A 144,179-nucleotide genomic window follows, 5' to 3' on the forward strand; every position below is an offset into this window, starting at 1 on the left:
AAAGATCTCAAATTAACAAACTAACTTTACATCTCAAAACACTGAAAAAAGAAGAACAAACTAAAATCAAAGCTAACAAAAGGAAAGGAAATAACAAGGATTGCAGGAGATATAAATCAAATAGAGTAGGAAAAAAAAAAGTAGAAAAAAATCAACTAAGAACTAAGAGTTGGTTTGTTAAAAAAAAAAAAAAAAACCACAAAATTGAAAACCCCTTAGCTAGCATACCTAATAAAAAAAAGAGAGAAGGGATACCTGGGTTGCTCAGTGGTTAAGCATCTGCCTTTGGCTCAAGGTATGATCCTGGAGTTCCGGGGTCGAGTCCCACATTAGACTCCTTGCATGGAGCCTGCTTCTCCCTCTGCCTATGTCTCTGCCTCTCTCTGGCTGTGTCTCTCCTGAATAAATAAATAAAATCTTTTTTAAAAAAGACAGAAGACTCAAATAACTAAAATCAGAAATGAAAAAAAAAAAAGGACATTACAAGAAATGTCAAAGAAATAAAAAATAAATATACAAGAATTCTATTAATAATTATATACCAACAAATTGGACAATTAGAAGGAATAGATTCCTAAAAACACAACAACATACCAAGATTGACTCATAAATAGAAAGCCCACACACATCAATAACAAATGACAAGATTGAATCAGTAATCAACAACTTTCCAACAAAGGAAGTCCAGGACCAGATTGATTTCACTGGAAAAGTCTATCAAACGTTTAAGATGAGTTCGTACCAATCCCGCTTAAATTATTAAAAAACAGACAGGCAGACAGACAAAAAACGAACAAACAAATAAACACACACCTGGAAAGAAGGGAACACTTCCAAGCTCATTCTATGAGGCCAGCCAAAGTTAGATAAAGACACCACAAGGAAACTATAGAGCAATATCCATGATGAATATAATGCAAAGTCAACAAAATATCTAGCTGATTTCAACAGAACATTAAAAAGATAACATACTACGGTGAAATAGGATTCATTCCTGGAATCCAAGAATGATTCAAACATCAATTGATGTAAATACCACGTTAATGTAAAGAAATATAATATGTGATCACCTAAATTTTAAAATCCACTAAAAATATATTTATAGGCATTTAACTAAATTTACACACTTTCATGATAAAAACTCAACAGACTAGGAATAAGAGGAAACTACCTGAAAATAATGAAGGTCACACATGAAAAGCCCATACCTAATGTCATATAAAACAGTGAAGGACCAAATGCTTTTCCTTAAAGTTCTGGTAAAAGGAAAGTTTTCTTATTCTTGCCACTTCTTTTTGACATAACACTGGAAATCTTAGCCCAAGCAATTAGGCAAGAGAAAGTAATATAAAGCATCCAAATTGAAAAAGAAGACATAAAATAATTTCTGTTTGCAGATGACATGATATTATATATAGAAAATCCTAAAGATTCTTTAAAAAAATCTCTTAGAACTAATTAACAAATTCAAGAAAATAGTAAGATACAAAATAAGCATTCAAAAATCAGTTGTGTTTCTATACACTAACAATGAACAATAAAAAAGAAATTAAGAAAACGATATCATTTACAATACCACCAAAATTAATGAAATACCAGGAATAAGCATAACCAAAGAGGTGAAGACTTATACACTGAAAAGTGTAAAACATTGCCCAAAGACATTAAAGAAGACACATACAAAAAATAGAAAAGCATCCCATGTTCATGGATTGGAAAACCATACTGTTAAGATGTCCATACTACACAAAGTATTCTAAAGAATCAGTGAAATCTGTTAAAATCTCAAAGGCACTTTTTGCAGATATAAAATTTCATCCTAAAAGTCATAAGGAATCTCAAAGAATCTCAAAGAGCCAAACCAACTTTGTAAAGATTTATTTCTTTCTTTTTAGAAAGAGAGAGAGTGTGTGTACATGAGTAGGGAGAAGGGCAGTGGGAGAGAAAGAGAGAGAATCTCAAGCAGACTCCATGCTGAGTGCAGTCTGATGTAAGGCTTCATCTCATGACCCTGAGATCATGACCTGAGCTGACATCAAGAGTTGGATATTTAGCCGACTGAGCCACCCAGTGCCCTTATCCAAAACAATTTTGAAAAGAAGAACAAAATTGGAGGGTTCACACTTCCTAAATTCAAAATACATTGCAGACATACAGTAATCAAAACAGAGTGGTACTTCCATTAGGACACACAAATACACCAGTGAACTGGATAGAGAGCCCAGAAATCAACTCTCATGTATATGGTTAAATGATCTTTAACAAGGGTGCCAAGACTGCTCAACGGGGAAAGGACAAGTCTCTTCAACAAACAATTATGAGAAAACTGAATACCCACATGACAAGAATGGCATGTGGATCCTTATTTTATGTCATATAAAAAAAATTAACCTCAAATGGATTGATGATGTAAACATAAGACACAAAACTATAAAACTCCTTGAAGGAAATACAGTAGAAAGCTTCATGACACTGAACTTAGGTGATTTCTTAGATGTGACACAAAAGCAGAAGGGACAACTGCAAAAATAGACAAGTAGGACCACATCAAACTTAAATACTTGTACACATCAAAGGGCATAATGAATAGAGTGAAAAGCAACCTATGAAACCTGAGGAAATATTTACAAATCACATATCTCTGTTAAGGGATTAGTATCTGAAATATATAAGGAACTCCAACAACTCTGATTAAAAATGGATAAAGGACTTGAATTGACATGTCTCCAAAGATGATATGGAAGTGGCCAACAAGCAAATAAAAACATTTTCAACGTCACTAATTTTCAGAGAAATGTAAATCAAAACCACAATGAGATATCACCTCACACCTATTCATAGGCTACTATAAAACAACAAATAGAAAATAACAAGTGTTGGTGAGGATGTGGAGAACGTGGAATCTTGGTGCCCACTTAGTGGGATTGTAAAATGGTATAACCAATAGAGAAAATAGTTATGGAAGTTCCTCAGAAGATTAAAACTACCATATGATCCAACAGCCCCATTTTGAGGTATGTAGCCAAAGAATTAAAAGTAGAATCTCAAGAAGATATTCATACATTCATGTTCATAGCAGCACAATTCACATTAGCCAGAGGTGGAAAAAACCTAAATGTCTATTGATGGATGAATGGATAAACAAAGTGTAGTATATACATATAATGGAATATTCTTCACCCTGAAAAAATGAGATAAATTCTGTCATATGCTACAACATGGATGAACCTCCTTGAGGACATTATTACAAATGAAATAAGCCAATCATAACACGACAAATACTCTAAGATTCCACTTAAATGAGGTATCTAAATATTTCAGAATACACAGAAATGGAAGTATATTGGAGTTGCCAGGGACTGGAGGAGGATAAAAAGGGGCCATGTTATTTAATGGGTAAAAAATTTCAGATTTTTTACTGGATGAAAAAGTTCTGAAGATCTGTTCCACAACAATGTGAACATGCTTAATGCTACTGAACTGTACAGTCATAAATGATTAAGATGGTTTAAAAAATGGGTACAAAAGAGTGTTGCTATATTACTACAGAGATGACTTTAAAGAGGGAACTTCAATTAAAAGTTACACTGTATGGCACTGCAGACTAATTGTCCAAGAACATCACACTGGCCCACAAACCTGCCTCAGTGAAATCATGGAGGGGTGACTGGACTTTCTGGATTGATAGGACTAGACAATCTGGTCCTCTCCAGAGAGGTTTGAGCATGAACAACCTCCCCCAGACCAGGGCATGCCATACACTGTCATATTTCCCTAGAGCATAGACTAGACTAGAAGTGGAAGCTTCTCCGTGGATTCTCATTCTTAGCTCTATTCTTATCTCACGCTTTGCTATGTCTGGGCAACTACCCACGATGGGTCATGGTCCATCTCTAAATCTCAGCATCACACCTGTATCCTACAGCTGTGGGAGTCACCATAGCATAGCTTCCATTTAGGAAAAAAAAAAAAAAAAAAGGACAAGATTCCATATGGCTATAGGTTACACATAGCAAAAGGCAGCAAATTTCTCTAGGTAAGGCATGTTTTTAGAAATCAATGGAAATTACTCAAATGCTTCAGGTTTTCCATTGAGAGAATACTCTGAATTACTATTTACAAGACACAAAACAGAATTGGTCTAACAATGGTACCTGGACAAAATATGCCAGTAATTGAAGTACATGATAATAGTTACAATGTGTAATGTATACATTGTAGGGAAAGTTACTAAGTTATCTGCCAGTATTTATTAAATATTGTATTTAAATTTAATGGATGGTTAATTTAAGTGACATCTTTATGATCATAAATTTACTATAAGCTCATTGTTGAAAACTCAAGAAAAGTAGCAAGTTTTAGAGAAGAAAATATAAATGATTTCCCTTCCTGGGAAATAGAAGCTAGATTACAGTGTTGAGTGCAATTAGGGATTTTCCTCAAAGGAACAAGATACCTTATTGTCAAATAGGCAGGAAAGGTTATAGTCCTTAAAACTGAAAGAAGGAAAGCCCTGATCTTTTTCCTGGAGTTAAAATTTGTTGGATGAAGATTCTAACTTAGACAGATGCTAGTAGATTTCCTTTTGGGGATTGAAACTACTCTCTGTCCCAGGAGGCCCACTTTAATCTATGCAGGGCTTCTTCTTGGATTTGCTCTTTTCAGGTCCCCAAAGTAGCTCCCTACACTAATAGTTGTTTATATATGGACAGAGAGGCAGAGAGAGACACAAAGACACAGACAGACACATACAGGGAGAGAAAGAGAGAGAGAGATTTTATAGAATTGGCTCACATGATTATGGAGGCTGGCAAGTCCAAAATCTGCAGGATGGACCATGAGGCTGGAGACCCAAGAAAGAGCTGATACTGCAGTTCAAATCTGAAGACAATCTCCTGTAGAATTCCCTCTTGCTTACAGGAGATAGGTCTGTTCTAGCCAACCCTTTCAATGGTTTGGTGAAACTGACCCATAGTATGGAGGATAATCCCTTTTACTCAAAATCCACCAATTTAAATATTAATCTCATCTGAAAAATAAAAACAACAACCCTCAAAAGTATTAACCCTCCAGAATAATACGCAACCAAGTATGCTGAGCCACATTGCCACATACTATTAACCATCACAAAGCTTGAGGAGAAGTCATGCAGAGAAAGCAGCTGTAGGATGGAGACGCATGAGGTCTTCTGGGGCCTCCAGCTGGTCAGAGGTCTGGAGGAACACCGGCTGCAGAAAATGACAAGTGACCGTTGGGGTGAATCTGTGTATCCAAAAACCAATCCTTAGGAACTCACTGGACTTCTCGGGTGAGGGGTGCTTATTAGGAAAACAAACTTCTGAACTGAGGGATGGGAATGTAACTAGATTGTGTTTATCCAGGTGACCAGGCTGCATATAATTATTGATTTCATTTACTGATTTACTTGAACAATCTCAAGCTTACATAAAAAACTGCAAGAAGAATGAACAGAGCTTACTTTTCCCCAGAGCTATTTAGATTAGATTGCAGCATGCTGCTCCAAAATGCCTCCAAACTAATGTTTCCTATAAACAATGACATTTTCCTGCATAAATATGCTTTAGCCATCAAAATCAAGAAATTGACTTGGATACTTACTATCTAGTCCTCAGATCCCATTCAAGCTTTGCCATTTTCTGCCATAATGTTCTTTACAACAAAAGTATTCGCATCCAGAATCTTGTGTTGTATTTGTCAGCTTCCTTCCATTTGTAATGCTTCCTCAACTTCTCCTTGATTTTCTTGATCTTGACACTGAAAGAATACAGGCTAGGCAATTTATTAAGCGTCCCTCAATTTGGGTTTTTCTGACGTTTCATTATGATGAGATCCAGGTTATAGTTTGCAGGTAGGTCAGAGAAAAGATTCTGTGCTCTCCTCATTGTTTCCTATCAGGTGGCTCACGCTGATTTGTCTCAGAATAGCAGACCACTTGGTTAAGGGGATTTCTCCCCAGATTTTCCACTGTAAAATTACTATTTCCTTCCTCTGGATTAGATAATTATTACCTTTGCTTTGAGCAGTGGTTTTCTTCCACTATATATTGGATTGTCAACATTTTTCAAATTAAATTAATATTCTTAAATTGTTTAATACTGTACAATAGTCTATTGTATTAATATACCATTATATGTGTGTATATGTATTCCCATCTATATTGCTTTTAACAAGATTCTATCAACTATTAATGATAAGGTGTTCAACATATTTTTAATATTGATTTTTACCTGTAATTCTCATTTTAAAGCAAGCATGTTTCTAATTACAATTTTTTCTGTGTCAAGTGACACATAAAGGCATTAAACTGTAATTAATAGATTATAAAACTAGGCTTCCAAGGACTGTTAAAAGAAACTTTGGGGACACCTGGGTGGCTCAGTGGTTAAGCATCTGCCTTCGTCTGAGGGCGTGATCCTGGAGTTCTGGGATCGGATCGAGTCCCACATTGGGCTCCTGCATGGAGCCTGCTTCTCCTTCTGCCTGTGTCTGTGCCTCTCTCTCTGTATCTCTCATGAATAAATAAATATAATCTTAAAACAACAACAAAAAGAAACTTTGTAAGTTATTAGCTATAGGAAACATTATAGATGATCCAAATGCTTGAATGATCAATTTTGTCATTAAAATATATCCTCCAAAATATTAGGAAGATTCATTTAAAAAACATTAGGAGATAAATTCGTAACTCAAAGAAAAAATAAATCTGTACCAACTTATCATTATGAGCAAGGTATACCACAAACCCTTTAATTACATCTTGTGATTATGCAAATGTTGCAATAAGTAGTAGATGAAGGTTATACAATGGGGAAATCTCTTGTGTAGGTTTATCATCCCCAGAATCAGAAAGCAATTCTACACACCCATCTCTAGATGTTACTGCACTAGCTTACAACACAGCTGGGAGCTTTTCATCTCTTCTCTGAGACTACTACTAAGTTACTAGCTATTGCTGCAGGCCACATACTAAATGAAATGGTTCTATGTCAGGGGTTAAATATCAAAATTTTTAAAAACAAAGAGAGTTGCAGAATTTTCTTTATATAGACCACTGTGCACTTAGAAGTTTTTTGTTTGAAAGAACAAAGGGATGCATGAAAATTGGATATTTCATAAAAGGATATAAAGACTATAAAGATTTATGTATGAAAACTAACATCCAGTTTATGTAAATAGGGAAATAATATAAAAGAGACAAAAGAAAAGATCATTATTTTGAACCTTTGGAATGTTAATTAGAATCTGGAATATTAAGTGTTCCTTTTCTGCATAATATTTTCATTTTTTTTCCTTGCATTTTTTTCATAAATGTAAGATACACATTTGAGACCAGGGCACTTATACATGTGAAATAGCACTATATGCAATGAATTTTAGTAGGTAGAAAAAGAGATGGCAATGAAAGAATATATTTAAAGGGATATCCTTAGTTTGTATTTTCCAGAAATCAAAGCATGTTAAAGATCTCAAATGTTTACAAGGAAATATTTTAGGTCTATATGTAAAGTACTAGAAAATGTTCATCAAATATTTCAGATACTGTACTTATCCATTACACATAAGCATTTCTTCATCTACTCCTCCTGTGCCTGCCTACTGAAGAGCAATCTCTCCTTGGAAACCTGGCAGCTAACGATACCAGGAAGGTTTTTTCAAAGTATCTGACCATTCAAATGTCCCACACCAGATATTTTCTTCCTAATAAATGAAATAACATTTTATCTGCAGTATTAGTCCTTTAAACTTTCTGATTAGAAAAAGATCTTACTCTGAAATAAAAAAAAAAAAAAGACTGCTTCAATTGCTGATAGTTGTCCTAAGGAGGGCATCACTGTTTAAACTCAATTTAGATTTGGATATATGCTGCATCAAGCCATAATCCCCCACTCACTTGATAAATACTCATTTTACGTGATTTTATTATCTCGCAGGACACTTGTTAAATTTACAGTTTTTTCTCTCTGTGTAAGTGTAAGTTGCATTTTAAAAGGCCATCATTAATTTCAGCTGATCCATAAATATTTTGGGTTAATTCAAAGTTAAATGAGCCACTGGAGTATAAATAACATTTTTATTTTATTCTTCTCCCTGTACTCATTTAAAATGGTTTTGAATAAAAAAATCTTCCTTTCCCATATGCCTATTTGACAAATTGGTCAAAAAGCAAAATTAACAGGAGATATGTACATACAATTACTATTCAATTTCATTTGCTTGAGGTAAAAATATTTGAAAATTCAGTAATGGATTTTTAAATTATTATTGCTCTTAAATTTCCTTAAGAAAATGAAATAATAATAGTGTTAGATAAATTCCTGCTCCAATATTAATGATATAGGTGGATCTTATTGCACATTTTACTCGTGGAATGGTAATAGTTCTCGGGAGACCACTCTAACACAACCAAAGCACATGTATGCAAGGCTGGGCTTTTACAAGTTGCCTGGGGCAAATGTCATCATTAATTCATTTAAAATCCACCTAGTGCAGAGCACCGTGGTGTGCATTCTTTAAGCAGGTCAAACTCAAATGAGTTTGTGTAATGTTCCTTAAAACAGCATCCATTTTAAGTATTTATAAATATTTATAAATATTTGTTGCTTACTTTTTTGGGGCATTGGAATATGATTCTAAAATAGTGCCAATACTCATTCACCTGTTACTAAAAAAAATTTTGTTATTGCTTTTTGTATGTCTTCCACCCAGATTATAAACTCCTCAAGAGATAAGACATTATGTATTCTACTTCATTATTCTTTTTTTTCAGCCTCCCAAGTCTATAATAAAACATTTGAAATTCATTAGGATTTTAACAAATGAGTGAATGAAGTGAACTTCAAGAAAACTTAATAATACATAAATATATACTAATGTGGTATGGGGCATCCTTATACTAAAATATTATTTGTTGCTCATTTTAAAATTTAACTAGGTGTGCTATACTTCTATTTAAATTTGGTAACCCTAGATATAATTAGCCCTAGCCTACGTGCTACTATAGTCCTAACATCTTAAGAGCAGCACACTAAAGGATCAATCTGTGTCCAAGCAAGTTAACTGTGTCTCAGAAAAGAGTTCAAGATGCCTATAGCAGTACAAAATACCCAATAACCAACAAGGGGAAATATACAAAGTCTGACATCTAATTGAAAACTGCTGTGAATGCAAAGTAGTGGGAAATATGACTTAATAAGTTGAAACCTGTACATAAGGGCAAAGATGTAAGAACAGATGAAGACATCAAAGTTATTTAAAATATATCATCCATGAAAGAACTATAGGAAAATTTTAGTATGTTAAGTAGAGTGTCAAAGGTTTTTTTAAAAAAAGACTCAAATCAACCTAATAGAGATGAACATTACAATAACTGAGATGAAAGACACACTAGGTCGGATTAACAGAAGACTAGAAATTGCAGTAGGAAAGACTAGTGAACTTGGAGACATACAGTAGAAACCACCAAAAATGAAACATGGAGATAAAAACAAACAAATGAACAGAGCATCATTGAAACGTGCAGCTTTAAGCAGCTTAAGTATGTATAAGTGGAGTCCTTTAAGGAAGCAATGGGGAAAAAATGACTATTAAGAAAGAAGAATTGAATCTAGACAGATTTTTATAGATCATACAGAAGATGTTCTAATACATATACTAACTGGTTTAGGAGACAGCATGTTCTATCTCTTGGACTTGTTAGAAGAAAGTGCTTAAAAACAGACTTGTGTTCCATGGATGGTTAGACTTAGTGATTTTGACTACTGCAACATGATTTCTCACTTTCTCCACAGTTTATATAGACATTTTATCCATGGCTTTGGCTGCCATTCCTATGTTCCCAAATGACTTTCTCCAAGCCTGTGAGTGTATCTCACTATCTGGGTCTCCAAGTGGATATTCCAGCAGCACTTTCAGACTCAGCATGCTGCCAACTAAATTTGTCATTCCATCCAATAAAGCTCTATACCTATTACATTTCATATCTCAGTGAATAGCATTGTTCTGTGGCCAAATTTGAAAGTTATTGTAAGACAATCCTTCTCCCAGCTTCCTATCACCATCCACTAGTCACAGAGACTTGCAAGTCATATCTTCGAAGGAACTCTAAAGTCTATCCTTTCTCTTTACCAGTTGCCACTATGTTAACTTGTGTGACATTCTCCCTTTCTTCCACTATTGCCACAGTATCACACATCTTAAGCGTGTTCAGCATAGTCATGCCTCTCCTTAGCTGGGCCTTTGAGTGAGCTTTTCTCCTTGCTTGGAATGCCTATTTTCTACCTTGCTAATCCTCTTTTCTATTTTTTTCTATTCTCACCCCAAATATTCCTTCCTGGGACACCTTTTACTCACAGCTGAACAAAATCCCTACTCTACAGAGTTATAGCCTGCAATTTATATCACAGCTCTTTTCTCAGTATGATTTTTTTCTAGTTCTATTTACATATAGGTAACAAATAAAATTGCTTATATGTAAGATGTTCTAACAGGACTGCATTGAATCTGTAGATCACTTTACATAGTATGGACATCTTAGTAACATTAATTCTTCCAATCTATGAACACATGATATTTTTCTGATTATTTGCATATTCTTCACTTTCTTCCTCAATGTTTAATAGTTTTCAGCATACAGATCTTTCACCTCCTTGGTTAAATTTATTCCTAAGTATTTTGTTCTTTTTGACACTGTTGTAAATGGGATTATTTTCTTAACTTCTTTTTGTTGTTGTTGTTGTTGTTTTTGGATACTTCATTTCTAGGCTATAAAAATGCAACTGATTGTTGCATGTTGCCTTTATATCCTGCAACTTCATTGAAGTTGTTTATTAATTCTAACAGAGGAGTGCTGAAAAAGTCTATTACACAATTTGCTGACATCACTCTTTTGTGCCTCTTCCATTTAATTTTGATTTTTGTATCGGTATCCTACTTTAGATAGTAACTTTCTCCAGAGAAGGGACAGGTTTCTCCTCCTTATCCTTAGCACTGAACACAAGTCCAGAAGTGAAGTCCCCAAGTCCATAGTCATTGTGAAGATTACAGGACCCAAAGATTACATATTTCTCTTCTTGTAAATTTTGCTTTTGAGTCCTCTGTCTAATTTATTGAGCTATGTATTGGTGCCATTGGGTAATTATTTTCAGGGACATTTAGTGATTTCATACTGAGGTGGATAATGCCTATAGTTCATATATAATTAGGCAGTTGACATTTTACATGATTTCTGAAAATCAAATTTTCAGAAAGATCGAATTCTATTTAAATGGGAAAGCTGATTTATCAGCTTTCAATTTATCAGAATTTATCTCTCAATTTATCAGAATAATATTAGATATAGAATATTCTGAATCATTTAGTCATGTGTTTTCTGTTATCTCATGAAAAAGTAGATGAGTTCACATTTTAGTTTTTTAATTGAGGAATTTTCTATGATTATAAATAGGGTTCTAACACTGCAGCAAATGGATGTGCAAATATCCTCAATTAAAATTGAGCATCATTAGTGATGTTAGTGATGCACTGTTAAATTCATCTGACAATGCTTACATGGGGTTTTAAAATAAACTTTAAATTGGCATTAACAAATAAACTGTCCCCCATATAGATTTCAAGGTACAAAGATATGAAGTAACACATGATTCTCTTTAATCAGTAGAATCTACAATAACAAATTAGAACAAAGTTTTTTCAATATTCTGTATGTTTGCTTGCTCATTTTTTAGTCCATCATTTATATTCAAAATGCAATGCCCTAAGTCCAATTCAGGGGAACTTCTCTGATAATAAATGGCCATCATTGCCTTTTTCTACCCCAGATCTAGTGATATAATATACTAAAGTGGGAAGTGGAGAAAACTCAGAGCTATTTCTATTCCATTGGAAATATTTTGCTTCTTGCACTATATTTTTCAGAACCGACTGTAATAACTTGAACTTATTTGGAGAAAATGCTGTCTTGGAAGTAGTGAATTAAGCTCCCCTCAAGCTCTTCCCAGATGTTGATTCTCATTCTCCTTTAAATATAACTCTTGGTTGTCTTCAAGTTAATATTTAAATCTTACCTCTCAATGTTTAATTAATGCTCCATCTTTAATATTTTAAAGTGACATTGAGATAAAGTTAAAAGCTCCAGGGGTCTTTTGTAATCAAGTGTCTTTACTTCCAGGAAAACATTTTTTTTTTTAATCTAATGAAATGCAAGTCTCTGTAGCAACAAAATATTGTGAGAATTCTATTAATTTCCCAAGGAAAATTTTTCCTGTTCTATGTAGAGTTTTTATTAATAACTGTGGAATTTTTATAAAGCACTCTTCAGTATCTACCTATTGATGTCATCAGATGGTTTTTATTCTTGAGTGTGTTGCTGTGGTAAAATGTGCTAAACAACTTCTGACATTGTATCAATCTTGCACAACCCATATGGATGCTGCATAATATATTTTTGTATTTCTTAGATCTTTTTGCTAATTTTTATTTGTTATATCTGTATTTCTACTCTTAAGTCGTGTTAGTTTTTGGTATTACTTTTGTCAGGTTTGGGATATGTTATATTCAGAAAATAAATTAGTTTTTAATTTTTTCTATAGCCTGGAATATTATAAATATTGGAATTACCTGTTCTTTAATTCATTTGTGAATCCACTTGTTCCTCATGCCCTTTTTAGTGACAGAGCTCTAAAATAAACTTTCCTAATTTTGTCAATGATAAGTGACTTATAACCTTCTCCTATTTTTTTATTTGATTTTGTTAACTTGTATTTTGCTAAGAAATCATATTTTTCTCCTAAATTTTCAGATTGGCCACTATCTAGTTCACTAAAGTATTTGCCTATAACCAGTCTACTTTCTTCTATATTTATTCTTCTGATTCCTATTTAATTTCTGATTGTCATTAATGTTCCTATCTTTGTACCTTGGTAACGTTTGCATGGAGTTGATCAACTTTAGTAATCTTTTCAAAGTATCACATATCAGATTTAGTTTTTCAAAAAGCTTTTGTTTTTTGTTTTTGTCTGTTTGTTTTTAAGATTTTATCCATTTATTCATGAGAGACACAGAGAAAGAGAGAGAGAGAGAGGCAGAGACATAGGCAGAAGGAGAAGCAGGCTCCATGCAGGGAGCCCGGCGTGGGACTTGATCTTGGGTCTCCAGGATCACACCCCGGGCGCGAAGGCTGCGCTAAACCACTGAGCCACTCAGGGATCCCTCAAATAGCTTTTGTTTTATATTTCAGTTTACATAAGCGACCTCTTTGTTAATTTCCTAGTCCCAGTTTCCCTTGTTCTTCTAATTTCTTAAGATTAAAATTTAAATTCCTTACTTATACCTTCATTCTCTACTGATTAAGATAATTTAGGCTATATAACTTCTTTTAAATAGTGTTTCCCTGGTATCATAGGTTATGCTATTTAGCATTTTTCCTTTTCTTTTTTCTTAACCTTTGTAAGTAGTCAGCCATGAGCATTAACTGGTATGTTTTGAATTTATATTAAGTATTCAGAGTAGATACTAGCCTTATTGTTCATTATTAGCCTTTAAAATATACTGTTTCACTCCATTCATATAATTTTTCTTCATATCATTTATAAATGTTTACTATTTTTCAACTGAAGTAAGTATAGACTTCAGTAAATATTACTACTGCATCATGCCCTTTTGTTCACCTCCTTTATCCTTCCTAACTTGCAGTCACAAACCCACATTTGCTTGCTCTTGAATCTACTGCATTTGTATGTCATAGTAAAATTTGCTCTCACATACAATACTTTATCCTGGGTTCTCTTCCAACTTAGACTCTTTCTTACTCACATTATTCAAATAATAACACTCTTGGGTGGATGCTATTATTACTCCAATTCCAGGTGAATAAATTGAGGCACTGAACTGTTAAATGAATTGTTCAAATTGCACCATTCGTCAGTGTTGGAGCTGAGACACAAATCTGTGTAGACTGGCTCTAAGAAAGAAGCCTCTATGAAATTCAAATATTTTAAGAATTGTCAGAAAGAACATACTAATGGAAATGGAGGGCAGAAATGTCCTCTTTTTGGCTTCTGTTTTGAAATTTTAAATTTTGTATATAGAGTAGTGACATTGGTGACTTTCTTTCCTAGCATCTCAGCTAGGGTGTGTTGTGAATGGCCCATTTTACTTTCTTTACACTTGATTTGTTAAATAGATACTAATTAATCTGCAGCTTATGTGGTCATAACCAACCAAAGGGCTGCTATCACACTGCTTAGCACTGACAGCATCTTCCACCTAAGACAAGTAGAACAGAAATTAATCCAGTCTTTAGTCAGTTGTCCCTGATTGCTACCCCTCCTTTCTTGGTATTTCACCATTTCAGCTGTAATCACAGGGCTCCCTTGTGAGTGAGATCCATATCTGAACTCTGTGACATCTACCTTTCATAACTTTAAGTACCTTATAGACATTCACTTTCTAAGGGTGATTATAAATCATTTAGCTTTATAAATAACATGATACTTAAATGTAGAATCCAGTCTTAAATACAGTTTTAATTTTTTTTCCCCCATTGCTTCTCAAGTAGCTAAAGCAAGCTACTCTTGATCCTGGAGATTTCTCTTCAAGTGTAGAATTTACCTTGGGCAAGAGTTCCATTCTACAAAAAGTGATGGTTTTATCCACTTAGTAGGTCAAGGAGTCAGAGTTTAAGCTTAAAAGGACAAAAATATATTCTCCTATTGTATAGTTAAATGACTACTAAAAGTTATTTTAGAAGACATTAGAGTTCCTTTTTTTTGCACAAAATTCTGATATACATTTTCCCATGCAGTTATGGTTCAACCTTCTCTGACCTGCTCTGTGAACCAAAAGGGTGGGTTTTATGGACCACATTAATGCAGCCTCCTTGCTCGAGGGTTCCTGAAGGGTTTGGCCACAGGGACACACTGGCAGAGGTTGGAATGTGTTGGGAAAGAGGGATCAGGGTATTTATTCCTAAGAGTTGCCCTAATGCCAAACCAAATTCCATGGCTCCTGTCAGATGGCCCAGTTGGGACTTCCTGAAGTCAAGTAAGTATCCCTCTATTTGCCCGTTCAGTCTTAGGTGACAGCTTCTCATGATGATAGCTTTGGGATGCTTCATATTATTGGCTTCTCTTAATCCCTTTTATTTATTTATTTATTTTTTCTTAATCCCTTTTATACTCTTATGATAGAGTCACTGTATTAAATTGTTGTTAATCACTAATTTTGTGCTGATATATACTTTCTGCTGGAACCCTCAGTGATAAAATAATGTGTACTAAGAATGACCTTAACTGGGTAGTGTGGGAATCACAAATTGGAATTTTGCAATTGAGTTGCACAAACAATTGATGAGCATTAGCATGTGTATAACTTACTTGCCAGGAAAAAAGATGACAATATGTCATGTGATAGTGTCAGTAATTACTCAAATCTCTCAAATTGTTGATGATATGGGGTGGAGCATGGGTGGTAGAGGCAACAAATGGAAAGAATGTGGCTGTGGAGCTTATGTTTCATGGTAATGATCTCACAGGGCAGTGTGGAGTGGTGCACCTCATAACTTTAGAAAGAATCCAAAGAGAAAAGAAAAAAATTGACATTTTAAAATTTCTCTATACACAGAAGGAAACAGGAAGCAAAAGAGGAAAACCAGTTTTCTATGGCAGCATGTTGTTTATATGCAGCTGCATGGAAGTTATGTTTGTACTCCAGGCTCAGGGCCTGAGCAAAACTGTTATAGAGCTTCAGTACCAATTCACCTACAAGGTCACCAGGCCTTTAAGGTAAGGTGTTCGGAGACCTTAGTGGGTGAAAAGTGGGAACCTAAATCATGATAGAAAGAGACAAGGACAATTGAAAACTCTGAACTTCCAAAGTTCTTAAATCCTCCTTGCTATGGAGAAAGCCATGTACCACTGTCCTTCAACGATTACATTTGGACAGTAATTTCATGAAAGGACAGCACTTCTTTCTAGGCTAAATCTTCCCGCCTCCACATTGCATTACCTCCATGGACACCATAACTGTCCTGACCTATAGGATCTGGTAAGGAAGGAGATAGCTTATACACTGACAGGTGCAGGGTCTTGCCCATTTGGAGTCTTGGATGTATTAATTAGAATAGCTTCTAAAGGTATTGTATTGGGGCTCCTGGGTTGCTCAGTGGTTAAGAGTCTGCCTTCAGCTCAGGTCATGATCCCAAGGTCCTGGGATAGAGCCCCATGTGGGGCTCCCTGCTCAGCAGGGAGTGTGCTTCTCCCTCTGTCCCTCCCCCTTGCTCATGCTCTCTCTCTCCAATAAAGAAAATCTTAAAGAAATAAAGGTATTATATTAAGTAAAATTAAACCTCATATTAAAACAGCTGAGTTTATTGACATGGGTGTACTCCCCTAATATGCAAGATTTAATATTTTATTTCTGAGCACTGAGCAGTATCTCCAACAGTTTATATGGATCATTGATTGAAGTTATGTGTCAGAAAGATTGTAATTTCCTTTCTCCTTTATATAAATGTTGTTTCAGATTCCTTGTATCTCACAGAGACACCTACAACAGTTAGAGATATTGATATATACTGTATACTAAAAGTTGAAGTAAAATGCAAGGTATAGTAGTAATTCTTTATAGTATCTAATGATCAGTTACATTTGTTTGAAGTATTTATACTCATGTATCTTATTTAGATTACACTATTAATTTCTTGAGAACAAATCAAAGACTATTGCTTACACTTTTTTTAAAAATCTCTGCAATCTAACATCTTTCATAAAGTGGGCAATAAATATTGGTTAGTTGATTGATTGGTTATTTTGAAGCTAATTCCCAAATTCCTTGATTGCATATATGCCTGAATTACGTTAATTTTTCTATCACAGTTGACAAAAATTTATTGAGAATAATCTCTAACCCCAATACATTTATAGCCTGTAAGAGAAAAAATATATATAAATCAGTATTATGAGATAGCATTGCTAAAAGCCAACTAACAAGGCAGACCCTGTAGGTATACAGGGGTTTGACAAGGGAGATATCACTAAAAACGATGATCATAACCTTCAGTGTAAGGTAGGAATTGGCTTGGCTTGAAAGGTAGATGTAGATAAGGAGAAAGGTTATTTAAAGAAGAACGATTTTGAAGGCCTGGAAAAAATATGTAACATTGTTTCAATGTTTGCTAAAAGATCTGTTCGGAAGTATGCAGATTTCTTATAGGTGAATAATTGTAGTTTCGCAAATTATTTGTGACTTGATCCAAAGCGAGTTCGGAGCATCAACTTTGCCAGTTTTAACTGTATTTTATAGGTAAAAATAGAGCATGAAATTCTAGAGCTGGAGGTTAGCATACACAAAGAGGAGTTTTGGGAAGACACCAGTAGCAGTAGAGTTGAGGAACTGAGGGGTGATCAGTTGGGAGCAGAAGAGAAGAGCTAAGTGCAGAGACGTGGACAAGAGACCAGGGAGGCTGGGAGAGGCTGCTCAGTGGAATTTCCCTCCCTGAGCTCCCTGAGAAAGGACACCGGCGTGATGGTGACAAACAATAACTGTTGTCTGTCCTCAGGATACTAAGCTTTTGCATGCCTCTGTATTTCCAAAGTTTTAGAGACTGAGATAAACTAAATTTAGGTTGCCCACGTTTATGAAACGTTAAGAATTGTGAGAACTCCATCTGACCATCAAGAGTTCTCCAATTCTATACAGGGAGGCTTGAATGGCACCAATTGCAGGCAGGGGAGATTCTCTACCATCATCCATGCAGGTGACTGGTAGTCCATGAAGAAGAGGTGGTCAGAGTAGAGTAATTAGTTAAAGGAAGGATTAAGAGGTTGGAAGGATACATGGGTGATTTTAATAGATGTGGATCTTGCATGGCAAGTAGGAAAGTGTGGGAAGTTGCAAAGAAGTTAAAAAGGAGAGATCAGAACAGAACTGGAATGGAGGTAGGAGGAAGGAGGGGGTGGGTATTGACAGGTTTCTCTCACAGCTTTATGTTCTGAGCTAATTACATCTCAACTTTCGGCATTAAATTTAGTGCAATAAATGTTAATTGGTAGGCAAACCCCTCAGCCCATTTTTTTAAAGTGTTGGTTTTTAGCTATGCTAAATGTCTAATATATGAAGTGCTTATCACCTTAAAATAGCCAGCTTACGTGTGCAGCAAAAGCTTAAGAATGTTTTTAAAATCTTGGCCCCCAGAAATAACCCTTAGAAGTTACAGATATTAAACAGTGGACTTGCTTTTAGAAAAATTTAAATGCTTTAGATTTTTGCTTTTTTCTACTCTTATCTTACACACTACCAAATGTAATATACTGAACTGAAATGTCATTTAAAAATTTTCCATTACCTGGAAGAAAAAAAAAGCCTTGAATTTCATAATTTAATGGACCAAACTCATACCGTACATTACTTAGAAGCAAATGAAATTCAATATAATATGTCAGGTTTCAAGATTAAATTAAAGATACGTGGAATTCAGTTTATTCCTTGTGGGGAAATATACAATGCATATCAAAAAGCCAAAATGAAAAGAGTTAACCTAAGATAAGAGATTTTAATGCATAGCATAGCAAGGGACACTCTATTTGTATTTTCTTTGTATTTCTCCTTATAGACATAAATAGCAGCTTATACTAATATGTGTTTTCAAATGATCATCCCTTCTCTAATTTCTTTATAATTTTTAAATAAAAAAATAAATGCTGTTTTAAAGCTTTAGTCAGTACAGAATATTGATAATAACACAGGTTTTAGGGTACTTATCCCTTATTTAACTACATATATATCATATTATTATGTATTGTTATTACATTGCATATTATATAATATTTATGAATATATGTTATATAATATATGATGTAGTAGCATATAATATACAAATATATATTGTGTAAAACTTATAATGATAGTCATATAATAAAATATATAACGTAATAATCACATATTATATACATATATACACATATGTATATAAATATAGATACAAAATCTTGAGAAATTTAACTTCATTGCTCTGAACTTTAGCAGTCTCATCTCTGAATAGGGTCCTTGTACCAACATAATAGGATTGTTGTGAAAGCAAACAGTATATTAAAACAACCAGGGATCCCTGGGTGGCGCAGCGGTTTGGCGCCTGCCTTTGGCCCAGGGCGCGATCCTGGAGACCCGGGATCGAGTCCCACGTCCGGCTCCCGGTGCATGGAGCCTGCTTCTCCCTCTGCCTGTGTCTCTGCCTCTCTCTGTCTCTGTGACTATCATAAATAAATAAATAAATAAAATTTAAAAAAAAAAAGAACTGCTTTAAAACAACCAAAGCAAAGCATGAACTAACATCATGAGCATTGATTAATGTACTTTGGAGATTCCTTTTTTTTTTTTTTTTTAAGTATTTATTTGTTTTAGAGAGAGAAAGAGAGAGTGCATTCTAGCAGAGGGACGGGCAGATGAAGAGAGGGAGAGCAAATCTCAAGCAGAGTCCTCGCTGAGCATGGAGCCCAGTGTAGGGCTTGATCTCACAACTCAGAGATCACCACCTGAGCCAAAATCAAGAGTCTGATGCTTAGCCAACCGAATCACCCAGGTGCCCCTTGAAGATTCCTATATTTATTTCCTGTTCATTTAATCACACAATGTTGTAAATAATTTCTAACCAGAGTCCGCACAGTAATAGATTAAAGGGCCCTTGCCACTCTACTGATGACTGTAGCTGTGAAAAAGTGCTACAATGAAAACATCACAAACTGGTTGGCATATGTTTGTTCATCTTAAATCTATGGACCCAGAGGTGAAATTCATCCAGAGCCTTGGATATCATATTCTATTCTTTTTATTTTTAGAACTGTAAAATGTGGTCTAGGAAGAAAGTGACTTTTCTAGTTTCATACAGTTTCATATACATTACTTGGCAGTTGTTTTTAATACCCATATAGATTTTCAGATGTGTGTGTGTGGTATGCAATGTAAACATTTTAAAGAATAGTACTTTTGAAAAATTAGGCTCCACCATTCACTCTTAACCTCTGAGAGAGAAGATTACTTCATCAATTCATACATATTTAGTAATTTTATTAATAGGACCTCATTTGGTTAGAGTCATAGAATTTTTGTAATTTCAATTCAATATAATAAATATATAGTGAATGTGTAGTATGTAAAGAATCTGGGGTACACAAAAACAATTTTTATATTCCTTCACCTTCATGAATTTCATTTTCATATCTGTGAGAAGAGAGCTACAACAGTAGACCCAATGCTCTTCAGACTATAATAATTACACAGCTTAGCAAAAAATGAATTCTATACAGGGATAAAAAAGCAAGTGATGATACCTCATTTTGGATCAATGTGTTAGTCAAGTTGTTTGCCATAACATAACACTATAGGCTGGGGGGCTTATACAACAGAAATTTCTTTTCTCACAGTTCTTGAGACTGAAAAGTCCAAGATTCATTTTCCAGCCAAACTGGCTTTCTGATGCAATCGCTCCCTGGTTTGTAAATGGCCTCTTTGAACTCATAAGGCCTTTCCTCTGAATGCTTGCAAAAATCTCTCTCTCTCTCTTTCTGCATCTCTAAGACTAGCAATCCTATTGGATTAGAGTTTTGCCACCTGACCTCATTTAACCTTAATTATGTCCTAAAGACCCTATCTCCAAAGACGGTCACATTGGCGATCAGGGCTTCTACATGTGACTATGTGGAGAGCACATTTCAGTCCATAGCAATCAGGAAAGTTTTGATGAAGAAGGCAGTTCTTGGTATGGTATGAGAGTGTATATAAGAATGCAAAATACAGATGTGGAAATTTTACTCTGAAGGGAAGAAAGACCATGAAAGTACAGAATCTTGAAAATTCAGGCATGTTTGCAGAATAGTAAATATTACAGTTTTGCAGCAGCACAGAATACTTCAGGAGCAGTCAGAGAGTAAACGGGAGGCAATTTTACTTTATATGTTGGAGGACCTGGAAGGCTAGTCTGAAAATTTTTACATAATTTAAACATCACCATGAAGTCATCAATATATTTGAGAAAGGGAGTGTTATTATTTGCTCATCATATTGAAAAGATTACCTAGATGAAGTGTTCAGAACAGATTCAAATGAGATGAGTCTAGAGTATGGGAGACAGATTTGGAGAAGTATTGCAAGAGACTTTATTAGGATTAAATAAAATCGTGGCTGGAGTAATAGTTTTATTTCCTTTTCACTGCCAAAATCCCTGCCCCATGGCCATGCCTTTCCTCACTATTTAAAAACAGTTTAACTTGCATCTACACATTCCCATAGAAATGTCTTCCTTAAATTTCGTTGTTGGCTTCCACATCTCCCAATCCAAGGGTCCTTTCTCAGTTTTCCTTATCCTTGGCTTCTCTTCAGGCTCCATGAATTATTTTTCCTAAACTCACTCTAGGAATTTCTAGGAACTTCTTTCTCCTTCCTTTATCTATATTCCTTTGTCACCTTCACTTGCTTCTCTTCCTTCCATACCCACAAAATGCATGTCTATCTAGGGTTTTCATTTGTATTTCATTCTATGTTATCTTCCATCCATTGTAAAATCACTTGCGCTCCATATGATCGGGTTTATCCATATTCACTTACCATGTATATCCCACGCCAACCTATAGCCCCACATTCTCCAGAATTCCAGATCCCTCTGGCATCTTTCCAATCAGTACACCACCACTTACAATTCATTTTTTCTCTAATATCAATCTCTGGGTGCCTAATTTAAAAAAATGACCCTTTTTAAAAAGCTTAAATAAAAAAATAAATAAATAAAAAAAAAATAAAAAAAATAAAAAAAAAATAAAAAAAAATAAAAAAAAAATAAAAAAAATAAAAATAAAAAAATGACCCTTTTTAATATTTAGGCTCAAAACCTCAAGGTGATTCCACTCTTAGAATTCCTCAACTGTTTTCAATATATCTGACAATATAGCTCTTACTTGCACTGCTTTGTTTTTCAGTGTTTTCATTGCTATTACTTTTGCTACTACATTTATTTTTAAATCCTTTTTATGCTTCTTTTTATGCTTCATACTTCTCCAGTTAAATGAAGCATTCAGCCGCTGTCTTCCTCTCAAGACTGATGTATTTGTCCTCTATTTTCCTTATTAGAAACCACCCTGCCTGCACTCTGATAGGATAATTTTGCTGCAATATGTGTAATATATACATACATACATATATATATATATATATAATTTTTATGTTTCTGCAAACTACTTGTCAAAGCTAATTTCTTTGCCTATACAAAATATTAAGGAACTCAAAAAGAGCCATAACACGAAAACAATGCTTAAAAATATCTAATAGGTATTAATTGCTTTTCCATGTACCAGGTTGTTCTTTTAAATACTATTAATATATTAACTCATTTAATCCTCACAACTTAAATGAACTAGCTATTGTTATCCCACTCCCTAGAATTTGATAACATGCTTTTTTTTTTCTTTAACTTGTTCTATATAATTTGTCAAATCTTTATCTCAGTAAATTTGGCACACTGTCTACCTTATACTGTTTACAATGTAACTAATGTAAAGCTCAATTGGCAGATGTGGAGGAAATTTATTGTGAGGCGGGTAGCAAATGCTATAGTTGGGTGACTGGGTTTTGAGCAAAAGGGCACATAGATAACTTGTTAAAAGATGAACTGAAGCATATTAAAAATTTTAAAAGCTCATTTGTGCCAAAATAAGTTTGAATCAGGCAGTGCTAAACTGGAAGTGGTTAGGACCAACAGGAGCTATGGGAGAGGCTTTTATAAAGAAAAGATGGAAACAAAGTCAGCAAAAAAATTTTTTTTTCAACAGTTTTACTTAACAGACCCTGAGGTTCGTTCTTTCTTTCTTTCTTTCTTTCTTTCTTTCTTTCTTTCTTTCTTTTTTTTTAAGATTTTATTTATTTATTCATGAGAGACACAGAGAGGAGAGGGAGGCAGAGACACAGGCAGAGGGAGAAGCAGGCTCCATGCAGGGAGCCTGATGTGGGACTTGATTCCGGGTCCCCAGGATCATGCCCGGGGCCAAAGGCGGCATTAAACCGCTGAGCCATCTGGGCTGCCCCCAGCAAATTTTTGATATAATTGGAGCCAATGATCATTTACCATTCTGAAAATCCTAAGGCCCTTAAGAATTATACTAGATCTACTCTGCTTGTCTTCTAAAAATGGAACAACAGTCTGGATGGCAGCACATCTACTTACGACATTGTTTAGTGAATATTTTAAGCCCATGTTGAGACCTACTGCTCAGAAAAAAAGATTCCTTTCAAAATATTATTGCTCATTGACAATTCACCTGATCACCCAAGAATTCTGATGGAGATATTAGACTAACAGTTTTCATGCCTGCTCACACAATACCTGTTCTGCAGCCCATGGATCAAGGAATCATTTTGACTTTCAAATCTTAGTTAAGAAATACATTCCATAAAGCTATATCTATCTGTCATAGATAGTGATTCCTCCGATGGATCTGGGAAAATTGGAAAACTTCTGGAAAAGATTCACTGTTTTAGATGCCATGAAGCACATTCATGATTCATGGGAAGTGGCCCAAATTACCATGAATTTTGAAGATGTTGATTCCCACTCTCATGGATGACCCTGAGTGGTTCAAGATTTCAGTGGAGGAAGTAACTGCAGATGTGGTGGGAATAGCAAGAGAACTAGAATTAGAAGTAAAGCCTGAAGATGGAACTGAATTGCTATGAGCTCATGATAAAACTTGAATGGCTGAGGAGTTGCTTCTTATGCATGAGCAAAGAAAGTGATTTCTTGAGATGGACTCTATTCCTGGTGAAAATCCTGTAAAGATTGTTGAGATGACAACAAAGGGTTGAACATATTACATAAATCTAATTAATAAAGCAGCAGCAAGGTTTAAGATAATTGACTGTAATTCGGAAAGAAGTTCTACCGTGGGTGAAACGCTATCAAACAGCACTGCATGCATACTGCAGAGAAACTGTCCATGAAATAAGAGTTGATCAAGGCAGCAAATTTCATTTTCTTATTTTAAGAAATTGCCACAGCCACTCCTACCTTCAGCAACCACCACCCTGATCAGTCAAGACTGAGGCAAGACCTCCCACCAGCAAAAAGATTAGGATTCACTGAAATCTCAGATGATGGCTCATATTTTTTAGAAATAAATTTTTTTAAAAAAATATTTTTATATTAAGGTATGTACATTGATTTTTTTTTTAATATCATGCTATTGCCCATTTACCAGACTAGAGTGGAGTGTAAATGTAAATTTTACATGCACTAAGAAACCAAAAAAAAAAAAAAAAAATCCATTTGACTAGCTTTACTGTGGTATTTGCTTTGGGGTAGTCTGGAACTGGACGTGCAGGATCTCCGAGGTACACTGCCTACATTTAGAAAAATCCTTTCAAACATCCTGTCAGATTTCATCCAGAAGAAACAGTCAGCATTCCTAGCAAGTGACCCCATGGACACAAGAGGGATCCCCCAGAGATGGTGCAAAGATACCACCCTCTCAAAACCCAGAGCCACTCCTGAAGGCAAAGAAAAGACAGAAAACGGGGGTCCCTGGGTGGCTCAGCGGGTTAGCGCCACCTTCAGCATGGGGTGTGATCCTGGAGACCCGGGATCGAGTCCCGCGTCGGGCTCCCTGCATGGAGCCTGCTTCTCCCTCTGCCTGTGTCTCTGCCTCTCTCTCTGTGTGTCTCTTTCATGAATAAATAAATAAAATCTTAAAAAAAGAAAAGAAAGACTCTGGTCCCCTGGTGACCCGACATGGTCATTGGGACCCTAGCGGCAAATGGGTTGAAACCCACGTTTCCGCCACATTTTGGGCACCCCCCAAACTGACGAAGGCCACGGCAAGTTCTCAGAGCACAAAAGGAGACAAGGAGGAAGGCAATAGCTGTTTCTAGGAGAGAAAGAACTGGGAACCGGTGGGGACCCAAAGCAAATTTGCCAGGCACAATTCAAAGATTGAATTCTTACCATTTTTCCCCGGCCAACGTGGACAGAAGGGCCGTGCGACCTGTTCCCACCTGCACCCCCCAGGCCCCGCGGGCGGAGACCCAGGAGAGCTCACGCTCCCCCTTCGCAGGTCCCCGCAGGCGCCAGACGTGGGGGTGGGGGGGTGGGGGGGGGACGGCTAACCTGCCCTCGGTTAGGGTCAGGGTCAGGGTCAGGGTTAGGGTGGGGGGGGGGCATGTGTGACTGGGGGCCTGAGGCTTAAGCTCCCTGGTCTTCACCATCAATGGATTTTATTTTATTTTATTTTATTTTATTTTATTTTATTTTATTTTATTTTATTTTATTTATTTTATTTTATTTTATATTTTATTATTTTATTTTTTATTTTATTTTATATTGTATTTTACTATGTATTATTTTATTTTTATTTTATTATTTTTTCTATTTTATTTTTTCTATTTTGTTTTATTTTATTTATTTTCATCAATGGATTTCTGAAGCAAAATATGACTCATAAGGGTGTGAGAACAGTGTTGGGTGGCCGCCCAGGTTCCTGAGGTTGGTGCTCCATAGCTGAGAGCCGCAGATCCTTTCAGTGACTGTCCTGTTCGGGTGCTGGGGACTACAGGGGACACCTGTGAGGTGACAATGAGCCTTTGCAGAGGGCTGGCTCCGGCGGTGTACTGTAGTCTCACCTCCCCCCCCCATCCCTTTTTGTTGTCTCAAAATCTTGGCTAAAGCTTATAATCTTCGAACTTGATGGAAACAAATTGTAGTGATTCCACTACAATTAAGTGTATAAATTCCACAGAAATCTGTTCTTATAACCAATTTACATTTGCAGGCAGTTTTAATTTCAAGGTTTTTATTCTTCTGCTTTGCATTAAAAAAAAGAGAAAAAAAAACTCGCGTGATTTTATTGATACTAGAAATTAAGAAGTGCTAACATACTATGTCTCCCTGGGAGTTATCTTGTTACTGATGTCTGGATGCCCTGCTTATCTGCTGCGTGCTTTGATGATCTGATATCATTTTATTTTGATGTTTTCAATCTCCTATTTGGGGCAGGTTTGGTAGTCAAAATATAATTAAGCAGATGCTTTTAATATGCAAATATCCATGTGATTACTACATCAAGCGATTATATTTATTCTGGAAAGAAGTGAAAATTTAAAAGGTTGGAGATAATGGCAAAATTTCAAAATCTCTCTCTGAGTAAATGAGTTTTTAATATAATGATACCAATTGATAAGGATTCTTGTCTCTTAAGATCATTCCAGCACACAATCCCTTGTTGAAAAAGCCTTGTGTTGTAAGGAATAAAAAAATGCAAGAGGTATTTACTATGCGGTTGTGTATCTGAACACATAGGTATTATAGTGCTGGTCCACACAGAAGAAAATACTACTCTGTGATATTTTGTGTACCAAAATTATAAAAAGAGCTTAGATTTGATAAAAGACTATAGAAGAAACATTTAAAGTGAAACATTTTTTAGGGGCTAGATCAATCTTGACATATGATTCATTTTTTTCTTTAGTTATTTTTGTTACTGTTTTCCACTAGCAAAATGAAATCTTCATATTGTCATTTCAAGTTACAGTGTAATATGATCTCTTTTTCTCCTTTCATTATCTCTATTTCCCCCCCCCCACCATAAACAATTATTATACATCATTTGGCCAGTGTCCTTATATTTGCAGGTGTCCTTGAAAAATGTGGTAACATTCCGTGTGCATGTTTTTAGAATTTGTTTTATTTGTAAAATTTACAAAGGTACAGAAATGTTGAGAGAAGAGTAAAATGAAGAGCTTAGACTTAAAATTGTTACCATGTTGCCACTTTTCTATCATTCCTTCAGTCTCTCTCTTCTTACCTTGGGAGTTGCAAGACAGCTCTTTTCTAAATCTATACCTAGTATTCATGTGTAAAGAAGAGCTTTCTCTTTCTCTATCCCTTCCTCTTGATCTATTGTTGTTGTTGTTGTTTTTGATTCAATCCATCAAGATTCCTTGCATTTCTCTACACCAATAGGTCATTTTTCTTCTTGATGTCCAAATTGAGCTAATTTTGGAATGTGGAATCCCTTTAGGTGGTTTCTATGTGTTTTTGATATGCCCCCATTATCTATTTAAACATCTTTTTCTGGCTTTTTGGTTCAACAAGTTGCAGTACTTATTCACCTATTTTATTTTGTACTTTCTCTGCCCCAGACCTGGAATTATTCCTAGGAGCCCTGATTTCTTCTGGTAAGGAGTGGACATAGGCTCCAAGATGTGGGTTTATTCATGGCAACTGGGATCTACTTCACTCCTGGGGTTGTTCTGTGAACAGAACTAAAATACACACATATTGTAAAAATATGAATTCATACTAACACCTGTAATTAAAATTCAATACTAAGTTTTTTCTCACCATCTTCCCTTGTACATTTATATCCCCCTCCTTTTCCAATGAAAGCCCTCACATCCAAACATATTATTCGTTTGTTCAATAACAAATATAATTTCAGAATTACAACCATAATATTACCAACAACAAACCTCTTGATTTCAATATTTCTTTGCAATTTGAGTTGTCCCATCCAAGTAGAAGCAGTATATACCTATTTGTTCATATTCTTTGAGTCTTTCAGGTGTGTATAAAATTTTCCTCATGTAGATGTTGATGTGTATGTGTTTGTGATTAAAATATATTATTGTGATATAGATCTCATTTTGTTTCTTACTTTTTTCAATTCAGGATTATATTAAAATCTTTTCTTAGAATCTTAAAGTTCATTTTATTTATTTATTAGAGAGAGAACAAGTGAGAAAGCATGAGTGGGACAAGTAGAGGGAGAAGCAGATTCCTTGTAGGGAGTCCCATGCATCACATCACATAGTCCGTGATATTCGGACTATGCATCCACTTCCTTTCTCCAGAGTTGGGCGAGTAGGTTGCCTCAAACCTTCCGATATTGCATACAGAGCTGCTTACAGGCCCTTAGAGTCTCCTTATGAGCCTCTCTGGAAACTTCTCTGGAATATAAACTCAGGAACAAGTTTAATAAATTATAGATTCAAATGTACTTACTTTGATTATCAGATTATTACCTAGAATTGATGTTCCTACTATACCCCCACCATAAGTGCTTGAGAATACATTTATCCTACATTATCACCATTAATTGATATGGTCCAGTTTTTTTATTTCTCTTTTTTCTCAACATGAGGAATATATGCCTCATTATATTAGTGGCCTATTTCTAGATATTAATGTTTGAATATCTCTTTATGTGTTAGCAATTTGCATTTTCTATTCTGTGGACTGCATGTTTTTACTCATTACTCATATTTCCTTTTTTTTCTGTAAAATATTATATTTAGCTCCTTAATCCCATCACCTATTTAACCTGTTTCCCCCACCCACCTCCTCTCTGGTAACCATCAGTTCTTTATAATTAAGAATCTGTTTCTTGATTTGCCTCTCTCTCAGTTTCCCCCTTTTGCTTGTTTGTTTTCTTAAATTCCACATATGAGTGAAATCTTACGATGTTTGTTTTTCTCTGACTGACTTATTTTGCTTAGCATAATACTCTCTATCCACATCATTGCAAATGGCAAGATTTCATTCTTTCTTATGGCTGAATAATATTATACATATATCAGTCAATTGATACTTGGGCTGCTTTCATATCTTGGCTATTGTGAATAATGCTGCTATAAACATAGGGGTACATGTATCCCTTTGAATTAATGTTTTTGCATTTTTAGATAAATACCCAGTAGTGCAATTGGTGGCTCATAGAGTAGTTCTAGGTTTTAGGCTTTTGAGGAAACTCCATACTGTTTTCCAGAGTGGCTGCACCAGTTTGCATTCCCATCAATAGTGCAGGAGGGTTCCTTTTTCTTCACATCCTTGCCAACAGCTGTTGTGTTTTGAGTTTTTAATTTTAGCCATTCCAACAGCTGTGAGGTAAAATCTCATTGTGGTTTTTATTTGCATTTCTCTGATGGTAAGTGATGATGAATCACTTACCACACTTTTCATGTGTCTGTTGGCCATCTGTATGTCTTTAGAGAATGTCTATTCATGTCTTCTGCCCATTTTTTAATTGGGTTATTTGTTTTCGGATTATTTGTTTTGTTTTGGGGTATTGAGTTTTAAAAGTTCTTTTTGTATTTTGGATACTAACCCTTTATCAGATACGTCTTTTGTAAATACCTTCTCCCATTCTGTAGGTTGCCTTTTTGTTTTGTTGATTGTTTCCTTCACCGTGCAGAAGCTTTTTATTTTGATATAGTTCCAAGAGTTTATGTTTGCTTTTATTTCCCTTGTCTCAAGAGAGACACCTAGAAAAAAGTTGCTACAGCCATCATTCCTCATATTTCAGTTGGGTTTCCCATTTTGCTCTGATGGGAAACAATCTGTTTATGCTCAGTTTCCATGGTCTAAAAATATTGGTAGTGATTCTAATATCAACAAAAAGATATTTATTTTTTCATTAGAGTAATTTCACTACTGGGATAACAAGGAAGTTTGTAACTCTCAAAAGAGATAGAGAAAGTTATTTTGAAATGATAAAAATGTCAGTTCATGAGGAAGATATAAATTTAGATAAATTATAAACATATACACACCCAACATTAGAGGACCTAAAAATGTAAAGGAAACACTGATAAATCTCAAGACAAAAAGAGACAGAAATACAATAGTAGCAGGAGACTTCAGTACTCAACTCTCACCAGTGGAGAGGTCATCCTCTCCACTTTTTCTTTTATCCAGACCGAAAATCAATGAAAAAACAGTAGACCTGAGCAACACTAGACCCAATGGACCTAACATACATATATACACCAGAAAGCATCAGAATGCTTTTTTCTCAAGCATACGTGGAACATTCTCTATGATCATATGTTATCAAAAACAAGTCTTAACTAAGTCAAGGAGATTAATTTTGTTTAAAAAAATTCTGTAAATAAGTACTTGTTTTTTTGTTGTTGTTGTTGTTTTATCAGAGATGAGCACAATTGCTATTTCCGATTTCATTTTTTTAAATGTTGAATTAATATTAATAAATTCTTATATTTAGGTATACTTTTTACTACTTTCAATTCATCAGATATTTGTGTAGTTAATGAATTATCTCACTAAGCAGTGCTGTCTCAAAAGAAAACAGATTTCCTGAAGCTTGACTTATTATGTAGCTACTCTAAAATATTTTCATTTAATTAAAAAGTATGATGACATACTAAGTTTCTAAAACTGTTAAAATATTGGTACTAGAGTAATAATACAACAAATATTATATTAGTTTTAAAATTTATTTTTACATCTATTTTAAATGTAATGCTATGCCAATAAAATATTTGAAAAAATTATCTTTAATTTATATATTTGATACATCTAAAATATATATTTAGTAGAATTCCTTTGTGAATTCTATTTTCTTAATGTCTTTCTCTTTTGTGTGTGTGTCTTTTATTTTTATTTTTTTTTATTTTTTATTTTTATTTTTTTGTGTGTGTGTGTGTCTTTTAAAAGGAGAGTGGTTTTGTTCTGTTTTGCTGTTGAAATAATAAATGACAAGTGACAGAAAATTGCTGGCCAGTTTATATCAATGCATTTTTAAAGACCCTTACCTATTTTTTTAAAAGATATTTTATTTATTTATGAGAGAGAGAGGGAGGAGAAGAGGGAGAGGTACAAGCTGACTCCACACTAAGTATAGAACCCGATAGAGGACTCAATCTCATGACCCTGAAAGCATGACCTGAGCCAAAATCGAGAGTCAAACACTCAACGATCTGAGCCACTCAGGTGTCCTAAGCCTTAATTCTAACCAAATAATGACAATAACTAAGATATCTTATGTAAACCTAGATACAAGTTATAGGTGCTTTTTCTTCTCAAACTTTCATCAGGAAAGAGAAAAGTACTTCATACAAGATTCCTCAAAAAGTTATGAATATTAAAGACTAAACCACCAACAACTTTATTGTTGATAAAAAAAAAGTAAGTTTGGAAAAGACAATTAGCCTAAATCAATCTCAGTAGTAATTTTTGGTTGCTCATAAAGGTTACCTGAAGTAATTGGTAAAAATACATGACAAAGAAATTTAAGGTAGATTTAGTCATTATTATAGGAAACACAGTCTCGTGACACTCGTAAGCTTGGATATGATTGTGAACATGTCTTTAGAGACTGAGTAAGTGGAGATTTTGGTTTGGATAGGGGAGATTTTAGCCTTGGGTAAAACTTTTAGTGACAACATCTATGCCTCTATTCAAAAAGTTACCTCCACGACTTACATGGAAATGATAGAATTATGGTCTGGAGAACTGGGTTAGATAACTCAAATATTTATCTTTAAGAATGAAAAATTGTTTATGTAAAAGATGCATATGATGAATTTAAACAAATTATTGTATAGATAAAAAGTAATATTTTATATTAATGCTTTATTTTACATTGTAGGTATTACTAAAATAATATAATAAACATTATAAGGTAGAATTATATTTCATCCACATCCCTAAAATTTAATCATATTGGTAAAAGAGCAGACCATGTAGTATTCAGGTCCCTATTATATGCAGCCATAAAACAGAGATGCAAATAATATGCTAATTAAAACTGAAAACTTAAAAATGCTAAAGGTATTTATGAGTTATAAGTTTGTTGAGGAGTTTCAATTTGTTAGGTGTATAATAATATAACTATTTTATTGTTTTAAGTAATTCCTTTCATCTGTGTTCCAGGGAGTCATCTTTTTCCCATCACTTAATATCATTTTTAGCGCCGGTTTGAAAATATCCCAGTCACCTTGGTTATTAAAATTTAGACCTGTCTATTTTAAAATTTCAGTCCCATATTCTTTTCAAAGTTTCTTCACCTTCCTCTCCTAGGAAAAAGTTTGAACCCTTTTGTTCAAGGTTGAAGTGTGTATTTGAGAGGGGAAGGAAGACAGAGAAGAGAAGGCATGTGTTTTTCTAAGTGAATGGAGTTTAAAAGTTTCCTCCATTATCATATCCCACATGGAATGTTGTTTATGGCAGAGAGAATAAAAGATGGAATATTCAAATTCAAGGACACTGCCGGTCAAGTAAACAGAGAAATACCTGATCTGGGTGAGTAAATGAAATAACAGTCAACATTTTGCAGCTCATATTAGGAACAAGAAACACTTTAGTGTAGATTATGCTATGGCAAAATATGAAAACCTGAAGAAGTGGAATATTAAAACCTAGAAATAATTGCTGACATGTCCTTCTAGGTATTTTTTTTTTTTTTTAAGGATTTACTTAATTATTTGAGAGAGGGAGGCAGGGAGTGCGAGTGCATGCACTCACATGGGTGCGGGGTACGGGGTACGGGGGTAGGGAGACAAGCAGACTGCCCACTGAGTGTGGTGCCTGAAGGAGGACTCCACCCCAGGACCCCTAGGTCATGACCTTAGCTGAAATCAGGAGATGGATGCCTAACTGAATGAGCCACCAAGGCAACGCCCCCACACATACACGCACACAACACCTCTAACTATGTAACACACAATCCTCCATGCATTGTACTTATTTTTAATCCTCTTTGAAAAGTCTTTAGGCTAGATAATCTATCTCATTTCAGATTAGGGAACTGGCATACAACTTGTTAAAAGTTAGATGGTGGAGGCACTGGGATTCAAATGCTGACACTGAAACTCCTGACTGAATGCTCTTAATCACTATGCAATACTGTCCTTTAGTATCCCAGAAAGTCTGTTACATGAGAATGTGCCATGTGGAATGACATGTGGGAAATGTTACAGTCTGCCAGAGATGGGATAAGGCAATGAGATTTCCTAACAGAGCTACTTTCTTTGGGTCACATTGCTTGCTTCTTTCCTCCAGCCCTGCACCCAGATATCACAATTCAAAGGCATGGGGGAGTGAATGCTCCATGGGCTGAAAACTTTTAGAATATGGGTGCAGGGGCCCATAGATAAATATTTCCTCCTTTCTTCTTTCCCCAAATAGAAAGTCCTGGCACACTTTTTATATTGCTTTGCAGACGGTCCCAGTGAAGGGAGTAAACAGTCACCCAGGTGGCTGATTTAATAATGCAGCCTTGTGTTGGCTCTTTTTGCTTTCTAGCTTTGCTCCCTTTGACCTTCCATCCAGCTCCCTGGGATTAAACACCCCCAGTAAATTGGTCTTGTGTTAGCCTTTGTCTCAGGCTCCAAGGGAAACTAAGGGCAGAGCATCAGTAATGTGTCTACTTCAGCAGGTTAGCTGTGTTAAGTGGAAGTGAGGGTTGTGTGTTACTGAGAGGTTTTTTTTAGAGTAAAGAGGCTAGATTATTGATTCTTAGCCCTCGCTGCATAATAGAATTATTTGGAGAGATTTTTTTAAAAGACTTCATTTTTGTAGAGCAGTTTTAAGTTCATAGCAAAATTGATAGGAAGGTACAGAGACTTCCCATGTCCCTGCCCCCACACAGGCACAGCCTCCCCATTACCAACATCCGCCATCAGAAAAGTACATTAATTACATTCGATGACCTACATCGACACATCATAATCCATAGTTTACAGTAGAATTCACTCTTGGTTTTGTATATTCTATGCATTTGGATAAATTTGTACCCATCATTATAGTGTCATACAGAGTATTTTCACTGCCCTAAACATCCTCTGCTTTCTTTCTACTCATCTTTGTCTTTCCCTTCCATCTTCTGACAGCCTCTGGCAAACACTGATCTTTTTACTGTCTCTGGAGAGAATTTTGAAAACAATTATATCTATGTCCCCCCCTTCAGAAATTCTGATTTAATAATTCTGGAGTTGGTCTGAGCATCAATACAGTGTGAAATTTTCGGGATGATGGTAATATATAGCCAGGATTGAAAAATCTGGATTGATCATACTTAAATTATTAAAAGAAGGATTTAAAAGAGAAGGAGAGATCAAAGAGGGATATTTCATGGTTCGTGGCTTTTCAGAAAAGGGAAGAGAATGGGATTCAGGGTACATGTGGAGAGATTAATTTGTGCAAGACATAGGAACACCTACTTTGTAAGGACCCAGGGATTTGTTTTCCCAGCACTCTTCTGCACAGGCATTGCCTGGGGATCTTGTTAAAATGCAGGTTCTGATTCTTTAGATCTCGGGTCTGAAATTCTAATGTCTAACAAACTCCAGGTGATGCAGTGCTGCTGGTCTGTTAGACACATTTTTATTAGCAAGGACTTGAGGTTTGTGGTTTTGGGTTTTTTTGTTTGTTTTTTTCCAGGTAAATGTGATCAGAAGGCAATGGGGAGAGGGAGTTTAGGGTGTAATTAAAAGAATTCTTATACGATGGTTAACTGATGTTCTTTGGACTCTAAGCTCAATAAAAAGTGAAGTGAAAAGGAGATTAATGAATTGGACACGGAGGGGTCAATGACTGAAGGTTTGAATGCCAATGAAACAGAATTGTATTGACATTACTGAAGAAGTCAGGTTGGAAATATAGGAGGGTGTGATGGTCTCCTAGTGGAATATGTGCCTTAATGGTATGGGGCAGGAATGAATTTCAGGTAATGAAAAGTCAAGGGCTCAAACTGAGAGGCTGGGACAGAGTAAAGGAGATCACTGGAGATAAAATCAAGGAATTACAAGGCCAGGAGGTTAGGTTATTCTTAAAGAGGTTCAGGTTTGGTAAAGAGGGGAAGCATGAGTCACACAACAGTCTTCAGTGGATGAAAGGGACTCATTGATAGACTATGACAACAGAGGGTAGAATAGTTTAAGTTAATTGGTATGAAACTCAAAGGTGTAGGTTTATTTTATTTTATTTTATTTTTTAGGAATAGCAGTCTCTGTTCCAACATGGCATTAGGAAACATGGAGGACATAACTCCATTCTTTTGAATGGAGCAAGTGAAGTAGTTGAGGATGGAGAAAAACTCAACAATTTCAGAAAACAAGTTCTAGCATCACAGTTTGAAGTGAGAGCAGTGGGAGGATTAAGGTCAAGGAGAGAAATTATAGATAAATTTTGGAGAGACAGTCAGTAAAGAAGAAGAGCCCAGAAAGGCTGTTTGGGCAGTGACCAAGAAAAATATCATTTGTGTTGAGGGTGGTTATCTTATGTATTTTTGAAGAAAGGCATATTCTTGGGTAAAACAGTAATCCTATATGTTTTGGAAAGGACTCCCTGACTTCTTTCCCCCAAAGAGCCAGACATTTTCATCCCTCTAGTCTCCTTCTGTTGACAACTGCAGTCAGTGCAGCGCTAGTGGTGGCATGGAGAGAAAATGGATGCTAACCAAGAAGGCATCATTTCTAGCTCTCAGGAGCTAGAAGTCTCCAAATGAAGATCAGAGTCTTATTTTTCCCCAAGAACTCATGACATAGACAGTCAGAAATGGTGTAACATGGTGGCTAAGAATATAGTTCTTGGAACCAGGCTCCATGGGTCCAAATTCTAATCCCAACCCATACTAGCTTCACGATGTGGGGCAAGTTACTGAACCTGTCGCTGGGTCATTATCTATAAAATGGGCATAGCTACAGTGTCTAACTCACAGGTCTGTGGTGAGGATTTAGTAAGTTAACATGTGTAGAGCATTACGAACAGTGACTAACACAAAGTGCTATATAAACATTTGATGCTTTATTTATTTAAATAATTACTGGGCTTATAATGTGTTATTTTGATTTAAAGAGTATTTTTTTTTGAGAAGATCATAATTATGCTAACAGCAAATCCCTAAGAGAGGAGTCCTTACCATTCATTATTTAACAGTTACAACTAAAACAACTGCAAGATGCATAGACACATATACAGTTTTTTCTTTAATCTTTTAGGCAAAGGAAAATTGCATCAGGTGTGCCAGTGGAAATATTGCAGAGCAGAGGTTGAGAGTAGGTCAGATGATGCTGTGGAGAGAAGGAACTGCAACCTAAGTGGAGAGGGGGCTGGTATTTAAAACACCACATTGTAAGAAGACAACCTTCTCATGCAGTGAGAAGTCTGGCTGCAGAAACGCCACAGTTCTCACCGCGTGTGAGAATCCCAGCCACTCCCAGCTCCCTTATAGAGTTTCATGGGAGGCAAGGCTCTCAGATGGAAATATATTGAAAGCAGTTTTATTTACAGTATCCCTTCACTTGTTACTGAGGAAGGCAGGCAGCTGCCTGTGAGTGCACCAGCAAATTGTGCTCTGGTGTTCACTTCCTCAGTGCAAGGTTGATACCTCCTAGCCGTGTGCTGCTTGGAATAAAAGCACCAACCATGGACCAGATGGTGAGGCATATAACCCACGTGCATATACCTGGGAAAAGTCAACCTCTCAATTCAAGCCACTTGATTATTATTTGGGAGAATCAGGAAGCTCAGACTACTGAAGTTCAATGGATATTTTTCATTAATATCCTTTGACTAATTATCCTTTTTTTTTTTCCTTTCGCATTGGGAGAAATTACATTTTCCCAACCCAGCACCTAAATACAACTTTGTCTTTACACATTTTCTTGTCTATTTCCAAGGCTTTCTTCGTTCATTCAAGCAATGTTGATTGGCTTTATTGTTTGCTAGGCAGGATGGTTAATTTTATGTGTCAACTTGACTGGGCTACAGGGTGCCCAGACATTTGGTCAAATATTATTCTGGGGGTAAGTGTGAAGGTGTTTCTAGATCACATAAACATTGAATGAAACCAAGCAAAGCAGATTGTCTTACCCAATGGGGATGTATGCACTGGGTAAGTGGAAATTTCCATCAGTAAGAGGAAATTCCTCCTGACTTTCAGACATGAACTGAAACATCACTTCTTGGGTCTCAAGCATTACGGATTTCAGATGGCACTCGTACCATTAGCTCTCTTGGTTCTCAGACGTTTGGGCTAGGACTAGAACTATACTATCAGCTCAGCACTTCTATCTAGCTTGCCAACTACAGATCTTGGGAATTCTTAGCTTCCGTAATTGTGCGTGCCAATTCTTTTAATAAATCTCTTTCTGTATAATGCATACATTCTACTGGTACTGATTTTCTCAAGAACCCTGGCCAACACAACAGGCTTTTAGTTAAATGTTAGGGATAGAATAGTTGACAAGTTGGTCAAATCTCAAGCACTTCCAAGGTAGTGAGCATTAACAAATAATTACATACATTTAAAGTATTTTAAATTTGTTCCAGTGTAAAGGAAATTAACATGTTTATTTTAATGTTTTCTCTTTCTTTTGAGAAGGAGATAATGGCATCTTTCTGACTGATAGGGATATTTCCATACATGTGAGTTACGAAGTACTCTTGTACTATGTGCTTTTCCTGTTGGATATTTGATTCTGCTAATTTAGTCTGAATTTCCCCAGGTTTAAATTTGAAGTACTACTCTAATCCTTGCATTGACAGAGCAACTCTCTATCCTAATGAAAATTCAGATTGGATGCTATTTTAAAAATGGAAATATTTTTTAATTTACATCTTGAAAGAAATGACCCTAGAATAAGTAAAACCATTAAAAAAGATGAAAAAATCATCAAGTTTCTATGTAGCAAAAAAAAATAAGTCTGTCATTCAAATCCCACTGCCATTAGCCAACTGTGTAAGCTTTGATAAGTCACTTTTTAAAAAAAAAAACTTAATAATGAGATTTTATTTCTCTCTGAAGTTTTCTTTTTCTGACTCAAAGTCAGGCTTAATCAATTCCTCCTTTGTGTATTTCTGCACTGCTTACTGACTTGTAGTTAGACATCTCTCTGCCATGGGATTGTGCTTATATGTACTGTGGTCGCCAGGAGGGATGATGTTCCTCTAGGCAGCCAGCACTCACTCTCATTTTCCTTTCTCTCTCCAACAACCAGCAGAGCGGGGCACACACGTGATGAGCCAGAAATGCTGGTTGGGCTAAACTGAACCTAAGTTTCCCTTAAGTCTCCATGCTCAAGTGATATAATGACTGACAAGACATTTCAACTTTAGCAAACACATTCCCCCTTCTCCAGAGGCCAAACTCCTTTAGATTTGCTTATGAAGGTTGTATATTCTTCCTGAATCTTTTTTTGTTTTGATTATCTTTTTCCGCACAGGTTGAACAGTCAGCATATAATTAACTAGATGCTTTTCATATGTAAATATCACAGTGATTACAATACCAAACTCACTGGGTATCAAAAAGGATGAATCTCTTCTATGCGAAAATTCAAAGATTAGATAAAATGACTATGACTTTCAGATTTCTTTTATTCTTTCCTGTGGACAATTCTCTCTGTTTTCTTTTCCTTTTGAATAGATCTTCTACTTGGTAAGAAAACTCTTTCCAGGCGCCTGGCCCTTAACATATTCCCTTCTATGCTATCTGAGGGGCCATCTGCCAAGCTTGATGAAAATGCTAATGGAGCTTCCTCTGGGCCTGCCAAGTGATTCTGTGTTCCTCTGGGATCTCATATTCAAAACAAATATCCTGATGCAAAATAACAGCAGGAGAAGGTTCAAGAATAAAGAAGGGCAACAAATTTTATCAGTAGCTACTGATTCTATAACCCGAAACCGGCTTTTTAGCATAACTGGTACCGATTTCCCTAAGTAAAATGAATCATGGAGATAGCACTGACTCTCTGCCCAGAGCCAAACACTCTGCATATGCTACAGATATTAATTCACTTAATCTTCAAACCAAACTTATCTCTAAAAATACCGTCATTATCTACATTTTACAGATTAGGAAATGAAGGCAGAGTAGGGTTTAGCTACTTGGCCAGGGTGATGTTGCTAACAAGGAGCCTAAGGTTCAAATCCTGTCTGAGTGGTGATAACCAGCTTTTATAACCATTGGAAATATGTAAGAAGTCTTCACATCACTCATGTTGCAAGCCCATCGTTCATCAGAGGCTGCTTTATTCCTGACTGAGGAAGTTTCTGTCTAGCACATGTCTTGTGACAGAAGGAAAAGACTTCACAGCTCTGAGCTGGCTTTTAAAGCTTCTGCTTGGAAGTGACACCCTCTTTATTGTCCACATAGATTTCCCAAAGCAAGTCACATGACCACTCCTGAAGTCCAGGTGAGGCACACTTCACAAGGCAGCGCCTGATGTGGGGGAGAGACTCTGTAAATCATACAACAATTTTGAATTCCATACCAAGCTTTACACCAATGAGATAGAGAAGTATACTCCTCTTCCAGGAAGAGACCTACATAGTTTGAGCAGGAATATCTACTGCTCTGTGACACTCATACCTATAGAATAATATCCCATCAGTGTCTTTTTATATGTTTAGTGGCCGTTGGGTCTTCTTTTCTGTGAATGTCCTAGGCATATAATTTGCTTATTTTTATATTGGTTTACTTTCTTGTCTTATTGAAGATCTAAATATTTTTTCCGATTTTATGCATAGTGAAAATAGCTAATTTTAAAAATGAATATAGTCAGCAGTGTATTTAAATTATATGGCTGTAGTAAGGAATACATAACAATAAATATAAGAATTTGATCATATGCAGCATATGGTAAATTCTCAAATGTGAGTTATTATTTTTTAATATTGTCTAGAGTGCAGGTCAGCAAATCATAAATTGTGGGCCACTTCTGGCTCTTAATTTCTATAAATAAAGTTCTGTTGGAACACAGCCATACACATTTGTTTAGGTATTTTCTATGGCTGTTTCATGCTACAAAAGCAAATTGAATGATTGTGACAGAGACTGTATTTCTCACAAAGCCTAATGTCTCTTTACTATCTGCCCTTTCACAGAAGAAGTTTGCCAACTGCTAATCTAGACTGAAAAACTAAATGGAGATATAATGGGAAGCATGACCCAGCCACCTTTAAATCCTAAAGACTGGTTTTAATCTCTAACCTAGATGCCAGGATGCAATATAATGATTGACTTACTCTCTTGGCAACAGGGGATGGGAGTGGTTTTAAAGGCTTCCACCTGGTCTTTCTCACTATGAGAAATCTTTCCTCACCAAGCCAAGACTCCTGTAAAACTACTGCCAACTACTATGTCTAATCTACTACTAAGGTCCATGGTCCAAGGGACCCAATGTGAGTTGGACCTGGGCCAGGAGTTTATTTTTACTGCCTCACATATACCCTCTTCTGTCTCATAGAGGGACATGATGATACTTTGTATTCCCAGGTATCAATGACCACTCAAACCCTATGCCCAACCTCAAAATGTATAGTGGTTCCCTTTTGAGAATACATAATATCTGAGTAAATGGTCATAGGTTTTTTGAGGATGAACTGGGAAATCCTTACATTATACACTCACCATGGTGTTTCAGGGTACATCCTGCTTGAAACCCAGCCTCTTCTTCAGAAAGTGGGTCCATACTTGAGAACTGGCGCATGTCCAGAAACTGGGAAAGGGGTTGTAGCTTTTCAGGACAGTGGTTGCTTTCAGCCTCCTAAACATTTATTCTTTATTTCTTAATCATATAGCTTGGACATTATCTTTTCTGGTAGCATATATCTGCAAAGGCCATCTTCTGTTAACTGTTTCATTAACACCTGAAGCTCAGGTAACTTTGGCTGCTCTTTATGATAGTCTGCATTGATGGAGGTTGAACACTTCCACTGTTTTCTGTTATTTGGGGATCCTATTATCCCCATTGCTACCAGGGAGCCCAGTTCTATAAATGCCTCTCCTATTGTCATCCCTGGTCTACAGAAGAGAGCCACCACTTCTTAGGGATACTGGTAAGATAAATATTCATTATTGTTCTTATAAACTGAGCTGAACACTGCCGATTGCTCTGATAAGGAAAGCAACAGGAAGATCCTCCCAACAAGCAGGCTCAGTCAGTAGGTGTTTTGGTCTCATATAGCAGCACCAGATCAGCAATCCCTCTTCAGCAGATCCTTAGGTTCCTCCCTGCACTTTGCCACTGCAGTTCTACCATTTTAACTATACTTAATAGGAGATATCACATTTTCTAAGCTTCCAAGTCATTTAACCACAACATTAAAAAAGTCTCCTGAGACCTCTACTAGGGGATTAAATTCCATCTCCTGTAAATACTTCTGTATTGAAACATTCTCTTATTCAGCTCTATATTCTCAGATTCACTCCAGGCTCACACTGTTCACCTTAGCCATGTCCTGCAGCTCCTCTGGCATATATCCCTGTCTCTTCCTTAGCAGACCCAGCAGTTCCCTTGTCAGGGATTGATCTGATATTTAGAGGAGGGTAGGGGTTGAACTGAGGATGGAGTTGGAAAAATACAATTAAAAACAAAAATTTCCTCCCAACCTAGGAAACCCTCTCCACAAAGGTAGAAGAGAAAGAAATGCTTACTATCAAATAAGTATTGTAATAGAATGTGATGTGCATCACAGGAAATCCATTAAGAGATTGCCAAGATAGAAAGAAATCTCCCTCTTTTATAGAGCCAAGGAGATGCAGCCCATTACACACATGTTCTCAAGATAAACAATAAACTATTTCAAGTCAGAGGACTTCGACCATTTGTCACGCATTTTTCTCAAATTCACCTGGTAATTGGAGCGATCATCTGTGTTTGCTCTTTGGCTTTATCAAAATGACAGATGAGTCTCTCCCATCATTAGGACTAGAGGTAGTTTTGGAATTTGAAGCGAGGGGCCTCTGAAGTTAGGCTCCTACCCTCCCACAGAAACTGGGAGATAAGAGGGCTATCTTCTTTGAAGATTACATTTCAAAGAGATGGTCCCCAGGTTCTTAAGAAAAACATTACTGGGTTATAAAGCTGACAAGAGGCTTATTTAGCTTTTAAAAAGATTTACATACATTTCAAAGTGATAGGGAAAGAATTTACAAGCTTTCTAAAGTCAATGCTCTAAGAAAAGGGATTCTTCCCTTATTTTAACAGGCAGAATTAAGCCCCTCATTTTTCATTTGTATTTTCCCTCTTAGGGTCATGTATTTACCTGCAAGGCAGAGTCCACACTGTCTTTAAGCATTGGCCAAATAGGCATGCCTAGAGAGTTCATGAATATCTGGGAACTCATGTTTTCCAAAGTGTATCACCATGGGTGCCCCAGCTCTTTTTTTTTTTTTTTTTAAGATTTTATTTATTCATGAGACACAGAGAGAGAGAGAGAGAGAGAGAGAGAGAGAGAGAGGCAGAGACACAGGCAGAGGGAGAAGCAGGCTCCATGCAGGGAGCCCGATGTGGGACTCAATCCTGGGTCTCCAGGATCACGTCCTGGGCTGAAGGTGGTGTTAAACTGCTAAGCCACCTGGGCTGCCCGGGTGCCCCAGCTCTTAACTTGTGCTGTCACTCCTCAGGAGTTCTGATCTTGGTATAGGAGACCTTTTGGAGCTGAGAATCAGACCTTCTAGAACTGAGAATCTAATTATTTTCTTCAGTTCCACTATCCTTATGATTAAGTCCTGGGCTTTAGGCTTTTCTTTTCTTTTTTTTCTTTTTTATTTTTTTAAGATTTTATTTATTTACTCATGAGAGACACAGACACACAGAGGGAGAAGCAGGCTCCCTGTAGGGAGCCTGACGTGGAACTTGATCCCAAGTCTCCAGGATCAAGTCTCCCTGGGCTGAAGGCGGCACTAAACTGCTGAGCCACCAGGGCTGCCCGTCTTTTCTTTTCTTAAATGCTGCCATCTAGGCACTCCCAACTTTCACCTTCAGCCTTAATTGCTAACCCCAGGCTTCCATTGTCCTTTCCCCAAATGCCTGTTACACTCAGTTATAGCCAACAAAGACTATCTTCCCTTTAATTGCCATTCTTCACCCCTCAAAATTCTCACGTGCCTGATACTTTTCTCCATCCTGAGCATCCTCTTCCACAGGTTTCCTATGGGTGAAAGTAATAACAGTTTTATATCTATTGTATGCAAAGATCTATCTATACTCCACCTACTACCAGTCATGTGGTTGTTGCTGCCAGTCACTGGAGGCCAATTCTGTTCTGAAATTTCATTCTAGACTTTGTTGCTCAAACTAACATCAAGATGCATAGTTGAAACTCCTTGGAAGCAGACTCTGAGATGATTTGATGCAGAAATTTTATTGGTGAGTGGTTTCATGGATAGCACCTCTTGGAGAATGAAGGAATCAGGACTGGACAGAGACAGAAGTTGGGCTACTGGGGATTGACACTAAGGGTGATTGCCCATGGAGCTCTGGAGGTGGTTTGCTTCTGCATAATAGCCTAAATAAGGTGAGGGGGGATGGGCTTTATAATATAATACGGCTCATCATTTGGTCTTTGAATCAATTTCTTTTCTTTGAAATTTTTGAATAAGTAGATATTGGTGATCATTATCTTAAAATATTGCATTTCATCTAATATTTATATAGCTCTCATCATGTACTAGGAACTGTGCCATTATTTAAAGATCACAAAAAACCTATAGGTTAGGCATTATTGTTATCATTATTATCCTGTTTTATGAACTTACTGAATAAGTATTGAATAAGTATGAGCCAGGCACCATTCTAGGCACTTTGGATGTATCAGTAAAAATGGAGAAATAGTAAAATGTTAAGGCTTTCATTTCATGTTAAGGAAGTAAATAAAAAATAATAATTATTATTATTATTATATTAATATATTATATGTATATTTATACTGATGAAAGATATGGACAAATAGATAAATATAAAAAGTCTAACAGAGTAAATGGACAAATAGATAAATAGATAAAGTCTAACAGAGTAAAAGGGATTTGGAATGATGGAGAATGAGAGTGTTGCACATGTTCATTTGTATTATAAATAAGACATCTAAGCAAAAACCTAAAGAAGGTTGGAGGACAAAAAATATAAATATTCCCAAAGAAGTGATATCTAAGCTGGATCTTGTAGAGTGGGTGGAGAATACTGGACAGCAAGTAACAATTCATAGAAGTCCATTCAAAGGACAAGAGCTTCTAGATAGTGGAAGGTGTGTAAGCACCGTGTAGGTGTGAGTGGAGAAAGACCAGAGAGAACAGAGAGTGAGGAGAGAAGAGTGGTGAGATCATGAAGGACTTTATAAGGTAACTTAAGGTACAGGAGATAACTGAAGGCAAATGGGGGAATCATTGATCCATTTTAAGTGAGGAAGAAAAGACACGCTCACTTTAAAGTTTCAGAAAGATATCTGTCTGTAGAAAATGGGTTTTAGAGAAGGAATTAGGTTAAGAAAGTGTGCAAGAATGGAGGAATGAGAAACCTACCAGGAGAATATTTCATTATTTAAATAAAATTGATAGATGATCTAAAATATGGTAGTAGTAGTAATAGTAATGGTATTGAATATGAGAAAGTAGTTCACAATAATTATTGGACAAAAAAGGCTTGATTAACACCATCATATGTGGCAGGTCAGCTATGGGCCATCATTGGATTTGTCACCAAGAAGGTCATTGGTGATTTCTGAAAAATTAGAGGCCATTTTTGAATGTTTTGAGGAGTGAGAAGTGGGAATAGCTGTATAAACAACTTTCCCAAGATCTGTTGAAAAGGTACCAGGTGAAGGGACTCAAAGCTGGAGAGCACAGCAGGATTCAGGAGGCATTTTTGTTTCTAATGTGGAAATGACTAGAAATTGTTCAAATGTAGATGAAAAGAAAATAGTTCCAGAGAAAGGTGAGGAATCAGGAAAAAGATGGAGGGAGGGTTTGGAATCCCCAACATTAGCAAAAGAAAGGTGTCCCTTTCATGTTAATAGGGTATTAATAGGCACAGTTTAGTTTCCTGGTATGATAGTGAGAGACTGAGAGAAATCTCAAGTGATGACTCCTATCTAAAGAATGAGGTAAAGTTTTAATCTAAGAACAAAAGAAGAATGTTGGGATGAGACATATGATGTGATGGTTTTCATGGCGGTAAGTTATCATTTGCACATCTTTCATATGGGTTTTCAAGTCATTATCTACTTGCAAAGTAGAAAAAAAAATATATATTTTTATTATAAACAAAACTGATAGTACAGCATTCCAGGATGCCATCATGAATTTTTATCCCAAATTCATGACACAAATTTTCAAAACTTTGGAAAAGTAGTACGACATAAACATCCATGTACTTTCAACTTAAATGCAACAATAATTGATATTTTGCTATATTTGCTTTATATCTTTCTTCTCTTTCCATGTATACAAATTCATGTAGTATACATATATACGTATATATAGTTTTACATATAGATTTTTTGTAGTACCATTTAAAGGTGGCATCATGAAGTTAGACAATAATATGGTTTATATTTTGATAAATATTTTTGTGGTAAGAGTTTTTAGAGCAGACACAAATTTCATTGAATGTTTATTTCACAAAATAAAAACTCTATAATGACTAATTGCTCTGATTGTATGAATCTGTTTATTCTGAAATTGCTACATTCTTTTAAAACATTGCTTAACTTTCTGAAAATTCCTATTTTCATGCAATCGGTCTTACATCTATAATTTGATTTGTTAAATCAAGAACAAAGTATTTGATAGTATACAATTTTTAGACAAGAATGTTTAAAACCATAATGTGTTTGATCTCTGTGTTCAAACTATCTGAAAAATATGAATACAAACACACAAGGGTAGGTAAGAACCTTATTTTGCTAACATTATTTTAAACTCTGAAAAGCAATAACTGTTTTTTAAATATCCCACCATACCTAGCATAGTGCTATGTACCTAAGAGTTGCTAACTACTTATGTATAAATCTATACATTCATCTACATGTACATATATATAAGGTGGTTTGATGAACAAAATGCTATAAAACAATTGCTGTGTTCCCCCTTGGTTTTTATTGGCACCACATCAATAATGCCAAATCCTTTCATGAGACTTAGGTACTATTTTTAGGTCAATTCATCACAAGAGGGTCATCTTGTAATTACATTTATACCTTAGATAAATATAATTCTCTTCTAAGGAAATGCTTCACACTTTTTGAAATATTACCTCATTTATCTTTTCAACATCCCTGGAAGGCCAACGTTAATCTTATTATTCCTTTCTTATATGTGTAGAAATTGGCTTGTTATGTATAAGGAAGATTTGCTCAGAGACACAGATCATCAACAGGCAAAGTAGATTATAATTCAAATTAGCAAGTTATTTTCAGGACGAAGGGATTTACCAAGTGTTGAAATCAAGTTTATCTTCACTGTTACTTCTACCATTGCCAGGTGTTTAGCTATGTGTCCACAGCTTTCCTAAAAAGGATTCAGCCTCTGACCCTATCCACACTCTCTCCTTAGCTTAAAATTGCTCTCTATCTGTCCCCTGAAATAAAAATCAATGATTGAGCAAAGGTTTGTCTCTCTGGGCAAACTAGCTGTGCAATAAATACAGCAAACAAAACAAAACAAAACAGACAGCTATCTTTCTATGGGGCTGTTCAAGTATTCTTTGTCGGTGCTGGAAGAAATCCAGCAAGCATAGGACAGTATGTGACCAACATCTGGGACCTAGAGGGGAAAAGTTGTCAAAGTAATTATAAATATACTGGAGATTTAAGCCAGCAGGTCTTCCAGTGAACCTGTTCCCTTGCTACCAACCCATCTTCTCAAATCCTGGGTTCTGCTCCATAGAGTAGCTGCCCTAAAATGTAATAGCTAACACTCATCACTGCTTGGTCTTTTGTGTTTTGTCTTTGAATTTTCAACATGATATTCTTATATTTACTATAAGGATACATACATATTGGTAAATGCTGAAGTTCTGAGGTCAGAGGTCATTTCTTGAGGAATGAAAAGTAAAAACAACCAGATAGACTACTTTCTCAAGAAAGTCTTTTCTTTCCCTTGAAAAACAGAAGAATAAATGGCTGAAGGGACCAGTAGGGTTCAGGATGCCTTCTTGATTTTAATATGGAAGTGACTAGAGATGATTAAAATATAGATGAAAAAAAAAGCCGTTCTTTCTGACAACTGAGAAATGGTGAAGATGTACCCTTGATGTCTAATTCACATCATTCACATGCAAACGTAAAATTTTAAGAATCCAAATAATTAAAGCAAATTACTGATTGACTCATTGATGTGTTTATTGGCAATACTCATAGTTTCTAAATGCTTTACACAATTGGTTCTGACCCAGAATTTTGTAACAGAATAACACTGGGGATTGTTCCAATTGTAGACAAGCCTGCAAAGGTATATATATTTGGAAAAGATTTCCCATTTTGTGTTGATGTGTGTTCCCCTTAATTAAGAACTACTTCTAAGACCATATTCTACACAGATTTGAAGGCTTTGACACTCACAAGTCAAAATAGAACATGACAATTTTGATATAAAAAGGGGGAAAAAAACATAAAAATAAAAGCCTAAGATGAAGGAAATGGAAAATTCAGAAAAAAAAAATCAGTTGGCCATTTGATATATTTGCAAACATTAGATTGTAGCTGTTTTTCTCTGTAAAAGCAAACTCCATGTCTATGATTTATTTTCTGTTGTCATATTGGACTTGAATGTCGCTGTCGGCTGCTCCTCTCTTGAGAGCTTTGATTTTCAAAGAAGAAAGCATGTGGGAGTATAAACAGATCTTATTTATAAGAAACTTATGCTGATGCAACTCATTTGCTTTGTCAAGAAGCTAATTAGAATCTTCCTCACTAATAACAAATATACATATTTCTTGGCTTATTCTTCTTGGCTGGGTTGAAAAGGTTAACAGACTACTTATAATTCTCCTACTCAGATCCCAGGAGGTGAGTACCTCTTACCCTGTGTGGGTTGTACATATGGGCATATACATATATTTGTGTATACCCTGTATTTGCATATCTAAAAAATGTTCAATGTTAATTTTGCAAGAAATAAATATGAATGATAATGTCATGAGTGAAAATGATTGTGCGTTTTGAAAAAGGAAATTTAAGAAAATAAGACTTTTCTATAAGTCACTAGAGAAAAAAATATTTTTAAGGGAAAAATGTGCTAAAAAATTCAAGCTTCTAATATAACAGAACAAGTAACATTGTCCTTTTGAACTTTTAAGTTTTAAGAGAGAAAAATAATATTTCTAAAATGATCAATGTGAATGTATTTTTACTTTTACTAGGAATAGATTCTAAACTATGAGTCTTCAAATCTAGGAAGACGATATGATTAAAGTTTATTGTTTCAGTTAACTATACCAGACAATATGAGTTTAATTACAATACCCCATCTTTCTAGTGTTGATTATCTTTGACTATCTCAAAATATTCTCTAAAATAGTTTTTGTGTGTGTTTATTTTGTGAGTTTGTAGAGATGGTTTTACAGAATCAAACAAAAAAAATTGTTGAAATTCTAAAAATGTTGTGGCTCATAACTCTTATTGCTTATTACATTTGATCACATTTTATCCTCTCATGTAAATTCCTAGAAGGAAAAAATTATACATTGTACCTGGCTTCTCTTCTTCATACTCTTCTGAAAATATATACAGAGTTCACTTCTTCTGTCTCAGTTACCACATCCAGTTGTCTTTTACAGATCTTTGATCATTTTTTTTCCTCTCACAGACATTGGACACTGATTACTGCTTCCTCTTTTTTAGACTCTCTTTTAACTTCCTTAATGCTGTATTATCTTTTAATCTCTTTGAAATCTTCTCTTATTAACTAGCTACTTTTTCTGTTTCTAGTCCCTAAATTTGGGTGTTCTACAGGGTCTGGTTCTCAAACTCCTCACACATCTCCTTTGCTTATTTATTTATTTATTTATTTATTTATTTATTTATTTATTTACTTATTATTGTGAAAACAAGATAAAGCATGCCCCTAGCTCAAGGAACTCATGGTACAATGGAGAAATAGTTCACATTCAAATTCAAATTCAAGCATCCTAGTATCAGCTCCAGATTCTCCCAAAATAGATAGTTTTTTAGTTAACGGCATTTAATTACTGGGTCATGAAATGGTTATGTTTATGCTGTTGGCTTTTTATTTACCCAGATGGATGCTTCATCTTGTTTATCTTTCCAAGCACTGAGTCTCAGGAGTTTATTTGTTCTGCCTAGGTGATCATAGCAAGCAAGGAGTTAGGAAGATGGAGGGTATTTGAATTAGGCCTGGACACCACGGTGAGATGTGTGGTGATGTTCTTGACAAAGACATAGGCACTCAACAGGGAAGGGACAAGGTTTGGGAATCAAGATCAACTATCCACCACTTGGTCATGGAGTGGATTCAACCTGTTCACTTATCCTCTTTGTTCTTATTTTCTTTAACCAGAAGTAATTCTTAATACAAATGGTTGAGAGTTAAAGGAAATAATATACACATTTTTCTAGTTTGAGAGGTCATATTTTTGTTCAAATCTGGAAAATTATTAACCATGACTGAGTCTATATTATTTTCTCAACTCTTTTTTTTTTAAATTCCTCTTAAATATTGAGACTTTTTGGTTAATTTTGTATTTCTTTAATATTTGAAATTTTTCATATTTTAAAAATTATATCTATGTAGCATTCTGGCAATTTCTTTTGATCTTTTTAAACTCTAATTTTCTCTTTAACTATGTTTGTCCTGTATATAATACATTTGTTGTCTGTTTTGATGACTATGTTATTGCTTTTAGGATTTCTACTTGGTCCTTCTTCACATTCCCTCTTATTTCATTACTTCCCACTTTTGTTTTATGGTTGGATTATTCCTTTTATACCTTAAGATATCTTAGACATAATTTAAAATCCTCTTCAACATAGTGTAGCTGTGACAGTCATGTTAGCTCTCAATGTCAGCAGCTGCTTTTTTTCTCATTTAAAAATTACAACAGAATTCAAATTGAGACTATTATTATAGTGATACTATTTATATAAGCAGATTTATGGCTTTAGTGGTAACAAAGTGATTCTTTGTGATCTCATGTATTTTGAGGTGAGTAAATAATAACAATAAAATACTCATGGCTCCTTGTTTAGCTATACTGATTACAGAGTGCACCTTACCATCACAAAGTAAATAATTGTTGAGTCCTTTCTTGGAGTAAGGATTCCTTAGGCTTTTAGAAGTATTTACTACTTGGGGATTTAAGCACCTTTGAGATTAGTTAGTACCCATTATTTTAATTTTACAACCAAGTTAAGTGACTCCCACCACAAACTAATAGGAAGGTAAATCTTGTCTTTTTATGTGATCTTGTCCTAAAATAGTCTTGTTAACAAGTAACATATCACCAACTCCTGAGGTGCTTTTTTTTTTGGGAGGGGGGTGGTTATAAGTTTATACCTTCTTCCAGAAACTAGAAAAGTGTTGACATCAATTCAATTACCTGGCAGAAATCATTACTCACCTTTGAAGAGTAGTGCTATACTAAAGAGTGCTCAAACATAATTTATTATTCTCACATATTATCTTGTAACAGAAAAAGAAAGGAAACCTACCATTCTCTTCATTTTCATAGATAGTAAATCATAAATGTATTTTTAAAATAATACATTTTCCTTTGTACAACACAACCAATAATTATCTGCAATTAACATTTATTGTATGTCCATGGGTAAATGGTTTATAAAACATAAAATATAGAAAATAGTAAAATGATATTGAACATAACTTCTTCCTTTGGATATTTAGAAGGTATTTGGTGATTAATGTAGGGCTTCGCTCTCAACATCAAGGACAATAATTTTTATTGAATCTTTATTGCAGAAGCAAGTTAGTAGATTTTTGACTGTTAGACTGACAGGTAACTAACTTGTCTTTTCAGTTGATTGTTGTTTTGTTGTTGTTGTTGCTTTACAGTTTTTCTTCATCTTTGCAGAAATCTCACAAATGGGGTAAAGAAGTTTCCAGGGAAAAACGCGCCTTCCAAGGGGTCAGTGTTTCCATGGGAATGGAAGTGGCCCATACTACGACAGTGGTGCTGATCAGTGAGAGTGCAAGCCACTCTGATAGGTCTGTGCTCTTACTCCAGGGATGTGTTGGTGAAATGTCCCAGAAGGAGGATCCATTGAGTTAAATGACACACTCATAAAAATCCTATATGAAAGCATCTTCTGGCTGGTAAGTGTTTAAGCACCACTAGAAGACTAAAAAAAACCAGATTCTGATTTATAGGTGGATGACTTCTCTGGTGTAAATACTCTCACAATGGCCCATTTCAAGTCCCAACAGTTTTAAGAACCAGTTAAACAATTAGCTCTTAGGAGCCAGTGCAAGCCAACTCCAGCACTCTATTGAAATTCTTCCCTATGTAAGTGTAATATAACAGGAAAAAATAAAGCAATTTGATGTACTATGATCCCCTCAATTAACTGGGACCTCTTTGAAAACAAGGACTAAGTTTTGCACCCAGAAAACTGTATCTCTACAAAAGAACAAAGATGAAAAAAAGCAAACAAACAAAAAAAAACCAACCATGAGATGAATCTCCTTTGATTGAAAGTGACTTATGTGCTCTGTTTTATTGCTTTTACTGGGATTTATAGAAAGAGCATGAGTGTTTGTTGTGTATTACAGTCTTTTTTTTTTTTTAATATCCCAAGAAAAATTCTTCCTGCTTCAAAAGGGCTAAATCAACAGAAGTCAAGAATAAATATCATTGCTTTCTACCTCCTTTAATCTTTAAACTTTAATCACTTATAGACAAAAAGATGTTTCTGCCAATAATTAATTGATCTAAGATGTGAACATATTAAACAAACAACAGAATTATATGACATTATTTGAAGTACGACAGTTAAACCCATTTCTTTAATTTCAGAGGATACAGAAAACCAACTTCCTCAACTGTTTAATTTCTTCCAGATGTAGTAACAGAGTAGTTGCAATGGTTCTACCATTTTTATTTAACAATATTTTTATTGTTAGGAAAAATATTTCAGTAGCATTTGTTAAAATGTCACTCATAATTGCATAATGGCAATTATGTATTTCTTATCTTTCCACTGCATGTGTTTATATTGCTGTACATGTCATTAACATTAGATCATTAAACTTTTTATCATATTGTTAGTCTTTGTAGTATTATCAATGGTTCATAGCTTTATAGTACCTGGAGTTGATATATGTCATAATTTGATTACTAATGATAGTTTTAATATAGATATACCATAATGAATATTGTCCCAGATGTTGTATATTTTTAAATAATTTCTTTGAGTTTCCCAAATAAAATTAGCTAGACTATAGTTTGTCATCATATGATGAAGTTATTCAGTGGCATCTGTTTATCAGATACTTTGGTTAATAAAACAGATAATTTTACCAAGTGAAAGGTAAATTTTCAGAATAATCTTTATGTAGTAATAAAATCCATATTTTTTCAAAAAGCATTATCTTTTACATAAGCTTCCCCCAAATCATGATTCTTTTGTCTTTCATAAAAACTTACCTAACAGATCAAATATTAAAATAAAATTTAGTGAGTTTTTTTTGTGTTTTTTTTTTTAGATTTTATTTATTCATTAGATACACAGAAAGAGAGAGGCAGAGACACAGGCAGAGGGAGAAGCAGGCTCCCTTCAAGGAGCCTGATGCTGGACTGGATCCCAGGACTCCAGGATCACACCCAGAGCAGAGGCAAATACACTTAACCACTGAGCCACCCAGGGGTCCCTAAAATAAAATTTTGAATTAAAATAATACCCAGATAAGATATTTTAGAAATGTGACTATTTATTAGCATTTTACCTTTATTTATTTATTTTTAAAGATTTTATTTATTTATTCATGACAGACACATAGAAAGGCAGAGACATAGAGGGAGAAGCAGGCTTCTTGTGGGGAGTCTGATGCAGGACTCGAATACCAGGACCTGGGATCACGACCTGAGCTGAAGGCAGATCCTCAACCACTGAGCCACCCAGGTGCCCCAGCACTTTGCTTTAATAGTCACAATAATCTTATGAGGTAAGTACTAGTATTACCCCCAATTTATAGATGAAAAATCTGAGGCACCAAGCAGTTAATTAATATACCCAATATTAAAGCTAGCAGATGGCACTTTTTGTTGTATTTTCATAAGGCATATCTGTGTTAATCAGTCTCCTGAGGCATCTTGAAAGATAACAGGTGTAAAGTAATTTTAGGTGCTTTAATAATAATGAAGCAATATAAAATATCATCAAAGGTAATACGAATACATAGAAATCTGACAAGAGAAAAATTCCTTCCTATAACTTTGGAAGGGGGAAAAATAACAAACCAAATTTAAAAATAAATCAAAAGTATGGGAAAAAATAAAGATTAAACAACCAAGTAAAGTCATCATTTACAATATCTTGAAATATATTATTACAAAATTACTTCATTTTATGGTTTTAAAAATGTATATTTATTAAAATCTAACTTCCTTCTACATTATTCTACTGCGTCCCCTGGGTACCAAGGATGGAAGAGTAATATACAGAACATTAGAATGCAGTTGACTACTTTGATACCTTGTGTGGTGTTTACAGTTGAGCTATTTGTTTGTATATGTTAAAACCTTATTTGTTTCTCCTACTCCATAGGCTCCTCTTACTGGGTAAAGAAAATGGTGTATTTAGCTTAATATCTATTAAAAGTCTTGGCTGACACATAGAAGCTACTCAGTAAATACTTTGCTAATGAATGTTCATATTAATAAAAACTTCCTGAAAAAATTATAATGTTAGAAAAAAATAGAAGAGATATGCAAAGACATTTTCCAAAATGTGAACATGTTTTCCCAGATCACTAATTTTGATGCTATACAATTTCCCAAGAGATGGTTGTTATTTAGACACAAATTCCTTTAGAATAATTTATTCATCTCTTTCTATCATTTATCTAATATTTAATATATATTAAGTTTTTATTTAAATTCTAGTAGGTCACATATATCCTTTAGAATCCTTTAAAGTTCCTTTAGAATGAATGTAACCTTTTCTTGGATAGAGAAAAACTCTAAGTCTTTGGAAAACTATGTTATTCACCCCAAACAATTTTACACTTAGTTGAGCTAATTTTAATGTATACAGTTTGATTATATCTTAGTGCATAACTTGTTAATGTTTATATCCCTGAGAGTGCTATTCTGTGCTTATGCATGGTGGTTATTATAAGTAAATTACCTCAAATTCTATTTGAAATTTGGCTACTTTGTTTTAAAGATTTATTTATTTATTTATTTGAGAGAGAGTGAAAGAGAGAGAGAGAAGAGCTTGAGCACAGGCAAGTGTGGGAAGGGGCAGAGGGAGAGAATCTCAAGCAGATTCCCTACTTAGTGCAGAGCCCTATGCAGGGCTTGATCTCAATGACCCATGACATCACCACCTGAGCTGAAACCAAGAAAGATATTCTTCACTGATTGAGCTACCCAGGAGCCCCAAATCTGGGGTAATTTCTAACAAATAGATAACTGTGATAAAAATGCCGTGACAGTCTTTTTTATTACAATCCATTTTTGCCATCAGTTTAATGGTAATTAGTATTACTATGCTTTTTAAAAGACTAAAATTCCAAGGTTCTCCTTTTTAATAAATTTTTTAATTTAAATTCAATTTGTTAAATATATAGTGTATTATTAGTTTGAGAGGTAGAATTTAGTGATTCATCATTTGCACATAACACCCAGTGCTCATTACATCAAGTACCCTGCTTAATGCCTATCACCCAATTACCCCATTCCGCCCCCCCCCACTCCTTTTCAGCAACTCTGGAGTTTTTTTCCTAGAGCTCAGAGTCTCTTGTGGTTTACTTCCCTCTCTATTTTCATCTTATTTTATTTTTCCTTCTCTTCCCTATGCTCATCTGATTTGCTTCTTAAATTCTATATATGAGTGAAATCAAATGGTATTTGTTTTTCTCTGACTGACTTATTTCACTTAGCATGGTACTCTTTAGTTCCAACCAAGTCAGTCCAAATGGCAAGGTTTCATCCTTTTTGATGGCTGAGTGATATTCCATTATATATAAAAATATATATATATATATACACACACACATATATGTACTATATATACATACATATATATATTAACTATATACATAGGCATATATATGTGTATGCATATCTATATCTATATCTACCCTCTTTAACAATTCATCTGTCAATAGACATCTGGACTCTTTTAGGATTTTGACTATTGTGGACATTGCTGCTATAAACATTGGGTACATGTGCCCCTTTGAACCACTATGTTTTTGTATCCTTTGGATAAGTATCTTGTAGTGCAATTTCTGAGTCAGAATTTTTCCCCAGCTTTATTGCAATGTAATTGACAAATAAGCATTTTTATATTTAACGTATACAAACTGATATTTTGATACATCTATACATTGTGAAATATATTACCACAATCAACTAATTAACATACTATATCACCACTTTATGTAGTTATCTTTCTGTGTGTGTGAGGGGTGAAAACACTAAAGATGTACTCTCTTTTTTTTCTTTTGCATTGTGGTTTTAATCATATGTGGGAAGTAGGTAGAGTACAGACCTAACTTCCTGTGTCCCAACAAAACAATGTGACTCTTAAGCTTTGTCATAGGGCAAACTTTATGTCTGATAGCACGTTCAGGTGCCAAAATCATTTTCTGCATAATCTCTGATTGTGTCGTGCATTATCTCTGTGGGCTTAATTCTGAATTTTTCTTTGTACAGTATGGGGATAAAGATGAATGGTTTAAACAAGAAAAGCTGCAACCTGTGTTATTCTTTCAAGTTCAAGGTTTCAAAAATCCTTGAGAAAAGTAAAACTTCCCAAGTGGTTTTAGCTGAGAAACTTTTATTCTCATTCAAACCTGCTGTCACACATTACTTCTCATTCTTTCTTTCTTTACCAGTCTAATACAAAGCCATTTCTCTTAAATGAAATACTGTGATTTTCAATGAAAGAAATATTTTAAACTTTCTTTCCCTTGTGCTCCCAAATGGAAACTGAACCCACCATCAGAGTTAATCTCTTTCTCCCATTAATAATCTATGTATCTTTTTTCTTCCTTCTACAGAATCAACTGTCTGCTTGGTTGAGCTTAAAGGGAGAATTTCAAATAGCTAGTTTCAAAAAAAAATAATGTATTTTGTACCAAATAAGCTGAATTGGGGCAAGATGTTCAGTTGCAATGCAGTTCAATAAGTCTCTTGTCAAAAAGTTATATTTCATTGTAATAACCCCAGGTAATGCAAAGACTCACTTATTATTTGTCTTTGGTTCAGAGTGAATTCCTTTAAAACAAAAAGCTCTACTTTTCCTCACACAATGCTAGTAACCTGTTTACTATACCTAAGGCAAATTATATGGTTCATTTTTATTATTAATCATTTTATCAAGAACTATGCCTTAATTTCCTCATCTATAAAAGATGTGGGTTGCTCGCATTGAATGATCTTTAAGTTTTCTTACAGATACAATAGAAAATTATTCCTCCTATGTACTGTGTGGGTGGCTAAAAACCACTATTGGGATAATACAGAATTTTTCTTGGGAAATTAAAAAAACAAGACCTAAGACGTTAAATATCTGAGTGCTTGGAAATAAAAATCATTGGGAAAAAAAGGTTGAGAAAATAGAGTGTGTACGTGGGAGGGGAAGAAGACAAAGGAGAGATGCCAGATTGCCTTTATTAGATGGTGTTTCTCGTCCTTCCTACCCTGTTTGAGAGCTACCCATTGCTAGATCCCTGCTAAGCTAACAAAAACACAGCCATCTTCATCGGTGACTGTGCTGTGTTAAGCTGTGAATAGTTGAAATGTTGATGACCCTCTATATCAGAGGACAATCAACCTCTTTTTCAGCTTTGTCGTCCACAACTTCATAGACTCAGTACTCTGGCAGGATCAGGCAATGTCCTGTTCTAATTATATACCCCACACATCTCAGCTTATCTCATACTGTCCCCTTTGTCTGAAATCCACACTCGCCCTGTCCCTACCTTTCAGATTTCTAGCCATCACTCAGGGCCTGGCTTTCATGAAGCCCAGCTTGATATGATTTCTCTCTCAAGACCACTGCATACAGCTTTATTTCACAGTTATTTGTGCCCTGCTTTTATTCCCCTTTTTAAAATTCAAGTTTTTATTTCACAAGGGCTATAACAGTGAATCTTGCTCGTTTTTGTTTTCTCACTCCTTTCTTGCCTTGGCTCTTAATACAAAGCACCTAACAGGTAGATTTAGGATCTGTACAGAGAGTGCGTGTCCCTCAAATTAATTTCCTCTTTAATGAGTTTCGTCTGCATTTTACTGGTATGAGAGAAAGCACCGCAGGGCAGAGAGCATCCAACGGGCAGTGATGGAGTGAATAGTTTATATTTTAACATTTTCTATAACTATCTCTATTTTCTCTAAGTAGAATGTACATTTTCCAGTAAACAGTATATCTTACAGATCTTTTTATGTAGACAATGAGTTTTACTTCTTTCTTTCTAAATTTTATAGTATGGCTCACAGCATTATTATTTAAAGATTCTATTTATAGATGTGGCTTTGAAAATTCTTGATTTTACACACCTTGTAAAGTGAATGGTTTTGTAGGCAAGATTTTCAAAAGTGGCTGTAGTGAATCAAAAGTAATGCTTGATTTTTATGACAGATTTTGTCAAATTGTCCATCCAGAACTCTTAAAAATGGGAGTTGAAAATTCCCATTTCCCCACACTGCTACCAACACCAATTATGTTCAGCCTTTATAGTTTTTGCTATGTGATGGACAAGATGTTGTATCTCATTGTGACCTCAGTGTACAGTTGGCTGATTACTCATGATAATTTTTACTTTATTTTTTCTGATTTGTTCCTGTTCTGAATCTTCTATTATAATGTTTATCATTTTTTTGCTGATTTTTAAGATTATTCATCCATAAGTATCATTTTTTGCTGTATGTTTTGCACACTTTTATCCACATTTTTCTTTTTTAACCTTGTAATGTCTTTTGTAGCATGAGAGCTTCATAATATTATGTATTCAAATTTGTCAATATTTTACTTATGGCTTTTGCCATTAATCTTTTATAAGATAGGAGAATAGACCAGTATTATTCTATGTTTTCATATAGTTATTTTATTTTATATATTTTTAAAGATTTTGTTTCTTTATTCATGAGAGACACAGAGAAAGAGACACAGGCAGAGGGAGAAGCAGGCTTCCCGTGGGGAAACCCAATGTGGGACTTAATCCCAGTACCCCAGGATCATGCCCTGAGATGAAGGTAGATACTCAACCACTGAGCCATCCTGACATCCTAGTTATTATATTTTATATACATTTTTAGATTTACTTATTTGAGAGAGAGAAAGAGACAGGGTGCCAGCAGGGACAGGCCTGAGGGAGAGGAAGAGAGAAAATCCTCAAGCAGACTCCCTGCTGAGCTCAAAGCCCAATGGGGATGAAGGGTAAGGGTGAGGGAGGGGGTCTTGTTCCCCACCCTTATATGACCATATCGTCATATACTGCTATTATGCTCTTTGCCAATGTTGGCTCATAGGAATGTGCTTCTGTTCTAAAGATCATAAACCTGAGTTGAAATCAAGAATTGGCTGCTTAGCCACCTGAGCCACCCAGGTGCCCCTCATGTAGTTATTTCAGAGCATAAAATATTTGGCTTATTATTCTGACTAGAATTCACTTTTGTGAATAGTGTGAATTAATTATGTGTATGTGTGTATCCTAATCCCAATACTGAAGTTCATTTATTTGAAATAATACCCTTTTCTGCAATAAAATGCAATAAAATAAATCCTTGGATCTTCTTTTATAGTTTCAACTCTGTTACATCAATATATTTGTCTATTCTTACACCAGTATCACACTTTAACTTTTTTTCAATAACTTTTGTATCTGTTTTAACAATATTAGGACAAATTATTCCTCATAGTTCTTACAAAATGAAATCGATAGTTCCCATTTATTTTTTTCAAGTGAAAATTGGGATCATCTTGTCAAGGTCTGTTTTAAAAATTCTATGGAGGTTTTCATTGAATGAGTAAATTCAGGAGATTGAAATACCTAATTGGAAAGGTTGAGTCTTTAAATCCACAGACATAATATGTCTTTTCTTGGATTCAGACTTTAAAATTTTCCAAATGAAGTTTTATAATTTTCCTCACCAAAGTTTTAGATATCCTGAGTTTTTTTCCCTATGTATAATATATTTACTATTGTAAATTGAGGTCCCCTTTTATTGTTTTTCAATTAAATACTGATGTTTTATAGGATAATTATTGAATTTTGCCTATTGATTTTGTATCTAATCACATTATTGAATGCTCTTATTTGTTATGATACTTTAGTCAATTCTCTTGGACTTTTAGGTGGACAATTAAATTATTTACTAGTAAATCCAAACTATTCCAGTTTGGATTATTTTTTCCAATAATTTAAATTTTATTTCTTTTTATATTCTTATTGCATTTGCTGGAACTCTAGGGAAATGAAAGATAATGATGATAGTAATGTGCATCCTTAACTTTTTCCTTAACTTTAATGAAATTTTTCTAGTTTTTTTTTTTTTTTCAGTAGTTATATTGTTTGTTACTGGGTTTTGCTATATAACCATTATCAAATTAAGGGAAAACTGGAGTTTTTGTTTTTGAGTTGGAAATATTTGTTCAGTTTTACTGAGTGTTGTCTTGTCAGTTAGGGGGAAAAATATATGCTTTTTTCCTAAAATTGGCTCATAGAGTAAATGACAATAACACATTTTTTGAATCTTTAAAATATCTTTGCATTTTTGTTTAGCCTATTCAATTTTGATGTATTTTTCTTTTTAATATGCTGCTAGATTTTATGTGTTACTATTATATTTAGGATTTTTTGCATCTGTAATCATAAATGAAATTTATCTAGGGTATTTTGTGTATGCCTTTATTGCCTTGTCCTGTGCCAGAATTTGTTAAATCTTACAGGATGAAATAGAAGGGTTTTATCATTCAGTAGGTTCTGATTTGCCTGTTTCTTAGCTAAAATTATTTGTTTCTGTGTAGTAAAGTCTCTTGTAAGTACATTAGTTTCTATGACCATATCGTCATATACTGCTATCATGTTCTTGTTCCTATGTTGGCTCATAGGAATGTGCTTCTGTTCTAAAGTTAGTGTATAATTAACTTGCTTTTTAATAATTCAAGACAGATTAAATCCTAGATTACTTGTTTATAAATAAAAAGTAGAAAAATTAACATTTGGACAGAAGGCACTTATTTAGTTATTATACATATTGTATTTAATTGTGATATTTATAAAAGTATTCTATGACATTGCAAAAGATGTTTGAGTTGATATGCCATTCATTATTATGCCTTAAGCTTACAAGTCTTTCAGTTTCTCTTTTTATTTGTTGTTTTTCTCTTTAAAGTCAAACAGGGCTGATGATAAATTTGAAGACTTAGCAGTGCTTCTTTAACTACACTCTAAATTGAGACTATCTCCCTGCTGTCTTAATTGAGTTGCCCATGGTAACCAATCGTCTGATTGTTTTCCAGTGTTAGGGGCAGGTTTCCTTAGGATGATTTATCCAGGTATTAAGGCTACTACCACAACGTGATGGTGATCCTGGTTGATTTTTGCTTCATTTTTATTTTCCTTCTGCTTTCTCTTCCCCATTCTTTATTAGAACGTCAAGTAGAAAATGCTAAATGGACATCCCACCAAAGGTGAATATTTCTAATTTATTTTAAATATCTAATATGTAGAACCCAAAATAGTATTGCAGTACTGACTTGTGTATTAACTTTAAACATATCTTATACATCCATTTACTTTAAATAAACAAAAACAGATAATTCCTTGGAAGTTTATAATATGCTCAACACAGAATACAAAAATGTACATGTATATCTCCTTACATGTATAAAAATTATACAATGGTACTTCTCCATAAGCTAAAGGTTTTACCTTATCATTTTCAAAGCTGTCCATTAATCCTCTTTTTGATTTTTGACCATGGATTTTGGGGAAGGAAAACAATTATGTACTTTTGGAGTTTGTGCAAAAATAAGATAAGGAATAGTCTTATATTAGTAGCTTAAATGAATGTAAATATCACTCCTTAATAGAAAGATTTAATATTGATTTAAGTGAAAAGTGAGATATAAGCAACAATTGAAAACCTGTGACTACAAATATCTTACTTCTGATATATAGACTATATGTCAGAAGTGAGAAAAAGGTTGCTAAGGATTTTAAGGCAATACTTGAAAAACAACTAAACATTTTTGGAATACATTGATAGAATGAAATTAATTATAAACCTTTGCCTTATATACCACTTAAATGAGATTATAAGGTTGTTAGAGGTAAATGTACATTCTTTTTGTCTTTTGAAAATACTTTTTTTCATGATTATGGAAAGAACATTTTACATGACCAATTTATTTACTGATGTATTCCTAAAGTATTTGATCCAGTTTACCTATCTAAAACCATAAAACACAGACCCACAAAGAAACTTATATATCAGTTAATAAAATTCCCTAATGTTTCAGAGAAACTTGACTCAATATCAAAAGCCACATAGCTGGAGAATTGATCGGGATTCTAAGAGATTTGAAGACTTTATGTTAGTCTTTTTTTTTTTTTAATGCTTTACATTAAAGCATTATAACCCATCATACCACAAAATCAGTCAATACATTAAGTAACTTTGAGCACATTCCTGCCAAAAATTTATTAATGTTACCATTACTGTTTTTAATTGTAAAGAAATAATCATCCTTTTTTCTTGCTGGGTTCTATTGGCTAATTGGCCTTCTTTCCATGATTAAATATAAGGTATAATCTTTCCTGAAAAAATCATGTATATACATGCAGATAACATTTCTACATTCAAATGGACAAATGGAATTTACAGAAATGCATTGAATAATTTTTTAAAAATATTATTCAAATTTTGAGATGCATATAAAGGTGATTTACCTCAAATCCTTACCTCCCTTACCTCAAATATGCTACATTTATCCAACCTTCACCCAAGTCCCTGTCTTGGACTCTGCTTTTAGTGGGACCCAAACGAAGAGTTAGGAACACAAAAAAGAGACACAGATTTATTCAGGTTTTGATTATGAATTTTTGTGTATACATAACAATGTTTTATAAAAAGCATGTACATAATATATATGCTTTGTGTGACTATCTGTACATAAGAACATGTTATAAAAGATATTCTGGCTGTGACATCTCTCACTCCTCCATTGATCTCTGGGGCTGGTCAGGTGTAGTTGTCTAGTTTTTCTGAGATTCCTGTGATTATCCTAAAGTTGCTCAATCAACACAGTTCCCTTTTCTTCCCATCTTAATAAATTACTCATTTATTTATAGTTCTATCATGTGAATGTACCTTCATATTCTAAAACCACATCTATAATCCAATGATACTATTATCTTGCTTGGGAATCAGGAAATTCTTTTGTCAAGTATGAAAGGAATTTTTTTTTTTAAATCTTCAATACATCTATGAAGAATTATTCATACAAGCTACAAGGCATTCTTACACTTTTGGAAAGAACACATTTTTAAGTATGAAAAGATGTGCTTTTCTTCCCAGCACTCCTGAAATTTCTCCCAATGTCCTCATGGTTGGAATTCTTCAACTATAAGTCATTTACTGCAAAGCAGAATAACCATGACTACAAACTGAATTATCAAGTTACAAGTTGCAGATCCAAGGGTAAGAGAGGGGACTGAGGTTTACATGGCTCCAAGGGAGCAGATAGGACACCACCACTGGTGGGCAAAAAGAGGAGCTGAAGTTCAGAAACCATGAGACTCTGGCAGGAGCAGCAGCATCCTTCCCCACACTGAGAGTATGAGGAGTTGAGTAATGGGCTATTTGCCTTGTTTGCTCCCCGATGAAGATCACTAACACATAGTGACTCCATAAAAGGATCATTTACTCAGTGTGAAGTGCTGTTTGTCTGTGTCCTGAAATCCTGCACAGGTATCTGTGAAGCCCAGCCTGTGCCTCAATTCGGGACATGTGTAAGCTGGCATTCTGGACAGTGTGAGGCATGTGGGGGATGTGGAGAGAGAGCTCTGCCCTGATAAAGGTGGGATTCAGTGGATGTGGTTCATGACTTCCAAGTTGTGATCTGTGAATGATGCTCCTTTTGGGAACGATTTCTTAATTATAGTAGGGCTTCCTTATTTTATTATTGGCAATTACATTTTTTCTACAATGAGTATGTATTGAATTCATACCTAGGAAAACAATACCTAAAAATATAAACCTACTGTATATCACCAACAAAACCCATTATCTGTAAGTGCAAGGTTTTATTTTTCATGATTTTATTCTATAGTTCAGTATCTATAGATACACAAAGATTCCTGTAAAAATGCACAATCTTTAATAGCCTTCCGAAACTCAATCTAAAGTACATTATTATAATGAATAAGAATTGATGTTTTATGAAGTATTTTCACAAAGCAAAGGAAACGTGGGAAGTGAATACAGTTATTCTTGGAATTTATAAAAGGCCTGACAACTTGTCTCAAGTGCACTCCTAATTTGCTAATTAATGGTCAAATAATTCCTTGTACCACTGTTTCTTTAACAAGGCCAAGATGGTTCCAGCCACTTATTTATTTCAACTTCATATTTATAGAATAGCAAACCATTACATTCATATTTCTTTGAAAGAGAATTACAGAGTAATTCAAGTTTTCTTATAAAGCCACTATCTGATTGTAATATGAAAAATCTGACCTTAACAAATTATAGTAATGTTCTAAGTGAGTGGAAGACACTAGTTTCTATAGGACGCAAAATGCATCCAAAGTAAATGTACGTGCAAGAAGCATAAAACCATCTGCCTGTGGAGCCTGCCAAGAGACCAGATGCAGTCACTGGAAGAGCTACCTTCAGTGAGTTGGCATCTGGACATGCTTAACTTGACAAGGTGCAACATTTGATCATACTGCCTTTAGGCATTTTTTTGGCTATGTCTCCTGGAGTAAGCATAATCCGGCAGATACAGAGGAGTATGTGAATACTGCAAATCTAGAATTGGTATGAAAAATGGAAGGCATCAAATATCTTATTTTGATTGTGCATATGACACTGAAAAAATACCTGAATCATAAGGTTGGTAAATGAGATGCCTGGATGGCTCAGTCGGTTGAGCCTCTGACTCTTGATTTTGGCTCAGGTTGTGATGCTGGGGTCGTGAGAGTGAGCCCCTGTTTCTGGCTCCATGCTCACTGGAGAGTATGCTTGAGATTCTCTATCTCCCTCTGCCTCTGCCCCTTCCCCTGCTCATGTGTGTGCAGGTGCCCTCTCTCTCTCAAATAAATAAATCAATCTTAAAAAAATAAAGTTGAAAGTATTTCTTCCATGTATTTACATTTTTTACAGCTGCACAAGTGCACATGATTCTTAGATATTCCCATTACCTTGTTTACACATGTATAAAATGATAGGAAACATTAAAATGGAAAACACCAGTGGGGTAAAGTATAATAATTAAAGAGCTATATGGAACTTGAATATTTTGGTGACATTTTCTATAAGGTAAAGGGCTCTTGAAGTGAATGAGGCATTTTGAGATATTACTTTGCATACATTTGCCAGCATGTGGTTAATTTAATAGTAAATTCCTGTAGTTTCCCATGAGAATTTATGTTTCATAAAGTCACATAATTTGTTGAAAAAATTTTGACCAGTGTTTTAGCTCCAGACCAGAGAATTAAGTCAAAATATCTGCAGGTGTGTGTGCTTATTTAGAATCTTTGTATTTCTAATGTGTAAACTGTGTTAACCACAAAATATACAAAATATGTAATTTGTTCATTTAAGCCTTTTTTTAATAATAAAGAGAAATTAGTAATAGCTTAAATACCTAATAAAATAGATGTTGGTTAAATATAGTTATAAACACGAGGAGATGCTATACAGCTATTTATATTCTTGAGGCATGCTTAAGGCAATACAACTTTATTCCTGTGGTAGTTTCTTGCAGCTACTGTAACAAATTACCACAACTTTGGTGGCTTAAAACAAACCTTGGTATTTCCTCATAAGTCAGAAGGACTGACATCTGAAATCAAGGTTTCTGGGAAGGCCCCTTCCTACTGGAAACTCTTAGAGGAGAATCCAGAGAAAATCCATTCCTTGTCTCTTCCAGTTTCTGGGAGCCATTAGTATTCCTTTGCTTGTGACCACATCCCTCCTATCTTTGCCTCTGTCTTCATTTGCCTGCTCCTCTGATCTCCCTCTGTCTTGCTCTTATAGTATTTTGGGCCAATCTACATAATGCAGAAAAACCTTCTCAAGATCCTTAGCTAATCGTATATGCAAAATTTTTACCTTTTACTTCAACATTCATAGGTTCCAGGGATTAGGACCTGATGGGGCACCATTTCGGGGGCACCATTCAGCCTACTACACCCTGGTACACTTTTTAACAGGTGCCAGCATGATCTGTAAATTCACTAAAACATGTGTTACTGAAAGGATATATATAAAATTCTCAAAAGTGATTTTCCATGAAGTAAGATTGTGTGAGATTTTTCTATTTCATTGTCTATATTCTATCTCTTAAAAATATATATGATAAATGCATTATATACATATGCAACATATACTTGGGGACGTATCACTTGCTTCTGTGGGTAACAAAAACTCTCACTTCTTACTGCACTTATTTAGTGTCTACTGAATTCATATATTTATTCGCATATTTACATGTTGCATTGGAGGGATGCCACACACACACAAAAAGTATTTGCTTTCTGGGTACTAGTAGTATACCTGGAGAGAGAGAACACACATGGAAGATAATGTAAGATAAAGCAATCAGATACATGACCTCAACAAGCAGAATGCCCAGATAATTTTGTAGGTGACTTCTAGTAAAATGCAAGCAAAACATATGCTATTTCTATGTTCTTTAAAAATTTTTAGACACAAGAAGGTGGGCAAGTATCTTTATTTCCAGTAGACTTGATTATCAAATACTGGATATACTTGACACAAATATCCCAATCACACACAAAACCAAAACAAAATAGCATATATCAATCAATTTCATATACTAATGTAGCTGGAAAATATTAGCAAATTAAACTCAGTTGTTTAGTCTTTTAACTTTTTTTTAAAGATTTTATTTATTTGTTTTAGAGAAAGAGTGTGTGTGTTGGGGGGGGGGCTACAGAAAGAGAGTGACAAGCAGACTCCATGCTGAGCATGGAACCTGATACAGGGCTCCATCTCACAACCCTGAGATAATGACCTGAGCTGAAATCAAGAGTTGGATCCTTAATTGAGGTGCCTCTAAACTCAGCTGACCAATGCCTCTAAACTCAGTTGTTTTAAAAGAATAATACAACATGGATAGGGGCTATTATTCCACTAATTTTAGAATGCTTTGCCTTAATAATAATATTATTATTATAATAATATTATAATGTTATTCTAAAAATGATGAACAGCATTTAGAGATAAATAAGTATACACCTTGATAGATTTCTAATAACCATTTGATAAAATTTAATAGCCAATTCAGATTTTGAAAAAAATAATATAAGAATAGAAAAAAGTTCTACATAAAACTTCAATGGTGAAACTGAAAAATCTCTATTAAAATTAGAAACATGATAAGGATGCCCTCCAAACCAGAAATTACAGAATTGTCCTGGAGTCCCAGCAATATAGTATTAGAATATGAGAAAAAAAAATCAAGATCTAGAATGATATGGGATAAAAGTCAATTGAATAAAATTCCTAGAATGATAACACTGAAGCAAGTCTAGAAAACAATCAGGCCAAAAAAAGTGCAAAAACCTCACCCTTCTGTAAAACTTTCTTTGGAATCCTGAGAAGAATTCGTTACTCCTTCCTCTGTGATCCAAAAGCACTTGGTACACAGCTTTGCTATAGATTTTATCTCAATTTATTGCATTTGAGATTCCTATCAGAACATATACTTTTAACTTTTTAAGTCTAAAACCACCAAAATTGAGAGACTAGAATTTTGAAACCCCATGTATTCACCACCCAGCTTCATACCCTCAACTTTTGTCACAATTCTATCATCCTAGTTTCACCCAGAACTCCTATGTTTATTTTTGACAGGATATTTATTTATTTTAAAGATTTTATTTATTTATTCATGAGAGAGAGAGAGAGAGAAAGAGAGAGAGGCAGAGACACAGGCAGAGGGAGAAACAGGCTCCATGCAGGGAGCCTGACATGGGACTCGATCCCAGGACTCCAGGATCACAACCTGAGTCCAAGGCAGACGCTCAACTACTGAGCCATCCAGGTGCCCAAATATTAATTCTTAACATCATATAAGTGTGTCTTCATTCCTTAGAATGGTTTTTATCACTGGTTTATTCAGATCAGTGAGATATATTTGGGGCTTTTAAGAATTGTCATCTTCCATGTAGCCTGTGGGCCATGCTATCTAGAAAGTGGGCTGCTTCCTAGGAGGCAGGGTTAGGCTGGCTTGTGTTTCTGTGAGCAGGGAGTGGAGGTGGACACATGTGCACAGGATGACCATGCAACTCTCAGCCTAATTCCTGCTGGAGAAAGCCACACAGGGCTGCTGGGACTGCTCAGCTGGAGGAAAACTATATTGAGGAAAGATTTGGACTTCAGCCCACTGCTTCTGTGACATCAACTGGTGTTGGTGATGCCACTTCTCCAAGAGTCTCTGTGCTTCTTATATCAGTTCCATGTCATTGAGCATCTAGTAGGTGTGAGATATTTGAACTATAACTGATTCCAGCAGAACCAGTAACTACTAGATTTCCTAAGTCCCTGGCCTTTTTTTTTTTTTTTTTTTCACTTGTGAATGAAATAAGTAAGGAATGTTTACTGCATTTCTGGGTTTCCTATCTCCCTACTACTTCCCTTTGCAAACAAACACAATCTCCAGAACTTCTTGCAATCAAATCCCAGAAAGGATGTTAAGCACATAAATCCCAGGACAGTAACCCAGAAACATACGTAAGGGCTGGCCAAGACCTGATGGGTAGAGGATGGAGAAAAGAGCCTGGACATTTACCCTGTCTAGGACAGAAAGGTTGAGGCAGGAAAAAGGGCACAATTGATTAAGTGAAGAGGGAATGAGTTGGGTCATGTTTGTTTTCACATGTCTTAATCTTCAGACCCAGATACTTGCCTTTGTTGTAGGCGTATCACTGAAACCTCAAAGCACACTCGGTGCATAGTAGCTACTCAGCAATGTTTGGTGAGTTGAATTAAATTGAGCTGATCAACTCAAGTAAGTCAAATGAGAAGTTAAAGCTGACAGCACTGAAGGAAAACAAGAAATGAAGTACGTGACAAGATTTCCTTGAGTTGTTCCGAAGAAGGCATTGGGGAAATCAGCAGAAATGATGTTGATGGAATGGTAGCCTGGAGTTTAGTGAAAGGTTGTGAGAGCTAGACAGCTGTTTGAGTTTCACAGGATTTGTAGTGGTCCCAGGATAGAAAATGCACTATACCTTGTGAATCCATTTTCCTGCATAACTGATGCATTCTACAAAGGATACGTAAGGAGGCAATAGGAGTGGAGAGTCATGCATTTCTTTTCTCCTGTCATAGGCTAGTTGATGCAGATGAGCAAGCCATGGGAATTTTAAGAGAGCAACACTTTAAGCAAGAACATCTTTACATTCTAATCACTGTGTTCTTCTGGGCCTTCTATTAGCTTTTTCTCTTCAATTATTTACTAAGTGTATAAGTACTTGTCAAAATATGGACGTGTGTTTCTAAAGCATTTCTAAGTCAAATTCTATAGTCCGTCATTACCTCTGGAACTTATCTGGGGGAATCTGAACACCTAATGTGGACGTGGGAACCTTTTGCTCTCCTTGAGGCACCATGTGTGTTCTGTGAATGTGTCATCATTCCAGAGTATAATATTTCATGTCTTCAATTGGAAATGATCCAGCATGCTATTTAAGAAAGTTGCAGTTGCTGTTTTTAAATAGGAACTTGTAAGATATTTTCTTTATACATTTTAAATATAATGAATTTATTGAGATTTTGAGGCAAGGCAACACTTTATATAGCTTTAAAATTCTATATTTTAATATTTAAAGTAGACTTCAGGTTTATCTTTGCATTAAATATGATATTTAGATTATAATAGGTATATCAGCATTCAATATTTTTGATGCTATAGAGGAAAGGTTAGTTTTTTTTAATGTTTACTTTTAATTTAGTCATGAGAGACACAGAGAGAGAGGCAGAGACATAGGCAGAGGGAGAAGCAGGCTCCCCTCAGGGAGCCTGATGTGGGACTCGATCCCTGAACTACAGCGTCACACTGAGCCAAAAGCAGAGCTTAACCACTGAGCCATCCAGGTGTCCCAAAAGATTGGTTCTCATAAATAGAAAGTGAGATAAGGCAGATTATTCAAGATATCTGCAAAGATCAACTATAATCTGAGTGAAATGAGTAGCACTAGCAGTTGCATAAACATTTCTAAGTGAGGCTATCCATGATGACGTCTGAAAGACAGAAGTGTAAGAACAAGTCATTTGGTTCTACCTTCCATTCTGCTATGTGACGGCAGAAAGTCTCTTGTCTGAGTTTCCTCATTTGTAAAATATTTAGAATAAAACCAGATTCATAAGAATGGAATGAAGATCAAATTAACTAATCTATATATCTCAAAAGTATTGCATATACAAGGTTCAGTTACCAATCATAATAATATTCTTTCTCCAACACATTTCTCCTCTGTAATATGATGTGGCGCTACATAAGCTATGAAGTTCCTCCTCAATCTAATATTCTAAAATTGTGATGGGATTTCTCTTATACTTGTAAATACATTTAACACATTTATTTTATGGTATATTCATTTGTAGGATTTCTTACATTATGTACTTCACTAAAGAACAGCACAGTGAGCATTGTAATCTCTTCCGAGTTGGATATGTTTGTAGAAGGAGCATACCTGATGGGATCATAAATGAGGTTCCTGGGGCACCTGGCTGGCTCGGTCAGTAAAGCATGGGACTCTTGATCTTAGGGTTATGAGTTCAAGCCTCACTCTGGGTGTAGAGATTACATTTTTAAAAAATCTTTAAACTAACCTAAAATAAAATTAAAATGAGGTTTTCCTTTCTAGACTGATCTTTGCTTTTTGTGTCTAGTCCCTTGGCATAACAAGTGGTTTCACAAAGAGAATGGATCATTAATCAGCAAACTTTTATGAAGGATTCCTGAGTGCTTCATGCTTTCCAGAGGCTACTCATGGTAATGCAGTTAGTGTAATTTAAAATCATAGAGTAAAAGTATTTTACCCTTCTGAAGGTTAATTTTATTCATTAATTTAGAAGAAAAGGTTAAATATTAATTTTTTTTTTTTTTTTTTTTTTTTTTTTTTAGTTTCAAACAGGATGGGAACTTTGTGAAATAAAATACAGGATGTTGGGATGCCTGGGTGGCTCAGCAGTTTAGTGCTTGCCTTTGGTCCAAGAGTGTGATCCTGGGGTTCCAGGATCGAGTCCCACATCAGGCTCCCTGCGTGGATCCTGCTTCTCCCTCTCCCTATCTCTCTCTATCCCTGACTCTCTCTGTCTCTCATGAATAAATAAATAAAATCTTTAAAAAAATACAGGATGTTCACAAAATGACAATCATCACTGGCTTCCTCCTCCAAAAACAACTTTGGAAGAGTCATGTAAAAAACAACAATATGGGGCACCTGGGTGGCTCAGTGGTTGAGCATCTGGTCATGAGCTCAGGTCATGATCCTGGGGTCCTAGGACTGATTCCTGCATCAAGCTCCCCACAGGGAGCCTGCTTTTCCCTCTGCCTATGTCTCTGCCTTTCTCTCTGGGTTTCCCATGAATAAGTAAAAAACAAAACCAAAAACAAACCAATATTATAACTAACAATGAGTCTTCTGGATTCAGTTTAGGATTTCTTTGAGGCTGTGTTAGTTCTTAGACAATATTACTCTAAGGGTCTGCAACCAAAACACTGTTAAATTCATTTGAAATCATATTTTTCTCTGGGTTGTTGAATTATCAACTTCATATACAATTAGTTTTATTCATTTGTTTCTTTTTCTTAGAGATTTTCTTTATTTAAGAGAGAGAATGCAAATGAGCATGAGCAGGGGGAGGAGTGGAGAGAGAGGGAGAAGCAGACTCCTAGCTTAGCAAGGAGCCTGATGCTGGACTTGATCACAGCATCCCTAGATCACGACCTGAGCCATAGGCAGATGCTTAACTGACTGAGCCATCCAGGCGCTTCTCATTTCAGTTTTTTTTCAACTTTTAGTGATTGATTTTTCATTTTATTCATTTCCTAAAATAATAATAATAATAATAATAATAATAATAATAATAATAATAAAAAAACTGGTATATTTTGAAAAGTAAAACTATATCTACAAGGTATGGTCAAGAGAATTCTCACTTCTAGTTTGTCTGCTGTATATTCCCTTTCTCCCTTAGGGAAAGATTTTTTTTTGTTTCTCCTTCTAATATTTATTTTTTCAAATATTACAAACACTGCTCTGAATTTTGTTATTTGATTTTTTTTCTCACTGAATGTTTATGGTTTTGATGGTGTGGTGATGATTTCAAGGCTGTATACTTATGCTCATCGAGTTGTATACATTACCTGTATACAGCTTTTTGCATGTCAATCTTACCTCAAGAAAGTAGTTTAAATAATAATAACACAAAGGAAAAAAAAAACAAATAGCAAAAGCTTTCTTAAATAAGGAAGATAAAGTCTAAAAGACTTCTCTGTATCAGTATGCAGACATTTTCATCATTTTAAGGGTACATGGCATTTAACTATACTGATGTTCTATATTTTATTCAAACATTTCCCTTAATAAATATTTTAGTTTTTTTCCCCCAATGATTTGCTTTTGGAAATAATGCCACAATAAAGGCCTTGTAACTTCATATTTCTACCACTTTTTGTCTAGGGTTGTTGGGTCAAGGAGTGCATGCGCATGCTTATATTCCCTTGCAGTATTGAAAAGTTCCCTCACATACATATTTATGTCTCACCAATGTGCTGTTTGTTTTAGTTGCTTTGATATTTATCGATAAAGAATGGCAAACTAAAAAAAAAAAAAAAAAGAGTGGCAAACTATTTTTAATATTTTAGGACATTGTGTTAGTAAAACTCATCTTGCTATGAGTATCTCTAGTTTATTTGTTTTTGTACTTTTAAGTAGTGCTGCCATGAACATTCTTGTGCTTCTGTTTCTGGTGCACATTTGCAAAAATGGCTCTGTGTGTGTGTGTGTGTGTGTGTGTACAGAAAATCTTCACATAGACTGTGTAACCATCCTCTGCTTAATATAGTATAATGACAGCTTTTCACCTTCCAGAAAAACTGTAGTATTGCAATCATGCCTGGCTATTGTTTGCAGGCACTCTTCCATGAGCAACCATTGGTAAACTTGCTATTTCCTATCTACTATTTTTTTCCCCCATCTTAGTTCCTTTGCCTGAAGCACCCTTTACCTTGGTTAATACTTAACTTCTACTCATTTCTCAAGACTCAGTTCAAGTATTTCTTCTCCTATTCTTAACAGATGCTTTTTTGAACTATTCTTGTGCTGAAAACTCTGTTGGAATAAAAGCATGTCGTGCTAAGTGTGTATATCCATAGCTACCTCTCCCACTTAACTGTGAGTTACTATACGGCAGGAACAAGTTCTAGTCATCACTGTATTACTTACGTCTAGCAGAGTGTTGGCTCAAAGCAGGTGCTCAAAATGCTTTTTTAACTGATGAATCAATATTTAAAAACATATTGAATGGAAAAAATTGAATGTACATTATATTACATACAATCTTAAATTTTAATCTGGAAATTTATCTTAATTATCTGACCCTCAGAGGATGCAAACACCTAAAGAAAAGTTAAATATTGAGCCAATACATTAACAAACAAACAGACAAACAAATACACAAAAAAGCCTTTCTGGTAAATCAAAGGTGCCCACAAAGCCTGGAAAAGAATTAGGATTTTTAGACCCGGAGGGCAAAGAGAAAGAAATAGCTAAATGTGGTTGTTATTTGTTACCTTATCTTACATCCAATCTAGAACTTTGAAATTCAAAGGGAAGGCTCAGAGGGTAGCAGATCATAGAGTTAATATTATAATAAGTATTAGATTGGACAAAAGATGACCCTAACTTTCCCCAGGGGGGAGTAAATTAGATGGAGGTGGATGAGGGTGTTTAGAGGCAGCCAATTTCTCCCTTCACAAAAAGACCTAATCCTTCATCCACATGACAAACACATGAGTTTTTTCTTCCGATCACTGCCATTAGTACTTTTTATATGTTTTCTGGTGTCATTTAGAAGATTGCCATGTGTTCATGCCCCATAGTATTCTCACCTCTAAATGGTAGTCTGCTTTGTCAATAGTCTGAGACGTTATCAGTCTCCACTTCAACTGCTAAAGATAGAATCCTTGACACCAGAAGATCAGTATCTGCAGAAAAGAAAATAGCCAAACATGAGTGTCTGGGTAGAGCTAGAAAATACAGAGAGACACCTCCTTTACAACAGTTGTGAGTAACTGGTGTTATTATTCACATTTGGTAGGTGAGAAAACGAAAGCTTAGCAAGGCTAAGTCAGTGGATCTCAATCGCATGCTTAAGAACTGGCAGAAACAGAAATCGAAACTCATTGTTACCTGGTATTATTGAGAATGTGTGTTAAATTCTCCCCCTTGAATTGAATAAAAAAGAGATGAGTTATTTAGTTTGACAGTACAGCCTTTCACTCTGTGTGCCTTGGCAGACTCTGACCACTGCTTATCTGCAGAGGGCGGGTTCCTGGTTGGCAGAGGAAGTGTGATGATTTGTGTCTTTTGCTTCAGATTCAGCTGTTTTGTGACAGAAAGTAGCTTATGCTATTTCTTTGTGTATCAATATATTAAAGACAGGAGAGAAGAATGTGGATGCAGATATTGGGAAATCTGAGTGAGTCCCTTACTGATTTGACCTCTTGCAAGCTGAGGGCTTCTTAACTCTCCAGTTCTTATGCTCCTTATCCACAGCGGGAATAATACATAAATGGATTTTACATTTTTGTGATGGTCAAGTGAGATGGTGTTTACAGAACAACTGTAAGAGTAAAGTAATGCATTACCATGTCATTCAATCAACACATGTACTTAACTACACATCTATTAATTAAATACAAATATGAATCATATGATTCTGATCTTCAGAATGCTTTATTCATAATGGGTGGCAAGACACGTACAGATATATCTATGAAAAAGAAGAAAAATTTTAAAAATTCAAGAAACTAGGTATAGGAAAAGCCCTCATGAAACTGGAAAACGCTTAAATCTTATTAGTATTTGAAATTTCTATGTATTGAAGAGCAAAGATACTATTTTTACAAAACATATAGGCTTTCACTGAGAAAAGCAATGTCCCTTATATGAGTGATGGACCCGTAGGAATGATTGCTGTCACTATCAAAGAAATACCATGGTTTATATAATATGTTATCAGAATATCAAACCTAGGAGATTTCTATTCCTATTCACAATATTTAAAAACGTGAATAATACTTTAAATTGATGGACGCTGTTTTCTATTAGCTTATAGAATTGATAATTTACAGAAGTGACAATTTACTTATATGTCAGTCTTGCTGTTAGTGAAGACAGTGGAGCCTTAGGCTAATTTTTTTGGTAGAACATACATATGTGGCTACAATAACATCCCATCCTCTTCATAGAGAGTTTTTGCAAATAGTTAATTTTTCAATCGTAGTGACAGATTTACTTTTTTATTTTTATTTATTTTTATTTTTTATAAATTTATTTTTTATTGGTGTTCAATTTTCCAACATATAGAATAACACCCAGTGCTCATCCCATCAAGTGCCCCCTTCAGACAGATTTACTTTGAAATCAAAACCAGGGCGTGTGTGTGTGTGTGTGGGGGGGGGGGGGGAGGGGGGGGCACTGCTGCTGAATGGTAAGGAGATTAAGAATAAACATAAAAACAAAAGAAGAAAATGGTTCTTGAAATTTCACCACGCTGTGTTCATGTCAGTAACTTGACTCCAATTTCACCATGTACCTCTGAGCCTGCAAGGATCCCAGCAGCTTTCCCTCCAGCTTCTCTATACCCTTGGACAGCGGTTGTAGCGGTTGGCAGTATAATTAAGAACAGTAAAGCAATGAAGTCACAAACAAAATTGATATCTTTAGTGTGTAAATTTTCTCTTGAGAGTTATCAGTGGAGTTTATAAAACTCCAAAAATTTCAATCCACGTCTTTCTTTCGATAGAAAGTCAATGCTTTTTCCTTGTAGCCTACATTTTAATTTAGAATCCCACATCTTAGAACAATGTTAAAATCTTGTGAATAGGCTAAAATTGCATTCTGTCTTTCACCGTATCAATTAAGTGTGTGGACAGGATGTGGGGGGTGGGTGGAGAGGTGGGTGGAGAGGTGAGGGATAGAAACTGATTTCTGTGTGATTCTGGGTAAATCCCTGCAAAAAGTGTATTGTAATGGATTTATCATTTAGAAAAAGCAGATCAATAAGTTGGCTTTCTCTTTCTGTCTTTAAAAACTCTAACTCAAGACTTTTCAATTTCTCTATGTTTTAGTTTTCTCACCTATAATATGAAGTAATCATCTGTCACTAATCTTCATCTTCACTGAATTCTTAGAACAATACACTTTATGTTTACAGGATGTTTTGAAACTTTTCAAAGAAAGCATTTCATGGTTGCAAGATAGAATTTTAAGATATTTTTCTTTGAAATGTAACCATTGCTTTAAAAAATTTGTATTATGTTCTCTCTTTTTAAATTTAAGGCTTTTTGTCACACAAAGGGGTACTTGCATTTTATTTTTTATTATTTTTATTTTTTTAAAGATTTTTATTTATTTGAGAGAAAGCAAGAGAGAAGGAACATAAGCAAGGCGGGTGAGGGAGAGGGAGAGGAAGGAGCAGGCTCCCCACTGAGCAGGGAGCCCAACTTGGACTCAGTCTCAAGACCAGAGATCATGACCTGAACCAAAGGAAGACATTTAACCGACTAAGCCACCCAGGTGCTCCTATTATGTTCTTGGTAACACATTCTTTGTACAGCAAGGAAAAAGAATGGATTATATTAGTGAATATCTTATTTTAGGTTTCAGTTGACATTTCCTATACTTTTAGGAAAGTAAAATCGTTTAATTTTCATTTAAAAGAAAGGATGAGGGGAGCCCTGGTGGCTCAGTGGTTTAGCACCGCCTTCAGCCCAGGGTGTGATCCTGGAGACCCGGGATCGAGTCCCACGTCGGGCTCCCTGCATGGAGCCTGCTTCTCCCTCTGCCTGTGTCTCTGCTTCTCACTCTTTCTGTGTCTGTCATGAATAAATAAATAAAATCTTAAAAAAAATAATAAAGAAATAGAAGAAAGTATGAAGTATTTCCTAGGTATATATTGTATTGAGCAAATATCTATATATTCACTAAACAGGGAAACAGTATTTGATGAGAGGAGAAAGCAGAGAAAAATTATTTTTAGGAAGAATAACAAATACATTAATGCAAAAAGTAAGTAAAAGTCAAAACGTATTTCACAGTAAACATAATTCTATTTTGATTATGCCAGCAATTTTCTCAGTACATAAAAAAATCAAAGAAAATATAATAATACCAACTTTGGTAATAAGAGGTATATAAATAATAATCCAATAATTATTAATAAGTAGAGTAATGGTATATTTTATTTATATTAATTAACAATATTAATTTTAATAGATGAGGCATACTAGGAAGAAAATGGTATCAAAATTCAAATTTATTTTTGACAATGGAAATTAGGAATTAAAGTGACAAAGAATTTAGCAAAATTGTTTTTCTCTGGCTTTTTAAGTAATCAGGAATTGTGTGTACTTTTAGATAGAAAGTTATCCCTTAGAGACTCAACAGGAGCCATTTCAAAATGGCCTTCTGTTGACAAAGTAGATGAGGATTTGTCTTCCAGTCTTTCCTGTGAATTCCAGCATTTTCACTATGTCTCACAAAACTCTCCCTTTTCCATTTTCTGTTCTAGTATCTTTGTTATTCTTGGCTACTGTTCAATATTGCATTTAAAGCTGGAAAATTGCACTGTGGCATAGTGAAATAAATTTGGGGGGAAATGTTCAGTTTAGATGAAAAACATTCAAAGAATCTTCCCAGTATCACCTGTTTCTGCCGCATTTATATCTTGGTTGACTTTTTGTTGATTCTTATGTATTTTTCAAGTTCTCTTTTGCTTATTTGTTTCACTTTGAGGTGACTACATAATGAGTTTGTGATGTTTATTAACTGATTAAAATAATGAAATTATTTTTATTCAGCAAAACTGTTTATAAAAAAAAATTGATGTAAGAAATCTGCCCCTAATTCTTCCTAAGTACAACAAAAATAATGGGCATTATATATGAAACATTCTGGGATGTAAAGAAGCAGGACAGACACACTCTGGAAACTGAGTAATGATATGTTAGTGAGTTGCTTGTATTTTCCTCTTCTTATTTTTTTTTAAGATTTTATTTATTTATTCATGAGAGACACAGACAGCCAGAGACACAGGCAGTGGGAAAAGCAGACTCCATGCAGGGAGCCCGATATGGGACTCAATCCCAAAACCCCAGGATTGTGATTTGAGCCAAAGGCAGACACTCAACCACTGAGCCACCCAGGTACCCCTCTTTTTGTCAAATATATCCTAGACATAGAGCTGAAGAAGCTGCCAGGCAACCTGGGAAAGCCAGGAGATGTTGGGGTGGGAGCTTACTTTCTCTAGTCAAAGAACCAAAAAATGAACAAAACAGCAAGATAAACAACTTTGAGACAATAATCACTTTATTCTAGTCAAAGAATGCCAAAATGCTGTGACCTAACCCCAGTCATGCCAGTAAAGTTTGAGTTCGAGCCTTTCACCCTTAAGCAAAGAGATGCCCCAATGTGCCCACCAGGCTGGGGTCAAAAGGCCAAGTAAGCAGGTGAGGTTTTCATCACCACCAGGTGATAATGAGGCTCCTCTGGCTGGTCCTGTGGAGACCATATGGGGAGTTGGGGGGGGGGGGGGTCCTACCTCAGCCCTAGCCCACTCCACCCTCCATACATAAACATTCTTTAATCGGTTAGGAAGACCAACCACTTTAATATGAGCAGCAAAAGAAAAGTTAGGTGTCATAGAGAGCAAAATGGAGTCTCTTATGTCAAGCAGGAGCCTGTGTCAAGCAAGAGTGCAAGTAGTTAAAGGTACTGCAGCTACAAGATATCCCCAGGACCAACCTTAGCTGACACCCCAGAACTGATAACCAGCAGAACGAGGGGTGGTCTGCAGGGGCCCAAGACCAATTAAATCCCTTTAAAAGAGGGAGGAGTTTTGCAGCAAATTGTTGGACTCTTCAGACATGACCTCTCTATGTCTGACCACTTAAAAAAGGCAACTACCACCAAAGGCTCTACCGGATTGATCTCTGGAAAGAACTGAGATCCTTCACTGCTTGAACATAATAAGCAGTAAGTGCTGAGAGCTGACCCAGAGGAGACCCCAGCCTTATTTCAACTGTGTGCCTGTAGACTGACTTTGCATTTGGTTCGTTAACTTCCTACATCCATCTGTTATCTTGTTTGCAGTGTAGTTTGTCGTATGTCCTGCTCTGTGTGATGTGTAAGAAGCCAGCTTTAATCACATGGTGAAACGTCATTGAGTTTGGAATCCTGAACCTGCTTTATAATTGTGACTACTTTTGCTTTATGATCAAATAAAACTGGCATTGTAGAAAGATGCAACTCGTGTGTACACCTTCATAGCATGCTCATGACAGGTGTACACATGTATCAATTTATTATTAGGAATGAAAATAAGCACAATAACATTCCAACAAATAATGATAAACACTGGAAAATGGGACTGTGAGTTTATGAAAAATTTCCTGAAATAATTCAATATATTAAAATCTATATATTGACAAGAAGCAATATGTGTCTGGGAAAATTAAACCAGAAAAAGTAACACTGATACATGTCTTAGTAAATATATTGGTCTTTAAGGAAAGAGAAAAAATTCCTTAGTCATCCAGACACAACATCTAAGAGAAAGAAAATAAGGTAATTTTCACACTTCACTCAATTTCTTCTTACGCCAGAGTGGGGATAAAAGGACCAATAATTCAAAACACTCAAGGAAAGAACATGAAAAAAAAATAAATTATATCCAGCCAAATCATTGCTCATATAAAAATATCACAAACACACATCTGTGAACTTAAGAGAATGTTGTTTCAAGGAATCTTTCTTGAAGGAACCTACAAGAAACAAACTCTAGACCATTATGACATGATTGGAAACTTCCAACATTAGGTCTCCAGTGATTATTGAATATATTTAAATGAATAACTAAGATGTTAAAATGAAGTCAGAATAGAAAGAAAAAAATTATGTAATGATTATATTTTTATTAAAATGGGAAGAAGTGTAGGAAAGTAAGACAAAAGTAGAAAAGCCTTAGGATAGTCATAATACTGACAAATCAAGTGTTACAGAGAGTAACACCAAATATAAATGACTCAAATGGAAGGGTGAAGTGAATGGAGGCCAGGCAGGAAAGAATGATTTCCAGCTAATGTCCAGACTAGAAATCCAATTACTGTACCAAAAGAAAGATATGTCTAAGGATATACATAAGAAAGCAATAGACAAAAGAAAAATTAAAAATCCTTATTATTAAAAGAAATAATAAAAAATGCAGTAAAGATAACAGATCCCATGTAGCATCAAGTGAAAGAGGTAAGCAATCTCACAGAACTAAGATGGAATATAGAGACGAGACTTAAAATGTGAGTAAGTACAAATTATCTATTTTAAAAATGTCTCAATTTGGCTAATAGAGCAAATTCCAGTTCTATGCTGTGTATGAACAAAAATCAGATGGAATGATTCAGTGAAGTTATAAATAAAAAAGATGAGTGAATATTAGACAAATGCAAATAAAAAGAACAGCATAGACCACAGTCTTGATGACAGGATAGAATTTGGGTCAAAAATGCACATAAGAGACAAAGATATAGGGTTTACAGTAGTACAGAATGCAGTTCCCATTCAAGGTAAATCGATTATCAATATGTTCATGAAATAACACAGCAGCCACTTGCACACAATATAGTTTAAGGGCTGCAAGGAGAGAGAAAGAGATTGAACCAGCATTAAGGACAGGAGATTTTAACACACTTCTCACAGACCTAAGTAGATCCATGGACAAAAGTTTAGTGAGGACATGGAAAACCAGATCAACTTAGTGATAGTTGACCAGGAAGGTGGATAGACACACACACTCAGAGAAAAGAAAAGGAGCAAAGGAGAGAAAGAGAGATGGAGAAAGGGAGACTGAGATGCATCATGTAAAAAAAAAATTATATATATATATATATATATGCAACTGTAGAAATTTAATTTAATTATGGGCAGGATTTTAGGTAATACCAAGAAATTCTTCATTTTGTTACATGTGAAAAAGCCATGGTGTTATGTCTAAAGGTGTCTGCAGTTTTCAGAGATGCATACCAAAGCAAGTGTAGAAATTATATGACAAGTGTGTTAAACTGTCCTTAAAAAGGCATGGTTAAAACAAATATTCAAATGTTGATAATTGCCGATGCTTTACATGGGGTATGCAAGGGGTTGCTGTACTGTTTCATGTCCAGGTCCATGTCTTTCTAACAGTAAGACTTTGTCTTCCAAATGGTAGCATTCTCTATAATTTTGGGGGCTTCAGTAATATCCACCTCATTGGCTTGTTGTGATTACTAGTTAGATACAGGTTATCTGCTTATAGTACAAGAATGTTTGCTCAACACGGTGCTTTCTGGCGAAGGAAACTGGCACTAGAGAGGAACAAGGCCAGGCTTTTATCTCAGTTACACCGTGGACCACCTTTTTTAATCCCCTTTTCTTTGCATTAGTATAACTTCTTTTAGATTAAAGAAAATAAGCACTTTTGCTCATGATGTATTCCTGACCTGCCAAGCTGCCCAGGTCCATAGGCATTCTGGCCTCTCATTATAGAAGCTGACAGCCAAGGGGAGCTTGCATTTCAGAGGAGGGTTACGTTAGGTCTAAGCTTAACTTCTAATTGCTACTTTGGATGCTTTTTTTTCTGTTTTTATTCAAGAGAGTTTAGATTCCTATAGGGCAATGGTTACTAAAAATACCCAATGTAGATCTAGGACTAAGGCCTAGGTTGCTTATTGAACTGTGTCTGGGGCAGGTGCTGAAAAACATCTGAGATTTGCCATCTTCTAGGGCTATGGCTAATACAAAACTAATTACCTGAGACAGCCAGCAAGGATAGAAGAAATACCTCAGGCCAGGATGTGACTCAAGCCGCTCTAGCTCAGCAAAATGATCTGTGGCATCCCAAATACCATTTCTGACTGGGAGTTCCATGCTGCCATCTGAACTGTTTCTGACTTGAGGGTGTCTTAGATTTTGGAGGAGGCCAGGGAGGCAGAGTAAAGGCCTGTGGAGAGGGAGAAAACCTAAAAAGAAAACAAAACAAAAGCAAAAGAACTCCCACCCATTTAAGAAGTGACTGCAAAGGCCATAAAAAAAATTAAAAAAAGAAAAGCTAACATAAAGAGACCTGATGTAATTCACTCTAAAAAAGATGAAAAGAAAAAATGGAGTAAGGCAATCTAAACACAGCTTTAAGAATGGATGGTATCTTTGAAGATATAAAATAGAGAACAGATGTGAAGAAATAATAGATATGAAAAAATCAAATGTAAATTCTAGAAAAAAGATATATTTTTAAAGATTTTATTTATTTATTTTAAAGAGAGAGAGAGAGAGCATGAGGGGGAGGAGCAAGGGGAGAGGAACAAGCAGACTCTGTGCTGAGTGCCAAACCCGATGCAGAGCTGGATCCCATGATCCTGAGATCATGAACTGAGTTGAAATCAAGAGTCGGATTCTCAACTGACTAAGCCACTCAGGCACTAACATTGTCAATTTTAACAGTAACGTCACAAAGAACTAGGAAAGTAGGCAGTATTTCCCGTCTGAGTCCTTGACTGCCTTCTCCCATCTTCAGAGCCAGGAGTCACCCCTTTGCCTTTAACACCCATAGAACATGAAGGGGTATCATTGATAGAACTTCCTGCCCTTTCTATAGCCTTCTTTTCAGGGACTTGGTCTTTTGCAAAGTGTGGGGTTGTCTTTCCCAAGCTTTTATTTTCTTGGGTCCAGACATTTAATGAACTATTCTAGCCAAGACTTCTTTATTACTTCATTCTTGTCTATATTCCCTAGTCCCATATTCTGGGAGTTCTATGTGTGGTCTTTCCCAAAGCAGAATCAGGCATTTCTGACCTACATCCCAGATCCCAATACCCAGAAGGTTGCATGCATCCCTCAGATAATAGTTCCAACCGGAGCTTGGTCTGGGAAGTTGTTTCACAAGAGATGGTGGGTCTCCTTATCCCTGCCTCCCAGGAAGCTGCTTATTGGGAGCCAAGTCAGAGCTGTCACACCAGCTTCTAAGTCTCAACAGAAGCCTCCGATCCATCCAGCTCTTCTCTTTGGTTTTATTCTCCAAGGCAGTCAATGTGACCTCCTTCTATTCATCCTCCCAAATTAGTTTCACTAACAGTGAAAAGTCTGTAAGTCCCTCTGGTCTCCTGTAAAGTCAAAGTTGCCTCTGTAAGGCTTCACTCTAAATCAATCCAGTAGCAACTTCCATTCCCCTGGGCCTGCTTTTTCTGAACTCCACCACACAGTGCTGTGTTTTACAGCTCACAGAAGAGTTTGTAAAAATCTCAACTTACACAAAGAGGTCTTTTCTCCTTCCTGTTGATGTACGATGAGAAATTTGACGTTAGAATCTTGGCATCGTCTCATATAAACAAATGCCTGTTCCAGTCGTGCTAGTCATTCATCCAGAGACAAAGGGATCTGCTGGTTTGTGACGATATATAATTCTTAATTTCAAGACCTGCAAAAGTTTCCATGAATCTGTGTTACCCTGCTTCCTCTAAGGTCTGTTAAATTTTAGCAGCATAGTGAAACCATAACTCAAAATCCATTTCTCTACTCCCAGAGTCCTGCATGATATTCTGTGGTTTTGTGATATTCTGTGGCTTTACTACAGAGCAGTGGATACTGAGGCCTCTGCCCAGACACCCTCTTTAAGGTTGATATGCTTGTCTTCATCTGATGCTAACCACTCAGCTCTGAACCCCTCATTAGAAACATCTCGGTAATCAATACCTACTTCCCTGAAATGTCTTTCTCTTCCTTGGGGTAGTCTGTGGTCAATGACTGTTCATAGCAGGGTGGGTGGGTGGGGAGGTCTGGCCCTTTGGCTCAATTTGGGGTATCTGAAGTGCCATCCCAGCTCCAAAGTTCCTTGGAACTTTCTTAAGCTTCAGTGTAATCATGCTGCAAGTTTATCCCTCTTTGCAATGTGACTTTCTCAATTCCCTACTGGTATATTCCACCAAAACACCTCCTTCGAAGGCTGCATGAAATGGTCCATCTCGGTGTTTATTTCCAGGGAACTTGCTCTAAAACAATTAGCATCAGAAGTGGTCCTAGGTAGCTGACTCAAAACAGGAAAATGGAGATGAATTATTCTCCAGTTGGTGGGCAAGGAGGAACAGATCACTGATGGGATGAAGTATTGATAGCCCACAACTCACCATAAAGTGCACTTGTTAAAAAGTTGGCTGGTACAAACCGGTGAAAACCAAGGTGGGTGGGTTTGGTGCACTGGCTGCTACAATGTCTCTGGCACTGGAAAGTGTGAGAGAAATGGTCACTTAGGGGTTATGGAAATGAGTGACTGCTGCTGAGTCTTTGCCTCTTTGTTGAAGAGAGATAATGACTGGCTCAATAGTTCTAGGCAAAATGTGAAAGCCTGATAATCTTCTTAATAACATTTAATGAAATCCTTGTATCTGCAGCCAGAAGGCCAACAGGGCAGAGGAATGCTTAGGCTCTAATTATAAGGGAGGGTAGTGGAACTTCAGAGGGGGTTGAAATACCAGCCCCAGGCAAGCCCTCACACCAAGGTCGTGAACCAGAGGGAACCTGAGTAATGCAGGTGAGAGCCTTCAACAGTATAAATTTCACTCTTGCCCCAGGAGTATGTTAACTCTTCTTCCTTCTGTTGCAATGTTCAAAGGCGCCTGGCCCACCTGGATATTCTACGGAATGTTTTGAGGGTCCATTATGTCAATGACATCATGCTGGGCTAATCAGACTGGACGGGCAAGAAGAAGTGGCAAGTATGTTGGCGGTCTTGATATATGCAGTACCAAAGGGAGGAGACAAACTCAGTGATAATTCAGGGTCCTGCCACATAAGTGAGGTTTGTAAGAATTCAGTGGGGTTGGTCATATTGGGACTTTCCTTCCCAGGTAAGGGCAGGTTATTGTAGCTCATACTGTTCAAAACTTAAAAACAACAACAACAACAACAACAACAACAACAACAAAACCAAATAAATAAACAAAAAAACTAAAACTAAAACTAAAAAAAAAAAAAAACACAGAACATGGGAGACCTCTTTGGGTTGTGGCTGTAGCACATTTGGTATGTAGGCATTCTGCTCCAGTCTATTTAATGGGTGCAGAGAAGGTAGCTAGATTTGATTGGGACCAAGAATAGGAAAGGCAATATGGGTCCCTTCCTTTAAAGCTTGATCAAGAGCAGGTTCTACCTACCAATATAGTTTCCAGGAAACCACATGTCAGCAAGAGATATGGGCTGGGGCGCTTAAACTAGTTAATGAGCACTTCTGATCAGAGCCATGTTTCCTCGTTAAGAAAGAACCTAGTTTTGTAGGAAATTGTGTAACAGTTGAGGCTACATTAAACTTCAAGTTCCAACTAGTTATTCTACAAGGAAGTGAATTTACTCAGTCTGTGAGCTCATATGAGTGTTTTATCTGAAATATCCAAGTATGTCTAGACTGTAGACTTAAAAATATGGAGCTACTAGGTAAGAGAAATGTAGTACCTCTGAGACTAGGTAGCAAATGGAGCATCTACTGAGCTGGCGTTTTGCTTAATCTTTGTCTAACTTCATTCTGTGTATATTTATATCATGAACAATGTGCAAGAAAGATGGAAGAATGTGGCACAAGTCACAATGGACCTAAGAAAACCATTGGAATGCAAGGGATTTTATGACACCTGAGTTCAGCATTTTCAGGGGTTTGCAAAATCCATCCTCAATATTGGAGAAGGAAAGGCTTTCAGGGTGCAGCATTGGACTATGAGAAGGTGAAACAATTTGCCAGGTTTCATTTAAATGCATAGAACCTCAAGTTTCTTTGTCATTGGAGTCATCAAGGATCAAACCTAATCCAATTTCTAAAATGTGAAGGAGGGAATTTTTAAAAATTTTCAAACACTTAATACTAAAATACAAAAACCAAGACAAAATTATCTCAGAATGAGAAGTAAGGTGATTTTCTTAGAGAGACAATGCACTTTTACTCACTTTGCTTTTGTCTAATGTCATTGATCTGTTATCTAGTTGACAAAGCCAAGAGTGAAGCTTGTAAGCTGTCATGTATGCAAACTACCCAGCAGGTTTAAACATATGAATATAGAAGAGAGAGGTCATAAGGAGAAAGTCTTTTTGGTTGATGATAGCAACTTAAAGAAAAAAATTACTTTTCTTTAAATTTTTGGTATTTCTCTGTGTTGGTGACCGCAAACATTATTTTTTAATAGTCTGTTTTTTTATTGAGGATGGTATGTTATTTGGGGGAAAATAATGGCTGTTGGAAAATCAACTTATCTAATTGATAGATATGACACTCTTTTATAAAGACTGAGAGCAGGTGCCTGGGTGGTTCAGTTGGCTAAGCGTCTGCCTTCAGCTCAGGCCATGATCCCAAGGTCCTGGGTTCTAGTCCCACATTGGACTCCCTGCTCAGTGAGGTGTCTGCTTCTCCCTCTCAATCTGTCCCTCCACCTGTTTGTGCTCCCTCGAGTGTTCTCTCTCTCTCCCAAAAATAAATATATAAAATCTTTAAAAAAGTCTGAGGAGCATAATTAGCAGAATTTGACATGTAAAACGAATGTAACTTGTAGATTTACTGTTCTCACATTTCTCTATCTGAAATGTTTTCTCTATAGTTGCATCTCCATTTTAACCTTTTTCTACTCATGGATTTTGCTACAATATTTTAGAGACTCATTTAATATGTGTTCCACATCATTCAATTGTTGTTATTATTATAACTTTTGCAGAAGAAAATCACAACATACAATAATTGATTTACGAATTATCTTTCCACATTTAAGCAATATTTTCAAATCCTTTTATTTAACTCCAAATCTTCTCCAAATGTAATAAATTTTAGTTTATATTCTTTATTACTTTAAAAGTGTTTTTACAAAAAAAAATAAATGTTTTTACAAACAGAATCAGTATTTAAATCTTCATGAATCTCAAAAGACAAAATTTCTATGGGGAGATGTTGAATCAAGGCAAACATCAGGTAGTATGGATGTGTTATTTTTTTTTCCAGTTGTGAGAATTATTGTGGTTACCCTGTAATGCATCCCATTTTGAAAGTCCCTCAAGATGAGGATTTTCGTGATTGGCTTTGAAATAAATGATGCACTTTCACCAAGATGCTTCAGATTCTAGAAGCACCAGATGAACAAATAATAAGAAATGGGCACTACTATCAATGTATTCTTCTATGTTTGTTTGTGTGCTTATTTATTTATAACTTGCCCATTTAGGCAAAGATTTAAGGCATCTGGATTGAGTTGCATGCTACTTTAGAGGAAGGGCATTTGAACTTCTCTCAAATGTAGTTTATTGGAACCAATTGCAGTGAACATTTCAGATGGGGCATATGCTTCTCACAACAGAAGATGAAGTAATTTAACTATTTTGATATTAAGTCTGTAGCAATTTATTTGTTTTCAAGTTAAGACTGACCCTTTTTTTTTTCTTTTTCTTTCTTTCTTGTCTTGCAATAGACCTGTGAGTGAAAAGTTGGAAGCAATAGCTTCACATCTGATAAATATTCAAATAAATATTCTCTCTTCTGCCACACAAAAAATTTTTAAAAGTCCCTCTTTTGGAGACTAAGGGAAATGGAGTTTGGTTTCCTTAACTAAACTTTTAGGAGTAAGATGGGGGATGTTCTTATTTTACATATCTGTAAGAATTCTTATTATTCTTGAGAGTAAAAAGGATGGAATTGGCTAAGAAAATCAAACTCTGAGGAATTAACAGAAACTTCTGTTTTACATGTTAAGGGAAGGGACTCTAAAAGTTAAGGTATTGCTTCCAACTTCTCACTCACAGATCCTTTAATTGAAAAGTAAGTTCTTTTGGGGACTAAGACAGCCTTGGTTGATGTAGATTTGTCCTGTGTCAACTTAGCCAAGCGAGAACTGTATTTTCCAGAATTCCCTTCTCTCACAGTCCTAGGTGAATATGGACCACATTCTTGTCTTGCACCTGTGCATGAGATTTTCATATTTGCTTGTATGCTGTTGTAGGAGGCATGGCATTACTGATGCTCTGCTCCACTGTGCTGTCACTTGTCATTTGTCACTGGCTCACCTTGTGGCTGGCTGCCCAGCTCCCACCACCCACCTTCCTCTTGTCTGTGAGTGTAGGGCCAGGTGGATGATGTGATGTGGTGAAGCCTGTGAGGGCCTGGTTTTCAGCTCCCCTTCATAGTTTTTTATTATAGAAGAAATGTATGTTATAGAAGTTTTAGAACATACAGAAAGCTAATAAAAAAACACCTGTAATCCCAGTGCCCCATCAAACTCCTCTCTATAGTTGTATGTATATTATCTTATCAATCATGTATATGTGAACATGTATATATGTATATACTTACATATTATACTTATTAAATTATATAATACATAAAATATGAGACAGTATACAAAAACATGAATTTTTATATATTCAATTATATTTTTACACAATTAAGATTACATATTATGTAACATAATTGCATATTATAAAATACAAAAATAAATTATGGATATACATAAATAAATATTTTTAATTGATTATATTGCTTATATAGATATTTAATTTGTACTTCTCTCATTTTAATTAAGAGCATTTCTTCAATCCCTAAATATTTTTGAGAGTCTATTTTAATAATATTTTTTTTATTTATTTATGACAGTCACACAGAGAGAGAGAGAGAGGCAGAGACACAGGCAGAGGGAGAAGCAGTCTCCATGCACCGGGAGCCCGATGTGGGATTCGATCCCGGGTCTCCAGGATCGCGCCCTGGGCCAAAGGCAGGCGCTAAACCACTGCGCCACCCAGGGATCCCGAGAGTCTATTTTAAATAATGTATCCAGTTTCTTCCTTTACTTATCTAATCATCAACTGTATGTGTATTCATGCTCCTTTATTTTTTATTATTAGCAACACTGTCATAAGAAACTTTTCACATAAAATTTTGTGTAGATCTGTGTTTATTTCCTGAGAATAACTTACAGGACTTGGATTTAATGGGCGTTTTCTTGAATGTTCTTGATACTCAAGTCTTGATACTCAAGACTAAATTGCCCTTTTTACAAACTGAATGTGTTTTCCCCAAAACTCACAGCTCTCCTTATTTTTATTTCCTTGAGTAGTGAGGAAATAAAATATTTTCCTATCTTTTTTTTTTTTTTTAAGATTTTATTTATTTATTCATGAGAGACACAGAAAGATGCAGACATAGGCAGAGGAAGAAGCAGGCTCGCTGCAGAGTCCAATGTGGGACCCGATCCTAGGACCCCGGGATCACGCCCTGAGCCAAAGGCAGATGCTCAACCACTGAACCACCCAGGTGCCCCTATTTTCCTATCTTTATTGGTCATTACCATTCTTCTCTTGTGAGCTGCACATTTTTCTCCTGAACTGAAATTTACATTGTAGTGTTTGCTCTCCCTCATGGTGAGAACTTTTTTTTTTTTTTTAACCAGTGATATTTACACTTTAATTGACAGGATGTGACAATGTAAATAACAATATTTATTATATGAGAATGAATATGTGGTGAAATATACATAGGCCAAACATCCTGTAAATTACAATTGAATTTGAAAATGCTTGCTAACGGTTTGACAGAGATCATAGGGACAATAAATACTTGGAAGGTTTAAGATTTGTGCTGAAATTATCCTGGTCGGCAAGATAAGGAGAGAGAATAATTGGCTGACAGAAAAGAGATAAAGACTAAGACCCAATTAAGTTTGCAGATCAACTAAGGACATAATAAGATTTTAGTCAAGTGGGAACAAGGTTCTACAGGATTAAACTGTGAAGCCACAGATGTGGCTGCCCTGGTCATGAAGTCTAATCCTCATGATGACGGCAATAACATGCAAATAAGGTTAAGATTAAATACGTTTACACAGTGTGACTTTAGGAGGCATTTCAGTGAATTGTGTGGAGCAAAAATATTTGAGACTGAAAATAAAAGATACCGCGCTAAGCTATATATTCTAGACTTTCTTAGGTTATGGTTATTAGATGTAAAAATTAAAATAAATGCTTTATGCACGCAGGCTGCCTCACCTCTTTTACCTGGAGTTCATGGTTGCTTAGGAGAAAACTTGGACTGAAGTTGCCCCTTCTGTGATCTGGTGCTTGGACTGTTGGCAAGGGTAGATGTGTGCTACGTTAGCTGCCTTCACAGCCTTGCTGTGAACTGCTTAAAACACTGAGGATTTAGACAAGCAACTTAATACATTGCAAATACTTATTTTTCCTAATTTACATTTGTTTTTATCTTCCTTATAGTTTGGTTGCTGTTTCCTATTTACTTATTTATTAGTTTGTTGCTTATATTTCAGTCATATAGAATTTGTGGGTGTGGTCAGAATTTTCTTCGTGATGTCTTCCCTTGGTTATATTTTTTTCCGCTCTACAATCATTTAATATTAGCCTATGGTTATCTCTGTGGTTTCTATTTCTCTAGTATCTCTTTTTATGGTTTAGTTCTAAACTTGGAAATCTTTAATAAATCTGGAAAATAATTTTAAAATATGAAATGTTAATTTTATATTCCCCCCATATATGTCAAATTGTATATAGCATTTTATTTTATTTATTTATTTATTTATTTATTTATTTATTTATTTATTTTTTTGTATATAGCATTTTAAATACTATTCTTTGTTCTCAAATTTGACATGACACATTTATCACAAATTAACACATGTATGTTAGTGGAGGTTTATTTCTTCTATTTTTGTTTGCTATTCTATTCTTTCCACTTGTATTTTCCTATTTGAATAACGAATACCAGAATTGAGAGGTAATAGAGTACTAGAAAAAAAGTGGAACTCCTGCTTCAATATTTTAATTGTAGGACCAAAGGAGAAACAATACTCTTTTGAAATGTACCTGGTGTTTCAACGCAGCTTATCATGCTTTGTTCTTATATAGTTGTGTTTTGAACAAAGGCACACCTTTATCATAGTATGGAGAGGCCCAAAGCTGAGGTTCTCAAATATCAGCAAGCCTAAAAACTGTCTTGTATGCACATAAAATGTGCAGAATCCTAGTTGAGTTGCCAAGGATTCCTAACCAATTAGTCTAGAGTGAGACTCTGAGACTTAACATTTAACAAGTATCCAGGTGATTTTGATATGGAGGTCCATGTGACCAAGCCTTAAAAAAACAACTCCTTGAGCCAAACTTTGGCTGATTTTTATAAACTCAAACCATCTCTTAGAAACAAAGCAAAATAAAACATATTTGACTTTTTTCTTGAAACTGGTTTAATGGCTGAAATCTGACAATAGAATTATTTTATTTTCTCATTTATTCTGCTCAAAATATTTTGTTTTGACATAAAGGATATTAGTGAATTGCCATTCTAAACATAAAATTTTCTCCAAACACACAAGCTCCCTTGTACCTCTATCACAATGCTAAAGCCTATCAATCTTAGCGCTTGCCTTGAGGAATGGTTAAAAATGGCTAAAATACATTACTTAATGTCTGCCAATAGTTCTCCATATAGAGTTGTGAGAAATACCCATATGAAATGCCTTCTGGGATGTGCTGGATCTCTGGGGAGGAATGGTAAGAACTACTGGAGTTCTGGAGTAGAGTACAGCTGGGTAGGAGCTAAAAAACATATAAGCAAAAAGCACACTAGTCCTGTGTCTGGGTTGTGACCCAAACACAAGGTTAGGTTGATGCCAGGGAGCAATTTCCATTTCCAGAAAAAAAAAAAAAAGTTTGTAGGGGCACCAGGGTGGCTTAGTCTGTTAAAGCTTCTGACTCTTGATTTCAGCTCAGGGTCTTGGGATTGAGCCTTGAGTCAGGCTCCCTCTCAGTGGGGAGTCTGCTTGAGATTCTCTCCCTCTTCCTCCACCCCTCCCCTATTTCCTTCTCTCTCAAATAAATAAATCTTTAAAAATAAGTTTGTAGAAGAATTAATGAAGTGATAATATATTGTATGTAAACTATGTAAGTGAACTATAATTTAGATCTTTTAAGAAAGTAGAGTTGCTGGGACGCCTGGGTGGCTCAGCAGTTTAGTGCCTGCCTTTGGCCCAGGGCGTGATCCTGGAGTCCCAGAATTTAGTCCCACATCGGGCTCCTTGCATGGAGCCTGCTTCTCCCTCTGTCTGTGTCTCTGCCTCTCTCTCACTCTCTCTTTCTCTCTGTTTGTGTCTCTCATGAATAAATAAATAAAAATCTTTAGTAAAAAAAAAAAAATAGAGTTGCTGAAGAACTACTTTCTCTGTGTGTGTGTGTGTGTGTCTCTCATGAATAAATAAAAATCTTTAGTAAAAAAAAAAAAATAGAGTTGCTGAAGCACTACTTTTCAAAAAGAAGTCCAGAAAAAGAAAGCACAAATTCTTATTGAGAGAAAGAGAGAGATTGGGATTGAGAGCCCACAGCAGGTGAGAAAGCCCACTTGGAGCAGAGAAGATAGAGCACATTGACTATTCAGCCCTAAGTGAAGAGCATCAGTAAACAGTCCCACACTATTGTCAAAGAGAACTCATATTAGATAGAGATAACAATACAGGAAGACTTTATTCAAAACTATTTGCAATAGTTTTACTTAATAGTTTTACTTAAATTCCAGTTAGCTAACATACAGTGTAATATTAATTTCAGGGTACAATATAGTGATTCATTGCTTCCATACAACACCTGGTGCTCATCACAAATGCCCACCCTCATCCCTACCACCTATTTCACCCTTCTCCACTCCCCTCCCCTCTGGTAACCATCAGTTTGTTCTCTATAGTTTGTGTCTTGGTTTGCCTCTCTCTCTTTTCTTGGCCCTTTGCTCATTTGTTTTGTTTCTCAACAAAGTGAAATCCTATGGTATTTGTCTTTCTCTGACTGACTTATTTCATTTAGTTTAATACTCTCTAGCTCCATCCATGTCATTGCAAACATCAATATTTCATTCTTTTTTATGGCTGAATAATGTTTCTATATATACATATAGAAATAGTTAATAGAATTTATATATATATATACATATCAGTTCTTTTTTATACATTCGTCAATTGAAGGACACTTGGGCTGTTTTCATAATTTAGCTATTGTAAAGAATGCTGCTATAAATAATGCTACTATAATAGCACATGTATCCCCTTGAATCAGTATTTTTGTATTCCTTGGATAAGTACCTAGCAGTGCAATTGAAGGAACCTAGGGTAGTTCTATTTTTAGCTTTTTAAGAAAACTCCATGCTGTTTTCCAGAATGTCTCCACCAGTTTGCATCTCCAGCAGTGCAAGAGGGTTCCCCCTTCTCCTCATCCTCTCCAACATCTGTTTTTTTTTTCTTGTATTGTTGATTTGAGCCATTCTGACAGGTGTGACATAGTATCTCATTGTAGTTTTGATTTTCATTTCCCTGATAGTAAGTGATGATGAACATCTTTTTATGTGTTTGTTGGTCATCTGTATGTCTTCTTTGGAAAAATGTCTGTTCATGTCTTCTGCTCATTTTTTTAATTGACTGTTTGAACTTCTAAACAAACTCAGTAAAGTCACAGGATACAAAATCAAAATACAGAAATCTGTTGCATTTCTATACACTAATAATGAAGCATCAGAAAGAGAAATTAAATAATCAATCCCATTTATAATTATACTAAAAGCAATAAAATACCTGGGAATAAACCTAACCAAAGAGGTGAAAGACCTATACTCTGAAAACTATAAAACCCTGGAGCACTATTTTTCTTGATGATGACATTTCAGAGGGAGAGCTCCCAGATCTTTGTGTGAGAGAGTCCTGTGCTGTAAACCTGCTTGTGAGATTTACATCTCAAAGGGGCAGAGAATGAATTTACAATTGCAAGTTTTCTAAAGTAAATGCTCTGAGAAAAGGGAGGTCAGGAGCCTGTAGTCAAGATGACACCTGTCTAAAATTTAGTTAAGCTGAGGGGAACATCTAGACCTCTATCCCTTTCTATCAACCTAGGCAACCTAGCCTGACAGCAACAACAACAACAGAGAGAAGCCATGAATGTTAACAAAGAATCTAAGTATCTAATCAAAGAAAGCAAATCCCTGCATTTATCTCCAGGACTTTTGATAGCAATGAAGCCATTGACAAAAAGTTAAAGGGAGAAGAAAAAGGGAGTTCCTTTGAAGATGAGAATTGGAATTCAAGGAGAAAAATACATTGTGAATAGCCGAAGTTACAGAGAGAGTTAACAGATTTTAAAGACAAACAACGTTATCAAAACTCAACATTTTTAGCTGACATGTTTGTATTTGGCATTGTCTGAAAATCAAGGAAGTTAAATTATTTGTTTAATGTAATATACTTAGTGCCAGAGGCAAGATATACTATCCATTTTATTGTAAGATCCATTCACTCAATTATTCACATTTTTATTCACTGATTTTTTTCAAATGCTCTATGGAATTTTTTTAAATGATCAACTTTCCAGCATTACACTTAACTCAATGAAGGAAGCAGTAACATGTTACAATCAGTTCAAAGAATTTTTCAAACAACTCACTTATATATTGGCAAGAGAAATTGCTGAAATCCATTTACATTTACAAATGTGCACACCCCTGTTCTGTATTCACAGTGCGATAATAGAGAATATTCTATTGGATACAATTCATGTACATTTTGTGGATAATTTTGTATTATCTTAAGTTTCCCCAAATAACAGTGTTGTAAAATAGCTTAAAGACAACAAAAGATCAGATACTCACAGAGTGAGATGACTCTGGAAGGCATGATCTTTTTTCACCTTTTTGATGTATATTTCAGTCTTTCACAACTTTTCCTGACAGGGCTGCTCACTAAGTAGTTTATAGTGAAAGTTGCATTAAAGGGATTATATAAAATAGAAATGAAATGGACAAACCCTGTTCAGGAGGAGAATAATAATCCCAACCCCAAATTAATATAGTTATTATAAACAACAAGTAAGATAAACATAAAGGAAAATAAGTTTGTATAGTTCCTATTACTAATAAACATAAAGGAAAATAAGTTTGTATAGTTCTAATTACTAATAAAAATAAGAATTAGACATTCTCAAGAACACTAACAAAAATCAAGTTTGGTGTATAAATGATATATTTTGCATTTTGCTATCTACCATCAACACCTATATCAATGGCATCAAACCTTCTTTTTTCCTCTATTATTTTTTGACATTAGTTGCTGTGCCAACTCCTGTGCTGACTTCTGTATTCCTTGCCCTCTCCTCTTCCTACATTACCACCCCCATTTATCTTCATTATAATTCTATATTTACTTGTAAAATACTATATTATCATTTCTTGTATAGACCCTGAAAGGTTATCCTAACTCCTTACTGCTTAATTATCTATGCATTTTAAACACATATTGTAATAAGCAAGTATTTGATTGGCAACTGTTTCATATTCAAATCAGGAAAAAAAAATTCTGTAGAGTCACCTTTCCATGGAATGGGAGAAAAAAGTTCAAGTCTGTGTAGGTGAAGGTTCTTGAATAGCCTTAATATTTACATTTTGAGAAGACTTTCAGTGTTGTTGGAAGAATAATGATTGCTGTAGAGTACGCTTAAATACACTTGACACTTACTAAACACCTGTTTTTATTAACAGTAACCTTGAGATCTCTTTCAGTAATAATTGAGCTCAGGGTTCAGTGCTTGATTATGGAATCCAGGAAGTATATCTTAAATACTTCTCAGGGTTACTTAACAAATACACAACCTAGAGACAGAATAGATTTCAGCTGAAATAAATACAATGTTTAGAGTATGGCACAGGATAAATCAATCTTTCTAAAATTCTTTCTTCTTTTAATTGCCTCATTTGCTTTTATCTTGAATTTTTCTACTTTAAAAAGTCATTCTAAAAAATCGCAATAATAATGCCTGCTTATTATAGCAACTTAAGCAATGAAGAAAAATTAATAGTGTCTTTATTTATCAGTAAGGCGTGCTTTGGAAATGCAAATAACAGAAAATGACTAATACTCATGCATATTTGTTTATTTTTCTCATATAAACAGGAGGTTTTATGTAAGCAGTGACTGGTCTTGATTGTATCTCTGCAGTTCCTTTGGCCTGTTTCTCATGGTTACAGTATGATTGCTCCAAGACTCATATTTGAGTGTGTAGGGAAGGAACCACAATTTTCCCTCTGCTCTTCTAAGTAATTGGCTGAGACCCTTGTAATAAAAAATCAAGAGAAGCCAGATAAAAACAAAGAGAAGTTTATCAACATGTATACTTCTATATACATAGGAAATACTCAGGAAAAAATGAGTAATTCATTGAGAAATCCTAAATCCTGGCTTAAACATCATCTTCCGCTAAAGGAAAGTGAAAGAAAGGTATGGGAGGTTATGGGGAGAAGCAGGGTAGACAAGGGTGAGGTGTGTTGTGTAGATTGAAGTTGGAGCCTTCTCAGTGATGAGAGTTTCTTGGGATAGAATCCTCCTCCTCTTTCTGGTACAGAGAGGAAGACATGCTTTCAAATGGCGATTTCCTTTATAAATGTGAATGTCCCCTTACAGAAGGGCAGCAGTCTGTACTGTTTCCAGAGTTTCCCTTGTGTCTGCTGTTTCTCAAAATAATCAGCTCAAAATAATCCTATGCCAAAAAGGCATGTTTTGGGATGCATGTTCTGTTACCCTTCAAGTTTAAGGCAAGGGATGAGGGAGAAGACAGCAGCAGCTGCCTCTGTCCCTTTTATTCAGAAGTTATGATTTCTCAGAATTCCCCTAGTGACCGTCCTTTTGCTTCACTGGCCAGAACATGAAGATAGGGACAGACACGTGCAAGTACCTGGGTAACCTTTCTGGCAGTACAGTGGGAGGAGGCAAGGGAGAAAGGCAGTGAGGAATGGCTTTTGGGAGGACTTTCCTCTTTCCTTCTCAGTCCTGCCCATCTGCGGCATTAACCTTTTGGAGTGTAGCCCTTTCCTTCTACACACACACATACACACATGCACACACACGTGCGTGCTTCTATATACTATACACATATATTAACAACAAAAATGGGATAATATCTGACGCATTATTCTGCCACTTTTTCCCTCCACCTATTGTCTTCTTTATATAATATAAGCACGATTTGCATATGTACATGTGTGATATATTTATCAATGTATTATATGCAGTGTAATATATTACATCTACTATAATATATAAATATATGTATTTCCAAAGTCTTCCCGAGTCTATGCGCATGTGTACATATAGGCAGGTATATGTGTGTGTGCACATATATGTGGAACATTTATTTTTACATGTATTTTATTTATGTGTGTGTATATGTATGCATGCATACATATACATGCATATATACATACATATTTATACATATATATACCTTTGTAGATTCATCCATATCTGCAGATTTTTTATTTCCATAAGTGAGATGCATTACAGTTATATATTAGCATCAAAATATATAAACATTGTTTTTAAGAGGTACAAAAAGAGATTGAAACAAGTGATATATCTCTCTCTGCACTTCATGTGGCTTTCTGTCTCCCTACTTTGTCCAGCATTGGATAGTAGTGATAGTTTAATGATTGGTAATCTGATGAGGTACATCGGCAGACTGATTATACACATTTATAAATGATGGAACTGAAGCTCAGAGAGCCTAACTGAGTAGCTCAAGGTGATAAATCACTAGGAGTAGAGCAGTTTGGTTTTGTTTCTTTTTATTTTTATTTTTCTTGTGTGTTTCATTTTTAAATACTGGCCCATTCTGTTTCCAAAGGAATGCACGTTAATCTCAGCCGTGTATTATTATTTTAGGTCTAAGTCTTGTTCTTTCTCCAGATTTGTCTTTCCATAATTTATTCCATTCCTTCTTTTTCTAAGAGCAATGCCCTTTAGGATTCTAACTCTTCTTCCTTCACCAAAATCCTCTTCATCATAGATACAAATTATTGCCTTAATTTTGGTATCTGAGAAAGGCTACGCATAGACACATTCCAGCCATGACTCATCTTAGAGTATTGATGTTTAGGTAAAACTGACTTAATCTCTTTTCATCAGAGTATCTCTCTGATACTCCTGTGGGGTGCAGAATGTTTGAGCAAATGTCTTCTGCCTTACAGGGGTTCACTTGCTTGGTATTGCATCAAAACAACCCGCTAGAGTTGCTGATGGACTAATAGGCTGAAACGTTTCCCTGATCACAAGGCCTGGCAGGTAGATTTAAAAATGTTGCGTCAAGTTGCTGGATTGTATATTTTGTACACACAAGGGTTTTCCCATGGGCTGGTAATTCAAAGGAGCAGTCCTTCTATTATTCTCATAGATGCGAAGCAATTTGAGATTTTTTTTTCCCACTTGATTATATTATGTCTCAAAGGTTAGTTTTACTGTGCGAACATGCTCTAACTGTAATTTCCTGATAGCTACTATTTTCTTGTGAAAGCACTATTTACATAAAAGACAGATGCAGGTTGTTGTAGGAATAAAACATAAGGTTAAAGGCACATCTCTTAGTTTGAATTTCTGTAGCTCCTCTATCAATTGCATCTCCACAGGGATCTATCTACTTGTGAGACCATAGGGTTACCGATTTGAAGTTGTTCCATCTCCATCCCTCTGATACTACCATCGCTTACTCAAGTGGGGTTAAACTACTGGTGGGTTTTACGAAGTAAGTCACTTTGAAAGTCTGGCATATTATACTGGCATTATTATTAAAAGTTTAAATATGTATTAGAAAATAAGTCCATTTTACATGCCAAAACTTAGATGTAAACCTTTTAAGATTTCAGACCCCTAAGTTATTCATACACTGTTTCTCTTCACTCTGTAAGGAAACTAATCAAATTTACCATAAGCGTATTTAAGAGTACCCAGTTTTTATACAAGCTTATATAATAACTTATGGGGACAATTTTACAACAGCTTTTTATAATAAAGAATATGTTTCACGTTCACAAATACAATATGAAAAAATCAATATCCCATTTTATTTTCAAAGTGATACATGAAAAGGAGTTTCAAGATTTATAGAATTTTAAATTCCATTAAGTTTAAGTTATACTAAAATCCTTGAGTCTAATGATTCCCATCCAAAGCAGAATTTTGTCTACAATCTTCAATTTCAGCTTATTTTTAGAGGCAATCTTTATATAGCAGCTCATTCCAATTTCAGGAAGTTTAAAGTACTGGAAAGTTTTCTTTTTACTCTGTCAAAGCCAGCTTCACTGTAATTTTCACACACTGGCCCTGGTTCTATTCCCTGAAGCCACACAGGATACATTTCATCCTTTTCCCCATGACAGTCCTTCAAATATTTGTGAATAATTCTTCCCATAAGACATTTCTGCCTCAGCTAAACATTTCACTTAATTAAACCTTTCTTCATATAACAAGTTGTCCAACCTTTTCATCATCATAGTTACTCACCCCAGCACACAAGTTTATTTTATTTTTTTTAGTGTTATGACCAAAATTTGTAAGTAATGTAACTGATTTTCCTCACAGAATGTGGAAACAGGCATGGTGTAGTGAATGAGGCTAGGAGTGAACTGCAGAAAACACTTCAAATAATGTCTCACCAAAGAGAATATTCCAGACCAATAGCTCCCTTCATCTGAACATGCTGCTTTTATCAATGTCGCCCAAGGCTGTACCAGCTTCTAGAAAATCCACAGGAGAATGTAAGTTGATACTGAGTTTCCTATTATCTAAAGGTGATATTCAATTTTGGTAGCACAATAATAAGAATTATTCAAGTCTAATAATCATGTTCAAAGTTTCGATTTATTTGCTAGACATAATTTATAAATACAATAATTGCAGATAAGTAGTTCCTTTTCTCTTTAAATCAGGCAAGCATATTATCTCCACATCAGTAATTTTTATTTTTGACCTAGAAGATTTATCAAATCATTCATGTATGCACTCATTCACTGATTCATTTGGCAGGTATTTATTGAGGTGCTACTATGTGTCAGATACTCTGATACTGAGACTGTAATTGTGAACAAAACAGATGTTGTCCTTTTCTTCACAGATTTCTTCTTCTAGAGGCTGACATTACTGAGATAATTATTGACTGTCCTCAGTGCTGAGTGAGAAATAGATGTGAGGTGACTGCTATTGATTCTAATGTATGGCCAGAGTTGAGTGCTACTTTATTAGATGAACGGAGTAGTCTATATATTTTTGTAATAATTAACATTAAAAAAGAAAGGATATTACTGATGCAAGAAGCTACAGCTTTTTAATAGTAACATTTAAAAAAATATCTTATATCTGTAAACTCCTTGAGAGAGGCACAAGTTCTATTTTCTTTTAAAGATTTGTTTATTTAAAATTTTTTGTTTATAAGTCAATTAAGCTTATTCAAAGAAAACAAATGGCAGGGAGAGTTAGGTGTCCTCAACAACCCATAAACACATAGAGCTGAAATGATCATTTAAAACCAAAATATGGGGACGCCTGGGTGGCTCAGTGGTTGAGCATCTGCCTTCTGCTCAGGGTGTGATCCTGGAGTCCCGGGATCAAGTCTCACATCAAGCTCTCTGCATGGAGCCTGCTTCTCCCTCTGTCTCTACCTCTGCTTCTCTCTCTCTGTCTCTCATGAATAAATAAATAAAATCTTAAAAGAAAAAAAAAAAGAAAGAAACATGGAGTTTCCTGGGTGACCCAATTGGTTAAGCATCCCACTGGTGGTTTTGGCTCATGTCACAATCTCAGGATTCTGGGACCCTGCCCCATGTCGGGCTGTGTGCTTAGTGGGGAATCTGCTGAGGATTCTCTGTCTCTCCTTGTTCACTCAAGCGCAGGAGTACACTCTATCTCTCTCTAAAATAAATAAATAAATCTTAAAAAAAAATAAGATATATCTTTTACCTTTAAAACTGATTAGTAGTGACATTAGCAGAAATGGAGGAATAAGGATTTCTCAAAATCTCTCTTATGAAAGCACCAAGCATATGGGCAAAAATATCCAAATCAACTATTTTCAGGACTCTAGAAATTAAGGAAAAAAAAAAAAAAAGGCTTGCAGGGATCTGAGGAACATTTATTTAAGTATAAAACAATAGAATTGATGTGGGAGAGCTTGGCTCTTGTCTCATGGAGTCAAAAAATGAATCTCTGAGACAAAAGAGAGTAAAGTGATAGAAGTTTATTAAGCAAAGATACAGAGAAAGCTCTCAGAAGTTAGAGGGGTCCCAACAGGGCTGCCACTGAGGGCTTTTTTTGGCTGGGTTTTTATAGAAAACCTGACTAGGGAGTTGATGGCCTTGGGAAGTCTTGAGTGAATGACATAATGACTGTTTTGAGTCTTGGTGATTACTTGATAGCCATCAAAGGAAGATACTTGCTAGTATTTTGGAGTCAGGGGGCCAGATTTACTTCCTTATCTCTATTTTTGTTGGCTTACCTCTGTTGCGTCTCAGCGTCCTTGGAATTTATGGGATCCCAGAGATTTGTGGGAGCCTGACTCTGGACCTTTCCCTTATCTTTCCCTGCCTAGCCTCATCTGTCCCTAACTCAGAATCTTTGTAAGGCAGTAAGTTTTCTGATGTTTTAACTTGTCTATATACATCCCCTTCTCCCCAGCTCCCCAACAGCTTTGAAAACCAACAGCTTACAATTATAGTAGAAAATCAGTAGCTGGACATCCACTGGAAGTGGATGGGTTTGGAACTCCTTCAAAGCCCTAATCCCAAAGAATTGCTATTATTTAGCCTTTTGGGTATATCCTTGGAAAACAAAATTTACAAGTCTTAATCTAATTCAGAGGTCTTTCTTTACTTAATCTAACTCAGATGTCTAGTCTACAGGCCTTTTCCCCTAGGGCATTTGTCAAAGATTATCAGTAGCAATTGTTAAAAATCAGAGCTGCTTAAGGCAGTAGATAACATTTAGGACAAACAATAGATCAACCAAAAAGTCGAAAAGGAAAATCGTATGGATGGTATGTTTGTAAGGGCTTTAAAAGCTCTGGCATATTTATGGGAATCTAGAAGATCACCCACATGTGTAGGGCTATATATACTTGCCCTGGACTCTATGCATGTTCAGGAAAAACTTGAGAAGGCCGTAAACTCTCATTTCTGGCTTTTCTTGAGGTTTTCCATTGGGAAGTACCAGTGAAGGAAGAGTTATCAACTACCTGGTTCAGTATTAGAAACATGTCCCAAGACAAAAACAGAGCCAGCCCCTTTGTAAAGACTGAGCTACTTATTGGCTCCAGACATTAAAGGAAATTATTGTCTAATAATTAATTGATCACTAAATTAATCAAGCAGATACTTCAGTGGCCACAAATAAAGAATAAAGATGTTACAGAATTAGTTTAGAAAATCACTAACAAAACAAATAACAACACAGAGACATACCCACAAAACAACAACACCAGCAACACCAACAAACCTGGGAAACAGGAAAAGGTCTCTCTAGTTTGTCATATTATCTAAAATGTATCCCAAAGATACAAATGCAATGAAACGCCGGGACACCTGCACCCCGATGTTTATAGCAGCAATGTCCACAATAGCCAAACTGTGGAAGGAGCCTCGGTGTCCAACGAAAGATGAATGGATAAAGAAGATGTGGTCTATGTATACAATGGAATATTACTCAGCTATTAGAAATGACAAATACCCACCATTTGCTTCAACGTGGATGGAACTGGAGGGTATTATGTTGAGTGAAGTAAGTCAGTCGGAGAAGGACAAACATTATATGTTCTCATTCATTTGGGGAATATAAATAATAGTGAAAGGGAATATAAGGGAAGGGAGAAGAAATGTGTGGGAAATATCAGAAAGGGAGACAGAACGTAAAGACTGCTAACTCTGGGAAACGAACTAGGGGTGGTAGAAGGGGAGGGGGGCGGGGGGTGGGAGTGAATGGGTGACGGGCACTGGGGGTTATTCTGTATGTTAGTAAATTGAACACCAATAAAAAATAAATGAAAAAAATAATAAAATAAAATGTCTGATTTTCAACAAGAACCTCAAAAATGTGACATACAAAAACAAGAAAATATGCTCCATGAAATGGAAAAAAAAAAAAAAAAGCAATCAAAGAAACTATCCCTGAAGAATTCCAGGCATTGGGTTTACTCAGCAAAAATTTAAAATTTGCTATTTTAAGTATATTCAAAGGAAATCATATCTAAAGAACTAAGAGAAGTTATGAAAATAATGTATCACAGAATAGAAAATATCAATAGGTATTATTTAAAAAGAGCAAATAGAAATTCTGGAGTTGAAAAGTATAGGAACTGAAATAAGAAAAAAAGAAAACAATTCTTTAGCTGGCTTCCCAAGCATATTCTAGGAGGCAGAAGCAAAGAATCTGTGAAATTGAAGCTATGTTAATTGAGATTATCTCGTCTGAGGAACAAAAGAAAAAAGAATAAAGGAAAATAAACAGAGGTTCAGAAACCTCTGAGGTGCCATCAAGCATACCAACATAAGCCTAATGAGAATCTTAGGATGAGAGAGTAGAGAGAAGGGGGCAGAAGGAATATTTTTTTAAAGGTAGGCTGACAGATTATCAAATTTGATGAAAAACTTGAATCTACAGATGCAAGAATCTTAACGAAGTCCAAGTAGAGTAAATTAATTAATTAATAAATGGTACAATGGGTTTGGAACTCACTAATTATTAATCAATCAATTAATTAATTAATTATAAAAATCCACATTGAAACACATCATAATCAAGCTGTCAAAAGCCAAAGTGAGACTCTTGAAAGCAGAAAGAAAGGCCTAATTGATTATGTACGAGGGATTCTTGATAAGATTTATTGCAGGTGTCTAATAAGACAAAGCCAAAATACCAGTGAGATGACATATTAGAATTGCCAAAGTAAAAAAGGCTTTTGGACAAGAATTTTATATTCAGTAAAACTGACCCTTAAAAATAAGAGAGAAGTTAAGACATTACCAGATAAACAAAAAGCTTATGGTTTGTCACTATTCTTGTCACTACAAGAATACCAAAGGCAGTCTTTCAGGTTAAAATGAAATGACACTAAAGGATAAATCAAATCACTATGCAAAAATAAAGACCATTAGGAAACATAACTACATGGGCAAATATAAAATACAGTATAAATACATTAGAGTTACATATCTGCACCAAAAGGCATAACCATTACAGCTTTTAAGGGGTACTAAAAACGATTTTAGCAAGTTCTTTATCTTCACCTGCACTTCATGTAAATTTCTTATTCGTCTGTAGTTTGTCCAGCATTGGATAATAGTGATATTTTAATGATTGGCAATCTGCTGAAGCACATCAGAATGTCACATAGTTGGAATCGTACAGCATGTAGCCTTTTCAGATTGGCTTCCTTCACTCAGTGATGTGCATTTAAGGTTCCTCCATGTCCTTTCAAGACTTGATAGTTCATTTTTTTTTTAGCATTGAATAATCCCATTATCTGGATATATCACAGTTTATTTATCTATTCACTTATTGAAGGGCATCTTGGTTGCTTTCAAGCTTCATATTCTTTATACATATTGCTTCCAAGTTACTATAATTCCAAGAATTATAAATAAAGTTGCTATAAACATTAGTGTGCAGGTCTTGTGTGAACAGAATTTTCCAACTCATTTTGGAAAATATCAAGAGTATTGTTGCTGGATCATATGGTGAGAATATGTTTAGGTTTGTAAGAAGCTCTCAAACTGTCTTCTAAAGTGGCTGTTCCATTTTATATTTCCACCACCAATTAGAATTGGAATACTGGTTGCTCCACATCCTTGCAAGCATTTGGAGTTGTCAGTAGTTTGAATGGTGGCCATTCTAATGGGTATACAGTGGTACCTCTTTGTTGTTTTATTTTGTTTCCATTTCCCTAATGACATAGAACTTGGAGCATCGTTTTATGCTTGCTTGCCCTCTGTATATCTTCTTTGCTGAGGTGTTTCTTCAAGTCTTTTGCCCTTTTTAAAAATAGGGTGTTTTCTTAATTATTTAAAAAAATGTTGACTGTTAAGAATTCTTTTGATATTTTGTCAACAGTTGTTTTGTCTTATGCAAAGATTTACTCCCAGGCTGTGATTTGTCTTCTCATTCTCTTGAGTAATTCACTATTTTAATTCTACATTTTTAACCCCTCAAATAAGATATTATTGTTATTATCATCATTATTAATGCATTATAGACATTTGTTTAGATTTACCTATAAGCTTAACATTTCCTGCTCTCCACATTTATTCTTGCATTTCAGACCTTCCTTTTGGGCTTTCTTTTCTTCTTGAATATCTATTAGAGATTCATATAGTAGATGTCTTTGGGTGGCAAACACACTCAATTTTACATTTATCAGAAAGTAACTTTATATTGCCCCTTATTTCTGAAAGTCAGTTTTGCTAGGTAGTTACACAATTCAGGGATAATAGTCTTTTTCTGAATATTTTGAATGATATATTTGTATGTGGTATTTTATGTCATAAAGTGCTTTCAGACTAATTATATTATTTTAGGTGAAAATTTTGTTTGTTTTATATTATTGGCTACTTTGAACTTTTACTCTTTGGCTTTGATGTTTTACCGAGTTTCAAGGTGCTGTGTCCAGAAATATTTGTATTTTTAATCTATGGATTCAAAAAATTCTGGTACATTCTGCATCTTGTCTCTGTGGATTTATAATTTTTATATTTTGGGTTTTACATTTTGTTTTTCATTTTCATATTTTATTTGGTTTCATCTTAACTCTTTTCTTGGATGGGACTTTCATTAGATAATTTCTTTCTTGTTCTTCAAGTCTTGTTTTCTGTTTTATTCTCTTCCACCTCACTTTCTCCTTTCTTTCATTTCTGTTTTATCTCTCTCTCTTCTACAAATGAAAAATCCAAACATTTCAGGTGTCTCTTCTAAGTTAATGATCTTTACTTACACTGCCACTCATTTGTTTTGTCTATCCATTGAGTTCTTAAGCTATCTTATTCTTTATTTTTAAATTTTTCTTTTTCTTTCTTCAAACTTCCTAGTCTTATTAGTACCTTTTTATGCCTTTTAAAGAATAGATACATATTTTATATCTTTTAACATTGGCTTGCATGGCTTTGTTTTATTTTCTATATTTGATATTTTAAATAGTAAAGTTGCTTGGGAATCTAAATCTATTTTTTGCTGTCTTTACTGATTCTTACTTGTTTTTCTTATTATTTTGCACATTTTGTGCCTTTTTTTTTGGTTTGTTTTCAATTGCAATAATATTTCTTATGTCTATATATTGAATTGAAAAAAAAAAAAAGAAATGCCAGTCATGATATAAAGCATAGCCAAATAAAATTTTTCTTGGAACAATTGACTCTGTATAGGGAGTCAACAAAGCTCTTTGCTTAATTCAAAGGGCCTTAAATTTGTTTCCTTCTCCACACATTATACAACATTCAGCATAAACATTTGAAAAAAATATGATTCTTTTATGTCCAAATGTTTTGCCTCATGATCACCTTTTAATTAAAGATAATTCTGGGGCCCCTGGGTGGCTCAGTCAGTTAAGCATCTGACTCTTAATTTCAGCTCAGGTCATGATCTCAGGTTCCTAGGACTGAGCCCCTCAAAGGGCTCTGCTCTCAACAGGGAGTCTGCTTGAGATTCTCTCTTTCCCTCTCCCTCCCTCTTCTCCCTTCCTGCTGCATGAGCTCTCTCTCGCTCTCAAATAAATAAATCTTAAAAAAAAAGATAGTTCTTTTCTTGAAGAGTCACAAAAAATAGTATTTTCCTTTTACAAATAGACTTGCTTTTTTGAGGGGGTAGTATTAGTAATTATTCGTTGACCTTTTATCAATGAATATTAAAATCCTTATACTGAATATGACCTGAAGTAGTGGGAATATTTACATTTTGTTTATAGAAACAGTTATAACAATGGTTAAGATTCCTTTGATATTTTATGAATGGCTTTTGGGAAGACTATATAACTTTTAAAAAAATGACTGACTCAATTCAGTAATTCCACTTTTAGGTATTTTCACTAATATATGTGTAGAGATGTTCACTATAACATTTTTCACAATAAGAGAACTGTTTCTTAAAGTTGGTATATCCAAGCAGTAGAAGACCATAAAACCACTGGAAAGAAAGCATAATTTTGTTTACTTTTTATTTTTTGGAAAGTAAGCTTAATTTTATATCTGCTAACATGGAAATATGTCCATAATATGCTAACACAGGAAAAAAAAACATGTTTTGAACAATTATAATCTCATTTTTAGAAAACTATGTGTGAAGGTAGATATACTCATCAATTATGAACAGTCCATCCTATGTTAACATAAGCCTAGGTGATTTTCCTTTCTAACTCCTTTTGCTATAGTACCAAGGAAGTCTTTATTTACATTTTGACCTCCACTTAGCATTGTTACCATAGAAATACATAGAGAAAGAATCATTGCTGAGCCTTGACTATCAACATTGACTTTTGAGGTCCATGGCAGAGAGAACTTTGAGAGGAACAAGGCTTCATGTTATAAGAGCTATTATATATTGAGTTTGAAAATGTAACATTTACACCATGAATAATAGATTTGAGAAAAAAATAGTTGAAAGGCCAGATGACTATATAAAGGGTAGGTAAACATACTGAAAGATTTGTGATTTGGGGATTTCTTAGCATCTCAGTGGACAGGACCATGAAGAGAAATCAGTGGCAAGTAGGAAAATATATCTGGAAAGCTAAATCCCAAGTGGTGTGTTTGTTTTCTTTTAAAAAAGATTTTATTTAGGGCAGCCAGGGTGGCTCAGTGGTTTAGTGCCGCCTTTAGCCTAGGGCCTGATCCTGGAGACTGAGGATCCAGTCCTGCTTCAGGCTCCCTGCATGGAGTCTGCTTCTCCCTCTGCCTGTGTCTCTGCCTCTCTCTCTCTGTGTCTCTCATGAATAAATAGATAAAGTCCTTTTAAAAAAAAAAAAAAAAAAAAGACTTTATTTATTTGACAGAGAGAGAGAGTATACAAGTAGGGGGAGTGGCAGGCAGAGGGAGAGGGAGAAGCAGGCTCTACCTGGAGCAGAGCTTCATCCCAGGACCCTAGGATCATGACCTGAGCTGAAGGCAGATGCTTAACCTACTGAGTCACTCAGGACCCCCTAAATCCCAAGTGTTAATGGCAGTTACATTACAGGTTAATGTAATAGAAAAACCTCTTTTTCGAGTTTTTGCATTCTTAAATTTTTGGAAAATTACAATAAGTAAGAATTGCTTGTGTAATCTTAAAATAAGCTTAAAAAACATGAAACAGAGAGAAGTACTGAATTTGGGAAGGGGCGAAAATAATCTAGTAAAATATCTATGGTTCTTGAGATTCATTGAGTTTTTTATGATGTTATTTTAAAAATAAATTTTATTATTTCTAGTTATTTTCCAGAAACTACTAAATAATTCAATCAGTAAACAAAATGACATAGATGTGAAAATTGGATAATGAGCAACAAGCTTTGTAAAGAAATTTATTTCATGTTTCTCTATTATTTTTGAGAGGTTAGAAACTGGAGAAGGAAAGAAAGGAATGACAGGCAAATACAGAATGTACAGGGCAGTCCCAGGGAACTACTGAAATAAGAGTGAAGGCTGGGAGCCTGGGGAAGTGACTTAGGATGGAAAAGGAGACCTCACATTTGAGGAAAATCAGCTTTCCTGAAAAAGCTTGCCAATCAACCCAATGGCAACTGTTATCTATATCTTACAAATTATTCAAAGTCAAGGAGTACAGTACATTTGATTTGAAAGAGTTGCATCAACTCCAAATCCATGGATTCCACTGAGTTTACCAAAGCAGAGGTCAATTACAGTGTGAGGAATTGTAGGTCTGGTAATTGTTTTTAGAACCTTCAAAGAGCCAGTAGGGTTGAGGCAACAATGTGCTCAGGTGATCCCTGTCATGATATTCTGGGGAAAATACTTTTTTTTTTTTTTAAATAAAAATGTGGTGTAACCTAGAGCATAATATGCAACAGAATGATACTGCTGGCTTTGAAACTTACATTGTGACCATAGGCAAGTTATCTAGGCATCTTCTGCTTTAGCTTATCCCCCACTTAAAATACCAGAAACATTCATTTCCCCCCGTTGGCATATGGATGTTCTTAGGGTAAATGTGATAGCACTTTGAGAACCAGGGAGAAGTCTTTAGTTCACCATTATTTTATTCATCATTATTTTAAAAACCAAAAACATTTAGATGAGGAGACTGCCTATCCTACCAAATGGTAGTAAGCTCTCAGAATGTGGTAATAGAAATATCACTTTTTTCCTAGTGGTAAATATCAGAATATTTGAAGGTGATGACCTTTATTAAATAAACTTTATTGTTACAAGTTACTTTATTATTAATTCGATATTGGGTAATAGCATAGAGCAAATCTAATTAACTGTAATTAGTAAAATAATCATCTTAAGCCTTTAATCCTGAAAGAAAAACAATTTTTTTTTTAGCTTTTGATGTATTCAGGACTTGAAAAATGATTGTTTTCCTCCTCCTTCTTTTTAATCAAGAAATAACTGCTTCAATAATTAGGTAAATAGTCTTAGTGGTCTATAAGCTTGTCCTCTGTGGAAATGGTAAAGAAGTGCACAAGAATGACACATTAATCAGCATATAGCTCTATGCAATATTGAAGCTGACACAATTTTAGAACTTTTTATAAAAAACAAGAATATGTTTCTTTCTTTTTTTAAAGGAATATCTTTCTGGACCCCAGTTTGATTTTTCATTCATCTATTTAATATGGCACATTATTTTTCACTTAACTAACATTTTTGCTGAGGATGCACATGTGAGTATGAAACATTACTAATGTGTGACAGTGAATTGAAGTTGTAGAAAAGGGAACAGGCAAATGGGAGAAATCTTTCAGAACAAAGTATAATATTAATTAATAAAATAGCCATCTAAATATGCCAGGCTTCATTTCTCTAAAAATCCCTGCTCTGCTTTGATTGTGGTGGCAGTTGTGCAACAGGTTTCCTGGATTGCTGGAAAATCATGTGCATTTGTGCAAATTCAGCATCATGTTTTGAAAAATAACCACTGAACAGTTCTCTACTCAATTTGTTTTCAATTGGCTATGCGTGATTTAAACTGGAGTATCATGCACATTGTACTCTCTTGCAGTCCCCTCTTCTAGGTTATCTAATATTTAAAGCATGTTTCAGTTTATCGGAAGTGTAAAGAGAATTTAGCAGTGCTTGCAGAACAATTCAAATGCAGAATACTTCTGATTTTTAAAATTTTAGTTTTTATTCCCTACATGTAACCAATCACACATTTTTTAAAAGCCTTTATTGAGGCATTTCAAAGAATTGAAATTAGCTATACAGAACATAACTCTCTCTTCATACTTGTTATATCCACATACACACACATACATTTAAATTGAGTAATTAAGAAAAATATAGTATCTCTTTATCCTGTGGTACTCATACTAAAATTTACTACTATAACCACTTGGGGCACTTGTAAAAAATACCTTTGTCTAAGCCCATTAATTCATTAATTCAGATTTTTGACAACATTAATTCAGATTTTTTGAGTAGGGCCCAGATTTTGTTGTTAATTTTTAGAGATTCCCAGGTGATTGTAGAAAAGCTGTGATGAGCATCATTGAAATAAATAACTTTATTACAAATAGAATGGGAACCAAAACCAACTTGTTTTGAGACACATTCAATTCAGTTTGTGGTCTCAAAAATACCCAGATGTATTCAAGAGAGATTAGCCTGTCAGGCTTAACCATTTAGCTTGCTGTAAGCATGGACCCTTATTGGCGCTGGCTGTGGACTCTTCCAGTCTAAGAAGGAGAAGCGCATGCTACTTCTTTGCCAACCTAACTCTTTAGGTCGAGGATATGTCCACCTAATGGTTTAGTTTTGTAGAGAAGATTTTGAAGTTTCTCTTTTAATCACTTCTTTTTTTTTTTTCTCTTTTAATCACTTCTAAATATTTGGGAAATTTATCTGTTATTTTTACTCAACTTCTCTCTGTACAAGGTAGCATTTTCCCTCTTTTACTGTTGGCGAGGTGGGGCCTCGAATGTATTACATAGTTATAAAGGACAAAACCGTGTTTAGAAATTCAGGTTTGTGTGTTTCTCCATTACTCACTTGTTTTACTTATGTAAGAATTTAGAAAGAAGCACTCTGGGATTTATAAAAAGCAAGAAGGTAACCCTGATTGTATGATAGAATGTTACAGATATCTAGGTAGAAGGAATTATAATTTCATGTGTACAAGTAACTAGAAGATGTTTAGTTACTGCTCCTTTTCATTTTCTACACATCATCTAAGCTAGATCACTGGAATATAAACAGAAATGCACAAGGGTCATTTTATGATTGGTAATGATTATCAAAATACTTGTTTGATGCCTGAGAGAATAATTTCTTCTCTTCAAGGTGAATAATACATGCCTTACCTTTTGCCATAAGATCTAAAAGGACCATTATTATGCACTAAGGACACTTTTTGACATATACCTCTTTATTTGTTTCCCTAGAAAGAAGCCTTGTCTAGGTTGGCAAATTCATCTAAAAGACCTGATGGCTGCAGGCATAGCATAGAACTGTCAAATGAATTCAGAAAAACAAGGAGTTTGAAGAGGTATCCAATCCTAATGAATTAGATTCTCACCATGTGTTTTGGCTTTTTTATTGGAACTGTATTCCCAGAGTTTCAGTCAAATCTATGTTTAAGTAAAAACTAAAACTTCATTCTGAAACCCTTAATATGAAAGACTTTGTGTCATCCTTGTTACTTGTAACTGTTTTCCTGTTTTTTTATTGGGAATTAACTAAAATGGGCTGTAAGAGATGGAGAAGAATGTCTTATAGAAAGAATGCTGTAAGTTATTGCAGTGGTTGATTTTATGTGTCACCTTGATTTGGCTAAGGAATGCCCAGATAGCTGATAGAATATTGTTTCAGTTCGTATTTGTGAGGATGTTTCCAGAAGAGATTAGTATTTGAACATGACTGAGTGATGAAGATTGCTCTCACCAGTGTGATCCACTCTGTTGAAGGACCTACTTGAACAAAAAGGCACAGGAATGGTGAATTATTTCTGCTTTAGCTGAGAAATCCTGTTCTTGGGCATTGGTGCTCCTCATCCCCAGGCCTTCAGGCTCACCCTGAATCACACCATTGACTTTCCTGGGTCTCTACCTTGCAGAGGGCAGGTTGTGAGACTTCTCAACTTCCATAATTTTTTTTTTTTTAAGATTTAAGTTATTTATTTGTGAGAGACACAGAGAGAGGCAGAGAAGCAGGCTCCCCACAGAGAGCCTAATGCAGAAGTGGATCCCAGGACCCCAGGATCACAACCTGAGCCAAAGGCTGAAGCTCAACCGCTGAGCCACTCAGGTGCCCCTCAACTTCCATAATTAAATGAGCTGATTTTTGCTTCTGTTGGCCTTGTTTCTCTGGTGAAGCAATTATAATTATGTACTTATAAAAGAAAAAAAACATGAATTTATGGTTATAAGAATATTTATTAATGATAATTTAACTGAGTTGAAAAAAATCAAACTAACATAGCAGTATGCAGTATCTAGTGAATAAGTTTTTGCATTGTTTTTATTTGAAATGCTCACAATATTTTATTCTTTAGATGATTCCTTTTTCTTAAAGATTTTATTTATTTGAGAGAGAGAGAGAGCACAAGTGGGGTGAGGGGCAGGGAAGAAGCACACTCTGCTGAGTAGGCAAACAGATGACAATGCAGGGCTAGATCCCAGGACCCTTGGGTCATGACTTGAGCCCAAGGCAGATGCTTAACCAACTGGAGCCAACCACACGCCCCTCTTTATCTGATTTCTGCTGCATGTTAATTTTCAAGCAATTGTGAACTTTAGAGTATAGATTGGTGGGTTTTTTGTTGTTGTTGTTTGTTTCTTTAAGAGGGTCTGCCTCTTGACTTGTAAGAATATTAATCCTTGCTAACAAGACATTAATGATATTTATATTTACCAAGGTGAATTTGGCAACAATTCTAATTCAGAAGTTTTATTTCTGATTTGGTGGTGAGAAATCTAGAGTTAAATGTCTATAAAACACTAGCAGTTTGCTAACAGGACTTATAAACAGGGCAAGTTCAACAACGCTGATTTGCATGACTTAAGTGAGACTTTTTTTTCCTGCTACAATTATCTTTCTAATGAAAGATTCTTTTGAGTGACTCTAAATACATTTTAAGGTATAATTAGTGTAAATTCATCAATAATTAGTGTAAATTCATTACCATATATTCCTAAACTTACAAAATTAACATGGCAGTCTTGGGCCAGTGATCATCTACTTCCTGTCCATGCATCTAATTCTGTCAATAAATCACATCAACAAGAGATTTTTTTCAATGGTGCATTTATTTCTTTATGAATATATGTTGGTCTCTGGTGTTTCATGAAATTCAGCTTTAAAAAGGAATAGTTTTAAAGTCTAGAGGTACTAAAGAGCATTTATTATTTGGGACTAAGAATTACTAGTCCTCTTCCCCATTCTCAGTGGCTTTCAAAGAACATTTTAATCCTGACATTGAAATTCAAGGAGGCTAATTTTAAAGTGATTTCAAAGTGAGAAACATTATTTTTTCATATTGTTTTTTAAAGTGCCTGAATAATTGCAACAAAGAAACCATATTTCCATAACAGAAGGGGGTATATGGGCACTGCCCTGATTTTAAATGGTGAAATCTTACTGTATTCCAAATACTCTGGTGAAATTTGCTTGTAAAAGAAGATCCTATCCTATTTCATATGGATGGCCCATATACCATTCCGAAAAGTAAATAAAAGGTACTCTTTATTGTGAGTTTGCATGGAGACATTTGTCCAGTGTAAATAAAGCTTGTGCAAAAATAATAGATAATAAAGAATAATGTCTTAATAAGAAAGACTTTACTTAGAAAATTCAGTATGACTCATTGATAAACGAGTTATATTAGAGGCTTATAACTAGGACTTAAATTACCTCAATATATTATGATGTAGGTTGTAATAATAATTCAATTTTAATATTTGTGTAACTAGAAACTAAGAATGTAATGAGAAAAACAGGAACAGTATACAGTAAACCATTGTAAATGACATCTGGTTACGAATCATTTGATTTGTGAGATGTAGGAAGTTTTATTGGCAAATCTTTACAATCAAAATTATGTTTCCACAATCAGCATCAATTTTGCTTATATGGCTTTGAGATTATAGTTTTAAAGATCCAAAATATGTGCTCCAGCACTAAAATTATAAATAAAAATAGAAATCCCCAAATGACAGTTTTTAAAGGTATAATATTTCGTAATTCAATATTGAACACCAAACATTTTTAATCCAGGGTCATCACTGAGATGCTTTTTGCATAGCTTCCTTGGAAAAATGTGAAAAACTCACCAATGTTCTTGCAATTTTATTCACATAGGAATTCTGGAACTTTAAGCTCCATGTATGGCTGGGGGGTATGGGGATGATACACAGCCAACTTGAGGAGGGGTAGAGAAAACCCTTGAACAAGCATTAATTCTTGAGTAGTTGAAAGTCTCTGAGAAGACATGTTGTTACCGGAAATGACCCAGAATGGGAGGAAGTGATTTGGCACCTATTGTGCATCCTATGCTGACCCCAAAGAGGAGCCACCGAGTTTCAGCTGGGGATATGGGTGGAGAGGTCAATACAGTAAGATAGAAATTAAGTCCAAGTATCTTAACATCTGGGACAAGAGTAGGTAAATGTCCATCTTTCAATATGTTCCTCCTACATAGAAAAAAAAAACCCTGACAGGAAAAACAGTGGGAACAGAAGCTTTTAAATGATTTGTGTGAGCTGGAGGCAGCTGCAGAAACAAACTTTGAATTGAAACCCAGATCTTTGAGTTCGAATGGAAGGCCTGGCTCAGACACAGAACATTAAAAACATATCTCACCACTCTTGATTTTGTTCTTTTATTATTATTATTATTTTCTTTTCACGAAGTGCAGGCTTTTACTATTTCAAAGGTCAATGCCTAATGCAAGTGAGAAAGAGGACGCGTGGCTTGGTGATGAACCCTGCTGAATTTAAGAAGGGAACTCTGAAGAGACGCTAGGATAGGCAACAAAGGGAGAAGTGCTGCTTCAGACTCTGACTCTAACTCCTTCTTCTATCAAATTTCAGTTAAGAATGATGGTCAAGTTCAATGCCTTTGAAGAAAGAAAGATCTCAATTCATCTCTAAGCAAAAGAGTGAAGTTGAAAATTGGTTCCTACTTATGTATATTATTTTTTGTTTCTGGAATCAGGTGTCTGTGTTCTTTTATCAAGGAGGAAAAATCCCTCAGTGATTTTGCAGTGTGTGTATGGACGCGGCCCAGGATGAGGAGGCTGCCTGGTGCATGGGCACCAACATGACCCCTTTTAATCAGCAGATGTGGCTGGCGGGGTCTCTGCTCTGCATTGCTGAGTAGTTGTGTGGCTTTATTCTCATCTTTTGACCTTCCTGTCCCTCTTGTTTTTTTCTTTGCAACAGTAGGGCCTTGTATCAAATAATTTCTATCAATTTTTTCTATCTAAAATTATATAATTGAATCTCTCTTATTTTACTTACTGGGCTATTTCTTCTATGACATTTGCCATTACGAATATAAAGTGTTTCATAGGGCATAGTCCTGAGAGATTTGAGAATGTCTTTAGGGGTTTTGTGCTGTCATTCAGGCTTGTCAACAGCCAATTGAGTTGTTAGTTTAATATTGATTGAGGGAGCAAATGTCTCCTCCAGCATTGATTACTAAAATAGGAAAGTCACATAACCCATCATAGCTGATTGGCCTTTTTTTCCCCTACTAATCAAAGTAAACTATTTAGTGCACAAAATAACTTTATAAACAGTACTTTTTCTAAGTAATATTTATAATATGTGAGAAAATACCACTCGAAAACTAAAATCATTGCTGGTGTTAGTTGACCATGTGTGGTATGCTAGGCATACATATAGTGGCTACATTCCACATATTAATTCACTTATTTCCTATAGCCACTGTGAGTTCATGGCATCCTTCTCCATTTTATAAATAGTGAAATATTATGCCCATGGAACCATGATCATATTATATAAGTCTGTGGGAAAGGGAATTTGAACCCAGACCATCTTACTCCCAAGCCTATTCATACTGCCTTTCCTGTCAGCACAGGCTACTCATTCCTACTTTTCTTTCTCTGTTTTCTACTTCTTCTTCTTCTTCTTTTTTTTAAAGATTTTATTTATTTATTCATGAGAGACACACAGAGAGAGCGAGAGAGGAAGAGACACAGGCAGAGGAAGAAGCAGGCTCCATGCAGGGAGCCTGATGTGGGACTGGATCTGGGGTCTCCAGGTTAAGGCCCTGGGCTGAAGACAGCGCTAAACCACTGAGCCACCCGGGCTGCCCACTGTTTCCTACTTCTATTATCAAAGTCCTTAATCAAGAGTTCCCACTAATTTTCTCTCTTTTTATATCTGGCACTTCACACAGAGATTTTTAAATGTCTGCTCTTCCCTTTTGGCTTGGATGGTCTGATAATGCAAACTCAGAATTACCATGAACCCTTGTATCTGTCAATTTTCTTTAAATTAATTTCCATTTTCTTCAAGGCTCTAATGGCCACGTGTGTGTGTGTGTGTGTGTGTGTGTCTGTGTATTTTTTTTTTTCTAGAGCAGTAGCCAGTTCTGTCCCATGTTCATTCTCATTAAACTGAACAAGAAGTTTTACTGCAATTGCCACAGCAGATTTCTTCCCTGTTGCTTCTAGACTTTGCACTCCTGTTTTCACTCGTTTTATCTTTGCAGCTTTAACACACCCTGCAGAAGAGCCCTGTTCGCTCCACTTATGTAATGCAGGCTGTCTTCATTGGTGACCCTGGGGAAATGCTCTGTCTCTTTGTCTCTAGGAGGCAACACTGGCTGTCAATCAGTGGCTGTTGACAAGTTGCCTTCTAATGGGACCAAAAAAAAAAAAAAAAATCTCTTTTAACAGAACATAACTTTGGAAGACAATTATGCAGAACTTCCATTTCTCTACACTTCCAGACCGACAGTAATGGCATTTTAAAAGTAGATGCCTGCAGAGGGACTGCTCACAAAGAGTGAAGTACAGACGATGAAATGACAGATCATCAGGAGAGATATTTTTGGGCAGGCTGGCTCTTTGGTGTCCCTGAAAGTGTACTGCATATATACCCCATTTTTGAAAGACACTTTGATAAAACACCTGTGAATAAAAGATTTTAGATTTTTTTTTTAAACCTGCCAGTTCTGTAGAGCCTTCATTTAAACAAAAAATACATCGTATTATGTCATGTTTCACTTTGTATCTAATCTAACAAAGGGATTCAGGTGCATGTGGGTTTTATATGCTTAACATTGATAGTTTTATTTTTCCTTCTTAAACATAAAAGAGGAAATTTGTATTTTCTTGTGAAATCCTGAAACAAGTCGAATAATCCATAATAACACATCATTTAATTTCTGTTAATTAGCACTTTAAATGGGGCACAGAATATTGTAGTCTTAATGTCATGTGAGAAAGGTTTTAGTAAAATAGAACATTTCTCATTTGGGTGATAAGATATGCTGTTTTGTTTTGTTTTGTTTTGTTTTGAAGAGAGAGAGTGTGAGTTATTACACAAGAGTCAGGGAGCCGGGGGTGGGGGTGGGGGGATGGTGGCAGAAAGAGAATCTTAAGTAGGTTCCAAGCCCTGTGCAAGCCCAGTGTGAGCCTGACTTGGGGTCTTATTATCACCACCCTGAGATCATGACCTGAGCTGAAATCAAGAGTTGAATGCTTAACCTGCTGTACCACCCAGGTGCCCCAATAAACTCTGTTTTTAATTCCAACATCAGTTAATGCTTGAAAGTGTTTTTGAAATGATTTTTCTTTCATGCTTCAAAACATGTATTTTTAAAATATAAATGGAATTTCATTTGTAACTGTTGACATGCCTCACCTAGAATTCTTTTTTAGAGCTTTAGGAAGGCTTTCATGGAATTTTAAGACCTGCAAAATTTTATGGAAAGTTTTGTATGAACATGACAATTTCTTGATAAAAGATTCATAGCTTTGATAAGGTTCTTAATGAAACCTATGAACTGAAAACTAAGGGCCAACAGCCTAGGTGAAACACTCCTAAGTCATTGTTTATATTCCATTCCAGTACTTGGTTTCTTCTCTCTCTCCAAATTCTGGAATATATATTGCTGGGCTTTGTCTTAGGGATGAGTTCATTACAAAGAAGGATAAACCTAATTGAGTCATCTTGAGAAAGGGTATCTACTTTAAAGAATCAGGAGATGTTAAGGAGCTCACAGACAGGAAATACATCATGCTTTCAGAAGGACTAAAACCAAGCTTTGCTGAAGCCGTTAGCCATGATGTTTGCTCTGTTGTGTCCTCTTCATATTGTTTGGTCCATGTGTGTTTATGTCATCCCTCTGCAGGTGTTATTTACTTATTTCTGCCCACGTCAGGTTCACTCCTAAGACTCAATGTTAAATGTCTTTATAAGCTATTGTCCTGCATCAATAGCTTATTAACTCGAGTTCCTACATATCAATTCCCAATTCCTAATTGAGACAGGAACTCATGTTCATTTCCGGATCCAGGTTATGGGTTCACATGGATGCTTGCTCATTAAGGAGAGCCTGTGAAACTAGTCGGCTTCAGCAAGATGCCTTTAGCACAATCTATTTGTCATATTGGTAATGTTAATAAACCTTTAGCCACCTCCACTAAAGGCACACCAGATCTCCCATCACTCAACTGCTGGTGGAGGAGGGGACCTCCAGAATCCTTTTCTGATTAGTAATACTGCCTAAAGTGTTAATTTTTTTTAATAATTCTACTCATTTTTAGAGCTCTCCATATTTCCCAAAGATTTTGAGAATTAAGATGAGAAACTAATTAACATGTTGCAGCTGCTGGGCTTATAAAGACCCTGACTCCTGTTAATACCAAAGTAGATAAACTGGAGCTTACATGTAGAGGGTAAAATGCACTTGTGGATGAATGACTGTGAGGGGAAAGAGAGAAGGTGTGGTTGCTGTCACTGTTGATGGCATTTCAGTTTATGGATTCAGCCTTGCCTGGAGTGCAAGAGCACTTCCTATCTACTGCTTTCATGATTTCCTCTAGTTCTTCACAAATAAATGTCAATCTGAATAGAAGTCAATTGGGTTCCTATTTCTTGTAAGCCAATCATTCCCAAAATAAGTTCAAGGATATATAGTCTAGAGATAGAGGACGTTGGGCAAAACAAAATATTTGGAGAAAATAGCAGATTAGACCCACTTGAGAGGAAAATTAATAAGCTACATAGACTATGATAAGAACTCAGAATTTAGCATACATAGATAGACCTATAGAAAATAAATATCAAAACTGAGTATGAGGATCTTCGATCATTAAGAATTTCCAATGAACATTTATAGAAGTTCTAGAAGGGGAGAATGGAAGAAATAGAATATGGATATGCAAGTAATGGAAGGAGAGCCCTGAGGTTATTCTGAAAATATTACTGAACTGATTAAAGATATTAATTCTCAGATTCAGTAATCCTCAATAAAAAGAATACAAATAAATATAGGCTTAGGGATAACAGGGTGAAACTGCAGAACTCCAGAGGTTAAAAAGAATCTCAGCTCCCAAAAAGTAAAAGCAGGATACCTACAAAAGAATAGCAATGATTCCCTATCTTGTAGATGATAATCTGTTCTAATTTTTTACTTTAGAGAAACTAGAAGGAGTAGCAATTTCTCCATTCTGAAATATATGTATTTTCTCAACAGCTTCCCTGTGTATCTCTATTTGCAACATGTATTTGTAACATAAGACTCTTATCTGTTTGTTTCTATATAGACAGTGAGATACTTTCAGGGAAAATGTTGTGTCTTATGCACCTTTGTTTCCAGACTATCGAGGTCCTGGGAGCTAGTTGCAGCTCTTTATAGTTGAAAGAATGAATGAACGACCAGTCCCAGGGAATTTGTTGAAACTGCTCAGCAAAGATAGTTCAGTCTTTCTCATAAGCTCCTTATGAGAATGTGGTGTATTTAGGAAGGCCATCTATATTCAACACTTCTCATCTGCTAAGGCTTAACTTTGACGATCTACAGTTACTTATTCACTTTTTTCATAGTTGTGATCCTATCTGAGGACCTTATAAGAAAGCCAAAAAATTAAATTTTTAAGACTTTCAGGTAAATTTGTAATACAGGTAATATATTTTCTTTGGACACGCTGAGCATAGTGAGTGGAAAATGATTAACAAAGGAAGAAAAGGAACAAGATAAAGCAGGAATGCTGAAGACCACATTTTCTTACTTCTTAATTTTGTGTAGGGCCAGTTAGGCTTCTTGATAATTATAACTCTCAATACCTTTATATTGTTTTAAAGTCTCTTTCTGGCTCCAGTTAATGTAGAAAACAAAGAAAAAAGAAATAAATTCTTGAAGTGAGAAATTAGAGTGAAACAAGTTGACATAAAATTATTTTAATCACATTACAGATTCAAATGTAATAATCATGCTTGATATCATTGAATTAATCAGTGGGTCATTCCCTATTTTAGAACTCAGTAGGAGACAGTTGTTTAGCTGTATCTCTCTTTTGTTTTTAACTACATGACCCAGTGATATCTCAGAAGATCCCATTAATTTTCAAAGTCTTACTGACCTAGATGCTCTTTTTGGTTTCCAAAATGTCAGTTTATCTGGATGTCCAGGCAGAAATGCTCTAATCTTGCAAGAATTTACATCACAGAAAGCTGGTTAGATTCCTAATGTTGCTATTTGTTTTATTATAAACAAACAAGGATTCTCAGTTGTAAAACATTACCTCCCTGAGTTTCATTCGTTTTAGGAAATTGAAATGTTTCTATATTCTTGGCCAGTGTTCTCACATATTTTAATTTTTTTTAAAACTTAGAGAAATTAGAGTCTTTATATTTCAATAAAGACCAGGTGTGCTTTTTTAAAAAAATGCCTTAGAACTGCAGCATTTTCTCTACCATGCTCAATTTTATTTGGGTAATTTGCATTTTATCTTTGGACAATCAGTATGGAAATGCTTCCCTTTACAAGTGGTCTAGACGATGAAAATCACAGCAACATATGCGACTTTGGAGACATGCATGTTTTAGTGACTACTTGATATAATGTTCCTTATGTTTCATCAAGCAAAAGCCACCAGGAAAGGAGAGGATCTTCCCCTGTGTCTTTAAATATGGAGTTCAAACTGGCAGTACTTGGGACCAACATTCGTTATTTACATTCAGCGCAGCTGTTTGCACTTTGAAAAAGTTATCTACTTTAAATGGAGGAAAGAAAAAGCTTAACTGGTTTTTGGTTTTCCTTTTTTGTTTGAACGGTGAAACAAAAATAAAACCGTATGAAGATGGGAGGAACCTGTATTGAAAGAACAGGTGAAATATAATACAATTATCTCTTGTTAAAATTTACAACCATATTTGTTCTCATTTATTCCTTAATGGAAGTTTTCTCCAAGGGGTAATAGAGCTCTTTTAAAGCCAGAGATTTAACATTGCGGTAACCTTTGCTATTTTCAAGCCAGCCAAACATGGCTATAGACAGCAGATCTGCAGCACTTTCTCTTTTAGCACAAATTTGAGTCTCAGTGTGAGACTGTGTTCCCTTCTACTTCCAGTCTGTTCAGATTTGAATCCATTTACCCCCAGCCAACCTCGAAAGGAATGAGCTCTCTCTTTCTGGTGCTTCACTTGATACTGCAGCAGCAAACACATGTAAAATTAATATATCACTGTGGCTAAGCCTACCCATGATTGTGAATAGGCATGTTTCATCTTTGCCATCCCCCACCCCTGCTTTTTTTTGAAGTCTTCTCGATTAGGACCCCCAGGTATCTGGACTTCACATTCTGCCCCTGATAACTCTGGACTCTCCAGTACAAGGCTTATATCTTAGGGTCTTACCAACTCTTCCTTTTCACTAAAAGTATTTACCTAATGATATTCTGATCCAAATGGTCATGGTGGAAGCTAATAGAGAAATGAGATGTTGTAATATTGTCTAAATCATCCATGCTTCTACATTCAAAACACATGCTTTTAAAAGCTTTCTAAACAGAATATTCATTAAAATTGGGGAAACTATGACAATACGCTTGCAGAGTACTCGTAGGGTTTTGAGTATCTTTAATACACGCCACATTGGCCTATGCCACATTCCATTTTCACCAATATATTTTTTTTTTTTGTATCAATTAATTCAAACTTAGATTTTTTATTTAGGCTGACCTATGTAGAAAAGGGCAGGTTGCTTTCATTTCTACATTATAAAAGATGTTGTTCCTTTGTTTGTGACATGTTCTGCTCTCAATAATTTTTCTACATTTCTGGCTTTCATCAGGTTTTTTTTTTTAATGCTATGTCTTGGCATAGCTTTTCTAGTATATAGTAGGCTTGGAGGCTACTGAGATTTGTAATTACACAAATTTACATCTTTCAACAAATCGTGGAAACCTTCAGTCATTATGTCAATTTTTTTTCTGCCTTGTTTGCTGTTCTCTCCTTTGAGACTAATTACATTCATGTTAGACATTTTTAACTGTGTTATAATAGTTGCTGTAATAGAGATGTGCAAAGGTGTAAAGGACAGTAAATGGTAAAACCCACATTTCCAATTGTCTAAGTACTGAAAATAAAAGAGCTCCTGCCTGGTTACCTTGTAGCACTTTCGAACATCTTTATAGTAACTAAAAATAGTCTTGATTCAAAGACATAAGGAGTTATTATGAACATATCTTTTATTTACCCTTTCATACGCCAAATCCTCCAAAACTGTCGAATTAGTATCTGAGTGTGTGTGTGTGTGTAGTATGTGTGCCTGTGTGTGCATGCACGCATGCATGTACACATACATGCATGTGCCTGCACTACATTAATTTTTGCCTTATGGCATTTTAATAGGTTGTTTTGTAGTTTGCTTTTGCTTTTTTTTTTTTTTTTTTTTTGCCTTGCTCTTAGGCAGCAATGTACCTGGAATATTGAGATGTCAGACTTAAGCAAAGTTGAAGAATTATTTTTCTTGATGGAAAACAAAAAAGTGAAGTCCTGTTTGCCATCTGGTGCTCCTCTCTGTAAATATGACATGTGTGCCGTCAGGAGTTGACAAACACAGAAGACTATGTGATACCACTTACCTTCTAGACAAACAAATACCAGAATTCAGGGGACGTGTCATTATGAATCAGTTCACACATGTAGATAGCACTTTTATTGCCTGTGTGTGGATAATGGGAATGGCTCTAGACTACAGAATACTCAATTATTAGTTGACTTCATGTCACTACTCGGAGCTGTTTTACAGTTAATGGTAAAGTTTTCTTCAGAAAAATTGGAAAATACTAGCACTTCAATATCACTCCTCTTGAATTGTCCAGATACTCTTACTAGTAAACGCCCCTCACTCTGGACTCTTAACTCTAACCATTCTATGTTGGCCAAGTGGCTCAGACCTTGATTTAGGTTTCTTGATGTTGAGCAGCATTCAGTATTTTAAGGGAATTTTGCTTTTAGTTTGACATAGTTGTGAGACAATATTTATACTGTAAAACTGCTTTAGATGATTACATCATATTGGGTCACTGTATTAGTTTCCTATCACTGCTATCAGAAAGTCACAAACTGAGTGGCTTAAACAACAGAAAGGTTTTGTTTCATAGATTTGGAGGCTAGAAGTCTAAGATCAAAGTGTGGGTAAGATCATGCTACTCTGAAGGCTCTAGGTAAAGATCTGTTCCATGCCTCTCTTCTCACTTCTGCTGATTCATTGGCATTCTGTGATATTGTTTGGTTTATGGGACAATAACTCCAATTTATACATGACATTTTTCCTGTACATGTGTCTGCATCCAAATTTCCCTTTCCGTAAGAATACCAGTCCACTCCACTCCACCAAGACCTCTTTTAACCTAACTAATTACATCTGAAACTATGTTACGTACACACAAGGCCACGTTCTGAGGGGCCAGGAATTAGTACTACAACAAAAATTCTTTGGGGGAGACAATTCAACCCATAACAGTCATCAGTACATTAATCTTCATTTGAAACTGGCTTGTGATGGGACTTATCATTGGTTCTCAAGGCTGAGAATTGTGAAAAACAGTCTGTGGCAAGCCAACTTTATTGTCAGTCTAAACAAAAGGACAGATAATAGGAAGTAGTGCAAGATGAGAAACAATTACTGTGTCAGATCGAAAGTTAAAATCTATAGATGTTTTTAATTACATGCTTTTTCTTGAGTGAATAAAAGGAAAATAGCAATGCCTCTCTTTGCCAAGGAAGCATACTATGAAAAAACTTGGATTTTAGATGATTTGAATTATTTTTAAGAATTCTTGTTTTTTAACTAAGAATATTTGTATTTTAAAAATTATCCTTTTACTCCCTTGTTTTGAAGTAAAATTGTCATTCTTGTTCAACATAGACCTCTGTTCTGGAGAGATATGAGATGTATTCTCTTCTTCTGGGTTCAAAAAATATCTACAGCTTTTCAGTGTTGACATAATACTGTGAGTAACATACCAAAAAAAGGCATAGATTTAATTTAAAAGGAAAACAGGAGTTTCATTTAACAATACTTCTATTATACACTGTTCAGAATTTGAAGAAAATGCAAAGAATAGTGTAAGAAAATGGAAATTCTCTTTTTGAGTAAAAATTATGCCAAAAGTAACAAGGATTTTGCCTTGTATCTCTTGCTTTCCAACACAAGTATTATTCACTGGGAAGAAAAGAGTTGGCTTTTGTATAATGTATTTCTGCCTCCTTGAATACCAGATTTTTAAAAATTAAATTGAGGGATGCCTGGGTTGCTAAGTGGTTGAGCATCTGCCTTTCGTTCAGGTCATGATCCCAAGGTCCTGGGGTAAAGCCCTGCAACAGGCTCCCCACAGGATGCCTGCTTCTCCCTCTGCCTATGTCTCTGCCTCTCTCTCTGTGTCTCTCATGAATAGATAAATAAAATCTTAAAATAATTAAATTGATATAGTTTTTAAATTTATTTTTGTAATAAAGCTGATCAATGATAAAAAAATTCAAGAACAAAACAGCAAAGGATAGATTTTGGATAGCTGAAATGAAACCAAATGCATTCTTACATAACTAATGTCATCAATATTTGTTGAGTCCCTATATGTACAAGTGTTGAAGTCTGTGATACTTTTTTAAAAAAAGATTTTATTTATTTATTCATTATAGACACAGAGAGAGGGGCAGAGACATAGGTAGAGGGAGAAGCAGGCTCCTTGCAGGGAGCCCAATGTGAGACTAGATCCCCGGACTCCGGGATCATGCCCTGAGTGGAAGGCAGATGCTTAATTGCTGAGCCACCCAGGAGTCCCCGAGTCTGTGATCTTTGCCGTGAATTGTGGACTATAATCTAGAAGGGCATCTACAAAATTCATAAGCAATAAATTATAATACAGGATGAATTCCAAAAGTATAAGGAGAATATTAGAAACTTCCATGAGTTTAGGAATACCAAAAATTCTTTTATCTGAAGAGATTAGAGAAATCCTCAGGGCTATTGTCTACATTGGGATTTATAGCTCAGGTGCAGTTTTAACAAATGATGGAGAAAGAACATTTTGAAGGGCCAAAAAGCATGAACCAAAGCCTGGAAAATAAAAATTAAAGTTGGTTAGAACAGAAAGGAATATAATTTTCGTTAAAAGTCAGAAATTGCTGATAAGACCCAGATGGGTCGGGGGGGCAGAGGATAGGGGCTATGAAGTCCAGATCTGGATGCTTAGATTCTATTTATTGGAAAACAGTATGACCACAATTATTTTTTAATAATGGGGCAATGTATTAACAGCAGTTTTAAGGATGATTGCAGTAGCACTGTATAGAGTGCACTTGATTGGAGGGATGATGGACATAAAGACAATCTTTGCTTCACCTGCCAGCCTGAGAAAAGAAATAATAATCTTACTGGTTCGCAAAAGTAAAAAATAAAATAAAGGATAATGTGTCTCTCTTTTGTATTTATGTTTTTAAAATTTGATCATTCATTTATCCATTTATTTATACAAATACATTATATAGATTTTGCTAGATAGCATAACATATATGTTAGTAGGACCAGTATTCCTGAATTCTAGACCTCGAGGAATTTGTGGGGATTTATTATCCAGATAACTTAACTAGTTTATATTCCTGGTTGTGGAAGACATGAGAATATTCTTGCAAGCCTCTGACTATAGGGGGTGTAATGGATCAAGGGCCCCAGCTGCCACACTTCAACATCTGTGCTTGTGTTTGTGATAAGGGTATGCTTATCAGTCAGTCCCAAACCGTATTTTGCCTCACATTTTGCTAAACACTCATGGTACCACTCATGGTAAACTGGGTGCACTGAGGAGTCAAAATCAAAACATGATTAAATATGCAATGATTTTATTAAGAAAAATGTCTTTGAGCTGCTCCCAGCAGTGACCGTGTACTACATGAATTCTTAAGGCAGGCCTGTCCATGGTAGACGTGAGTCCTCTGATGATCAGCTGCAGCTCCAGGATTCCCCAACAGTTTTGGAAAACCTTCCTTAGATCCTACAGCAACCCAGAGTACTATCATCTGACCTTCTTCCTTTCTTCTTCTTTCAAGATTAAACACGGCTCATGATCTGAAAGATTCCCCAGGCTTACCCAGTGTTCTCCCTATCTTATCATACAAAGACATTTTTCTTAATAAAATTGCATATTTAATCGTGTTTTGATTTTGACTCCTCAGTGGACCCAGTTTACCATGAGTGGTACCATGAATGTTTAGCAAAATGTGAGGAAAATAGGATTTGGGCTGACTCTTACACCACCTGGTAGGCAAATAGGGCACTCTCCTGGTTGTTGGTGAGGCATACATGTCCTGCTATAGGGGAATGTTATGGCAGATATGATGATGCAGATACTTGAAAAATATGTGGGAACAATGTTTACAAAAACAGTGTTAACTGGCTGGTGACTGCTAAGTTGCATTGATACCATACAGATGATGACAGATTGAGAGCTATTCATAAGTACCCAATGGTTAAGTATGAAAACCAGAGAGCTTTTATGGTGGCATATAAAGAGGTCCCTATTATCTTTAGTGGAAGGGAAAACACAGTTAAATGGAAGGGAATTCAAGCAATTTTGCTACATGAAACATTCTGCCAAATTTATAACAAATTTTAGGAAATAATATTTTAGATTAGTGGGCCATATTGCTAAATAGCATAATATGAAATTAAATTTGACAGGCATTTTATATATATATATATATATATATATAATATCATTGCAGTATTTTTCTTTTAAGATTGTATTTATTCATAAGAGACACAGAGAGAGGGAGGCAGAGACACAGGCAGAGGGAGAAGCAGGCTCCATGCAGGGAGCCCAATGTGGGACTCGATTCCGGGTCTCCAGGATCAGGCCCTGGGCTGAAGGTGGCGCTAAACCACTGAGCCACCTGGGCTGCCCCGCATTGCAGTATTTGGTATTGATTTGATATTTTTAATTTTACATTTATTTCTACATTGTTTTGTGAAGATGTTTTCAGAAATTCTAGTTTCATACAGATAGGTAGTGTGAAATACAACGTTATAGAAAGCCTATTCTGCTATATGTTGGAATTATATTCTCTTTTTGCTCAGAATTTAATCATTATTTGAAAAACCTAGATTTAAATTATCTCTACTCACAATTATTCCATTTCTTAAAATTTTGTTTCTTAACAACTTAACAGCACAGAGCCCAAGCCGTTAAATGGATTGGGAATCCAGATACAATATTTAGTTCAGAAGGAAAAAAATTAATTTAAAACGGGTTGAGGTCTAGCTTTAAGAAGCTTCATACAATTCTCTAATTGAGCCATCAATCTGAGATTATGTTATGGGAGGTTATCCAAGATGACTGAGCAACTAATTTGAGTATGTGTGGTTGTGTGTTAGGCAGAATGTTTGTGATTATACTGTTGCTGGGGGAGCCTGAATTTTTCTTTCTTTCTTCTCTTCATGGATCCTCCTTTCTTTGCCTGTTTTTCTGAGACAACTTGTGTCTTCCAGGTAGCAACTCATTTTTCACTTCCTTGAAGATGACTTTCCTGTCCTCTCAGGGCAAATTTCCTATTACACAGTCTCCTTTATAGCATGTTGTCATAATTTTAATTTTACATTTTGTTTATTTAGTTATATAATTAGTGCCCGTCTCATCTGCTAGACCGTTTATATTTAATGTGTGGTCCATGCATATAACATCATCAGCATCACCTGGGATCTTGTTAGAAAAACAAAATATTGGGTTCAATCTCAGATCTACTGAATCAATCTACATTTTAGAAATACCCTAGTGACTCACATACACATTACAATTTACGAAGCCCTGCAGTAGATTATAAACTTCATGAGGCCATAGTTTGTCAAATCTCTAGTTCAAAACACTGTGCTAAGAATATATTTATTGAATATAAATATATATGAAATACACCAGAAACATGTGAGCTCATTGAATAATCTTTAAAAAGCCCAGCTAAATATGAAATTCTTTGAAATTTTCCCATTTATTTATTCAGGCAGTATTTAATTAATGCAAATCACATGCCAAGAACAGTAATATTAACAGATATTTTTGGTGACTTTATTCTCGTGTAGCTTTTGCTGTCAGATAAGTATTAATGTGTGCCAAAGGCTTAAGAAAAGTATGTTAGACAACTACTTAAATTTGACCAATTTAATTTTTTTCTAACTTCAAAAGACTGTCATAATATATTTTTAGTAATAATGTAATATTTCAACCAATTTTATAGGGCAAGATGAACAGGATTTATGGACCACTCTCCTAAGCTGTGAGTTCAGTAGCGTAGGAGCCAGGATGAAAGCATTCATCCTAATGTCTTTAGTCTGTTGTATGGTGCCAATAGCTACTCCATTTGTTGGAGTAAGGTATAAGTTATAGAAAGGAGGATAAATGAAATAATTGAGGAAAAATCCTCTAAATTGATATTAAGATAGAAATTCTTTAATTTAGTTTGTAATTCATTGAGAAAAAAGACAGCTTATTAAATTGTCATCCATATACTCTAGGGAACAATACCAGATCTGTAAATTATTTCAAATAACTAGGTCTTTTAAAATCTGAATTTTGAGGGATGCCTGGGTGGCTCAGCGGTTGAGCATCTGCCTTTGGCTCAAAGCGTAATCCCAGAGTTCTGGGATCGAGTCTCACATCGGGCTTCCTGCAGGGAGCCTGCTTCTCCCTCTGCGAGTGTCTCTGCCTCTCTCTCTCTGTGTCTCTCATGAATAAATAAATAAATAAAATCTTTATAAATAAATAAATAAATAAATAAATAAATAAATTCTGAATTTTGAGTAGGTCTCAAAGGTCATGCCCTAGGAAAAAAATAAGCTAGAATGTATGTGATGGGAAATAAAACAGTCTCTTAGTTTCATTGTAGCTCTACAATATAATAAGATCAGTATGCAGAACATACTACAAACTACAGGTTTCATGGAACTAGCAATCTTTAGCTCTAATTAAGCTGGAACACAACTTATTTTCTAAACTTATGCCATATTCTTAAGTAATTAGATTTTCTCTTCATAGAAAAGTTGTACATGTGGTACCGCTTCAAAACTGTATGTACGACCATCTATATTTATCACTGCTAGAAATGTAAGTTTTTCTCAAAGGGTCTAATTAGAATTCTGGACGTCTATCCTTTTGATATGGTATATACTTTGAGATCACAGGGGGTATAAATATGGCTGATAAGGTTTTTAAATATATTCCAACAGTTTGATATCATTTTGACAGTTTTTAAATTTGCTGAAAGGAAAAATTCATAAAATTACTTGAAATAAAATATATGCTGATTACTACATTACCATGTGCTCAAGTTTTTAATGCCCTGTTAAATTTTAATAATTAAATCTTGATTTTTTTTCCTATGGAGGTGAATAAATGAAGAAAAATATTCTCATAAGATAATCTAGCGAAATATTGTTCATTTTAACAGGATTAACTGTTCTTAGAGAAAACACCATCAGACAGTGTAATTTGAATGAAAGTCAATTTTTAAATATTAAGCATATGCCAAGTTTTAAATATTCGATTTCAAAAGAAGGAAGGCTTTTAGAGATCAACCAGATAAACATTTTCATATCTTGACTCCAATTGGAGCGTTCTTCACTCTTTCTATCCCTTTGTTTGCTTTGCAATCCCATTTAAAGCTCCAATTTTAATTCCTTTGCTGATGCTAACTCTTCAAATTAACATTGTCTTCACTGTCTCTGTCAATTTAAACTGCATGTTTCATTTTTATGTGGAATCAAAAACAAAAACAAAAACAAATGAATAAACAAACAGAAGAATGAGACCTAGAAACACAGCAAACAAACTAATGGTTTCCAGAGGAAAGGAGGTAAGGGATGAGCAAAATATGTGAAGGGGAGTGGGGGTATGGGCTTCCAGTCATGGAAATAACAAGTCACTAGAAAAAAAAAGTACAGCATGGAGAACATAGTCAATGATATTGTAATAATTTTGTATAGTAACAGATGGTAGCTCCACTTGTGAGTATAGCATAATATATACAGAAATTGAATCACTATGTTGTACACCTGAAATTAATGTAACATGTGTGTCAACTATACCCAAATAAAATTTAATTTTAATAAATAAATAAAAATTTTAAGAAGGTGTATTTCCAGGGGGACTTCTGAGGAAGGTGGTGTATGTAGTATGGAGACCCTAAACTCATCTTGTCCCACAGATACACCTAGATAAAACCCACATAAGTGTAGATAACCCAGAAAACGACCTGAAAACTGGCAGACTTTTCACAACTAAATGAGGAGAAGAGGCCACATTGGAAAGGGTAGGAAGACGTGGTTGGGGGCCAAACTTATCCTGACTGTCTGGGATGAGGGAGGGATGCTGCAGGGCAGAGAGAGGTGAGGAGCAGAATCCCACCCCAGGAACCCCAGGCATGGGGGATCCATACTGGGAATATGATTCCCCATAACATTTGGATTTGAAAACCAGAGGGGCCTAATTTCACAAATTCTTATAATCAGTGGGGCTTAATACCTGGAACTTTAAAACACAGCAAGGCTTCACTCTGGGAGACCTGAGGTCAATAGGAAACTGAGTCCCCACCCTTAAAGGGCTGCACAACAAATGATACTGCTGAGATACAGCAAGAAGCAGCAACTTGAAAAACACGTGGGGTAAACACGATTGAGATTTGTTCACTAATCTCAGAGCATGTGCTGGAGGGGCAGGGATCTTTGGGAAATTTCTCTAAGAATAAAAGAGCTGCTGGGCACCATTTCCCTCCCTTGACTTCAGCCTACATACAGTGAGACCTGCCTTAGTGGGAATACTCCCCACCTAGCTTGCAGACAGCAGACCTTACCCCTGTGTCTCTCTGTGGATCTGCACCCTCCAATCCAGCCAACCTTAGCTGGCATTTTCTCCGGAGGCTATAGCTCCTTCACACAGTGGACATGCACAGACCTTGCTGGCATCTCATGTCCCACCCACCCCTTTATTCTGCAGACTCACCTCCTCCATCCCAGACTGGGCAGTTTTCCCAGGCAGCTGCAGGTCCCCTCCTGCTTTTTCCTGCATATTTGCCCTCTGAAGCCCAGCTGCAGGAGTTTTCAAAAGTGGCTCTAGGTTAAAGGGCCAGTGCCACTCCAAAGTGACCTGTGCCCTGGAGAGGGAGGAAGATAGCACACATAGCAATCTAAATGTGGTCTTAGCAGAGGGCTGGGGGCAGAAAGCTGATCTGACTGCAGGCTCTGCCCACCAATGAAAGCTTCTCAGGCAGCAACACTAGAGAGTGCCCTACAGTCTGGGGCTACCACAGTTCTGGCAAATGCCTGGTCTGACTCAACTTAAGCCCGAGGTGCCCCAGGCTTGGCCCGCTAACAACACAAGGACCAACGCTACTCAGGCAAGGAGAACAATTGCAGATGGCTGGATTGAAGGCAGAAGTGACTTAGCCACAGTAGGGTGCATTCAACACACACAGCAGACAACTTTGAAGTGCCAGATTCTGGTGAACCGAGGACGTTGCACTGTAGAGCACTATAGAACCTCTTCTTCATAAAACCATTACCTTCAAGAGCAGGAGATGTAGCTGACTTTCCTAATACATACAAACAGACATGGATTTTTTTTTTTTTTTTTTCAGACATGGATATTTTAAAAAATTGAGGAGAGAGAGGAATATGTCCCAAATGAAAGAACAAGGCAAAAATCACAGCAAGAGAGCTAAATGAAAAGGAGATAAGTAATATATGTCTGATAGAAAATTTAAAGTAATTGTCATAAAGATACTAACCAGACTTGGTTAGAAAAGAGTGGAGAACCCCAGTAAGACTCTCAAAAAAACAAAAAACAAAAAACAAAAAACAAAAACAAAAACATAAAAAAGAACCAATGAGAGATGAAGAACTTAATAACTGGAATTAAAAATACACTAGATGGAATAAATAGTAGACTAGAGGAAGCAGAAGAATGGATCAAGGACCTGGAGAACAGGGCGACCAAGTTGAATAGGAGAGAGAGAAAAAAAAATAATAAATGGAAAAAGCAACGAAGCTGAACAAGAGACAGAAATAATAATGATAAATGAAAATAGATGGGGATACCATTGAGTGTAATAACATTCATGTCATAGAGATCCCAGAAGGAGAAGAGGGAGAAAAAGGGGCAGAGAATTTATTTTAAGACATAATAGTTGAAAACTTCCTGAATCTTTAGAAGGAAACAGAAATCATAGTCAATAGTGAAAAACTATTGTCAGGGAAAATACAAGGATGTCCACTCTCACCACATTTTTTGAACATAGTTCTTGAAGTCCTATCCATAGCAATCACACAAGAAAATAGAAGACATTTTAGCTTTTGCTTTTCACTCATTTATATTTGTAGATTCCATCTTTTTTTAGAGTAACACCTCATGAATTTAATCCTTTGCATTTTTCCTACAGGTATGCTTTTTCAAGTCCTACCATACATTCATGAATTGTTTTTTTTTTTTCTCGTCTAAGTTCTTTTTTCCACAGTTGTTAGATTATTTTTCATTAATGAAAGATTTTGTTATGTCACTCCACTAAAGACCCTGAACAGATTTATATAGCTTGACTATTTCTGTCTAAATGTCTAGCTGAATCAGTATTCCTTGTTTTTTTTTAATCACCGTATTTCTAAATAGTATTCACATGAACTTTTACACCTCAGTCTTTACTGACTTCTGTGTTAGTCCTTATGTACCTTTAATCTCTTTATCTAGGCTTTTCCCCTTTTTTAACATCTCAATTCCTTTTTCCCAACTTAAAATCTAGCAGAAATTCTGCTAGAACTTCTCAGTGAAACTTTTCTGATTATGCTCACATGTGAATTTTCTTTCCCACCTCTGAATTCTAGGAATTTATTCACTGGATTATATATTGCTTTGTACTATTAGGATTTTGGCTTTGCCACTTACCTGATGTGTGTCCTTGAAAAAGTTATTTAACTTCCTTTGTCTTTCAGTTTTAACATGTATAAAGTAAGCAACATAATAGAACCCATCTCAAATAGTTATAAAGGCTAATTAACTTAATACATGTAAAGTCCTTAGAACAGTTCTTGTCATATAGTATATGTTTAATAAATTATCTTTTATTCTCATAATTATTATTTAATTCATCCCACTTGCTTCAGCTTTACACTGATACCATATTGGAGTTCCAGAGACTCAAGAAGAGTAGTCATAAAATCAAGTTCAGCTTGAGGTCATCTAACTTAGATCAGAAGGCAGAGTCAAGGAGGGAAATGTCAACATTTCACAACAAACACAGGGGATTAGATAAAAGATTCAATTAGCAATTTTGCCTACAAGTTTCAAGGTTAGAGGTCTAGGAAGAAACTGGTTGTAAAATAAGGAAGTGATTTAGCTCATTAAGTGCAGGACCAAAAAGGCCTCCATGTGATCTATTGCTCCAAAAGTTTTCCATTCTCTGTGGTTTTCCAACATATGCTGAAGGCGGAGGTAGTTGGCTCTTCCCACATGACAGAAAATTCCTTAAAGTGCTACTACCCTCAAGTAAAGATGAATATCTTCCTTCTTAGTCCATTGTTCACACGTGAAAGAGCAAGCCATAGTTTCTGAGCAAATTTCAATCTTTATAGGGGTTTTTAAGTTCTGTTAGAATCTCAAGGGGTTCAGAATTCAAGAAACATGGTCCCATTTTGCCTACTTTCGACTTATCCTGTTAAATAGATCAGGGCAGTGTTCAGTTCTGAGCATTATGCCAACTTCTCCACACAAGTTCAGCATTATGCCAAATTCTCCACACAAGTTTCAGCCCAGAGGGCTGGGCAATACCTGGGCTTTGTTATACCCTCCAGTCCTCACACCTGAGTGGGCTCAGAGGAGATGCACATCAGCTTTTCACCACCAGTGAGCTAGATGTTATTCTAAAAGAAGGACATGCATTGCTGACTGGACTACAAAAGCAAAACTTTTTCAGCCTTGGAAACAGCTTGGTCATTTATCTGTGTCAGCAGAGAAATAACTTTACCTCAGAGCTCTGGAAGGAACCTTGAGGCAAGTTTTCTTAGCTCTTGTTTCTGTAATCATTTTCCACTGAACAAAATCCAACCTACTTCTGTTGTCTCCCTTCATTTTAAACCTGCTTAGTGATGTCCTCTTCAATTTATCGATTTCTGCTCTCCTATTTGCTAAGGACATCTTCCCTTTGTGTTCCTAGTTTCAGAAAGCCACAATGATTCAAATTTTATTATTTGTTATTCATGTGAACTTGAATAAGTTTTTTGAACCTTATGTGTCTAAGGTCTATTCAAAAGGGGCCTAGTTAACAAGACTATTGAGACTTTACACAATACTAACAGTTTTGAGCATATTGAAAAAATGATAATAGTCCTACTACACCAACTTTAATGATCGTGGAGAAAACTCATCTAACTCTCTGGCCTTAAGTTGTCTCCATCAACTCTAGAAAAGATAACTCGGAATCATCATTTAATCTCCAAGATTATATCCTGGGCCGTGCCAGTACATAGTGAATCAATTTAAAAATATATAGTTGCCAATGCAAATGGCCTACTTTTTGAGAGAAGATGCAATATTTTTCAAGAAACGCGTTATAAAATTTTATTGTCTTCTCACTTATTTTCTTTTTTCTGAAACCTGTTACATCCAAACAGTTCTCTTTGTTTTTCTGTATTTCTTTCTGTGTGTAAAACTACCATGTTAGCAATCAGAAGAGAATTTAGTTGCTCGAAGGCCCTAGGCCCATGAAAATCTTAGCAGATGACAATCATGCTCAAGCTTTCTTCAATCATTTAAAGGAAATAGTTAAGAAATTAACCTAATCCAATTACTTTCATTGACTAGAATTGGCAGATTTGAAAAAAAAAAAAAACCTATAAAAATTGTCCTAGCTGTGAAAAGCAAAATGATATTACTTTCATTTTAGTGTGCTTTTACTCCTTTTTATCACATGTAACACGTATCACAAAATGCCACATTATTTTTGTGTTTCATTGAAAAATTGGCAGATTGAAAACCACAATCACGAAGGTTTTTAATGTCTTGCACAAGATCTCAGAAATGCTGTTAAACTCCATTTCCTTTTATTTTCCTTTCAATAGCTTCCCCTTTTCTGAGAGCTAATTCATATATTGATTTCTTGCTCCATATATGGTGAATGTCATTTTGAAAAGTAAAAATAATTAGATAAGAGACACTGCTTTTAGGCAGATTCTGAAGCTGCAGAACTTTTGTAGAATTACTCGTTCATTGCATTTTCCAGTTCTTCTCTCATTCATTCATTCATTCAACTGGTACAAATTTTGTTCAGTACAAATTGTTTGCTGCCATGAAGAAAGAAGAAATTTTAATATATTTAGAACCATTGTTAAACTTTGTTGTTACAGCATTTTTTTTTTAGCACATGAGGAAAAAACACATGAGCAGACCAAAATTAATTTATGTAGTTATTCTTTCTTTGTCTTTTCCTCCCTCTCTGGTTTTGTCTCTCATGCCCTCATTATTTTATATTCATTTTTTTCAAAAATGATCATGTATTTACTAGGCAGCAAGCATTCCCTTAAGCGCTAGAGCTGTATTTCCTCATATGGTTCCTACTAATGTGGAGTATACAGTTTACCAGCTATCCGATCCTTCCACTACCAGTACCACTGTAGTGCATGTTCATACACACACACACATACTCACAAACCTACTTGGATTCACAGTATCCCAGAAGACATCAAAATTACTTTAAGTAGATGATGCCCTATTAGTTTTTGACAAACATTGGTCTGCTGACCAGCTGCATCAATATTACCCAATTTTCATAAATAAAAGGACATTCTGGAGCTCCACCCAGAATTATTAAATGAGAATCTCTGGAAATAAAGCCTGAAAAATTTTATTTTTAACACGATTCCAAGAAATTATGGTGCATCCTTAGATATGGTAAACCATTCTTATACTGTGTTTATATACTGTGTTTAAGAGCTCACTATCCTACTCATGTCAGAACTCACTTGCCCTGTTCCTGATTGAATAAATGTATTTAAAAAAAATCATTAGGGATCCCTGGGTGGCGCAGCGGTTTGGCGCCTGCCTTTGGCCCAGGGCGTGATCCTGGAGACCCGGGATCGAATCCCACATCGGGCTCCCGGTGCATGGAGCCTGCTTCTCCCTCTGCCTGTGTCTCTGCCTCTCTCTCTCTCTGTGTGACTATCATAAATAAATAAATAAAAAATTAAAAAAAAAAAAATCATTAATAACTGCTAATGGTTAGGTGTTGCTGTAGGAAGAATCTGCATTTGAAAAAGAGATACTTGAAGATAATGTAACTAATTGGCTATAAGGCAATTTTACCATAAATGATTAAAAAAAAATAGTTGGTTGAGATTGGTTTGACAGTTTGTTGGTTTCATCAACTGGCTGCCCCTTTGGTTTGATTTCTCCATTGACACAGTGCTTCCATTTTTATATTATAAATATTAGCCTCATACAGGTCTGTATAGTGGTACACAGTTTTGAACTTATATATACCAAAGAACTTTGAAATATCTACCAACAGATAATAAGCCCAGAACAAACAACAGTGTAAAAGGCTTCACAATGCAATATAAAGCTTAATCCATTCTTAATAAAGGCAAAAAGATTAGCAAAAACGAAAAAGAATGACAAGAAGAAAAATGAACAAGCAAGCAAGAAAGAAAGAAGGAAAACAGAAAGAAAGAAAAGAGGAAAAAAGAAAGAGAGGGAGGGAGGGAGGAAGGAGGGAGGGAAGGAAGGAAGGAAGGAAGGAAGGAAGGAAGGCAGGAAGGAAGGAAGGAAGAAAGAAGGAAGGAAGGAAGGAAGGAAGGAAGGAAGGAAGGAAGGAAGGAAGATGAAAAGGAAAAAAGGTGGAATCCTATAAATGGAAGACTTTGAAGATGAGTGCTAAGTGCAATCCACAAAATAAAATTAGTTATTTGCACAGTATTGCAATGAATCTAAACATATTTTAAATCTAAGCATATTCAAATTTTTGTATTTCACAATAAAGTCTTTAATTTTGTTATTCATTTTTTATGTTTCATTATATCATTTTAAAAGAAGGTCCCTCTTTTATTTTTTGTGGCTTTATCTTTAAGGGCCAAACTGCCTTATGACCGATTAGTTAATGTGGCAAAAATGCTTTTAGCAAAGATGCTTACATTGAAATTACTTAGAACATGAAAAAATAAAAAAACACAATATGGATGTTTTAGTAACTGTAATATGCTAATAAAGAACAATATTTGAGCGAAGCCGGGATTGCTGGTATGCCTCCAAATCCACCAGGGAATAGGGAAAGCTGCCTACTTACAAGGTAGAGGTATATATTAAAGGAGAAAAGTAAAACTTGTATGTATATGCTAATCAATCTTTTTTTATTACTCAAGTTGTGGTGTGTAATGGAAGGGGGAAAATGTTTGAACAAGTCCATTAAGATGAAGTGGTTGAGTCACTGTTTGCAGAAATACATTAAAATGAGGTTGATGACTCATGTGCTGTTTCACTTTTCTGGCGAGAGACAGCTGCTCACCATTAATGACCAACAACAGTGAGGAGTGATCCATCTGCCCAGTTCTGGCACAGGGGAATACACCACCTGTTCAATTTAGAACCACAGCTTCTGCAGATCAACATGAAAATGGAGTCCCTAGATTCTTTTAAAAAATAATGGTTGGGATTACTGAACTGGAATGGCAATACTGTGTAGCTTTTGTGTAAAAACATAAAGAAATTTAAGAGCCTTTGTTTGCTCTCCCCACTTAGTGTTTGGAATTACTTAGAAGAAATAGCACTGTCACTGGGATATGAAAATTTTTGACACAATGCAAATTGTTAACTCAAGTGTTCTGTATTAATAAAGCAGTTGCAGATTGATCAGAGGTTAAATTCCTCTTGGATCTATGCTGACAAACACCAGTGGGGAAGCAGTGCATTTTGTGAGTGTGAATCTGGTGTAGCCTTTTTAGTCCTAGAGAAGTAATAGAAATCAGTAAATACGAATAAGAAAATCATTCAATATCAGTAAATACGAGTAAGAAAATCGTTCAATAATTTTGAGATAATAATTTCACTGAGTATTAAAGTTTATGCTGTACAAAACAATTGACTTTATTTTGTTTTCTCTTGCTCACTCCAATTAAAGTTCTTATCTTTTCTGGGAATAGATGTCTCATTTTTTCCTTTACAGATTTCTTCTTCCATTACTTTGCTTACAATAGTGTTTCTGCTAGATTTACCTCATAACCATAATCCACGTTATCAAAGTTAGATACCCTTCAATACTTTGGTTAGACTACTGTCTCTTCTCTGATGAGGTCTCAAAGCAGCCTAACTCAAGCGTATTTTTAGTACTTCTAAATGTAAATATTTAGAGATTCAATATCTTGCATCAACTTGGATTTTTAAGTTAAAAATGATAGAAACTCAGAAAATGACTAAGACATTTTTCATATGCTTTTTAGTATTCTGTATAATGGATAAACTGACTATATTGTTCTTTAAGTAGCTAAAATTTAGTAAGATTAATGTACATTGTACATTTTTTTGTACACTTAAAATCTCACTGTGTAATACTGAAATTAGCTCTGGACTGGATGTCTACCAAGTACTGTGAAGACTTTATCATACCTGTAAACTAACAAGTTAGTCTGCCACAGTTTTATGGATCCTGGAAAAAGATATGAGACTCCTATGTCAGAGTTAAAGGAATTTATTACAGCACAGCAAGAAACATTAGCATCTGCACATTTGTACCAGTTCCCCTTATTGCCAAGACCCATGGGGATACTGAAGATGTGCCCAGATGGATGCCTGCACACATACTACCAGAGAGGAATTATGGTCTTTCCTTTCCACTTCAAGAGTCCTTTTTAACATTTCTTGTAGGGCTTGTTCAGTGGTCATGAATTCCTTCAATTTTTGTTTGCCTAGGAAACTCTTTACACTCCATCTACACTGAATGATAGCCATTCACTCATTCATTCTCCTAAGCCCCAGAGCCTGCGTCCTGCTGCCCTTCCTGCAGTCAGGCCAGAGCTGGCTCTGGGCACAGAGCTGTGGGGCTCGGGCCATCTGCCCCAGTGCTGGGTCCACCTACACTCCATCTACACTGAAGGATAGCTTTGCTGGGTAGAGTATTCTTGGTTGTTGGGTTTTTTCTTTCAACATTTTAATATATCATGGCATTCCTTTCTGGCCTACAAAGTTTCTTCTGAATATCAATTGATAGCCTTATTGATTTGCCTTGTGTGCAACTGCTTTTTTTTCTCTTACTGACTTTTATATTCCCTCCTTAGCACTACTTTTTGCCATTTTAATTACTTTGTGTCTTGGTGTGGACCTCCTTGGAATTGTGTCTATGTTAACTTCTGAAGAATTTCCTTATAAGTACATTATTATGCCAACCACTGATATATATGACCAATAGAAACTAAGAGCACATCTGTTCAATTCATCTCAAATGGCCTTTATTTTAAGACTATTATCAACATGACTTCAAATATCAGGATAAGGTCAACTTGTAGAATTGACCTCATTTGCCCCCGTGTCTCCCAGGATCCCTGTGTCTCTCTGTGTGTTTTAAGAAACCCCTGAACAAATCCTGTCAGGGTCTATCTGGAAATGCAGGCCACTGTCTCCTTAACTAATTGACATTTCCACTTGGACTGAGATATTAATCCAGGCACAATAGGAATTATTAGAGTATTTCACAGAGTCCCCCTGGCCAGCTAGAAAGATTAGGGCAATTCTATCATTCATACCCATCCTGACTATTGAAATGTGGATGTATGATTACCTTCCAAGGTTAAGGTAGTATAATTTACAGCCACATAACGTCAGAGACAAATACAGCAACACCCTTTCTAACTGCAAGACTCCCATTATAGGGATAAGTGCCCACTGGGTAAATATAAGTCATACTAATATGTAAATAAGTCATGCTTTTGGGAATCTTTCTTCAGTAAACAAGGTTAACGTCATTTTTTATAGACCTCCACAGTCGCCTGAGTCTTACGTGATCCATTGGTGGTATTTCTATGACTATCCCTGAAGTCCAAGCCACCATGTTTTGGGGAAGAGGGAAGATAATGACTGGCTTCCACATAAGATGTAGTCTTAGAGGTTCACAGAATGTTCCTGGAAATAAAATAGTGTTCACAATTGTCGATACCCCCTAGGAAGACCCACATCAGTTGGGAAGGGACAGGTTGACTGCCTCCAACATAGCCTTCTAGCCAGCTGCTAGGCTTTGGAGTCTCAGTTCAGTTTGAATGATTGAATCTACTCTTTGATTTTGGAGGGATGCCTGAGAGTAATAAGTCCAACATATCCTGATTGATTATACCATCTGCCTGGTGGCGTTCATCTACCTCACAGGACAATTGATTAATGGTTTTGGGAATGGAGCTCGAGGGGACAACCCGAAGATGCTATAGAGAGTCATCTTTATCTTACCCCTGTTCTAAAAGGGAAGACTGTTTATATTTTATATCTGTCTATCTATGTATCTATGTAGCTATCTATCATCTATGTATCCATGTATCTATCATCATTTATCATCTATCTATATTTAAAACACTTTATCAGGCATAAGAAATATCTAGAGGGAATAGGAGGTGAGGAGGTTGAGATGCCTGCCTCATTTCAAACTTAGAAATGTTTGATGGGAACAATAAGAAATTTTTTAAAAAGATTTTACTTATTTATTCATGATAGACATAGAGGGAGAGAGAGAGGGAGAGAGAAAGAGAGGGAGAGAGAGAGAGAGGTAGAGACACAGGCAGAGGGAGAAGCAGGCTCCATGCCGGGAGCCCAACGTGGGACTCGATCCCGGGACTCCAGGATCATGGACTGGGCCAAAGGCAGGTGCTGAACCCCTGAGCCACCCAGGGATCCCCAACAATAAGAATTTAATAGATGTCCCCTGGCGGCAACACCTGCAGTCTAGGATTTGTTATGGCAGAGGATGTGTGTTTTACGTGGACCAGAAAGATAATAGGCCACATGCTAAAGAGTACTTAGATGAAATTAAATTGGGTTCTGTTCAATAAATTCACAGGGAGAGGTGAGACTTATTTACGGTGTCATATTTCTAGGGGCTGATGCAGTCAGTATTAATCGACCAGATAGAATTGGAATGCAATTTCCTGCATTACAGACATTGGAGATTGAAGATTCCTGGTGAGGGAAGGTCTTCTATTAACCCAAGATGGGATTACTTGGGACTGAACATATTACTAAATTGAGACTATGTTCATCATTTTGGATGACTATAAGATTCTCTATTTTATAAGACTGACCAGGGAATTTTACATCTTGAGTTCAGTTTTTACAGAGGGGCAAAGGAAAAATTAGCCCCAAAGTGCAAATTTAACGGAGTAAAATAGCTATTTTCTGATCGTATCCATAGAGTTTTGCTTTTATAACGTTCTGGTTCCATGATGTACTGTGCAATCTACTTAGGATACATAGGAGTTAATACATGTTATACATATTATATGTAAAAATATGTAGTATATATGCATCGTATGTTGGTGTTGAGATAACTTCCAATTTCTCTCCATTAGCAATTGATGAAAAACCTCTAACCAGATATAGTGAGGAAAATTTCTCTATTATCATTCAGTCTATATGTTGTTTTAGCCTATTTTTTTTTTTTTTTTTGCTTCATGCACTCAGATTTGTTGGAGCTTTTTATAGTAATTGTAGAGAAATCAGTCTTACATTACTCTTTACTTCAGTAATTTTTAAACCTCTGTGCAAATAAATAGCCATATATATTGTCTGATTTGAAGGTTTTTTATTTTTTTTTCTTTTCCTTTTCTTTGGCTCACAATGAAAGATTTCTACTGCTAGCTATGTGTTTCCCTTAAATGAATTTTATTTTCTTTCATGTGGCTCAATCTCAATGATAGTCTATTTTCTCTGTTTGGAATAATTTGAGTTATGTGTCTGTGCCCTCATTTCAGCTCCTTCTGAAAGATGCTATGTTCTGCATCATGAAGTGGGTTTTACGGCCCCACTTATTTGGCCGAACGAGTAGGATTGGAGTTTGAGCTTCTCAATAGCATTTGATTGACAGTTGTTGTCACCTTGGAAATACCTGTGACTCCATGAAATATCCCTTAAACAGTGGTATGTTGAAATTTCATTAACCAATGAAAAATCAACCATTTCTCTCCTCCATATGTGTTGCATTTATCATGATCACATATTAATTCTCAAACTTCCCAGAATAAATATTGTCCATTTTCTACACTGACTCCATATACTGCGATATTGGCAAAAAAAAAAAAAGTATTTTTTTTGTTTTTAAAATATAAAAGGGGCTTTAAAAAAAAAAAGATTTTATTTATTTATTTATTCATGAGAGACACACACAGAGGGAGAGGCAGAGGCACAGGCAGAGGGAGAAGCAGGCTCCACTCAGTGAGCCCAACACAGGGACCCTGACACGACCCGATCCCAGGTCCCCAGGATTATGCCCTGGGAGGAAAGCAGGTGCTCAACCACTGAGCCACCCCCACTGCCCTAAATGGGGCTTTTGAAAGAGAAGTTATTTGACAAGGAAAGATAATTGCTGTGTGTTTTAAGAAACTCCTAAACCTAAGACTTAATTTATGAAATAGTTGTATTGGGGAGCCAAAATCATATTTTTAATCTTAAATGATTTTTTAAACTTTTTTTTTCTTTTTTTATTTATTATTTATGATAGTCACACACAGAGAGAGAGAGAGAGGCAGAGACATAGGCAGAGGGAGAAGCAGGCTCCATGCACTGGGAGCCCGACATGGGATTCGATCCCGGGTCTCCAGGATCGCTCCCTGGGCCAAAGGCAGGCGCCAAACCACTGCACCACCCAGGGATCCCTGATTTTTTAAATTATATAATTGCTTGGAAGTTTTTTAAATTTATTTTTATTTATTTTTATTTTTTATTTTTATTATTTATTTTATTTATGATAGTCACACAGAGAAAGAGAGAGAGAGAGAGAGAGGCAGAGACATAGGCAGAGGGAGAGGGAGAAGCAGGCTCCACGCACCAGGAGCCCGACGTGGGATTTGATCCCGGGTCTCCAGGATCGCGCCCTGGGCCAAAGGCAGGCGCCAAACCGCTGCACCATCCAGGGATCCCTTGGACGTTTTTTAGTTCAATTTTCTGTGATGTTCGTCTAGCAGGATTTCAGGCTGCTAAACAAATAGAAGCTGAAATCATAATGGAGTGTTAACATGTGACTAGTCCCAGAGTCCCTCCCTCATCTTGCCTCCTGGTTGTCCCAGGAGCATAGCCCTGGAGAGCAATAGAGATGCGTGACAATTCAAAGGATCCCTTTTTGCCTGGCACTGTAAGGCTGAGTGGTGCTTCCAATCTCAGAGCTGGTCTGCTCGCTCACACAGAACTCTATTTGGTCTGTTTTCTGAACCTGGGTATGAATCACTCATTTGCAGTTTACTTGACCTTGCTCACTTCTAATCACATTTAGGAGAGTTCTGAAAATAGCCATTGAGAAATTAAATTGGGAAAATAATGTGTTGTCTAAAGCCCAATCTGCACTTAGATTGATTTTATTAGTCATGGTGTACTTCATTGTTGCTTATTGTTTATAAACTCTGTGCTTATGAAATGTTCCATTTAATTCGGATATCCCCTTTGACAGAAATGCCTCCAAACTGCACGGCTGTATTTAAGATATGTCAGAGTATCTTCAATTATTTTGCCATTTTATGAGATTAATCTGTGACCTTCCTATGATTTGAAACTAGACGGACATTTCCATGCAAATATAACAGATATATTCTCTGGATGTTCAATATGCTTATTTATTTATTTAGTTATTGGAGGGCTTTTTAAAATAATATATATTTTTTATTGGAGTTCAATTTGCCAACATATAGCATAACACCCAGTGCTCATCCCGCCAAGTGCCCCCCTCAGTGCCTGTCAGCAAGTCACCCCAACCCCCGCCCACCTCCCTTTCCACTACCCCTTGTTCATTTCCCAGAGTTAGGTGTCTCTCATGTTTTGTCACCCTCACTGATATTTTCACTCATTTTCTCTCCTTTCCCCTCCATTCCCTTTCACTGTTTTTTTATATCCCCCAAATGAATGAGACCATATACTGTTTGTTTATTTTGATACCTCTTCCAGATCCACTTGGTCATTGGAAATTTACTAGGGTATTGGAATGGGAAAATTATGTTTAAAGATTTATTGATTTTAGAGAGAGAAAGAGTGTGCATGTGTGGGTGGGGGGGGGGTGGGGCAGAGGGAGAAGGTGAGGGGAAGAGTCCCAAGCAGATGCCTCACAGAGCCCGGAGCCCAATGTGGGCCTCAATCTCTTGAACCTCAGACTGTGATCTGAGCTGAAATCAATACTTGGACACTTAACCAATAGAGCCAC

This window comes from Canis aureus, chromosome 1, assembly GCF_053574225.1.
Source record: "Canis aureus isolate CA01 chromosome 1, VMU_Caureus_v.1.0, whole genome shotgun sequence".
Classification (NCBI taxonomy): domain Eukaryota; kingdom Metazoa; phylum Chordata; class Mammalia; order Carnivora; family Canidae; genus Canis; species Canis aureus.